The sequence below is a fragment of the Rutilus rutilus genome (genome assembly GCF_951802725.1).
Source record: "Rutilus rutilus genome assembly, chromosome: 7".
NCBI lineage: Eukaryota > Metazoa > Chordata > Actinopteri > Cypriniformes > Leuciscidae > Rutilus > Rutilus rutilus.
The window spans coordinates 41,665,925-41,797,049 of NC_140221.1; the positions used below are offsets into that span (position 1 = coordinate 41,665,925).

General features: G+C 37.8%; 4 protein-coding genes across 4 annotated transcripts; all 4 read left to right on the plus strand.

The window, feature by feature from the left end:
* Window positions 1-388: 388 nt before the first annotated feature.
* nos1 (nitric oxide synthase 1 (neuronal)) lies at window positions 389-62,805 on the plus strand (the record flags this gene model as incomplete). Its single annotated transcript, XM_084415056.1, has 28 exons — window positions 389-474; window positions 2,525-3,258; window positions 7,745-7,871; window positions 15,828-15,965; window positions 26,951-27,096; window positions 27,335-27,497; window positions 27,846-27,937; window positions 29,796-29,937; window positions 30,369-30,508; window positions 32,160-32,334; window positions 33,079-33,180; window positions 34,942-35,136; window positions 36,241-36,326; window positions 37,350-37,494; window positions 40,438-40,542; window positions 40,812-40,870; window positions 41,094-41,210; window positions 42,189-42,363; window positions 43,558-43,696; window positions 44,177-44,255; window positions 44,779-44,972; window positions 47,835-48,004; window positions 49,117-49,327; window positions 60,175-60,262; window positions 60,353-60,474; window positions 60,937-61,085; window positions 62,332-62,526; window positions 62,683-62,805. The coding sequence occupies exons 2-28, from the start codon at window positions 2,552-2,554 to the stop codon at window positions 62,803-62,805; spliced, it is 4,284 nt and encodes a 1,427-aa protein (XP_084271182.1). The 5' UTR covers window positions 389-474; window positions 2,525-2,551.
* Window positions 62,806-71,237: 8,432 nt separating this feature from the next.
* lrrc74b (leucine rich repeat containing 74B) lies at window positions 71,238-83,674 on the plus strand. The gene is made up of 10 exons (XM_084412800.1): window positions 71,238-71,558; window positions 72,892-73,066; window positions 75,450-75,592; window positions 76,436-76,568; window positions 78,272-78,478; window positions 80,231-80,340; window positions 82,087-82,202; window positions 82,538-82,616; window positions 82,760-82,855; window positions 82,950-83,674. The coding sequence occupies exons 1-10, from the start codon at window positions 71,400-71,402 to the stop codon at window positions 83,043-83,045; spliced, it is 1,314 nt and encodes a 437-aa protein (XP_084268926.1). The 5' UTR covers window positions 71,238-71,399; the 3' UTR covers window positions 83,046-83,674.
* A 187-nt stretch (window positions 83,675-83,861) lies between these two features.
* Window positions 83,862-95,735, plus strand: nipsnap1 (nipsnap homolog 1 (C. elegans)). The gene is made up of 10 exons (XM_084415399.1): window positions 83,862-84,338; window positions 85,673-85,800; window positions 86,214-86,259; window positions 89,554-89,648; window positions 91,625-91,695; window positions 91,782-91,922; window positions 92,032-92,063; window positions 92,144-92,238; window positions 92,325-92,408; window positions 94,875-95,735. Exons 1-10 carry the CDS (start codon window positions 84,259-84,261, stop codon window positions 94,937-94,939), a joined length of 837 nt encoding a protein of 278 aa, XP_084271525.1. The 5' UTR covers window positions 83,862-84,258; the 3' UTR covers window positions 94,940-95,735.
* Window positions 95,736-96,496: 761 nt separating this feature from the next.
* Window positions 96,497-118,908, plus strand: castor1 (cytosolic arginine sensor for mTORC1 subunit 1). The gene is made up of 9 exons (XM_084413835.1): window positions 96,497-96,758; window positions 104,590-104,660; window positions 107,888-108,081; window positions 110,590-110,725; window positions 111,934-112,057; window positions 113,801-113,911; window positions 114,006-114,088; window positions 115,717-115,811; window positions 117,483-118,908. Exons 1-9 carry the CDS (start codon window positions 96,646-96,648, stop codon window positions 117,549-117,551), a joined length of 996 nt encoding a protein of 331 aa, XP_084269961.1. The 5' UTR covers window positions 96,497-96,645; the 3' UTR covers window positions 117,552-118,908.
* Window positions 118,909-131,125: the final 12,217 nt, after the last annotated feature.

The window sequence follows — 131,125 nt, forward strand, 5'->3', positions numbered from 1 at the left end:
TCATGTATATGATGGTGATTTCACCCGTTTAGCTAATATTTTTGGTTAAACTTGGCGTTAATTTATAATCCTCTCCGGTCTCCCATATTTGAAATAATGATGATTTCTGCTTTAATTATAAATGTTTTAACAGTTAATCTGAAGATGTACACATATTACTGTGCAAATATGATTCCTTCCCATATATGTGAGTGCAGTGGGGTTGTAAAACCCTCCCATTGAGGGAGGCAGAGCCTCGGGAGGGATGGATGACAGAATGACAGCAGTGCGCGCGGAATAAATGCTCGCGCACCGGAGCGGCAGGAGCGCAGAGCTTCTCTCGCGCTGCGTGTTTATACAGCGGCTCGCGCAGACATGCCACGCGTCTTCTGAGTGGGACATCAAGAAGGAAAAGTCTGAACCTTCCATCGGAATATTGAAAAGGTGATAACCGCACTGTGTGAGGCGATTTTTATAGCTTTTAAAAGTGGAAAGGTAAGTTACGTTGCTTTATTTATATATTTTCTTCTCTCGAAAGTATATGTTATGATTAATTCGACATGTTTTGCGAAATGCATACTGTATACACGATGATGCTTTGTGAAATGGGCATGTGGAGTTGCTGTAGCTCATGATGCAACTGGTGTGTCCTGTTGAACATGCATGCATGGCTGCAGGTCAGTGCTTTTGATAACTCCTGCAGATAGTTAACGCACATTTATTATCATTTGGTTTTAAAAAAGGCTGTAATTGATTGAGTGTCTTTGTGTATGTGAAGTTCTGCCTGATTTTGAGAACTGTCAGTGTGTTTCTATTTTTATATAAGATATAAAGAAAAGGTTTGAAGCATGCACTTTATGTAGCAGTTATTTACCCTTTTTTCTGCTTTATAGCAGAAATATCTGTGCATGAGATATATTTAAACATAACTGTTTACTGATTTTCATGACTTAATTTTTTTATAAAATGACCACAATATGTGTGCAAATCAGCTGTATTTGATAGACATTTTTAAAAACGAAAGCTTTTTTTGTAACGTATGTCTTGGTAAATGATGCTATTATTAGGATATTGTCACAAGATTCACCAATACATGTTAACTGTTTGAATTAATATTTTTGGCAAAGCATGAGCTCTGACAGTTAAATTGCTTTCATTAATGAAACCAAATGTAGTCACCTTGATTCAGTCATATTAAATAGAATGTTGTCTGGAATAAAACCAATTAAGTAACCAAAATTAAGCACATTTTTCACAGTGCAGCATATACCAGCAAAATGTCAATATGTCTATTCTAATTGAGGAGTGTAATATGTTCCTTTAAGATCTTATGTATAGTGCATGATTTTCTCAGCGGGAAATGTCATTGTAACCTATAACAAATGGATTTTTTGTTATTTTATCATCCACAAATAGTTCTTGAAATCAAGTGTATTATAAACAAAAAGTTAGTAGAACATTGCTTTGCAATTGAAGGTTGTTAGTTGTTTTCCCCTATTCTTTATTACAAAGTCTCTTTCCACGACTCTAAATCTGAATTGGACAATAGTTGTTCTCACGAGGCCATATGCGTTTCATGCTGCCAAGAAAGGCCAGATGCAGGAGGACTGTAGATTATAAGTGTTTCTTACATGAATGTTTAATTGAGACTGAGCATGATGCTCACGAAGGAAATGCTACTGGCTTGTCAACAGAGAGGAAAGAGTGAATTGAAGTTCACAGCTTGTACACTGTGAAATGAGTCACCACTCTATCATTGAAATTATAAAAAAAAAATATATATATATATATATTGTGACGAATTGACCTGAATGGCTTTTTCTTAGAAATAATGACTTTCATTCAAAGTAAAGCAATAGTTCATTCCAAAAAATAAAATTCTGTCATTATTTACTCCCCCTCATGTCGTTCCAAACCCAAATTATGCTATTATATTTCTGTAGAACAGACACTGAATTTGGAGGAATCTTCACAACTTATGTGACAATAGTACAATAGTTTTGTATGAGACCTAGGCTGAAATGTAACTGAATAATGTTCATTATTTGCTGAAGTTCCCCTTCAGTGAGCTGAAAACTCAAGGTCCTGATCACTGAGTCAGATAGATTTGTGATCGAATCATTCAGTCTGATTTGTGAACCAGATCAAGAGTTCATTGACAAAATTCAAAATTCATTCACAAATCGGACTGATCAAAGCATGTAGTGCACCCCTGATGTAGAGCATGAGTTGAATGGACTACTTTCGTGTAATTTCTTTTGGTTGCTTTTTGTTCCATGGAAATATGAAAGAATACAAGCTTAGAACAAATGATTTTTGTTTAGCTATTCATTTAAACCAGTTCTTACAATACTTATTATATCCAGACATAGTTGGACCTAATTGAGAGTCTGAATATTTTCTTAAATGTCACAGGATGCCATCAGTACAATGAAAATGTGAATTTTACTGGCCTATATTGTTTTGCATCTCCGCATGTCTTCGCCTGCCTTGGCTGACACATCTGACATGTTGCTCTCCTTTGTCACATTCAACTCAATTGCAGATCAGCGCTGACGCACAGGAAGACACAATGCAGGAATCTGAGCCCAGCGTGTGTCAGCTGCAGCCCAACATCATCTCAGTGCGCCTCTTCAAAAGAAAGATCGGTGGGCTGGGCTTTCTGGTCAAACAACGTGTGTGCAAGCCGCCCGTCATCATCTCCGACATCATTCGGGGCGGGGCGGCAGAGGAATGTGGGCTGGTCCAAGTCGGCGACATTGTCCTGGCCGTGAACAACAAGCCTTTGGTGGACCTGAGCTACGAACGTGCGCTCGAGACCCTGAAGAACGTGTCGACCGAAAGCCACGCCATCCTGATCCTCCGCGGACCCGAGGGCTTCACCACTCACCTGGAGACCACGCTGAGCGGCGACGGTAAACCCAGAACGGTTCGCGTCACCAGGCCCGTCAACCCTCCTCAGAGCAGGCCGTGCGAACGATGCTCGCCCCTCACGCCCAACATGCCCAAAGAGCTCAGGGCGATAGAGAACCTGTCCTCTGCCTACACTCCCGGGAAAGAACCGTGGGAGAACAAACCCCTGATTCCCCTGCTGGCCCAGGACACTCTGATCAGAGAAGGAGGCCATTCAGCCCTCCTCCTCAATGGGGTGGAGGAGAACAACGACCTGTTGAAGGAGATTGAGCCAGTGCTGAAGCTCATCAAGAACAGCAAAAAAGAGATAAATGGAGAAGGTCAGAGAGTCGTAGACAGGAAGGATGTCGAGGTGCAGGTGGGGAGGTGAGTGATGTCACAAAATTATGTTATGACCTCTTTTACCATAGTGAATGATCTGTAAACTAATAATAAAAAATAAAAATAATAATAATAATGTAGTAAATTTGCTTGTTAGCTCACCTAGTACTGTATTGTACTTGCAATGTGAAGCGCTCTGGTACTGCGAAGCATGAGTTAAAGGTTGTATCAGCGATTTCAGGCCCAAAAAAGGCCCAAACATAAATGATCACATTCATCTAACCTTTCCTAACGATCCGCTAGCTGGCCGCCCCATAAGCAGGTTGTCAAAAAACCACGTCTCTGTAGGCAGCCTAGGCTCTGAGATCTGCACACAAAAACAATTGGTTTCACCAACCACTGAAAACCAACATAAATAGTGTGTTGTGTTGTGTTGTGAGGTTTTGCGCTTGTGCACTGCTGCAAAACCTCACAACACCCTCCCCCTGTCGGTGATTGGTTGGAATACTATTTATTTTGGTTTTGGGTGGTTGGTTGGTGAAACCAATTGTTTTTGTGTGCAGATCTCAAAGCCTAGGCTGCCTACAGAGACGCGTTTTTTTGACGGCCTGCTTATGGGGCGGGCAGCTAGCGGATCGTTAGGAAAGATTAGATGAATGTGATCATTTATGTTTGGGCCTTTTTTGGGCCTGAAATCGCTGATACAACCTTTAAGATAAAATTCAAAGACTTACAGAACTAAGTAAAAACGGCAGGGTTGCTTTAGCAAGTGTGTTTTTATCTCACGTTAACGATATTGGTTAAGGCCCGTTCACACCAAGATTTATAACTATAACGATAACCATAAGGATTTAGTTCTAAAAATCATTCTGAATATAAAAGAATAGTTCACACCACAACTGTAATGATAACGGCACAGAGAATTAAAATCATTGGAATCACTTTCAGAACAATTTTTCCAGCTGATGAACGATCAAACATTGACAGCCAATCAGAATCCATCCTGCTTTAATGTGACTGACGACACAACTGCAGTGTGCACTTACAATCAGTGTTGGGAGTAACGCATTTTATAAAACAGTTAGTTTCAGTCCTTGATTCTAATTGGTCAATAGCTGTGTTTTATTCACGATAAAACACGGCTATGACCGCTTCACCCAACGGTTCTATGTATCACTACACAACCCCTAGCAACCACTCTTAGCAGCGTAAACATGTTTTCATTGATATTGTTCATTGAAGCTTATAGAGCAGTAGAGTATTGTGGGAGTAAGCGAGTATACTTGCATTTACAGTAGATGTAGCATTTTCCCTCAGGTCAGTCCTATATTTGTAATAAAAATCCGTTTTAATGGCCACAGCGATATCTTGTCCTTTTAACAGTTAAGGGGTTTTCCGTGCCCAGACATGCTAATCATTTGTCATTTGTGTCTTGCTTCTCTGTGTTCACAAGTTCAGTCCTTTCAATATAAAAGTCTTCTCTACTGACAGACTCACTCATAAAGACTGCTGCCATCTAATGGTGAAATATTGTAACTTCTGTACAAGTTTTTTTTTCCCCAGCGGAAGACAGGCTTTTAGTGATTTTACTTAAAGGAATACTCCACTTTTTTTGGAAATAGGCTCATTTTACAACTCCCCCAGAGTTAAACAGTTGAGTTTTACCGTTTTCGAATCCATTCAGCCGATTTCCGGGTCTGGCGGTACCACTTTTAGCATAGCTTAGCATAATGAATTGAACCGGACAAGACCATTAGCAATAATCAAGAAACTTTGCTGCAGTACCATGGGTGAAGCAGGCGTAATGATATGACGCAGCACATGCCGCCCTACTGAGCTGGGGACTATTTTCAGGCGCTGCGTCATATCATTACGCCTGCTGGACTCATGGTACTGCAGCAAAGTTTCTTGATTATTACGCAGGAATGAGAGTATAGTTCCTAGCCATATCAGCCTAGAAAATCGCAACTTTTCGTTTTCCGTCGGTCTTAGTACACGATGTAACTACAGAAGAGTCAAGTTTTAAATAGGAAAAATATCGAAACTCTTTGGTCATTTTTTTGAGAGAGATGCTAATGGTCTTGTCCGGTTCAATTCATTATGCTAAGCTATGCTAAAAGTGGGACCCCCCAGACCCGGAGATCGGCTGAATGGATTCGAAAATGGTAAAACTCAACTGTTTAACTCTGGGGGAGTTGTAAAATGAGCCTATTTCCCAAAAAAGTGGAGTATCCCTTTAATGAAAGTTGCATTGATACATATTTTTTGGCTTTAATATTTTTATTGTGTGGTAACCGTTTTATAAAAGCGATAAGGTAATCAAACCTAGTGCTGTATCGTGAATAAGTCACGGCTGAAGGTGTTACGTAATCAGATTACTTTTTAAGTAACCAGTAAAGTTATGCATTACTTTTATATTTACAACAAAATGTCTTAGTTACTTTTTCAAATAAGTGACGCAAGTTACTTTGTTTTCCCATTTTTTGAGAGATGTCTCCTGTCCCCATGTTGAGAGAAATCGTGAGGAAGTGCAGAGTAAACATGATTATACTAATGTGAGCATGCCTTTACTCATCTCACTTGCTCAAAAACAGATTCAGTATTCCTCAAAATGAATAAAAACAGTGAAATGCAAACTCAGAATATTATGTAAACCTGCAATAATTAAATGCGTAAAAATATTACGCAAACTAAAATATTACCTTTATTAGTTTCTCCTTCTCCTCCACCCACGCTAGGAGGCGTACTGGGCGACCTCACATTCACTAGGGTACAAATATATTTGACATTCCAGGAAATCTCTAAACTTTTCAATATATGTGCAAATATAGGTTATGCTTGCATTCTTTATTTTGAATTAAAGTTCTGAAGTGGCATTTAAAAAGCAAAGATGAGCCTACAAACCATGCGCTACCACTTGAAGCTTTTAGAACAAGATATTTCTGGGAACAACTGAACATGAACATGAGTAATAAGAACACTACGGCTAATTACATTAGCACTGTTGACTCTAGAAAAGTGTTCTCTCAAAGCATTATTGGTTTAATGTTGTCGAGAAGACATCCTGCTCTTAGAATTCATTTGACTATTTAATTTAAGCTATACCTGCATATGTACTCCTAAAAAATATCTGCTAAACATTGCCACCATTATTGTGTATTGTCTAAAATGTATTGACTGTGTGACAACGAACCTCAATCTATTACCTCTATTTTCATTACATGGCAATATGGTTTACAAATAGCTAGCCAGATTTTATTTGATACTTCATGCTTCAAAAACAAATTTTTGGGAAAGTTCAGTTTTTTTTTAATGCATTTTTTTTCACGAGTGCATTTTGTGTTTATTTGGTGAGCCGAAAGTGAGTGAATCTGTACAGTGTATTTATTCCATTCAGTCTTTGAAATTACTCTTGCATTGAATGTTCATATTACGCTCTAGTGAACAGGAAGTACTAACAGGCAGTGTGAGAAGCTTACAGCAACATTAATAACAAAATGGATATATATAGACATAAATATTATTTTCATTTTGTGATCACACCCCAGTTTTCCAAGTACACCACTTGGTTCAAATTAATTATGCCTAAATTATTTGTTTCACTCTAGTGTTGTCATCTTGTTTAAAGAATGAGAGTTACTGTCAGAAATGTGAAGATATATGAACGTCTACTCTGTAAATGCTTCATTACACAAAACTGATTAGATTTAGTCTTTGTGATTCATGAATAGCAGCTGTCCCCGTTGAGGGTGCAAAAAAGTTGAAGTGTGTAAAAAAATAATGACTGTTTCCAAATGGGTTTCCCAAACATTCTCCTCCCTTCTGCCACTGGTTAGTTAAACAATAGTCCCGCCCCAAACTCTCGCCATTGGTTTAATCATTGTTGCTGTTGTCGGGCAAGTCTGGATGCTCAAACAAACAAAGCAATGATTAGAAATGGCCTTAGTGTTTTATCGTTTGAAAAAGTGCACACTTCACCAGATTTCTTTTCTATATTACTAAACAAATTATAATTGTGCTTGGAATTTCAATCTGACTAGTGAGATGGCAGCATTTTATCCAAAACCAATTATGCTTCTCTTATGTTGAATGTTACTATAATTCCCATCATGCAATGCAAAGTCAGCTAGAAAAAATGTTCTGTAAGTGTTTGTTTACATTTTTAAAAGTGCATTATACATCTGATAGCATGGTTTATTGAACACTAGCTAAATCTGATTATGAAATAACATGAGTATGAATGGAATTGAGGCAATTTACCATTTCATTTAAACAATTAAATGCACATTGGTAGCCTTGAAAAATGAATGTTTTAATGGAATTCAAGTTAAGCTTTATGGATGGCATCTGAGGCATGCTGTTGATTAACAAGCGTAATACACAAACGTAATAGACTTATAATAGACACGAATAAATAAATAAATAAATAAATAAAATTACCGAATGGGTTTTGAGTAGTTGTACATGCATCTAGACTTGTTTCCTTCTGGCTGATGTTTGAGGTGTGACCTGAACTGTTTGTGACTTTCAGAGACCTTGGTGTGGGAAATGGACAGAACGCCCAGCTGGCGTCGGATAACGACAGAGTGTTTGATGACCTCTGGAGAAAGGACAACATGCCGATGGTGCTTAACAACCCTTACTCAGAGAGTGACAAGGTAAAATACAGTCTAAAATGGCTTCACATTTGGCTTTGAAGGACTGCGAGTGAGTCAGTAATCTATCAGTATTTGTTTTTCTGTTTTAAAGGTGCAAGTTCAGAAATATTGAAGCTGTACTTATACTGTAAATATGGCCTGATCTGCTTGACAGCTGGCAGATAGTCAATGTCCTATTCTTAAATACAGGACATAAGTTCCACATGCATCATTTTATTTGCTAATTCTTGAGATGAACTGTACTTTACTGTAAAATGTACTTGAGGATTTAAAGCAGAGGTTCTTAACTCATGGATCACAATAGGTCTATTTTCTTGGGTCATGGACAGCAGTGAAAATCAATGGCTATTACTGCTAATAAAATGCAACTAACCATATAGGTATGCATATATGAAAATCGAAATGCAAGAGCCATTTAGAAAGTATAGCATAACACACACACACACACACACACACACACATATATAACATGTGTTCTGAAGAATCTGTAATTTAACTTCAAGCATGTTTTCAAAAGAACCTTGTAGAAAAAACTATATGGGTTTCTTGAGGGATTCCTTGCTGAACCTAATGCACCTTTGCTGCCAATTACTTTTATTCGGGAGATTTTCAAACTTTTAACTTATATTTAAAAAATACAGTGTTTACCAAAACACAAATACAAATCACACCCATGACTGAAATGATCTACAAAATAAGATTTAAATTCACTGAAGAAGCATGTCAAGAAGTTCAAGCTGAATTAACTGCAGAAGTGCTTCAAGTACTTCAAGTAGGGTTGCTTGCAAGTAATCATATGAAAGCCTGTTTCTAGTCTAGCGTCTGTCACATGGTCTTCTCTGTACCTGCCAGCAGTGCTGGTGTAGCATGTGTTTCTACAGCCCTGGTTGTGGGGGTAGCAGTGCTTACATTTCACATCAGCACATGACTCTCTCATCTGGCCTCTTGTGACGCATTATCCCTCTGAAAGAAACCGGATGGATGAGGCGATCCAAGAAAGCAAAGGAATGAATGGATGCAGCTGTGTGGTCCAAGACGGAGTTGCTCTCTTTCTCTCTTTTGTGTATTACAGTGTCTGGTGGATGATTAATCATCAGTGAGTAAGACGAGGAAGGGGGGGAGTGAGAGAGTACAAGAGAAATAGAAAGACAAGAACATGGGACATAGTTAGCATGTGATTGTTGTGCATGATGCTTGACACTATTTGTGACAAAAAGATGCAATGACTGTTGAGATGATATATGAACCGTTAGAGCATGTCCTACCAGGCACAAAGTTCCTCCGCAATAAGTGCTAAACTGCTGCGGCCAATCAGACAACATCTCATGAATAACATTGAATATAGTAGGGCTATGTAGTGCAATGTGTGTGATCAACAAAATGTCCAGATTTACACAAGATGTCAGATTTACATCAAAGAAATGGCCTTTATCACTTGTTGCTGCATTTCTTTGCATCTGGTTTGGACTGTAAGAAGCTGAAGTTTTAAAGTGATGGATCTGCACAGGTGGCATCTCGTGTTCCTGATGAGGAAATACTTTGTGTGTGTGTATGCGTACAGCAGGGGTGCTCAATCCTGTTCCTGGAGCTCTACCTACTTGCAGAGTTCAGATCCAACCCTGATCCAACACACCTGCCTGTAATTATCAAGAGCTCCTGAAGATCTTAATTAGCTGGTTCAGTTGTGTTCGATCAGGGTTGGTGGAGCTGAACTTTGCAGGAAGGTAGATCTCCAGGAACAGGATTGGGCACCTCTGCACTACAGGTTTTAAAGTAGACCAAACAATTGCAACCAAGTCTGCTTAAAAAGGTGGTCTGGGGTATTTTTGCTGATTTTTTTAGGAACAGATCACATTAAATTCATTCTGACAACTATAATTTGCATCTTTATAATCATTTTTTTACATTTTTTTTTTACTAAAATTAATTTCTTATGAGAACCTCTACACAAACTAACCAACAGTCAAAAAGTCAAAAGTCCTACTATTTAGAAGTAATGTAATGTATCATCCAGCCACTTTTAGGATACTTTTCTTAGGTAACAATTTACAATAAGGTCCCAATTTTTAAAGGGCCAACTGAAGTGCCTTGAAACGGTCAGAATTATTCAATGAGTTGACGTAATTGACGACAGGGCGGGACATATCGAACAGCTCATCCCCCTTTTAAAAATAGCCAATAGCTTTTCGTTTGTCACAGCTCGACCGTTGATCTCGGTAAAGCCGCAGTTTCCTCCTAAACTCTGGGTGGCAGCCTGTCGGGACGCTTTAGATTTTAGAGAGCATTTGATTGGACAGAAAATCTGATGAGAAGCTAAAGTGCTGAATCAATCAATATTTACAGAAGTGGGAGACTAAGTTTTGAATGCTTATATTTTCTAAATGCAAATTTTGTCATTGTTTTAGAGCACACTAGCTTATAGATAACTGTAAGGCTTACATATTCATTCTAAAAGCCAAAAGAACTGCATTTTTGATTGCATGGGGGCTTTAACATTAGTAAATGCATTAGCTAACATTTACTAACAGTTCTACCAGAAAGACTCAGGAGGCAAAATGACGTAACAAAGCATACATTTATTAACAGCCCAGCAAGCAAGTATTTTGTGATATAAAGTTCTTTGGTGTAGGCCCCGTCCGTAGCTCGCGATCCGTGGGTACGGACTCTGCATTTCCTGCCTGAAGGCGAAGGCAGGGGCACAGCCGACCCCCTGGGAGGTTTGGGAAGGGACCATCCTGGTGGTGGTGGTGGTGGGGAAGATGGATGTGAATGAAAGCGTCACCATCTGCGAACTCAGACATGTGCAAGTACCGACCTTTTATACTACGAGTATTAGAACACGATTGGTTAGATGAGAAAGTAATAAGTGACGTAACAATTGAGTCTTCCTGGCAGAATTTGCGCTAAAGCTTCCATTTTTATTAATCAACGTTTGTTAATGTTTTGTTAACTGATCATTGTTCATTGTTCTCCCCAGACCCCGCATTAAAATGAATGGGGAAATGATCAAATGTATACTTTTTTGAACGGAAGTATATATATATATATTTTTTTTTTACATTTGTATCAGATATCTGAGTAACCTGAAACCCAATACTTGCGTTTAAAAGTGTAATTCGGCAGTTTCTCAAAATTAAACAGACAAGGCCACAAAGGAGCCATCTGTTTTATCCTTCATTGCAAGGGAAATGAAGGACGCATTTGGAAGCCGACACAGCTGTAGTGTTTCTTTACAAAGTGACACCGCCATCTACTGGCCTGACATGCATAATATGTAGCCTTTTTTTAGTCAGTTTCAAGGATCAGTGTAAATGGGGATCGTTTTGACTGTTATCGACTGTATGCGAAAAACGCAAAGTTAAAACTTTTCCGTTTTTAGTACAGTACATTGTTGTCGTGTAAACGTATCCTAATTTCACTTAATCAGCCACAACACAGAACACAAATAATGAAGTGGCAACACTATAACACATCCACGTTGTGGAACGCTCGTACACACAACACACAACACAAACTCCAACTCCCCACCCTCAAAAATCACCCATAGGAATCAATGGGCGACTTACAAAAAAAAAAATGCTTTGTTACATAATTTGTCAAAGTCAGTTGCAAAGCAAAAAACCAACAACCCCATCTCCATCCACACCCACAAGATCACTCATTAGAAATGAAAGGGTGAGATGACAAGTTGATGTTCTCTGTTACATAATTTGTCCAAAATAAAAATCATGAATGAAAGAAATGGAGTGACACCACAACACATCCACGATGGAGAACAAATGCAAACACGCACACATATACACACACATAACATGAGAGTAAAAACATTAATAAATTGAGTGATGTTACATTTGTTAAAAAAACAAAACACTTATGTTACAAAATGACATTTTGAGAGTGCACCTAATTGCCTGGTACACATTGAATGATTTCCGGCTGTCTGAGACGAAAGATGACCAATCGTGTCGATTTCTGTGGTACAGTGAGAGAGGTTCGAAGACAGCTGTTCTCATGGTCTTGTGACCAAAGTTAGCCTGTGATAATTTTCTTACAGTTTCAGAAATGTTAGCGTCATCAACGCAACAACGCGCTAAAACTTAAAATGATATTACCTCAAACTCCATTTGGAAAATTGGCATGTCAAGTCGTTCTCTTTTGTCTATGAATGACCTCCTCTTTTTTTCAGCTCACATAAAAACCACAATTTCCAAAGTTTGATTCATCTTGCTCTATTTGTTTACCACTAGCGCATACTGAAGTTTTATTCTTGTACACTAACTAGCGTCGTAGCCTACGATTCCATAGGTGTCATCATCGTACAGTCTAGATGCATGTCATACCCAAGTTTATTAGATCCATGTTGTACAGTGTGATTTGTAATGATCTTATAAGATTGCCGAAATCACACAGTCTGTAGTAGGCATAAACGAACTGCGCATAAGGGTTAAGTGTTATTCAGTCACATTGACTTTAAATGGCTAGCCAGATATGACATTATCTGCAAAGGCTAAGGGTCGATAACACATTCCCTTGTACCTTCCAATCTTCATTTCACTCTGACAGTTTGAGACCTTGGCTACTCTGACCTTATAATAACCTGACCTGTTATAACAGAAGTGAATGCTGACATTTTGCACTTTTAGCATATTCACACTGACACACAATGGTGGGTAATGAATTTGTTCGAGCATGCCCACAATATTCTTGACACACTGTTAGATATAAAGAATATTCCTGCTGAGATATGTGAGCATTCTCTTTAGGTTGCTTTAGACCATTTTAAACTTTTCAATGTCAAGCTGTAAGTGGAACATATATATATATTTTTTTTGTAAAAAGTGTCTGTAATCTGGAAAGTTAACCTTGCTGACACTAGACAGAATGCATGTTTCGTTGCTTTAGTTATAGCAAACGCACTAAAGCAACACAGGTGCGATGTTTTGAAATGTTAGAGATGATAATAACCTTTCAGTCTGTCTGATGTGGTTGAGGTTTTTTAGAAATGTGCTGAGTTTTCCAAGGCTAACAGCAGTGCCCTGCATAATTTAAGCACTAATAAGGCTCGCTCGCCCAGTGGAAGTGGTGTGAAGCAGTTGGACAGATGAGCTGCTAACATCATTAAACAATGATGTTGCCGCCTTTGAAGCTCTGCGTGAAAAATGAGCAATATTATTTTATCATCTACATTTTTGTTTTATTCCATGCCTTCATAAGTTAAATTATAAAACAGATAGTTCCTCTCCTGTATGCTTATGTCAATACAGCATCTCACCAGTTAAAAAATATGTCATTTATTCATTGCTATGATACTAAATGCATACTTAGCTATTGTGTGTATCACTTCACAGCCCCCATTAAAATAACTTTCTGTTATTATTTACCATGTCAGGGGCTGTATTTTCTAGCAGATGCATGTTTTAAGAAATTTGTTAAAAATTGATAAATGTTAGTAAACACCTAAAAAAACGAATAAAGTTTTACTTTTACATTTTTGCATCTAAAAGATGTTTTTTTCCAAAGGTTGCTTGCAAAAATTATAGAAATTTGTCTTTTATTACTAATTTTATGTTTTTATTTATTTATTTATTTTTTATTATGTATGACTAATTTAGAAAATGCTATAATGTAGACAACCTTTAGTACAACTCTCATACTTGTATGAATATGTGAATACTGTATATCAATCAATATTTGCATATTTAGGATTTGTGATGCAAAGAATTTAGAACTTATTTTTACATGTATTTTATAAGGAGATTTTGTGTTATTGATGCAATTTAATCATCAATTAAGCCATTTCAGCCCTCTTTTATGAATATTTGCAATATTAATCAATATTTGCATATTTAGGATTGCTGATGCAAAGAATTGACACTTATTTTTACATGTATTTTATAAGGATATTTTGCGTTATTGATGCAATTTAAGCATCAATAAAACATCAATTAAGCTATTTCAGCCCTCTTTTATGAATATTGCAATATTAATCAATATTTGCATATTTAGGATTGGTGATTCAAATCATTTTGACATGACAGTGTTTTATAAGCATGTATTTTAGTAGGAGATGTTACATTTATTGATGCCATTTAATATACATCCCAAAATTGGCCAGTGGCTATTGTAGATTTATTCATACAGTACAATCTATCTCCATGAAAGTGAAGACGGACAGATAGATAGACGGACAGATGGATAAGAAATATTGGATGGATGGATGGATGAATGGAAAGAAGTATATAAAGCTAATATTAGGTAGGCCTATACAGACAATTTCCATGACATCCAAAGAAACACAATCTTTTCATCTGATTAGTAATTCCACAATGTTTTATTTATTAGCAGCTTGTGAAATTAGTTTGTCAAATCAGCTCATGTAACTTTTTTACACAAGAAAGCTTAGTGCGCAGCTTGTGTTAATACAGATGTATTACGAGAAGGATGAGACGTAGACAAAGCAGTTTCCCCTGCAGTGTCTGTTATCAAGCAAAGTTACAGCAGTGAAGGTGTGCTCTGCTGGTCTGTGAATGTTGCGTGAGTGTATCGAGTGCTTGTTTCTGAAGTGCTCCTGTGTGGGTAAGTGGTCTCCAAGTGTCGTGATGTTGCCGATTATTCCACCCCGCTCGAACGCGCGCGCGTGCGTGTGTGTGTGTGTGTCAGTCGTTGCTCGGGGCGACGCTGTCATGTACACAGAATCCTCAGTTGAAGTTTCCTTTTTTAATTTTACACCATTTCTTTTACACTGCCTTCCTGTCACGGTGTACGTTTGTATATATGTAAAGGGTGTATCATATCCGCTTTTGTCCTCATGTTTCACTTGTGACAAGATTGTTCTTCTCATCCGTTTCACTTCAGATGTCTCGCATGCGCAAAATTGAGTGTGGTGTTTTCTGTGCCAGCCAAGTGTAGCGTGGTGACTTTGAAATAATAATCGTGTATGTTGTGTAGCCAGAGACATATTTGTCTTCTGAGGAGAATCAAATCGATTGAGTAGAAGGACGCCCACTATTCTTCCAGGGGACAGTGAACATAATGGGCCAAGGCTGATATTGAAGTTTGCATTCATATCATCAGAAACCACCACAATTATGCGAGTGATGTGGAGTCGAAATCATCGGCCTGTGAACTGGGTCCTCATAAGCAATATAATGGCTGCTAGATTGATTTCCATTGGATTAGATGTCATCAACTGATACATTTGTACATGAAGCAAATTACTGTCATCTTTTGAATGCAAAGTCAATGAGAGTATTTTTATTCTCTCTGAAAATCAAAGCTCAATTAAACTTTCCTTAATAATGCTGATTATCCCTTTGACACTTTGAGTATAATTTCTTTCCTTAACCTGCTGGTTGTTAAAATAGCTTAAGGATAAATAACTTTGCAAAGAAAGTTCATTGGTGTCAAATATCATTTGTTTTCACGCAGATTCCTAGTTTCCTAGACTCTGATTAATGTCAAACATAAAAACTATATTTTCGGGAACTAAAAGGCCGGTTTTGCTTAGTGACCTGATAAGGATGGTTACATGTCTGTGTTGATAGCCAAAACATTATTTTAAAGAAATATATCTTTTTTTTGTTTAATATGTATTATTATCATTATTATGCTTTTTTTTATGACTGATTTAGAAAATGCTATGTTTGATCTCCTTTTAGCACAACTCTCATGCTTATATGAATATGTCAGTATATTAATCAATACTTGCATTTTTGTGATTGGTGATGCAAATAATTTTGACAAATAAAACATTGTTTTATTTGAATGTATTTTAGTTAAAGTTGTTACATTAAAATTGTTAAATGTCAGTGTTGATAACCTAAACGTTCCTTTGAATTGTTCTTGGAGAGTGTTGTGGGAATTGTTCCTGTAATAAGTGTACAGGGAGTCATTTTGGATAATAGTGTTTGCTAATAAACAAGTTGCTAATAAGGTGTAATGTTTGTTTCTCCACAGCCGCAAACCCATGGAAGTGTTTCCCCCACTAAGACTGTACAGAATGGAAGTCCCTCTAAATGTCCCAGATTCATGAAAGTGAAGAATTGGGAAACTGGAGGTTTATACAATGATACTCTACATCACAGCTCCAGCACGGTATGTTTGATGTTGACCTCAAAGCTTTAAGGAAGGCCTTGTACCTGTATATGATCTATTTGCCATTTAATTGAGCGTATGAAGAAATATCTTTTCAGACATCCCACCTCTCTTGGAAGTTCTAGGAGTCTCCCAAATATTGATAGCGGCTGATGCCCCCAATTATATACAATATCCCGGAAATCGAGTTGGCTTTTTCTCTTTTTCTACCTGGTGTTAAGATTTGTTTTGGTGATCCGATCACAAGTGGGCATTGCTGTTTACATCAGGTACTAACATACGTTTCAAATGCGTCTCCTTTGATTTACTTGTGTTTGGATTTCGTCGAGACTCCTTTGGCTGTACACAACACAGCATTACACAGGGTTATAGTTTTGTGGTCAGAAACGGTAAAACATTTAAAACCGAAGTAACTTAAATGAACTGCACGTAATCAAAAACATTGCATAAATACAATTTAAATAACGAGCGTTTCAGGTATTTATGAGATAATCACACATAGATACATACAAATCCAATACTGGTTGCAAAATATACACCACGAATTGCAAGTAATAATATACCAGTAATAGGAAAGCACATTCACGTGCGCTCAGGCAACTTCCAGTCTGCTGATGGTGACTGATGGAAAGTAGCGCATGTGCAAGGAACGTGGTCTTTTCTTACAAAAACTATATATTTGATTAGGAAAAATATTAAATGGATCGATAGGTACACCATGGTTCTAGCTACAATTGTTATTTTTCTGTAGTTTTTTTCAGTCTCTGTAACCAGAAAGGGACCTTAATACATTTTCTGTGATCAAAATCATTAGGCCCATTGCTTATTCAGGTGTTTCCAAAGTGATATTATAACAAGAAAGAAATATCAGGAGTGGTCCAGTGTGAGAGGTTCATGCAGCGTTTACATTGTGTCGGAATTACCGTAATTACATGTCGTAAATGACAACTCTGAGATTTAAGACACAGACACAAGAAGGAACTGTTTCTATGGCAACACTCATAACACTAAAATGGATCCAAGTGTGGCTTTGTTAGTAATGAGTGAAAAATACTTTAGCACTTACCTTAAATCACCTCTTGTGAAATATTTGAATGCCAGAGGTTCAAAATCAAACAGAGGTTGTCAACAAAGTAGCTTTAGCTGCTACCTTCTTGGTTGTTTTTACATGATGTCACAACACTAGTGTGAGAACTCAGATTATTTATAAAAATGAATTCAACAAAAATATAAGCCATTTTTAAAGTCAGAAACTCATAGTTATGGTAATTTGGACATGACAGGGAACTAGAGCTGACTTTTGCTATTTGCATTTGCTTGCAATTTAGCTGCTCGTATTCACCTTTTTCATGGGACGCAAAACAGGATGCTCGAAACTTCTGGTTCGCAGCTTGATGCGTTTAGGTAGGCGTTATTGGACGGCTCTGAAACGAAGGTTGTAATCTGTTTTACTTCATTTTAATGTCCATAATGGCAACAAGCAGTGGCAACATTAGTTTGCGGTGGCAGCACGGGCAAGACTATTTTACGAAGACCGTAAACAACGTAACTTTGTCTGTCCCTCATCCTACGAAGTTGACAAGCGCCACCTCCTGGATTGATGATATGACACAATGGCCATCAGTCACATATGTTGACACATTCAATTATCTTGTTTTTTCTGAGGGTGTCGACGACAAGGAGCTTAGAAATTATAAAAGCACGGAAGCATACAATTACTTAGTAATAAAATTGGACGAATTCTTTGCCATAATCATCAGCAAGTCGCATTCTTAAAAGCGGAGGTAGAGCTGAGTCAAACTATAAATAAACCCAATCACATTGCATGGGTTACGTTACAAAATAGCGGAGTAGTGGAAACAGCTGGATGCTTCTGCGTAGCTGGCCCTGGTAGGTCTTGTAGCCATGCTACTGTTGTGTTGTGGAAGGTGGGAAGCTGCTAGCCTGGTTTAGTGAGAGCCTGGTTAGCCTATTAAAGAGATTTGGAGATTTGTTTAGAATAAATGTACAAATTTGACTACATGCAGTCTGAGCATTAAAGGTCCCATTGCATGAAAATTTCCTCAGAAGAATAATATGAGTTTCCCTAGCCTGCCTATGGTCCCCCAGTGGCTAGACGTTTTGATGGGTGTAAACCAAGCCCTGGGTATTTTTGAGCAAATGAAAGCTCAGATGGGCGAATCTAGAAATCTTCCCCTTATGTCATCATAAGGGGAAAGGTTACCTCCCCTTTCTCTTCTTTGCCCGCAAAAAGAATTTGGCCCGCCCATGAGAAAATGAGCTGCGCGAGCACGATATTGACTTTTCCTTGAGAGATATCATGGCTTGCAAACGAGCGAAGCATGGCAGTTGCTCAGTGTTTGGATGTACAAATGAACACAAAAGTATTTTTTTTAGTTCCTTCATCCGAGCCTCTGAAGAACCAGTGGGTTATGTGAATTTCTGATGTGTAATTGTTCAAGTTCAGACAGATAATCTTTCTCTCAAAGTCGTTCAATACCGTTTATGCATCAGTAAATCAAGCCAGTGACTAAACAATCAACTTCACGTCGTTTCTCTTAGTAGGTAGGATGAAAATAATCTTACTTAAACTGTGATTAATATATATACAGAAAGCGATCAAAGAACAATCCCTTTCCAATTGCCCAAGCTGTCAATCACACAGCGCGAGTTTATCTGGACACTTGCTAAAACTCGTTATGAAATCAATGACGCTGTTACAATGCACAACGAAGCTCTTACTGTACTTACCTCATGTTTGCATTGGTGAAATCATTAGTGAGAGTGCAGAAACTGCGTTGCAATGATAAGATCTTCATTCACGCGATCAACAGGCTGTCATCTGCTCAATGCTCATCACTGCAACCTTTTATGTGAAGGGAATAGATCTAAATACTTAAACTTCTCACGATTCGTTAATCCCGACAGCTGTAATAGTAAAAACGTATAATAGCCGTAATAGTAAAAGTTTTCGAGAGAGTTCCACATGTAATGCTAGATATTTCATATGCAAGCATGTCAGCCAATCAAAGCAGTGGGCGTTTACACTGAAGTCTCACAGCAGACACGCCCCTTCAAACAGAGCATTCAAATCAGAGGCTAAAGTCAGGCTAGGAAATATGCCTTTTATTTCTAAATTATAACAACTTTTGATCTAAAAAACATACTAACATTATAAGAATAAAAATAATAAAATAATCCATGCAATGGGACCTTTTAATTTTCTGCTTCACTGATCAGGTCACCATGCAAATTCACTAAAGCTGCACATTATAATAATAATAATTCGTTACATTTATATAGCGCTTTTCTAGGTACTCAAAGCGCTTTACAAGGAAGGGGGAATCTCCTCAACCACCACCAATGTGCAGCATCCACCTGGATGATGCGACGGCAGCCATATTGCGCCAGAACGCCCACCACACACCAGCTTACTGGTGGAGAGGAGACAGTGATGAAGCCAATCAGTATATGGGGATGATTAGGAGGCCATGATGGACAGAGGCCAAGGGGCAAATTTGGCCAGGATGTCGGGGTTACACCCCTACTCTTTTTCGAAGGACATCCTGGGATTTTTAATGACCACAGAGAGTCAGGACCTCGGTTTAACGTCTCATCCGAAGGACGGGATGAAATTATACGCATTATACGCAGAATTTGATCAATCTTTGGCATAAGGGTTATAGGCAAGGTTTTTGACAACACCTTGTATACTTTCAGTCTCCTAATTGCACGTTCAACATGTATCCTTACATTTGCAATCCTGCGACTGCACGTGACTTTCTTCTGTCAGCTGTGTTTTGTTGGCGAAGTGAGGAATTATCAAGTTGACTTTCATTCAATAAGTCTCATCAAAAAAAACCTATCCACCATCACTTCATCACCCGGTTTAAGGATTTCAAGAATGCCAGAGTCACGCGTGATAAATGTGTCGCTACAGCGGCCCCCATATGCTAATGATATGAACATTACTAGACCACAAGGTGCAATAGCCACTAAGGATTTGATAGTGTTGCAAGCATAGTAGTGGCTATACGATTCAGACCTTGAGTCAAGGTTCCTTCCTTGGTTTTTGGATTTCACTTTCACTGCAGTCTAAGATACAGGTAACATTGTGATAATATTGCTTAAATGCTTCTGGTGTTGTGGCCCTTATTGTTTCTTTGGGGAGCCATGGTATCAGATCCTTCAAGACTACAGCCATGGTGTCAATCCAAAAAGAAATGATCCTGCTCACTTGACTCACTGATATACAAAATCGAATGGCTAGGTCTTCTATCAAAAGGTTTAATTTCAGCTTCATTAGTGTGAGCAAGATTTGCTGTTCAACTTCAGCCTGGTATGCCACATTCGCATGGAGATGCAGAACAGCTACAAGGGTATAAAATGTGTGGAGTGGGAGCCCGGTGTACAGATTTGAGTCAGAGTCGTTCATCAGAGTAGGATGCTTGAAAGTATCACACTGTGTTGACTGGTTTACATAAGTTACACTGTGTTGTCTCTTGATATAACAATGCTCCTGGAAGATGAGGTCTTCCCACTGTGTTCCAACAGAGGCAAAGTTTTTAGATGTACAGCCGTGGTCATCAACATTTGATTGCATGGGGCTGGGGGCAGATGCAAGACTCTCTTCTTCGTCCATTACAGTGTGCTCTTGGTAAACACCAGCTCCTGTAAAAAGAGACAAACCATTATAACCATATCTATAATTAGCTGGGTCATTATATTTTCTATTTCAAAAAAAAAAAAAAAAAAACTTTGTCAATAATAAATTAATATATTTTAGAATAAAATCATGCAGAATTTTAGTTTAGCACTAATACACTTTTAAATGGCATGTACGAAGGACCAAATGCTGAGTATTTCCTGCATAACGTAATGAGCTTATAAACAATTACTGATAGGTATTTTGTTAAACATTGCGAGCGTGAAGTTAACTCATTTAAACGATTCGTCATACTGAATCAAAACACTATAACACACGAGTGTGGGAGTCAGAATGGTTCATTTAAAGAGCCGATGCTAAATAGTCATTTGTTAAATGAACACACTTATGCTACAAGTTAACGTGCTGAAGTGCTGAAGGAAACGCTGGTTTCTTAAAGACGTTTAAGCACACATCATGAGAACTTGGTACTGAAAACACTGTATCCGTATCATAAGCCACATTTCAATTAGTTGTGCGGACCCGCACGTTAGCCTTGTAAATAACGTTAATGAATAGTCTCACCTTCCTCCGGACAAGTTCGTCAGTAGGGGTTCAATCTTCAGCTGGCTGGCAGGAGCCGCCACTGGCATTTCACGTGACCTGTCAGTGGCTGGCTGGCAGTTGGCAGTCTGATTCTGGCATGTCACATGACCTTGTCAGTGGCTGGCTGGCAGTCTGCCTTTGCAAGTTTCAGAAACCATTTATTTTTGGCAGTTTTTGTGATTTGTATTCCACCTTCTCTAGCTCATTTAATATGCATCTGTTGATATGATTGTGTTCTTTTGTATGATTGATGTTTTGGGGCCAGTTATCCCAATTAAAGCAGTCAAATGGCCGTGATCACGACTGGTTGCTTACTGACGCTTTGCTGGACGCTCAATCTAGCCAGCCGCGGTTGAACTGCGAGTATAACGTGTTGTCTGTCACTCTCGCTGCAAGGAAATAAATTGTTTTCTTTTTATGAATATAATCTCATGCATTTATTGTTTTGTATGATTGTCGTTTTAGAGAATTTTATCCCAATTAAAGCAGTCAAATGGCCAGCCAGCTGAAGATTGAACCCCCACTCAGTTCGCCGTCTACTCTTCTTTCTTAATGGGCGATCATATCCAAGTCAAAGTTCAGGATATGGATTTTCCGTTGTTGGTTGTCTGTCCACAAAGTGGAATGAGCATACATGGATGTTACGGGGCGGTAATTACAAATTTAGTGCTGCGAGCCATTGTCTTTTGCCCTCGTCGTCGGATGGCATCCTGTGCAATTTAAATGGTTTTGGGCATTTACATTCCGCTCTTGTTGTTGGCTTTCTGTAGCTGTTGTGACAGCCTTTAACGGCACAAATTATACCAAAGCCTCCACTATTTGCCATCACCAGTAACGTCGTCTAGCTGACAATTACTAAACGGAAGTTGAGAGCATCTTACCGGAAGTCACTCGCCGCTATGGCGCTCCCCGCGGAGAAGTGAGGAAAAAGGTGAATAGAATCCATATGTTGTGAACAAACTGAGGTTTAAAATTAGCTTTTGCCTTCCACTGTAGACACAAGTCTGTACGACAGCATGTTTGCAGAACTCTCAACATCTCTCTAAATCTGAATCATCCGTCCAAGAGGGGGTTATGAAGTTCTGTGCACTTTCATGAGAGGATGGCTTTGCATGCTAATTGATGCTAATTACAGATGGTATAATTTATAATATATCACATTCTGAAGGATTTTTGGGTTGAATCTCCAACTCTACAGAATGTGACAGCTGCAAGACTGCATTCACAGTCCCTTATGGTGGGTGAATGCGAAGAAACTAATGAAAGTCTTATTTTATTTTTAACATTCTAATGATAAGCGCCATCAGTGCTTGTTTGGTTAGTCACACATGTGTCCCAGTACATGCCACATGATATGATAAATGGGTAAGTTATACTGCGCTGGGACAAGTAATGGTCATTGTACCCTGAGTTAGTTTAGAGACAGGTTTAGTTTTACAAGGGTAGGAGAAAATTAAATTAATAGAAGAAATTGAAACATTCAATATGGTTGTTGGAGGACAATGTAGGATGATACAGCAGAAAACAGTACATTTTTACATACTATTGCAGTTTTTCTGCTTCAAAATTTCATGTTTAATTCAGTGGGCCCTATTTTAATGATCTAAGCGCATGGTCTAAAGCGCACGGTGCAAGTGCAATTAGGTCGTGTCTGAATCCACTTTTGCTAGTTTAACGACGGGAAAAATGGTCGGCACGCCCAGCGCATGGTAATCGCAAAAAAAGTGGGCAAGACCTGGTTGAGCTGCGGTGTCTTATTATTTGTAGTTGTGTTTTCCATTAACAGTTTTATGTAGTTGCTATGATGTAAACAAAGGGACAAAGCTTTGCCTCCGCTTGCCTGCTAGCTAACGTTACAGCATTGATGTAGTGTTCACTGTATCTTTTGTAAGCTCTTGCTTTTGTAAGACTGTTCACCGCCCTTTAGGAAAATTGTCCATGATTTTGTGATCGATTACTGTTTGTATTACCAGAGTTTTCTGACAAATATGATTAAATGGTGGATAAGTGTATCTATAAAAAAAAAAAAATGTCCACTCTGAAATGTCCTGTGAAGTCAGTGCTTGCAAAGTCTGTGCTTGAAATCCATTTTGCACGATCCGTTCTTTTCGTTAACATTGTCGGGGTCTGAATTAGGCTCAAATTTGTTTGAAATTGACGCCATCCTTAATTATTTACACCAGAGCAGAACTCGCAATTATGGAGGGGCGGGACTTTCCCGAACACACGCTTAGCGGTGCCAATCATAACACACTGGGCCAGCTAACCAATCACAGCACATTTCGGAAGGAGGGGCTTCATCGAAACAGGAACTAAACGGCACGTTTGAGCCAGACTTGGGAGAGAGGCGCTGTTATAATGTAAAATATGTGAAATTTATTATTTTTTTAACAATGAAGCATGAAACATATTCTAATACAACCCACAAACAAAATCAAGACTTCGTAAAAGGGCATCATGGAACCCCTTTAATGAACCCTCTATTGTGGTTAGTGAACCATTTTACATAATTTTTCATTTCAGCGCTGTACAGTATTTCAATAATATTAGGAATAGGAATATTAGGAATCTTATAGTACATTAATATAAAACGAATAACTCACCCTTTGTGGTTTGCTTTATGCACATTAATTATTATTTGGTAGACACCATGCGTTTTGTTCTTGTTCTTTGTTTTGGTTGGACTGCTAATTTTTGTTTATGACGTGAGCTCATACAGTAATTACGAGGGTGTTACCACGTTGGCCACCTAGTGAACTGACTTGCTTTAAAGGGACTTTGGTTATTTTGGGCTGGCTACTCTGAAACTGTTGAACGTTATGGGTCAATGGTTTAAATGCTTCACCAGACTGATAGGGTAATTTGGGACATAAAAACAAGTCAGTCCTTAATTAAACAGCTCTAGCTTTGGACAGGCTTGTTGTTATTTTTCAGCTCTGTCTTTCCACCCCTAATCCAGTGAACATATTAGCAGCTACAGAAAGTGACAGTGCACTTCAAACCTAATCTGATTATAGTGACCATATGAGTATTTTCCTCAAGGCAATGAGCGACTTCCGTTTGTCTCTTTGCTTCTTCTTATCAAGCTCTGATGAAGCCTGCAACTTATCACTTAGCAATATGTTTTTCATACATTTTCAACTAATATGCTCATGAAACACATAAAATAAATGCTGTAGCTCTGTGTGTTTGTTTCACATGCCCAATATTTGATTAGAATATGATATTCACTGCCTTAAAAGGGTCCTATTGCATGTTTGCTACGTTTTGCAGCATGTGAGTGACACATAACATTTGCCTTTTTCATTTCTGTAACCATTTTAACAAGTTGCAACGTGTAAGAAGCAACATGGAAAAACGTGCCCCTACCGACATTTTTGCAAAAATCCCAAAATGTTCCTATTTTCACTACCAGATTATCAATTAAGACTTATTTTGTATATTAGAGTCATGAAACTCTAGTGGGCGCAGGCTGATTGGTCCTTTACATTAAATCTGTAAGCAATCACATCATCACCATATTCTGCTGACCCTGTAGCCAATGAGTAGCTTGCTCAACATTTAAATAGTCTAGTTCATTGTTTGCTATAAACGAATCCTGCTGCGCGCTATCTGAGTTCCTCTGAACCCCTCCACCTCCCCCAGCTCCACCTGCCTAGATCTGCTATGGGATTTATGTAGTGATGTATGTCTCGAGACCGGTCTTGGTCTCGAGACCGGTCTCGAGACCACTTTTACGTGGTCTCGGTCTTGTCACGGCCTTGACGGTCTTTGGTCTTGGTCTCGGACCTCTTGGTCTTGGTCTCGGACCTCTCGGTCTTGTCTAGGTCTCGCTGTCTCAGACCGACATAGTGGTCGGGGGATTTAGCAATACAATACTACAATATCCATGACGACACAACGTTCGATAATGCAATTATTATCCGCAACGGAACGGATTGAAGCGCGCGTCCGAGTGCTGACATTGCGGAGTGTGCGCGAGCCACACGAGAAAACATTTTATCCGCGCCACTGATCGCAGCGGCAACGAGCACTTTGATCACTTGGTTTAAAAAACACATATCAGTGACATGATGGGTTTTAACTTCATTCAGGAGTCATTCATTTTGGGTAACTGCTAACTGCACAACTAACGTTACACAACTGACAGATGACTTTGAGCGCACCGCCAACGGTGTGTGTGTTGTGTGTGTAACCATAGCGACAAAACGACCAACTTTCGGATCCCGCCTATAATTTCGTTTTTAAAAATGTAATTATGTATTTAAAAGTTGCAGAATGGGTTAATTTGGAGTCTGAGACTCCGAAATCGGCAGAGATAGGCAGGCATTTGCTTGGATGAATTTGTGTCTTTGATATCTCTCTCTGTGTGTGTGTGTGTGTGTGTGTGTGTGTGTGTGTGTGTGTGTGTGTGTTGTGTTGTTGTTGTTTGATTACAGTATTGGATTTAAGATGGTGTTAGACTAAATAAATGGTCTTTTAAATATCATCTGCATATCTCCGTTGTGTTGACTAAACATTAGGCCTAATCCAAGTTTATAATTGCGTATCTTTAATTTGATGTTATACAATTTAATCTAGACATTAAGTATAATTTCAATTGGTTACATATTTCTCATTCTTTAGACAGTTGTTGGAGGAGCAAGATGGTGTTGGAGGTGTTTGATGTTTTGTCAGATGAACCAGTCAGTACCAGTCATGTCAGTCCTCAACAGTACACAAAAGTTAAGGGAGTCTCAATCCTCTAATTGTGCAGTAACAGCCGTCATGCAATTGCTACACATAGTTGATCTCACCCAGTCTGCAAAAAACATTTACAATGAGCTCACAGTCACACACATGACATGGTTTGTCTCTGTATTGTTCTGCCTGTGTAGTTGAAGTAATACCATCTAGTATTGAATGTAAACTGTGGCTGAACCCTATGCTGCTGTTCTTGAATTCACAAGTTATTGCTTAGCTTCAACTAGTCTGTTTTTTCCCCCTCCTAGTGCAGCAGATTAGTAAAAAAATCACTATCCGGTCTCGACTTGGTCTCGGTCTTGGTCTCGACTTGGTCTTGGTCTCGACTTGGTCTGTCTTGGTCTTGGTCTTGGTCTTGTCTTGGTCTCGATACCCTCTGGTCTTGGTAGTGTCTTGGTCTCGGTTTAGGTGGTCTTGACTACAAGTCTAGATTTATGTGTCTATTAATGCAGCAGCAGCATATCTATCATGCTCACAGCAGCTTGTCTGTGTATCTATGGTAACAAAAAAAAGTATATACTCGCTCAGCAGCATAGCAGATCTAGTCAACCAAGACCAAATTTATTGCCATATTCATTAACATGTTAAAACTATTTAGAGAGTTGTCATAATTGAAATATATACATGTATGCATTTTTTAAATAAAGGCAGCAACCTAAAACTGTTAGAAAAAAACAAGCTGTGTATGTAAATAATACCATTTGGATGTAAATTTGCTTCTTATGTAACTTTTTATTTATAGTGGTAATTAAAGGAAGTACTCAATGTGCTCACCCAGACATCACCTTATTTTCTGTATAGAGCTGCACTTCTGTTACACAGCAGAAAAGGCGTCTCAGCTTCTGCCTACTGTTGCAGTTAAACTCCTATGGACACAATATGTGTGAGACGGGCACACAATACAATCTGTAGCACATTTCCGTGAGTGATGTAGCATGTTTGAATTTGCAAACTCAGTTTTCTTATTGTGCTAGTTGCTTTTTCTTAGCAGGTTCCGATCTGCACCGAGCGTGTTTGTATAGGCTCTGTTATGATGCCAAACCAGCACAGTCGCAAACCAGGTGAAGTCCGAACAAAAGACGAACTGCTACCACTTGCAACAGATTTCATTGACCAGTACTTCACATCAATCAAAAGGTAGGAGAACAACTTAAATTGAATACATACAAATATGTTAACATCCTTACACACACTTATTTCAAGATATACTATCCAAAAACAAATCTCTAATATATATCTTGTTTTAGGGATTTTTAGATATTTTTCAAGAAAAAAAATACTGATTGATATTTTTTTATGCAACATAACTTTCCTTGTTAATTGTAATAAGTTTCTTATAAATGCACCTCTAATTGTTTGGGTTTTGTCTGAACAGATGCGGCTCAAAGGCTCATGTTGACCGGTTAGAAGAGGTCAAAAAAGAGATTGAAACTTCTGGAACATATCAGTTGAAAGACACAGAGCTAATCTATGGGGCCAAACACGCATGGAGAAATGCAGCCCGCTGTGTGGGACGGATCCAGTGGTCCAAATTACAGGTATTGAGCTAGTTTTTATTTCTCGTCCTAGAACCCTGGATGGTTCTCGAACAACATTACTATCAAACAACCATTGACCAAACCCAGTCCCTAATCTTAACCTGAAAATTGTAATTTCTTTTCCAGAAGCATGCCATACTTAAGTAAATTACATTAAGTTTCCATTATACAAACATAAAATGTAAATCTAACTATGTTTAATGTCTATCTAATATCAAATGTATTTCCAGAAATGCAATATACCATTCCCTTCATCTCATCTAGAGCTATAACAATGTGATACCTATTGAAATGCAGTGATAATAGAAAAAAGATTGTGTCCTAAAAAGCTAATTTCTCTTCGATGAGGTGTTTGACGCTCGAGACTGCACAACCGCTCACGGAATGTTTAATTACATCTGCAACCATATCAAATATGCCACCAACAAAGGAAACCTCAGGTTAGTGTGGTCGTTTTTCACCAGCTCCTTTCTCTTCCTGTCTTTTTTCTGCATCTCCTTTTCTCTGCGACTTGCCTCCTTCCCTGTCAAAGTGTGTGTTCCCATTCTCTCTTTGTCACCTTGTTCCACAGCCCTCAGTACAGCACCTGCCACAGCATTGCCGAGCGCTGGCACCGCTGCCACGTTACAAAGCTAATCATACACGACACTTACTATCTGTTCTGTTTAATTAGCGTCAGTCTAACAGAATGATTAGAGCCTGGGAGAGTGAGAGAGAGGGGCGAGGAAAAGGGAAAATTAAAACAAGAAGAGAGGAAACGCTGTTATACAGGCAAAAGCCCCCCCACGCTTGCTTCTTACATCATCAAGACCTGCCAGAATGAACGTCAGAGGTCTCCTACACTCTTTTTCTGCACATAAACAAATCAAGGCACATTTCTCTGTTAGCAAGAAAAGCTTCTCTGTGCTTTTGCAAACAGGCTGGTGACCCAAATTTCCTCCAGAGTCGTATTTCGAGAGTGATGGAACTTGTTATTTAGATTAGTTGGACTGACACTTTGCGCTCTTAGCATACTGTTGAAGTCAGTAAACAAGGAAAGGCACCTCAACACTGTTGGAGCCCCAAAGTGACGTCAATGCCATGTATTTTCAGCAGTGAAGCACGTTTCTTTTTGCTTATGAAACAGATTGGGTAGTTTGATTTCAAAAGCACTTAAAATGATAAACTCTACTATATAATTACTATTATCAGGATGGTAATGCTAAATAATTAGCTTTACCCTGCTGAAAGAAAACACTGCTAAGATTAGCAAACCAGTCAAGGTTGTTTTTCAGCAGGGTAAAGCTGATTTATACATTATCCTGCTAATATAGCTAACTAAATAGTACAGTTAAATGTTTTGGTCTTAGTCTTTAGGATGGTCTTCCAGCCTGGCAAAGCTTTTTTTGCTGGGTTGTCAGCTAGTTTCCTTAACTCTGTTAGCTAGGAAACTAGCTTGCAAACCAGATTTTTGTTTTTCAGTTTGTCTTTCAGTTCAGTATTTATTAGCGTTCCTGTTTATCTCAATGGCAGCATTTTGATGGATTTATTTTTAAATGTCCACCCTAACAAAAATTAATTATCAATATATTTTCCAGAAAAGAATTACTGTAAAATTCTTCGTTGTGAAGTGCTTATGACCTCAAAGCTAACAGCAGTATAGAGCTATTTAAAGTTGGATATGTAGTACATCCAATGTTGTCCGCATACATACAGTATACTCATGTAAAGCTATATTTACTATATAGCAAATCTCGTCTGCATGATTTGTTTCTACTGTCACAAAATTATTATCGCACGCCTTTTTATTTAAAGTTGAATATATAAACATATCCAACTTTACCCACATGAAACTCTTCCGGTTCTACTCGCCTAAACCCCATCTGGGTCACGGCACCAATTAAACCCCTCAGGTTCAACTTGCCCTGCTCCGAGCAGGATTCAAACCAGCGTTTCTGGCATGGGAGCTAACAAGGACACTTAAGACTGCATCCTCTAGTGTCTGTCACTAGTGCACCTCTTGAGATCAGGGGAGTGAGGTTTACCCAAACAGCTCTTACTAGCTTGCCTCCGTTACACACATACATACAAACATTACAAATTTACCCTCATATATACATAGGCACATTGTAAACTATATTAACGCCCAGCTTTAATCTGCTAAATGCAACTATAAGGCATTAAGATGTTATAAACTTTGACATATCTGTAAATACATTTTAATGGAGTCTGTAAAACTGCCTGAATTAGAGAATTAGAGCTGTAAATCCACCAGAGGGATCTCAGCATTACCCCAATGCTCTTGTCTCTGATGTGTAGATCGGCGATTACCATCTTCCCCCAGAGGACAGACGTGAATCATGACTTCCGGGTGTGGAACAACCAGTTGATCCGGTACGCAGGCTACAAGCAGCCTGATGGATCAATTCTCGGAGATCCAGCTTCCGTGGAGCTTACAGAGGTGAGATGGGAAGCTATTCTGCAGTAGCTTTGATTGTCACAGGCATCACAAAAGCATCCTACTGACAAATTGATTGAAGCATGTTACCAGTACAAACAAGAATAAAGAGTCAAACTGATTCATACAAGACTGTTTTTGTGGCATCATGGGTATTTCTTATCATTATTGGGATTTATTAAATGTATTATTTATTTATTATTAATTGTGTTTGAGTTGTTTTAGGGCAGTGCCATATGTATTTTCTAGTATTTAGTAAATGTATTTACTGTTTTCTAGCTGAGCTAAATAAATTATCAGCTGGTGCAATATGGTCTACCCACCAAAGACCACAGTTAACAGTTTTAAACTTGAATTTTACAGCAGGAATTCGTCTTGTTACTCTGTTAGATGGTCCTATAGAAGTTCTATTCTTTTTTGTTTTTGACTTGCAGATCTGTATACAGCAAGGATGGAAAGCTCCAAAAAGCCGGTTTGATGTTTTGCCCCTTCTTCTCCAAGCCAACGGGAATGATCCTGAGCTTTTTGAGATTCCTGATGATCTTGTACTTGAGGTTCCCATCTTACATCCAAAGTAAGAAGAACCAATCATATTGTAGAGTTTTTTGGGGGGGGGGGGGTCAGTCTGTTTGATGATCATCAAACACGTGTAAGAACATTGTTGTGTAGGAACACTGTTGAATCACTTCAGTGCTTAAAATGCTTTGCACCTAAAATGTCCATCAACCCAGAATATGATAATGCGTCATACAGTACATACCAAAGGGAAATCACAAATCAGAGAGGCTGTAATGTGCAGAGCTTCAGGATGCATAGCAACAGAGACCTCAAGCTGGGAGAGTGCCTCTTATGCACGTACATTCAGGAACGTGGGCTAATTTGGCATAAAACTTGCCCTTTTTCCAGATTCTGCCTCAGTTTGATAGTTTAATAGTTTAATAATGTCAGTTTGACACTGATGTGGGTCAGAGATGGTCAGATACTTGGTGCTTTGTATGACATAGGTCTAGATCTCATAAGTCATGCAAATGAAGTTAAACTTGTCATCAAACACTTAAAAATAAAAGTTCTTTATTGGCATTTATGGTTCAATGAAGAACATTTAACATCCATGGAACCTTTTCATTGTGGAAAAAAGGTTCTTAATAGAATTTTCTTCACACTAAGAGAAAGATGGTTCTTTTAAGAACTGATCACTGAAAGGTTCTTCAGGGAATCAAAAAATGGTTTTAAGGCATTGCTGAAAAAAAAAAAAAACTTTTAGAACCTTTAAAAAGTGGTAAAAGTGGATAAATGCAATTAAATTGAAAAATTATGAACAATATCAATAAAATAAGTAATTACAAGTCAGCTACATGTTCTAGTGACTAAGTAAAACAAAACGTTCTCTTCTGCCCACTTGCGAATGTGAAATAAACCACTAGACTTTTCTAGCGCAAGTTAAAATGACCATGTCAGCAACACATATTGTGATTAGGCCATTCTTTAGGAGTAAACCTTGAATTATGTGTTGAAGTTCAGTTAAAATATGCTTGTTTTATACCCACAATGTTCCTGTGATTTAAAATGTGTGGGAGGTTTTTATATGCGAGCAATTTTGACATTATAAAGTCAAATGCACACAAATCAAACCTGAGGAAATCTGAAGCACTGGTAGAAATACTACCATTACGAGACAGTTAGAACTTTTCAGCACTCAAAGTTCGCATTAATATGATGCCATTGTTGACAGTTTTCCCCAAAATGCTCATAGGAATTGACCAGCCAAACAAACGGAGCCTCTAAATGGAGGAGATGCATTTGCATATGGTTTTGTTTGCGGGAACATTGCTGGTATTATGCTGTGACAATAATGGACTCGATCACTGCAATATTTAACGCAATAATTGTGTGAATACTTCTGGGTAGATCAGCCATTCTGCTTTTATAACAGACAGGTGAAATTTGCCTTTTAGCACAACACCTGAGACACCTGCAGGTGCTGGTTTAGAGATAATGACAGTTTTGGCGGTGCTTACTATGTTTTTGCATTTGCTTACAGAGAAATTATGATCAACTCTAAGTGGTATACTCTCCAAGCTTAATGGTGTACATCTGCATATGCCAAGATATTCTGCTGACTGCATAATCTTATGCAAATAAACCCCAAGAACCTTTCGCTGCATGTAACTTTTCTCTCTGTGCTGGGTTTAATATTGTCCACCCTCCTATCTGTGTCTGTCTAGGTTTGAATGGTTTAAGGAGCTGAATCTAAAGTGGTACGGCCTTCCTGCCGTGTCAAGCATGCTGTTAGAGGTCGGAGGACTGGAGTTCACCGCCTGCCCCTTCAGCGGCTGGTACATGGGGACCGAGATCGGTGTCAGAGACTTCTGCGACAGCTCTCGATACAACATACTTGAGGTACCCTAACCAGACAGCCATAAAGCACCTCTGCACCACTGAGAATGTCTAAAAAAATCACACTTTCGAACCCAAACTGCATTACATTTGTGCATTAACATGCATATGAATTAGATATTGTACCCCAGCAGGTTTGTGTTTTATCATTCATTATAATGGCTCAAGTTAATTATATGGTATATTACACATTGTTTATCCTTTTTTGAATTGCTCTCTGTAATTTAAGCCGATTTTAATTAACAAACATGCTACTTTCATTCATAAAGTTTTTATACTCATTCAGTTTTACAATCTCTCCTCCACATTTCCATTGTATTATGAAATACTTTCTAAAAGACAATGAGCCAATACCATACCAACTGTTTACCACATATAAAAATAAATACTCAAATATAATTCTAATCATATAAAAAAAAAAGAACATCTTTAATCATTCACTCAATTTCATGCTATTCCACACCTGAAAATCAATGATTTTATATTTGTCTCCGAAACTAATTTAATTTTTTTTTAAGAATCAGCCTTCAGATCAAAAGGTTTTTAAGATCATGAGCAATACATATTCATGTCAAGTGTGTCCAAAGTTTTGACTGGAAATGTATTTTTAGAGAGTCTTGCTGGTCGCGCCAGATCTTCCATATCTATTGATCACGAGTGGCAGTTCTATTAACCTCGGTTCAGATCCAGAGAGAATACAGTATGAATAGTCTCCCTGTACATTATGATTAATTCCCTCCATTTCAGGAAGTAGCTACAATGATGGGGCTGGACACGAGGAAGACTTCATCCCTGTGGAAGGACCAGGCGCTGGTGGAGATCAACATCGCAGTCCTTTATAGCTTCCAGGTAGGATGAACACACATGGATGGATGAATCTCATGAAAACATGTCAGAATCATATTTAAAATCATAAAGCCTATTTTAGGATCATTTAGAGTTTGGACAATGTGACTTTCTTGATGTACTAAAACAACTAAATCTGAAACTGAAATAAAAAATGAATAAAAATTAAATGGACACCTTTTTAAAAAAAAAATTAAAATGTCAAAAATACACATCAAAATTACTATGAAAAATTATAATAGAAAAATTTAAAATGATAAAAAATATGAATATAACTAGTATCTCAATATTTCAATGATACTAAATAAACACACACACACATACATATACACCTATACGTATCTCTCTACAGTTTATAGTTTAAAAAATAAATAAAATCAGTATAATTTAAAAGCAGTGCAGGAAATACTACCGCAGTTTTACTTTGTAAAAACATGTCATCTATATAAAACGTCACAACGTTAAAAAAGCCCCTAAAGATAGACTTCATCGTCTTTATACAAAATATCATTTCTAATTATTTTTTTTTCTTTTGATTTTGTTGTCAAACCCAACCCAGACATGTTTTTGACAGGCTGTGTGAGGTTCACCCACTTATAATCTTACACTCATTCTTATTTTCAGTCACGTTTATTTATATTTGCCAGTATCACATTTTTTCAGTCTATCTCTTTACACAGCTTCCCCAAGAGGCTAAAAGCAAATCCCTGCGTTCACATTTATACAGCATTCATAGAGACTCGTGCGAGCAGACAAAACATTAACCGGCTTTCACAAATCAAAAGGCTGAATCCCTTCTGTTCTATTTATTGGAGTTAAGCACCTTGGACATTTAACTGAAAGCTCCTGTGACTGAAGGAGCATGTTTATTGATGTTTATTACACACCCCCTGCAGTTTGTTTACCCACAAGTCCTTATTCCTTGCTAAAAAGGCTTTTACTGTACGGTGTAAACGCTGATAAACTAATTAGACGTTAGTAAGTAGCCGTGTTCGGTTTCTTATCTTTCATAATTGCGGATGAAGTCAAAACAATGACAGATAACAATTAAATCTACTTGGAAAACTAGAATCGCTGCAGTACAAGCCAATCTGAGGATTTAATAGCCGGTTGTATTGACTTGCGTCAACATGCTGCATTGAGCATTACAAGCTATCTAAAACGCATTTGAAAAAAATTATGGGCATTATTACTGTTCGTACTGCATAATCTTTGGATTGGGCAATATTACGGACATTTCCTTTGTCAAGCTTTGGCATTTTATTGCATTTTACTTCATGATTCTATTACCGAACATCTGATAATTGTATATTATAGTAAAAGACAAAATGCTTTTAAAAACGGGTACTTTAGAATACAAAGTAAACCCAAAAACTAACATGTACCTCTTTTTTTTTTTCATTATTTTCTTCATTTAAGAATCAGTTTTTACATTGTTGGTCAGCATTATGTTGTGTTTTTGCATGAGATTAGATTATCAGCTTAAACAGAAATACCATACTGGTTGATTCAAGTCAAGTCACCTTTATTTACATAGCACTTTATACAATACAGATTGTTTCAAAGCAGCTTTGCATTTGATAGACATGAAAATAATGATCAATAATACGAACAAGATTTCAAAAGTATAAAAAGACAATAGTGCCATTATTCAGCTGAGGTTTCATAAGCTGAATTTAACCTTAGTTTTAGCCTTTTCAGAGCAGTTTTTTCCCCCAGCCAGGATGTAAGCAGCCTCGCTCTTTCCAATTTTTCCTTTTATAGATTTCAAAGGTTACCATAGTAGACCATCACTCGGCCACTGAGTCCTTCATGAAGCACATGGAGAATGAGTACAGAGTGAGGGGAGGCTGCCCGGGTGACTGGGTTTGGATAGTGCCACCCATGTCAGGCAGCATTACACCTGTTTTTCATCAGGAAATGCTCAACTATCGCCTAACGCCTTCCTTTGAGTACCAGGTGAGTCTTTTGTCCAGTTGAAGTTGAAGCAATATTTTGTATTTTGATTGACTGTTTGTAAAATCATACATAACATAAGCATTAAATTGCCCCTATTTCAGATATTACCTTTCATGTAGTGAGTAATATAGATATTTGTGAATGTAAAATGTCTGCAAAAGAAAGAACTGTCTGACACGAGTCATCAGTATTTCTAGTCTTACTTCGTGCTCGAACCTATGTAGATTTGTAACATATTTGCATAATGCCAGCCTATGGTTTTCATTGGCTGCCCGTGAACAACGTCTGCTTTGACCCTCAAACACTGTAGTTGTAGCTGAGGCCTGGACGAGTTTGCTTTGTGTTGTCAACATGCAAAAGCAAATCCACTTTGCGTGCACTGACTCAGGCTCGAATTGATACGGTAAAGCCGACGTTTAAATCAAAAGTTTATGATTCTTACACATTCTGTTCATCAAGATAATCTTCACAAATGAACACAACTTTTATGAATTTTAAAGCCTAAATGCAATCGGCAGATGTAAAAAGCTTATGTTATGCTATAAACAAACTACACTACTGTCACATGACTTTAACGTCACGACCACTAAGCTTCCGACAAATATTTCAATCTTTGTTTAAAATCGACATCTTGGAAAGTTTGAGTTAGAATAGTTTGCAAGACTGCGAGTATAAACCCAATAAGGCTGTAATAGTGGACTAGTGAGTAGATGAGTTTACCTGTTCGGCGTGATGATGTTTAATGTCTCGCAAACCTCTGTCCCATTTAGCCACTTGTTTCCAAGATACATGAAAGCTTAAAAAAAACATGAGAGGGGTATTACTGATGTATTTTATGTCATGGAATAGATGTGAAAATATCTTGAGTTTGTGTGAACCACAGACCTTAGTCAGCCATTTAACCAAAAACCCATTAAAAATAACCCACTGATGATTGAAACCAGACATTGAAAAATACGAACTTGTTTCCCGGGTTTTATGATTCTTTTCTTTTACAATCACTTGATCACAATTAGCCTGTTGTGCTCATAATTGAAAAGAGCTCTGCTTCTCTCTCTGTCTCTCTCTCTCTCTCTCTGTGTGTCTCTGTCTCTCTCTGTCCAGCCTGACCCATGGAACACTCACGTGTGGAAAGGAGTGAATGGAACACCCACAAAGAAAAGAGCGATTGGATTCAAGAAACTTGCCAAGTGAGTGGGTGAAGAGCTCAAGACCTACGCACAATTTGTTTTTGTCTTGAGCGCAAAGTGTACGTTGAGTTAAACGCGTATGATGCTTCCGAGGTCGGCCATCTGCAGCGCTCCAAACCTTTGCCAACCTTTTGTTGTATGTTTTACCCATGGCTCGGGAATTTCAGCAAGTGTTTGTGTTAATGGCTTTTTAAGAGTGCTTTCCAGTGTGTTTTCCTCACAATAATGCTGGAATGGCTGAGAATTATGTGAGTTTAACTCACTGAATCACACTCAGGTGTAATCAGGTTTCCTTCAGCGTTCAGCCTCTGTGCTATTACAGTAATTGCCCGCAGGATATAAGTAGCTACGTTTATGTGATTGTGTGGTCTCGGAAATGAGGGGAAAGGGTCTGTCAGTGTGTTAAACTCTCGCTAAGAGATAATATTCAGGAATTGCGGTGCACATTGTCACAATTCATCCATGCTGACATTATAACCCGTAACCCAGGAAAAAGACACGGAATATTCTGGAATGTTATTGATTTGACTACATTGACACTATCGAATGAGAACAAAACTAACTCTAACCCTACCTGAATTGAGCTAGAGAATAACACTATTTCCTTATGCAGAGCTTATTTTTCATAATTGATGAATTTTGCAACACGGACACTGTTTGGAACTGAATTGAAGCAACATTGAACTTACTCAAGCTGAATAACATCGCTATTGTCTTCTGTAGAGCTGCTTATAGCCGAAATGAACTTGTTTCATAATTAATTAACTTTACAAAATTATTGAACTGAACTGAATCAACCCTGACTTGAGTTGAATAATGACACTATTGTCTTTTTAGAACTGGTTTACATCAGAATTAAAATTTCTCATATCTGATTAAGTTTGCATCATTGATTCTGTTATTTTCTTGTTTACTACTGTGAAGCTGCTTTGAAATAATGTATATTGCATAAAGCGCTATACACAGCAATGACATATTGAAATTGACATATCTGCGACTGACATGTTTGTGTGCGACTTGCAGGGCTGTGAAATTCTCCGCCAAACTCATGGGGCAGGCCATGGCCAAGAGAGTCAAAGCCACCATCTTGTTCGCCACAGAAACTGGGAAATCGCAGGACTATGCAAAAACGCTCTGTGAGATTTTCAAGCACGCGTTTGATGCCAAGGTAAGAATGACACTGCACATAATACAGGGTGGGCCATTTATATGGATACACCGTAATAACATGGGAATGGTTGGTGATATTAAAGTCCTGTTTGTGGCACATTAGTATATGTGATGGTCACCACCCATCTTGAGGAGTTTGCCCCCTCACATATACTAATGTGCCACAAACAGGACTTTAATATCACCAACCATTCCCATGTTATTACGGTGTATCCATATAAATGGCCCACCCTGTAGATTGACATCTGTGCGTGATTCTTAAAACCCTTCCCATTTATTTATTTATTTATTTATTTATTTATATTTATATAGCGCCTTTAAGCAAGACGCTGAACAATTTTTAAACTAAGCAGTACATTGAAAAGAAAAGGCTGAAGGAAGAAGGTACGTTTATTGGGCAAGGGTGAGTAAGTACGGTGGTGCTACAGTGAGAACAGAGGCTATGGCAGGGTTGGGCAAGCAGAGTCCTGACCGGGATTTAGGGGCTAGGATACGCAGTGGGATGGCCTAGGGTGAAAAGATGAGTTTTAAAGGGATACTCCACTTTTTTTGGAAATAGGCTCATTTTACAACTCCCCCAGAGTTAAACAGTTGAGTTTTACCGTTTTCGAATCCATTCAGCCGAACTCCGGGTCTGGAGGTACCACTTTTAGCATAGCTTAGCATAGATCATTGAATCGGACAGGACCATTAGCATCTCTCTCAAAAAAATGACCAAAGAGTTTTGATATTTTTCCTATTTAAAACTTGACTCTTCTGTAGTTACATCGTGTTCTTAGACCGACGGAAAATGAAAAGTTGCGATTTTCTAGGCTGATATGGCTAGGAACTATATTCCTGCGTAATAATTTTGGAATAATTTCCAAAAAAAGTGGAATATCCCTTTAAGGGAGGAGCGAAAACTGCGTAGTGTAGGGGACTGTTTTATATGGAGTGGGAGTTTATTCCAGTGAAGGGGAGCCAGAAGGCTCATCCAAGATCAATGCCTCTAGTGGATTTGCACGTAAACATTGATGTAAACAAAACGACAAAGAATATTGACACAAGACATGTATATCCGCATATCCCCTTAGTTTCACAACCAAAATCTCTCTTCTGATTCGAGGCTACAGATTGCAGAGTGAGAGAGCCATTTTCACACCAAAGCGTGCTATGCGAGAGCTTACGCAAATGTCTTTTGCTTACAATTTCTTTTGCTCCAGTGCCATAAAATGTCAAGAATCATTGCACCCAGGCATTGATCTGTAGGTAAAGTTAAGATCACGTTACACTCCAAGCTATGTGACATCTAAAACAAGCATATTGAGTCCAAGTGTTTAGCCTTGGGATAGCATTTAAATGCAAAGTTATTTTTATAATCTAGCAGAATAATCAATCTTGTTCATGTGCGCTTGTTATTACGTGATTTACATGCAGATGACGCAGACATACGGCTCCTCTCTCTTTCTGCATGTCCTGAAGGCGTTTGCCCTGCCACACGCACTGATGCGTCGACTCTGTTAATTGTATCATGGCGCATTAGCTGCTCGTTAGGCGCCGTACGAACTGTTCATTACCGCTACACCCCTTTTGGCGGTACGTCAGGATCAAGAGATAACGTGCCTCCCATTCTTGATGCACATTGTGTGATTTTTCACACTCGAAAACTTTGCCTAAAATCTCTCCGAACGCTGATCTAATAGCCAAACTTTTGCTCTTGGCTTACAAATGAGACAGAAAAACCAATCACATCAAAATGGTCATGTCTAGTGGAGGAAGCATTATGTATGTTCTCACAAACAGTACTAGTAACTAGATTACATGATTGCTGACAACCCTGACTCTCCCCAATGTAATTTCAGTAGCACTTTTTAATTGTTAGCTCATGTTAAATAATGCAGTTAAATACAAAAGTGTGACCTTTGTAAAGTGTTACTGTAATGTCTTCTCTCCTCTCTCTTATGTCTGTAATGAAAAGTAGCATAAAACACAACAATAGTACTAATACAACTATTTAGATGGATTTTGAGTTTACTGAGGTCATGAAATCATGTACACCACCAGTCAAAAGTTTTGGATCGGTAAGATTTGTAATGTTCTCAAAATAAGTCTCTTCTGCTCACAAAGGCTGTATGCATTTGATAAAAAAAAAATTTAAAAACCAGTAACTGTGAAATATTATTCCGATGTAAAATATTGCTATTTTCTACATGAATATATAGTAAAGTGTAATTTATTCCTGTGATCAAAGCTGAATTTTCAGTATCATTACTCAAGTCTTCAGTGTCACATGATCCTGAAGATATCATTCTAATATGATTTGATGCTCAAGAAACATTTCTCATTATTATCAGTGTTGAAAACAGTTATTTACATTTTTATTCAGGATTCTTTGATGAATAGAAAGCTTTTGTAACATTAAACACTACCGTTCAAAAGTTTGGGGTCAGTAAGAATTTTAATTTAATTTTTTGTGGGAAATAAATAAAATAAATCAATACTTCATCAAGGATGAATTAAATTGATCAAAAAGTGACAGTAAAGACGTTTATAATGTTACAAAAGATTAGATTTCAAATAAATACTGTTCTTTTGAACTTTCTATTCATCAGAGAATCACTGCATTTTCTTTTTTTTTCAGCATTGATACTAATAATGATTTTTTTTTTTTTTTGCATCAAATTTGATTTCTGAAGGATCATGTGACACTGAAGACTGGAGTAATGATGCTGAAAATTCAGCTTTGATCACAGGAATAAATTACATTTTAAATGATATTAAAATAGAAAACAGTTATTTTAAATTGTCACTATATTTAACAATAATACTGTGTTTTGTATTTATAATCAATTCAATGCAGCCTTGGTGAGCAGAAGAGACTTCTTTAAAAAACTTTTGACTGGTAGTGTACATACAGCAGCATTGTGTGATGTGTATAATGCGGTGTTATATGATCCTGTAGGTGACGTCCATGGATGAATATGACACAGTCGACTTGGAACACGAGACCCTTGTGTTAGTGGTGACAAGCACGTTCGGCAATGGAGACCCTCCTGAAAATGGAGAGGTGAGTTATTAAAGCACAAGTTTGCTTTAATGCGCTAGTGTTTCACTGAGCACATCAAACATTTTCTTCTGCTTTGAATCAAATTGTCAACACTTCACAACACAACAGAATGTGCTCATCATGATGATAAAGGACTTCACACATACACTGTACAATGGAGAACCTGCAGTATGCTGGCAGGTCCTGGTTGAATTTGTGATTGTGAACATGCGTGGGAAGGGCCAGTAACTTCTCTCCTGTTTCTCTTTCTCCCCATTTCCGCGCTACAGAAATTTGGTGCGGCTCTGATGGAGATGAGACATCCCACCACCAGCGTAGAGGACAGAAAGTGAGTGTGTGTTTGTGTGCGAGTGTTTTTCTTCTCATCGTCCCACTAATCTGCTTTCCCATAATTAATCATTTTTCAGTGTTTCAGTTCACACACCTACACAAAGTCTAACATATATGCACCAGACATACACATTTACGCATAACATGCATTTCTTCTCTATACAATCAAACCATTCACATAAATGCACAAAGAAATCTCTCTTTCTCTCTCTCTCTCTCAGGACGTACAAAGTGCGTTTTAACAGCGTTTCTTCATATTCCGATACCCGCAAATCCTCCAGCGACGAACCTGAAACCAAAGCCAACTTTGAGAGCACTGGACCACTTGCTAATGTCAGGTACTGTGGTGCCTGTATGTGAATTTGTGTAGATGTGTATACTTTGGAAAAACCTTTAGGCCTGGTTTCACAGACAGGGCTTAGATTAAGCCAGGATTAGGCCTTAGTTAAATTACGACATTTACTTAAATGCTAATAGCTTTTATAAATGTGCCCCCCCCCAAAAAAAAAATTCTGCTTTGCATCTTGAGACAAAACAATGGCACTGACATATTTTAAGATTTGTTTAAGCTTTTTAGGACATTAGATGAAGTAAGTAAGTAAGTAAGTAAGTAGTAAAATAATTTTTGCATTAAAAAGCCTAATTAAGCACTATTACATTCTCATTACTGAAATGTAAAAAACAATTCTATATTTTTAAATTGTATTTAACTATTTACTGATCATGAGTGCATTTATTTATTTATTTTTAATGCAAAACATTTTTATTTATTTATTAAAAATTTTGCATTGTGGTATCTAACGCATAATATCTAACATGTATATCCTAATAATTTGTATATATTTTTATATATATATATATATATATATATACTTTTTTGTGCCTATATATCTCTATCTCCAACTTTGTGGTGACATTGTCCTATTATGTATGTGTGTGCGTTTCTTCTGGTGTCTGTAACTTAATTTAAATTCATCAGTTTCTTCAAAACTAAAATAAAAAAAAGCATAAAAGAAATTTAGTTTTGAAAAGAAATTCCATCCTAAAGCAATCAAAAGAAATTTCACACTTTTTGCTTGTCTTTGCATGTGTGTGCACATGCTTGCGTAACTTAACATCCACTCTAGCCTTGAATTTTCATAGTTTCAGGATCAAAGCTCACAGCCTTTGGCCTGATGTCCACAACCATCCCACTCTTATAATACACTTGGTTTTGTATATATGGCGTATCTTTTTGTGTGTGTGTGTGTGTGTTATTGTTGTTGTTTGTGTTCTTGTGCTTCAAGTGTTTTCAACACTCCGTTTCTCCCGTACAGATTCTCTGTGTTTGGCCTTGGCTCTCGGGCATACCCACACTTCTGTGCGTTTGCCCACGCAGTGGACACGCTGTTCGAAGAGCTTGGTGGGGAACGAATTATGCGCATGGGAGAGGGAGACGAACTCTGCGGCCAAGAGGAATCCTTCAGAACATGGGCCAAGAAGGTCTTCAAGGTATTGCCCTAAGCAACTGTGGGCTGCAGTCACTACCTGAAATGTATCGTTTGTTTTTGTTTATTAATGCTTTTGACAAAAAAAATTAACCACACTGAAGAATGCGATACATTTTGGGTTGTTCCTCACACAAAGCTGTTGTAAGTTATTATTTAACAACTGCAAATGTATGACATTCTGCACAAGTAGTATAGACTACTTTTATGGTGCTTTTTGGGGGCTTAACAATCAATGATTGTTTATTTGAAGAAGAAAACATAATCATAATTTGGTTCAGTATACATTTTTGTAACAAAAGTAAATAATGGTAAATATATTCATTTTTTACTTAACCATATAAAGGCTACTGGATCATATTTAATACGCAAATTCCTAAGGCCTCTAAATGATTAACATGATCAGCTTTTATTAAAAACCTGTTTACTTGCATACCTTCTGCCCTCTGATTGATAGATGCTCTTTTAAGTCGTCACTTTCATTTCTATAGCGCTTTATACAATACAGATTGTTTCAAAGCAACTTTACAGTGATAAACAGGAAAATTACGCATTTTGCCTGTTGTTCAGATGAAGTTGATTCGGTTCTGTTGTAAAGATCATCAATTATTAGTTCTCTTTTCATCTATTAAGCAGTTCTGCAAAAATAAAAGCTCAGTTCATACAACAGCTTTAGTACATTTAGATCAATAATATTGTTGAATATTAAGTTTTAGAATGAACTTTTAGTTAGAAAGACCTTTTAGCATAAACTATAAAGTATTCATTCTACTTTTTGGCTGTATAAATATCCACAACTGCACTAAATTGAATATTTTTGCTTGGTTTGGGCTTCTGAATAAAATTGAGGTGTTTTTTTTCCTTAGAAGCAAACTCCATATTCTCCTATATCATACTATATGAACCATAAATAAAATGATGCATCAAATATGATACTCCACAAAAAACACACATGCAAACTTTGTTTTATGGAACTTGAAATGGACCTTTTTTTTTTTAATGTCAGGCTTTACAGGGTTAATTTAATTTAGATTTAGTTTTTTATATTATTATTATTATTTTGACATTTTTAAGCCTAAAAAAAAGATTTACAGTGTATATTTCTTGCACTGCACTTGTACATATGGTTTAGCTCAAGATACATTATAAAAAGTTGCCAAGAATTAGTTTTGATCCTTTTTTATCCTTTTTGTCCCAGGCGGCATGTGACGTTTTCTGTGTCGGCGACGATGTTAATATCGAGAAAGCGAACGATTCATTGAATTGTAACGATCGCAGCTGGAAGAAAAGCAAGTTCCGGATGACATACACGGTGGAGGCACCGACACTAACGCAAGGTACGTTGCTGCTCTGGTACCTTCCATTTATTAAGGGATGACTCATTTCAGAAAGCCAATAAGCTTTTATCAAATTAAATGATACTTAAAGTCTTCCCCTGTGAATGGCAAAGCTCTTTTTATTTGCCTCAAAATTTATGACCCATGCCAACTGACTCTTGAAGGGACTGCCATTTTAGTGGCTCATTAGCTTGATACGGATTATCTCAGCGCCGTGTTAGCATTACCCAGAGGATTGTAAACACTTCCTTATTCAATTGATGAAAGTGTAAACAATGCATTTAGGGCTTCCATCTGATTTCCTGTCACAGACTTTTTTTACTATTGCATCTAAAGTCCTCTAAATGATCTTTAAATGGGAGGCTCGGCTCCATCATTAGTTTTATAGCAAATCAAGTTGTTGGGCCACTAAATGATTTAGATTTTTGATTTCACGCAGCAAGTTTTTAACTGTTGATTGGTTTTTGTATCCACTCTCAGCGCTTTACAGCATCCATAAGAAGAAAGTTTACGGGGCCAAATTTCTGCTGAGACAGAACCTACAAAGTGCCAGATCGAAGTATGTTTTTGCTAATATTCTGTCCATTTTTTTTTATTTCTCAGAATTACATTGTCATGAAAGTCTTTCACATTACCCTTGACTGAGTTTTGCCTTAAAAAATTGGTTGCCAATCCTTCCTCAGCAATTGTTGCCATCTGCATTTTCTGAGAAGCTTTTGCTCTTTTCAGTTATATAAATCTATCGAGGATTGGTGTATTTGGATAGGTTTAAACTGAGTTTTTCAAAAGAATATTATTAAATGCTACTGCTATGTTGTTGCAATTGTTTATTAAACCCTAAAAAAGAAAAAACACATTTCCTTCTAGGCCTTGAGATTTCCCTCTGTTTCCTTGAAAGTTGTTCAATCATGTAAAATGTAACAAAAATGGCAGATAAAATGCTTTGCAATTTCACTTCATTTCAGCCTATTCATGCAAAAGCTTCACGAATTGCTTTGTGTATGAATATATCTTTTATAATCTCTTATTGTAATACGAAACAGTTGTAGTCATTATTTGTTTTCCCACTTCCTGTCTATCAGCCGATCGACTATATTTGTGCGTCTTGATGCCAACAACCACGAGAACCTGAAATACTTGCCTGGTGACCATTTAGGCGTTTACCCCGGAAACAACGAAGATCTAGTTACAACTCTTATCGAAAAACTGGAAGATGCACCACCTGTCAATCAAATTGTGAAAGTGGAGTTCTTAGAGGAAAGAAACACAGCATTGGGTAACTATGAAATGCATGCAAATATGTTTTTTCTTGTCATAATAAAAACATGCAAATATCTGACACTAAACCAAAATGTTAAGAAATCATATTAAATTTCTAGAATAACAGTCTAGCTTCAAAGCATTTTAACTTACCAAAATAACTTGTCTTTCAAACTTCTGCTTTGGTATCTAATGGAAAATGACAGAATCTACATAAAAAAATGATCTGAAATTACCATACAAGTCTGCCAGCCCCCCAATCAAACATTTTTTCCCTTTGAACACAGAGGAAAGGCTTTCTCTTTCTCTGCCGAATAGTGTGTTCTGGTGTTCATGATGACTCAAGGATCAGGGTAACCTGGTCCATAGTGCTGATCATGTCACATTTACTGTAGAGTGAGCTAGCTTTCAATCATATCACTTACAATAACATTTATATCCATCAGGATACCATACTTGAAACAGATCCTGTAGTATATTCTGAGGGTCTATAAATTATACAATTCACTCCTCGAAATGACATCATTTACAGTACACTTGCATTCACAAACTCATGCTTAATCTGACAATGTGTAAAGTGTGCATGCATAGTTAAAAATGACAACGTGGTTTTGCTTTAACTTTACTGGCATTATGATGGCTTATTCAATTAATAAATTGAACAATACATTTCATGTAAATGCAATTCTCTTGCATTGTTAGGTTTTTATAATAAGCTGATCCTTGGTAGTTATCAGTGCAGTGTGCGTGTAAACACTCTCTGTAACATTTGCATACTGAATTGCAGTTGTCGGAAATTATTAATCAATTGTAAAACATCATTTAGATACCACATGACAACTTAATATCTACATATAACGTTAAAGAATGAATGCAGGATTTATTTGCTTTGTATTCATTATAATCTAATATGACAGATCTTTAGAATAGATAGACAATCTTGGGATTAACTTACCCACTGGGAAAGATTTTGATGCTGGCACGCTATTCTTTGATTCCGTTGCAAATCTGACTGAATCAAAAACATTTTTGATGCCAAATGATGTGCTTTCAATCACATATCTATTAGGGTTTCATCTCTTGTGCTAGAGGCGCTGTCCTATTTCCCCATTTGAGCCGTTTCATTCTGTTTGTTCTCTTTTGTTGAAGTTTTTCCTCATCATAAGGTTATTTATCTTGTCTCTGTGCATGAGAAAACTTTTTAGAAAGATTATTTTACCGTTGTCTTGCATTGAAACTACACACCTGGGCCAAAAAAAAAAAAAAATGAGACAAGCCAAAAATGGTCTTAACCATTTTAATCAAATATCACTGGGCAGGAATTGCACAAATACTGTAGATAAAGTAACTTTAACTGTAGCACAGAATAGCCTTCCCCAACTTATAGACAGCTTTTTACTGTTTTTCCACTCAATGTCAATGGCTTCAAACAGTTCATATGAGTTTAATGTGAGACCAAATATTCACAGTAGGGTTTAGATCTGGACTCTGACCAGCCAAAACATGAGCCTGGTGGACTTTTTCTCAAGCCACTTCTTGGTGGTCTCTGCAGTTTGGGCAGGAGCATTGATTTATTGAAAACAAACCAACATTTGATCATTCTTCTTTAGTTATGAAACTCAGGTTTCATTGTGATTCATCACTCAACACACAACTTCCCATAGTCTGCCAAAAACTTAATTCTGTGTTTGATGTCAATGGCTTTTTAAGTAATGCATTTGCTTAAAATTTCCTGACTAATAATTTGTGGTTAAGACAATTAAAAGCTTAATGTTTAGCCATTTTTAGCTTGGCCAATTTTTTATTTCTTTATTTTTTGTTGCCCCATGTATTTGCTTTTCATCTTCATACTGTCCCTATTAATAGGGCTTTGAAGTACAGTAATATGCATAAACAGAGCAAATGTTTTTTGATAGTTTTTTAAGAAAAATCGCTCTGGATGCTTAAGGCACAAAAACATGGAAATGAAAGGATCCCCCCTTTTTTAAGGTGTTAAAGGGATACCATATAGGACCTTATTATCAGTGTCTTTTAAAAGGGTTAGCTCAAGTGAGATTTCTCATCCTTCCTTGTTGAGAAATATGTCAGGATGACTGATAACTGGCCAGTGACCTTTACAGAGGGAATATGAGGTTGCTGTAACTCTTTCCTCTTGATCTGACAATCATTACAGATGTGGTCTCATTGAAGCCTGCATTGTGCACAAAAGAGTTATTTTATCAAAAGTAGGTGCGTTGGACACATTATTCACTTACAAATGAAAACTCTGCCATCATTTACTCATCCAAATGTCCTTCTAACCCCATATGACGTTCTTTCTTCTATGGAATACAAATGGAAAAGGCTTTAGGTCTCAAAAAATGATTAAAAAAAGCACCATGAAAGAAGTCCAAATTACCTGTACGCGATATTCAAAGTCCTCTGAAGGAATATAATAGTTTAATAATTTGCATTTGTGAATATCTGAATGTCACATTAAGTTAGTCGTCAGTGAGACCACAGAAGGCGGCAAGGTTTACAGCAAATAAAGACTTAAATTGTAGTGTTTTCCTCACACAAACCTTTAATATGAGTCAAATACAGTGCACACGTCATACTTTTATTGCGCTTTTTTTGTCATTTTTGGAGCTTGATATCAATGCATGTTGCCTTCATATTGTTACTGTATGGAGAAAGTCATTCAGGTTTGGAACAACATGGGAGTGCATGGGTAAATAATGACAGAATATTCGTTTTTGGGTGAACTATGCGTTTAAGTATTGCAGTACTCAGTGTGAAGTATCTGCTGCTAGTCTAAACCACTGCCTAAATCAGGATAAAAAAAAAACGTGGTCATATCTGCATTCTTAACCAATCTGAACCTCTTCATCTTCTGCAGGTGTGATAAGCAACTGGACGGATGAGAGTCGTATTCCACCCTGTACCATCTATCAGGCTTTCAAATACTTCCTGGACATAACCACCCCTCCTAGTCCTCAATTATTGCAACAGTTTGCTCCTCTAGTGACTAATGAGAAACAGAGAAAGAGACTAGAGGTGCTCAGCAAGGTAAGAAAACACGCTCGTGCGCTTCTCTATCATGCAAGACATTTATTTGCATCAATACTAAAGCTCAGTAATGATCTAAAACCCATTTTCATACATCTTTTCCATATTAGACAAAAGGCGTCACGTCTCCACATGTGTCCCTGCCTTTTCCGCCTCAAATCGGCAGTAATTTTCTCAGTTTGATAACTTATTACCTCTGAAAATCAACCCCCTCCTCCCCACTTCCTTTTTTCCTTGCTCTCTCACACATGCCTCTCAGTGCCGACACGAAAACAAGGAAATATTTCTCTTTCATTGCTTCCCACTGAAACAATTTTTCGATATGTTGCTAAAAATGGCTGCTTAGTTAGTGAGTCATCCATTCTGGTTCAAATGAGTGAACCAGAGGAGAAAGACAAAAGGGTTCACGTCAATGAGGATGGCAACTCCTCACAGTGTCTCTCTGCTTGATTAAAATAAACATACACAATTTACTTCTGTGTATTTTAATCATTTATTTGGAATATGCTAGCGAAGGTTTGGGGTTGGTAAGATTTATGAATGGTTTTGAGAAAGTCTCTTATACTCACCAAGCTGCATTTTATTTGATCAGAAATACAGTAAAAATATGTAATATTGTGAAATATTATAAGGAATTAAATTAACTGCTTTTCTATTTTAATATCTTTTAAAATTTAATTTACTAATGTGATGGCAAAGCTTTTCAGCATCGTTGCTCCAGTCAATAAGGCAATAATGGTTTGTATGAACTAAGTTTTTGGTCCCTTTTTTTTTGTAGCTTGACAGCTCTAGTAAAAAAGTATCACATACTGTAGATTAGGAGTGATATGATGTTGAATACATTGTGTCAGAACTCTCTCTTTCATCTGAAAATCTGAGATCTGAAAAAGCCCTTTCTGGCTCTGTTTTACACTCACATGACTAACACTTTTAGGCAAATTACAGCGTTGACACTTTTTGTTTTTTTTACTCGCTTCTTGCTGTCAGTTCACGGCTTGCAGAATGTTTTGAACGTTTGCCATTCGCTGCCACTCATCCAGAGCTCATGTGCCAAACCAGAGCTACTGAGAACATCATGTTGATGTCATGTGCTTCATTCTGTGTCTCCTCAGGGTTTGCAGGAGTATGAGGAGTGGAAGTGGTCCAATAACCCCACCATAGTGGAGGTGTTGGAGGAGTTCCCGTCCCTCCAGATCCCCTCCACCCTTCTCTTGACCCAGCTACCCCTCCTACAGCCACGGTACTACTCCATCAGCTCCTCTCCAGACCTCCATCCAGGAGAGATCCACCTCACTGTGGCAGTGGTGTCCTATCGGCCCAAAGGTAAACAAAAAATGGGAAAAAAGCTTTTTCATAGCCCAGGAAACTTAATTGAGTGCCTAATTGACCCTTCGCTAAGCCACGCCCGAAAACCGCCACAGGCCAATCGTGGCTTAGCAACCGTAACTAGGCGCGGGAGGTCTGGCAAGCTTTCGAGCGGGGGAAAACATGCCGAAGCGTTGTGCGCATGGATTGTGCAAATCTGATACCAGGTATCCTAAAAGTTTGGACGGGGTGGTGGATTTTGTTCCCTTCCCGAAACCTAAAACCCAAGGGGAGAAATGCCGTGCGTCATCTTCATTTATATAGCGCTTTTAACAATGTAGATTGTTCCAAAGCAGCTTTACATTGATAATAGGAAATTAAAAGTAAAGTGTTTTGGCTTTATAGCAGCTCTAGAATAAAGTTATTGTCCAGCTCGTGGATCAAGCAGTGTGATTAAAGGCAAGACGGAGGCTCACTGACATAACTTAACGTTACTTAAAAATATATTTCAGCATTTTGTTAATCGACGGCCAAACTAGTACCCCAATCCGATCGCGACTCTCCCGGTGTTAGTTCTAGTATAAGTAAAAGGTAGTTAGTAAAAGGAGGGAACATCAGGGGATTTGCCGGAGATCTCCAAGGAAAAGGTTGGTATGCAAACTTAATCAGTTCATAACAGTAACGTTAGTCACTTATGTGACCCACGACGTGTGAGCAGTAACCTGGCGCGCTAAAAATATAAGCGGGAGAATGTTATCATTGCAAAGTGGTCAGGCTAATGTCTTGTGTTTATTCCACAATACTTATGGATAAGCTGTTTGATTTATAAATATTAGAATATTTTCAAATTTCACTTACCCTGCTGTGCATAAACATAGCTGTGTGTTTCCTATTTGAATGGTCAGCATATGAGTCGGCTGCTGCTTGCGCTGGGACCTAACGTTAACGTTATAGGCTTTAGCTTCAATTTTGATGAAATTATTCTCTAATCATTTGCATATTATGTTGTGGATATATCCCTCAAATGCATACTGCAGTCCCTTTTGTCTTGCTCTCTCAGATTTTCACCTGTTCGCCAAAAATGACTAATTATCTCCTTGGGAATGTCTGACACCGGTGCATACATACTGTAATAGACGTGCCAGGCGCAAAAGCTTGGCAGGCGTAGCAACAGTAACTAAGGAGGGCGGGGCTTAGCGAAGGGTCAATTGTGTTCATTTAAGTTTCAGCTTCATATCAGCACTGTAAAAAAAATGCTTTTGGAAAAAATAGTAAAAATGCTACAGTAAAAACCTGTTAATTGGTTAGCTGTAAGTTACCTTGCCATATATGGTGAAAATATGTAATGCAATCAGTGTTGGGGGTAATGCATTACAAGTAACAGGAGTTACATGATCAGATTACTTTTTCAAGTAACGAGTAAAGTAACACATTACTTTTAAATTTTCAAATAAATAATGCAAGTTACTTTGTTTTCCCATGTTGTCCCCATGTTGAGAGAAATCAGCAGTAAGTGCAGAGGCGTTGTGTGCGCTGTGCGAACATGATGGTTATTGTAGTTCTAGACTAAATGTGAGCAGGCATTTATATCTCACTGGCACAAAAACAGATTCAGTATTTCTCAAAATGAATAAAAACAGTGAAATGCAAACTCAGAATTTTACGCAAACCTGCAATAATTAAATGTTAAATGAAACGTATACTTTATGCATTTAATCTCACTTGATTAACCTGTCTTTGTTGCTGACATTCAGTGATCCAATTAAACCAGACTGATAAGCAAAATTGACTTGGATAAACATCAAATTTTTTATTGCTAAATTAAGAGTGTTGTTCTTCTTCTCCTGCATCCTATTCTTATGCAATCCAGAATGGCAGCACTGCTGAAAGGTTTGTTTTGAGCTGCGCCCTCTACTGTTCAGGCGTGAATTTGCATTTCCTTCAGCCTGAGCTTATTCATTTCACCTTTAGTGTAAAAGGGCCTTTACATTAGGGTGACCACCATCAAACAAACCAAATGTGGGACGATTACGAAGTTTGTGTGAGACAATGTGGGACATGTTACCAACACTAAAACATAACCCAAACTGTTATATAATGTCTATCTAACTTAATAAAAACATTTGCATTCTGCTTTTCAGCTGATAAAAATACTTTGTTCTTTAGTCCCTTCCAGAAAACACCATTACATCACAATAAATGTCTTTATTTTACATGTCATTTAAATTCAACATCACTGAGGCCAAAGGCAGCAGGCATCATGCAGATAACTAGTTTTGAAACAGTTCTGACCAAGTCCAACTAAAATCCAACAGAATAAATAATGAAAAAATTTAAATATAAAGCAACACGAAATTAGTTAATTGACAGTCTTATATATTAAGAATATATTAAACCAAAAAGTTCATATTTTTTAGAAAGGATGTGAATTAAAACAACCACGGCAGACACGACAGGGAACACATGGAACGAATCACCGCTCCACATTTTGACTGACAGCCATCACAACCTACTAGTGACCGTGTTTACTCCTTTCTTTTCAACCATTGGATAGGATTTAAAAAACAGCTGTTGTATTTGTACTTCTGTTAAATATATGTGGAAAAACTACGCCGCAAAAATAATAAATAAAATGCTTTCTTAAAAAAGGCAAAAGAACGCATGCACGTTTTCTTAATATGATAATTAAAAACCAACAGACTGATGAAAATGTGGGACATTTTCTCAATATGCGACGTGCGGGACAAGGGGTGAAAATGCTGTGCGGTACAACGCAAAGCGGGACGGGTGGTCACCCTACTTTACATTTTTAATATAAAAAAACAAGCAGCTCAGCCCATCCCAGGTGAGAAAAAGTAACACAATAGTAATGTAATGTGATACTTTGCATAAAACGTACTCGGTTACTAACGTAACCTCGGTTCTCTCTAGAAGAGGGAACGAGTACTGCGTAAGATATCTTACGCTCGGGGAAAATCCTTTTCCGCGAGATATTGAAGCCAAAAATTATCCTTAATTTTGTAATAATGCAAAACGCGTTGCAGCAGCAATGCAGACATAGGCGAGACAGCTTGCGCGCCTATTGGCTGCTCTGCGGCAACTGCAGCAGCCTATCGAGCGAGGCCTGGCGTGACGTCAGACCCAATCAGGGCACTTCGCGCCCGCTGCGTCACGTCCCGCCGAAATGGGCGTGGTCTAGGCCTATAAATATCGCTCGCAGGCAGCTATTATCTGGTTTTTCATCATCGAAGCAACCAGAGCGTGTGCATGCACGGCAAGATACGCAGTACTCGTTCCCTCTTCTAGAGAGAACCGAGGTTACGTTAGTAACCGAGTACGTTCTCTTACGAGAGGTCTCTCGTACTGCGTAAGATATCTTACGCTAGGGGACCCAATGTAAAACGCCGTGCATGCTGAGATCTGACACCAAAGACCCAAGGGCGAAAGCCCGGGGTACATATAGTGCACAATCACTCAGTGAACTCACAGGGAGTCCGGGAAGAAGGAGGGGTGCAGCCTCACTTTTCCACATAAAGTAGCGTCGATGGGACGCGAATTTCATCATACAGACAGGGCGGGGTACGGCCTGAACTGATGGGGAAAAATGTGGGTCTTACACAGTTTGCCCAGCTTTATACTGTCGAACGCTGAGCTGTGCTCAGCAAACGCAGCATTCTGAGCTGAACGCATCAGGTCAGATAATACTGGTAGTTTAGACCGACAGCAGCCTGGCCTGCAGGGCGGGAACCTCTAGGTTATAAAACCTTATAAATGTAGACGGGGAGGCCCAGCCTGCCGCCATACAAATATCTTGCAAGGCAATCCCACTTGACCAGGCCCACGAAGAGGCCATGCCTCTCGTGGAGTGCGCTCTGACACCCAAGGGGCACTGCATGCCCTTGGAGGCGTATGCCAGCGCTATAGCATCAACTATCCATCTGGATAGGCTCTGTTTCGACGCGGCTAGTCCCTTAGAACGTCCGCTAAACGAAACAAAGAGCTGTTCCGTCTGTCTGAAAACAGACGAGCGAGACACATAAGCTCGTAATGCCCTGACTGGGCAAAGGAGGCTCGCGTCTCTTTCCTCATCAGGGACCGGCAGGGCTGACAGAGAGATAATCTGCGCCCTAAACGGTGTGTTGAGGGATTTTGGAACATAACCGTGCTTAGGTTTGAGTATAACTTTTGAGTCATTGGGCCCAAACTCCATGCACGCCGCGCTCACAGAGAGCGCGTGCAGATCCCCTATGCGCTTCACTGAAGCGAGAGCCAGCAAAAACACCGTTTTGAAAGACAGGTGTTTCAAATCGATTGACTGTAAAGGCTCAAATGGCGCACCTTTCATGGCTTCCAGAACCGTAGAAAGGTCCCATACGGGGACTGAGGGAGGTCTGGGAGGATTCAGTCTCTTAGCTCCTCTAAGGAAGCGGATGACTAAATCGTTCCTTCCTATTGACTGACCAAGCGTTGTTTCTGAGAACGCTGCTATAGCCGCCACATAAACTTTGAGCGTGGAGGGGGCCCTGCCCCCATCCAACAGCTCTTGTAGGAAGGAAAGCACCTCCGTCACATCACAGTTTGTGGGTGACACACCACGGGCTGTGCACCAGCCCGAAAACACTGACCATTTCGAAGAATAGAGTCGTCTTGTAGACGGAGCTCTAGCCTGCGTGATCGTGTTTAATACTCCTTTAGGGAGTCCAACATGTACCCGTTGATGGCCCAGACATGAAGGGACCATAGTTCCGGGTGAGGATGCCAGATCGAGCCGCGGGCCTGTGAGAGGAGATCTCTCCTCACTGGTACTGGCCACGGGGCAGTACTTGCTAACTGCATCACGGCTGGAAACCAAGGTTGGTTTTTCCAGAACGGTGCTACCAGCAGTACTGAGCATCCTTCTTCCCTGATCCGTTCTATCACCTGAGGCAGGAGAGAGACGGGGGGAAAAGCATAGAGCGGGCGGCGGGGCCACACATGGGCCAGCGCGCTCCTGCTCTTGGAGAAAAATTCTTGACAGTGAGCGTTTTCTTGAGACGCAAACAGGTCCACTTCCGCTCTGCCGAATTTCTTCCACAGCAGTTGGACTGTCTGTGGGTGTAGAGTAGGGATGGGCGATATGGCCTAAAAAATGTATCACGATAATTTCAGGTATTTATTGCGATAACGATACACATGACGATAAATTATTTTCTTCTGTAAAATATCAGATTATGTTATGTTTAAGTTGTGTTGTGTTTTGTTTAGGCTAATTCCATTTTTCTTTATTTAAATTTCCTTTTTTATTCTTTATTAAAATTTCGTTTTTCTTTATTTAAATTTCTTTTTTTTCTTTATTTAAATTTCCTTTTTTTCTTTATTTATATTTAGTTTTTCTTTATTTAAAATTTGTTTTTCTTTATTTAAATTTCGTTTTTTTCTTTATTTAAATTTCGTTTTTTTCTTTATTTAAATTTCGTTTTTTTTATTTAAATTTCGTTTTTATTTATTTAAATTTCGTTTATTTATTTATTTAAGTTTAGTTTTTATTTATTTAAATCTACCCTTTACTGTGTCAGTAATTTGTTAGTCAGAAAAATATTAGACTACATTTTTAAAAGTATTGCTTAAGTTAACAGACCTGTGTGTGTGTGTGTGTGTGTGTGTGTGTGTGTTTTATATCACTAGTGCAGGGTCCGTTCTCGGAGCATATAAGCCCTGCTCGCGTGAGGTGGGCAGCAGACACACTCGGTCTCTCTCGCGCGCAGACACACTCGGTCTCTCTCGGGCACTTTCGCTCGCGCGCGCAGACACACTCGGTCTCTCTCGCGCACTGTCGCTCGCTCGCGCAGTTCGTTTCGCTTTTGTCCGGCGCCTCATATGCCGCTTCCCGCTCGCGCTGTTCGGTAGTTTCTGCAAACTTTGCATATTATGGTAGTTTGCTGCTCATCTGATTTTCTGTAACCAAACCAGTTCCAAATTGTGGAGGTAGCTCCTCGCTTAACAACAAGCTTCTCAGCCTCACGTCCGCCTTCCGCCATGCTTGTTTTCACTCCGCACGTGAACAGTGAATCGGACACGCACAAAACTACGTCATCAACTAGACTTATCGTTATTATCGCGAGGAGACAAATTTTTATCGTGGGGAGAATTTTCGGCGGTATATCGCAAACGATAAAATATCGCCCATCCCTAGTGTAGAGACCATTCGCCTGCCGGAACATTGTTCCTGGACAGTCTGTCCGGTCCTAAATTCAAGATCCCTGGCACGTGCGCTGCTCTGAGCGAGCGCAGGTTGCACTGAGCCCATACCAGGAGGCGTTCTGCCAGCCTGTACAGTTTCTCGGATCTGATGCCGCCCTGGCGATTTATGTAGGACACCACAGACATGTTGTCCGAATGGACCAAGACGTGGTGACCTTTTATTTGGGGACAAAAACGCGTCAGCGCGTTGTCTACTGCCAGCATTTCGAGGCAGTTTATGTGCAGAAGCTTCTCCCGTTCTGACCACTGGCCGAAGAACGGTCTGCCCTCGAGCAGCGCTCCCCATCCCGAGGTGGACGCGTCCGTGGACACCACTTTCACCCTCGAGGAAGTCCCCAGGCTTACACCTGATTGGTACCAGTCGTTCGCTTTCCAGGGTTTCAGAGCTGTAACGCATTTCTGATTGACCCTGAGGCGAAGCAAACCGGGTGCCCACGCTTCGCGTGGGACTCGCGCTTTCAGCCAAAACTGCAGCGGGCGCATGCGGAGCAGACCCAGCTGGAGCACTGACGATGCTGAGGCCATGAGACCTAGCATCTTCTGAAATTTCTTGAGCGGGACAAACGCGCCGCAGCGAAAAGAGTTCGCTGTGCGTCGAATGTCTACCGCGCGCTGTTGTGATAGTCGCGCTATCATGGATAGTGAGTCCAGTTCTGTGCCCAGGAAAGATATTTTCTGACTGGGTGACAGGGAGCTCTTTGCCCAATTGACACTCAGACCCAAATCCTCGAGGTGATCGAGTAAAATGGTCGTGTGTTCTATGAGCACTGCGCGAGATTGCGCTAGAATCAGCCAATCGTCCAAATAGTTCAGCACTCGCATGCCTCTCATTCTGAGGGGTGCGAGCGCCGCATCCATGCACTCCGTAAATGTACGGGGTGCTAGGGACAAACCGAACGGCAGGACTGTGTACTGATATGCCTGGCCCTCGAAGGCGAATCTCAAATATCGCCTGTGACGTGACGCTATCTGTATTTGAAAATACGCGTCTTTCAGATCTATTGACACAAACCAATCTCCTTGGCGAATCTGCACAAGGATTTGCCTGGTCGTGAGCATCCTGAACTGTCGCTTCACAAGCACTTTGTTCAGTTGCCTTAGATCTAGTATGGGTCTGAGACCCCCGTCTTTTTTCGGTACCAGGAAGTATCTGCTGTATAGCCCTCCCTCGCTCTGATCTTGAGAGAGAGGTTCTATGGCCCCATTGCTCAATAGTTTCGTCACTTCGGCTCGAAGTAGATGTGCTACTTCTGTTTTTACCGTGGTCTCGACGCGCGCCACATAGCGGCGAGGGCGTCGGCGAAACTGCAGCGAATAGCCTCTTTCTATAATGTTCAGCACCCACTTCGAGACCCCGGGTAGCTTTGCCCATGCGTCTGCATGGATAGCTAGGGGTCGAATACGAAGCGCGCTCCGCTCGCTCAGCGATGGAAAAGCTTCGGTGTGCTGTAACACAAGCGTGTCGCTCGTGACATTTGAGGCATGGGGCGCGCTGATGACAGCGGGCAGATTGCCTGCGCTCGACTCCTCTGCGGTGGTTAACCGCGAGGGGGAGGGCTGGGCGGTTCCCGTGGGAACTGTCATGTCTATGTGTGGATGTCAACGGCGGAGAATGCCAAAGAAACAGCAGGACGCACTCTAGCAGAATAGGGGGCGCTCCAGGACTTGGCGACTTCTTCGTGTAACTCAGGAAGAAAGGGCGCCGGTCTGGACACAGGCGAAGCGCGCTCCCCAGGCAGGAAAAATCCATCCAGCCGGTTGTGAGCGGGCTGCTCAGGCGAAGACCACTCGAGGCCGAGGCTCGCCGCGGCCTGTGCGAGTACTCGCATGAGTTCCGTCTCAATGGAAGCTCTCTTGCCTGACGATGTGCGGGCAGGGGGTGCGGGGTCCTCAGAGCCCGCCCAATCCTCACTGCCTGACGCCAGGATAGAGCAGGAATCATCCTCTCCCAGCAGGGCTTCCTCATCCGCGATATCAACGGAAGCGGCGGCAGACGGCAGCCGCTGTCCGTCAGGAAGCGAAACAGAAGAAGCCGGGGAAGCAAGCGGGCGAACCGGCGAGCTTTGGCGGCTGAGGGAGGGTTCCGGGGCCCGCTGGGCAGGGCGCTTTTTACGGCGCGACGCCGCGGCGGGCGGGGGAGCAGTCTCGGTGAAGACGGCTAGGCGAGTCCTCAGAGTCGCCATTGCCATCAGCTCGCAGTGAGGGCATCCGCCGTCAGCGAGCGCGAGAGCTGCATGTTCCTCACCCAGGCAGGAAACGCAGATCACGTGGCGGTCCCCGTCGCTGAGTGTGGCTCTGCACGAGCCGCAGGAAGGCATCTTTAAAAAGACGCTAGCTCTTTTAGAAATGTGTGTCGCGGCGGCGACACACACACACAGAAATACAGTGTAATAAAAGAGAAGGATATAAGCGCCGGAAAACGCAGCAGGAAGGCAGGAAGGCGGCGCGGCCAGCGACTTCAGTGACTCGGCCCGCTGAAGGTGCTCTCTCTCGACGGCGCGGCTTCTAATCCAGCTCCAGCGATGCGTGTGCTTCGCTTGAAGGATGAAAAATCAGATAATAGCTGCCTGCGAGCGATATTTATAGGCCTAGACCACGCCCATTTCGGCGGGACGTGACGCAGCGGGCGCGAAGTGCCCTGATTGGGTCTGACGTCACGCCAGGCCTCGCTCGATAGGCTGCTGCAGTTGCCGCAGAGCAGCCAATAGGCGCGCGAGCTGTCTCGCCTATGTCTGCATTGCTGCTGCAACGCGTTTTGCATTATTACAAAATTAAGGATAATTTTTGGCTTCAATATCTCGCGGAAAAGGATTTTCCCCGAGCGTAAGATATCTTACGCAGTACGAGAGACCTCTCGTAAGAGAACGTAACATGATTTGTTACTTTTTTAGGGATTAGCACAATATTGTAATGCATTATTTTTAAACATATATTTCTTTAGCACTGAATGCAATATATTTTATATTTTACTGTAAAAAAAACTTTCAAATGTATGTTTTGCAAGCAAAAACTGAATTACTATATATTTTACAGTAAAAAAAATAAAATAATAATTAAACAAACAGTAAACTTTCCTTACTTTACTTTCCACAATTGCTGGGATCAGATTATATATATATATATAGACAATGCCTAATAGACTGTTCAAGAATCACACAAAAGACAAATGAAGATCCACCGCTATGCTCCTCATGCCAGAGTCCAGTATCTCTTAAACATATTTTATTCAATTGTTATGGTTTAATTTCTCTCAAGAAATTATATTACTCTGCAAGCACTTTAGAATACATTTTTGAATCCATTTTAGAATTTTTATTGACTAAAGCAAATTTTAAAAACCTTCTATGCAGTAGGTTTTTAAATTGATCTTTTACAGTTTTTTAACTTGTTACTCACCATGAAGATAGCCAAGGATGCTGGCATGGTGTTAAAACACTAACCAACCAACCAACCAGCTGTTATTTAGTTAATGTTTATTGCATTATTTTAGTGTTTCGTGTGTTGCACTGACTGATGGTGTTTTTGTCTTTGATTGCATGACACTGTGAACATTTATACACATTTTCTACAGGTTTTACCACCTGTATTATTATGGTGATTAAACACAGTTGCAGTTTTTATCCGTTTTTAACAGGATATTTTTTAGAGTGAGATGTAAAATTACTTCTAAAAAATGACTTCAGAAAAAATTGAATAAACATGTACAGTGTATATACTCTACATCAGTTCATATTCAGATATCTTGAGATTGCAGATTTTGTTATCTTGGCCTATCTGAACACAGCAAGCATTAGCAAACTCATATTAAATTGCATAATAAACAGTATATATTAAAAAAAAATGTTTTTTTAGTTTGTGTTTTTTATCCATACATAGAGATACACTGATGTAATAAGTGATTCGAGCAGTCTTTCATAGACCCACTCTTTGATGAAAGCCAGAAACACATTTGAGATGCATGTTTGTACGAGGTGTCAACAGTAATGTATCTCAGCTGATCACTTTAACACCAGATGTTCTAAGCATGTGTAAACAGGACCTGATGTGATAAATGTTTCCAGTGCTTCCTCGTCACTCATTTCAAACTGAGTGTCACACTAAACAGCCTCTCACTTTCAATAGTTACAATGACATATGGCCTGAAAACTCACATTTCCCCAACAGCGGTATCGTATGAATAATTGGGTGCTTAATAAGAGACTATGAACTTAATTAGCAATTTGACTGAAGTGCCTAATGAATTGTGAATAATCTGTAATGTCAGAAGAGAAACCAGGCTGATTGTCTGCGGTATTAGACTGTTCATCTAATAACTGCTCGTTTATTTTAAAGATAGGGACTACATCAAAATTAAAAGATCAAATTAATTCTAGATCTGCTCATTTGCTGTTAAGCCGTTTTTTTACATGCGCAAAAGAGAAACCGTGATCTAATCTCTTTTCCACATTTTTAATGCATTGTAAACATGTAATTATGTGTATAATGGCGTAATTGGCGGTTAAAATATAGCAATTTCACTCCATTTGAAGCAAGTGATGTCAGCCCTGTGCAGTCCTGAATTGCCAGGCGCTAGATCAGTGTCGGAGGGTGTCAGGTTAAAGGATTATGCGTTTTATTCCGGATAGATGGAGAGGGTCCCGTACACCATGGAGTGTGTTCCTCCTGGCTCAACAGCTTGGAAGAAGATGATACAGTGCCGTGCTTTGTCAGAGGGTAAAGCGTTTATACACTTCTCAAATATGTCCACTGAGGGTAGTTTTCGTGTGGATCTGATGGAATCAAAGGATGTATTTTGTGTTTCAGGGCTCCAACGTTCCGCATGCCAAAAGACAGCCAGGTTCCGTGTATTCTGGTTGGCCCAGGCACTGGAATTGCTCCATTCAGAAGTTTCTGGCAGCAGAGACTGTATGATGTTGAAAATAAGGGTAGGCTTTTGATTTCTTCGAAGTCTAAATTGTGCTTCTAAATGTACAGATCTGATAAAGAAAAGCATCTTTTGTTTGAATGATTTGTTAATTTGTTATTTAATACATTTGAACATGTTCTAATTTTTGTAGAACATTTATTTATTTTTGTCATTTGTTTTAATTGCTTGAATATAAACTCAGAATTAAATTTCCTAGCATTGTTTGGTTAATTTGATATATAACGCAGTGACATTCCATCATTTTTTGTAGAATAAAATTTAATAATGTTATTTATTTATTTTTGTTTTTTTGTTTTTTGAACATAATTTTAAATAATCAATAAGATAGATAGATAGATAGATAGATAGATAGATAGATAGATAGATAGATAGATAGATAGATAGATAGATAGATAGAGATATTTTTAATTCTAGATTTAATTTTAAATATTTATTTTTTATATATGTTTTAATTCACCAGGAATCAAGGCATGCCCCATGATCTTGGTTTTCGGTTGTCGGCAGTCGCAGATTGACCACATTTACAAGGAAGAGACCATCCAGGCGAAGAACAAGGAAGTGTTTAAAGAGCTTTTCACCGCGTACTCCAGAGAGCCTGGGAGACCAAAGGTTAGAATATGATGCCTTGGCAAATATCACTGAGGATATTTCAAATCCATTTATACTACAGCATTAGTGAAGGTTTAGTTTGATTGCCCATGTGAATCATAGAGATTAATGTGAAAATGGAAATGGACCTTTTTGAAAAAAATAAAAGTCTCAGATTTTTCCTTTTTTTTTTCGTGAGCAAAGCAAAGGCTTTCTGACTGATCAAATAACAGTGGAATTAATTACTCACCCTCATGTCGTTCCAAACCCGTAAGACTTTCGTTCATCTTCGCAAAACAAATGAGGAGCTTTCTGTCCCTCCATTGACAGCTATACAACGACCACTTTGATGCCTCAAAAAGTTCATAAAGAGACTGTAAAACTAATCGAAATGAATAGAGCGGTTTAGTCCAAATTTTCTGAAGAGACTCGATCACTTTATATGATAAACAGATTTAATTTAGTCTTTTATTTACATATAAACATTCATCATCTCACACATCAGTTGTGGTAAACAGAAGCTCAAGCATGTTCGCTTGACGTGCGAGAACCAATGAGGTTCATTCTCGTGTTACGCAGCACGTTTGAGCTTCTGCAAGAACCAATGAGGTTCATTCTCGAGTTACGCAGCACGTTTGAGGTTCCTCAAGAACCAATGAGGTTCATTCTCGTGTTACGCAGCACGTTGAGCTTCCTCAAGAACCAATGAGGTTCATTCTCGTGTTACGCAGCACGTTTGAGCTTCTGCAAGAACCAATGAGGTTCATTCTCGAGTTACGCAGCACGTTTGAGGTTCCTCAAGAACCAATGAGGTTCATTCTCGAGTTACGCAGCACGTTTGAGCTTCAGCAAGAACCAATGAGGTTCATTCGTGTGTTACGCATGTCAAGCAGATTAGGTTGAGCTTCTGTTTATGTTCGCTGATCAATATATAATAATATGATAATCTGTTCTTCGAAAAAAGCGACAGTCTCTTCAAAAAAATTTGACTAAACCGCTCAATTCATATGGATTAGTTTTACAATATCAGAAGAATCAAAGTGGTCGTTGTGTAGCTGTCAGTGGAGGGACAGAAAGCTCTCAGATTTTATCAAAAAGATCTTCATTTGTGTTTCGAAGATGAACGAAAGTCTTGAGGGTGAGTAATTAATGACAGAATTTTCATTTTTGGGTGAACTAACCCTTTAAAGTCGACTAGTCTGTGCAACCCCTGGTTCATAGATGTCTTTTTAGTCCCTTACCTCACAATTTCGTATTCTTTTCTCAGAAATATGTCCAGGATGTGCTTCGCGAGCAGCTGTCTGAAACGGTGTACAAGTATCTGAGAGAACAAGGAGGACATATCTACGTCTGCGGGGACGTCACCATGGCTGGAGACGTACTGAAAACAGTCCAGCAGATCTTCAAACTGCACGGAAACATGACCCTGGAGGACGCCGGCTTCTATATCAGCAAACTAAGGGTTAGATCACACTTTTATCTTCACACTATAGTTAATGGTGCTATTCAGCCATTTATTTAAAACTGACCTTTTGTTTGCAAAGGTAAATCAAGTACGAGGTCATCTGAGAAGTTCCAGTTACTTTTTCAAACTGTTTTCTCCTCTGTCTTGTTGAAGGATGAGAATCGATACCACGAGGACATTTTCGGCGTGACCCTGCGCACTTACGAGGTCACCAACCGTCTAAGGTCGGAGTCTATTGCTTTCATCGAAGAGAGCAAGAAAGACACAGATGAGTAAGTCCTGTTTGCTTATTCTCCATCCGTCCTCGTCTCTCCTTGAGTTGCCTTTGGGGTTATCCATGCTTGTAGGAGGACCTAGATTACTGTAGATACTGCCTCTGGACCAGCATCACTGAATGCCAGCGGTAACCATAGAGACGGAGGCTGAGAAGAGGCTGCAGAGTAACAGGATTAGTGAGAAGAGAGTGGCTGTGCTATTCTCTGTTTGTGCTCTTACAGATAAGAGCTTGTTCATCGCACACTTGCCCTGAGAGCGGAGGGAGGGAGAAGTGCTTTAACCGTAGCGCGCCTAACTGGCCTTTTCACCGCATGGCCACCGTAGTTCCTGTGAGAGGTGTCGCTTATTTTGATGTTTTATGATGAAAGTCCTTGAGTTGGAGGACGAGAGGTACCTTACAATCTCTCGCCATGTGTCATCTGGTACTCTGTTGGACAGTGCGCAAAACTGGATAAATTAACACCTCACGACATAATTAAATATGACCATGAAACGTTGCAATTAATGCATTCAAATATTAAATGTGAAAGTGATTTAATGAAGCATGAAAGGTGTTTATTATTCAAATCACTTTCATTAATTAATCAAATTAATCACAATTACAGGCCACAAGTTTCTTCTGCATTTATTTGATCAAATACAATAAAAACAGTAATATCGTGAAATATTATTAACATTTAAAATAACAGTTTTCTATTTGAATATATTTTAAAATACAATTTATTCCTGTGTTGTAAAGCTGAATTTTCAGCATCATTACTCCAGTCTTCTGTGTCACATGACCCTTCAGAAATCATTCTAATATGCTGATTTTATGCTCAAGAAACATTTATTATCATTGTTAAAAACTTTTTTTAAATTATTTGTAACAACGTAAAAGTCACTTTTGATCAATTCAGTGCATCTTTGCTGAATAAAAGTATGTATCTCTTTCTATCAATGAAAAAAATATCTAAGTGACCACACATTTTTGAGGGGTAGTGTATATCATGAATTTCATACTCAATAATGCACTCAATAACAAAAAATACAGTGAATTGTGAGCATATATAAGTTGTGGAATACGTTTTATGCAAATATTTAATTGCAGCATGATGCATTTAATTATTATTAATACAAATATAAATTATATTTTGTGATTGATATATATACTGTATGCATACCCTCCCCTTTTTCTCTCTCTTTTTTGAAATCTTTATTTTCTTTCTTTTACAGGGTGTTTTGCTCATAGTCTCATTATCAGTCCATATCGCTGGTTTTTGCTCATAATCAGCCAACCAGAAGCATGATGGGACACCAAGATTGATTCGGGAAAACTGTGCCAAGTTTGTCTTTAAAAAAAAAAAAGGTTTATTTTTTCTTTTCTTTTAAATGGAATATTTCATTTTCTTTGCTAGGTCTTGTTTGATGTGCTTCTCTATGATCAAAATCTGCATTAATACAACTACCTTTCACTTGAATTTCTGAATGCACTTTTTTTGTGTGTCGTTATGCTTTGTCCTCAATAATGGGCTGCGCGCACTTAGACATGGCCTGCCTTTTAAACGTGCAAGCAAGATCAGTGGCTTTCCTGATGTACAAACATGCGTAGATATTGACTTTACCATTCAGAGATGGGAAGTGTTTGGTTTGGTCAGTGAGTCTTGAGGTTATTACGCACATTACGATCTGTTTTCATCAAAGACCAAGTCTCTGTCCATGCTAAAAAGAGAGGTTGTGCTAGCATTTACTAAGGGTGAGTCATCTTTAAAAGAGCCAAGCACAGATCAAGAGGGTGCCCAGTTCGCTTTCGACTGTGGAAAGAGTTAATATACGCCAGCATGTCAGCTGTGTAGCAGATGAGTTAGAAAACCATGCTTTACATATTATCACTTTATTATATTACACCGGAACAAGGACACCTTAAAATATTACCACTTGTAAATGACACGCACTGCTAATTGACGGCACACTGGCTACTGTGCATCTGAACGTGCTAAAGCAGTTAGTTATAAACGCTTGTCTTGTTAACAACTAGCCCTCAATTATGAAATTAAATATAATGACATTTAAGAAAAAAAAAGAGTGGGTATTTTTTATTGTTTCCTGATACACTTAAAACATCTGGCTTTTGAAATTAATTCAGCGAATAAAAACATGATTGTGGATTTAAAGAAAACGGGTTGGATTTTAAGCTCAATAAAACTAAGATGAGGCCACTTTTAAATATCATTCAGTACGCATTTAAATCAAGCTAACTGTAAGAAAAGACTTCTGGAGTTTTAAAAATCTCTCTAGACTGGGCTTTTATGAAACGTCCTTGAAGCTCTGATCTTCAGTATCCAGCAGGAATTGACGAAAAAGAAAGAGGTGATGCACCTGTTTTGTATTATTATACTTCTATATCCCTTTTTCCTTGCTTCTCTGAGACATGGCTGTGATGACCCTTCTCTTTGAATCTAACTGAGACCTGGATTTCTTCTTTAGATTTAAGATCAACCGTTGTAGTTGTAGTTTCATTTTAAAGGGTAAACGCTTGCAACAGAGAGCAAAAAATCAGTGCCGCGCATAGTTAATTTTTCTTTTTTTTGCATGCATGCGATGCCTTTTCGATGACTTTAAAAGGACGGGTTTCTGGAGATGAATCCTTTAAGCTTCTGATACGTATGTTCGGTTAGATCCTTGCTCGTTTTGGATTTGCTTGGAAAGCTTTGGGTTATGAGTGGCCTCTGGCATGAAAAATATTATATGAGGTAATTTGATTTCAAGGGGCTTTCTGTTGTCTTTCTGTAGGAGAATATTCTTGTTCCTATGTATGCTGTTAACACTGAATGTTTCCTTCCCCGCATTTGGGTTTTGCACCGTTTAAACTCTGTGATTATAAAAAGTCTGGCAAAAAAGAAACACACACATGCATATATATTAAAGGGTGCAGTAAATATCTAAATATATATGACAATTTTTTAAGAATGTATTTTGATTATGGGTTTTGATTTGGTTTTGTCCCTCTGAGTTGCTTGTAATATATGATGTGAATATATGAGGTCTAATCTTTACTTGGTTTGGGGGAACCTGAAGCATTATTCTGAATGCATGATGTTACCGTCCTGTTTTTCTCTTAACCTGCACTGTCTGTTTAACTGTTGTGATCGCGCCCTTCCTCTGTGACTGGACGGTGAAGAAGCTTACGGGATTTTGTTTACTGTTTTTGTGTTTGTTCTTTGCTGCTGCTAAAAGAAACTGTTCCGATCAATTTCCGCTGTGAATCTTCTATTGTGGAACTTTGAACATTGAAACATTTGCCATTTTAATGCATATACTGCAAGAACTTTGCATCTACTTAATAATAAAAAAACATTTGTATGTCAAAACTTGAAGTTCTTTGCTGTTTTTTCACGTAATGCAGAAAAGAATATGTTGCAATTTGAGTTTAGGAGATGTAATGTAATGTATTAATCGCTTTTTTGTTGACAGTGTGTGAACGGCTTGTAACAAAACTTAAAAAACAAATCATTCCATGACTTCCTATGTTGTCTATGTAAGCCTGTCGACAGATTTTTATTAAAAGGACTCGGGACATTTTTGCTGGGAAAATCAAAAGGATGTGACGTTACGTGCGCTCCGGAGAGCCTATTCCTTATGACACATGAAATGAATGCTTATACAGTGTTCAGGATAATGGCGAAAGAGCTATTCTGTACTGTAATGTCAATGTGTCCTGCGAAGAAAAGGAATTATTTAGAACTATAGTCTCACATATCCAGATCTATATAGTCTTCAGTTTCAAACATACTTTATAATCAAACTACCATAACTCATTTTAATTACCTCATCTGTCGACATGATGCCATGCAGTGTGAATCCACAAATGTATCCACATCGCTACGATCAGATGCTTTCTTAACTGCTGCTTTCTCACCACTGTCATTGTTGTATATTTATTTTGTTATTAAGAGGAAAGCTTGCCGCACATAAACATCGCTCCAGGCGTCGGGATTGTTCATTAGCAGCATATTGCTGCAAAGGTATTTTCAACTTTTTACTTCTAAGAGAAGAACAAAATAGGACCGTTTCGAGAGTTTGATGCACTTAAAAATAGCAAGGGGGATCTGGAGGAAAAGTGAAGGAGGAGGAGCACAGTCAGAGGTTAGGGCCGAGGCGAATGAATAAAGAGGCGCAGGATTTTTTCGCTTCAGCTGGCCTTACATCAGCCTTCAAGTTTTAAATTATTTAAAGTCCCCCTGTAGTCAATAATTTTATCCCTTAAAACTCATCTTTGAGCACCAAAATTACATATTTAAAAAAAAAAAAAAGCCTTAAAACAGCTTGATTGTAACTCTACACACTTGCTTCATTTAGAATACGTGGAACTATGAATATGCAGATTAGCTCCGCCTCCACTCGCTCACATCTGCTCAGAGATTCACTCGGTCAATTTACTTAAGGTAAACGCTGCTCAATGGTATCGTTCTTTACAACGTCTAACACATAAATGTAATTGATATGATTAGCCTTTTGCTTGACTGTTATCAAGCTAATAATGTGTTGCTAATGTTACACAAACTATGTTCCCGTTCGCATCTCAATCTGCCTTTTCACAATCATCTTAAACTCAGTCATCAGAAACTCTTTGAATTCAGAATGTCAGTGGAGAAAGGCATAGAGTTCATCATAACATCGTAATATACATCATACACCCGATATATTGCTAAATCTACCCGATTTTTCATATCAACAGAAAAATATACCAGGATAACCTGGCTTCTCTCGTGAGTTCCCTGTAATAATATGTGAAAGCCCGCCAGCACGTTGACTAGATTGGTTACAAGGTAGTTTGTGACGTAAGAAACGCCAGCGTTTTCAAACAGCTTTTTTGAGACTGTCTTTGGTTCAATGCAGTTTTAAGGAGAAAATACACCACTTAAACATATGAACAACATTAAAAACTTAATTTTCACCACAGTGGGACAAAGAATAAGAAAGCATACAAAAAGCATGGCAAAACCAGCAATGCAAGTTTGAGAGGTGGCGCCCCGCCAAATCTCGCGAGAATCACGTCTTGTTTACGGCACGACATCACATACATCAACAACATATGAAGCAGCCTCTATGGAAGACACTAGCACACATTTCAGACCTGAATCATGGCAGAGTCGACGAAGAAAGCGCGTTCGGAGGAGTGCAGAGACGGCTCTGCGTGAGTGGTATTTATGGCAGTAACGTTAAATACAGATTCTAGGGGTCGCTGTTTGAGAAAGGCGGAAACTGCATAGTGTGCCATTATGGCATAGCAGCCTAGGCTCTGAGATCTGCACACAAAAACAATTGGTTTCACCAACCACTCAAAACCAAAACAAATAGTGTTCCAACCAATCACCGACAGGGGGAGGGTGTTGTGAGGTTTTGAGACAGCTTCTTCTTCAGCTCCGACTTCGCGTGCAGCCGTGCACGAGCACAAAACCTCACAACACCCTCCCCCTGTTGGTGATTGGTTGGAACACTATTTGTTTTGGTTTTGAGTGGTTGGTGAAACCAAATGTTTTTGTGTGCAGATCTCAAAGCCTAGGCTGCCTACAGAGACGCGGTTTTTTGACGGCATGCTTATGGGGCGGGCAGCTAGCGGATCGTTAGGAAAGATTAGATGAATGTGATAAAAAAAAAATTGGGCCTGAAATCACTGATACAACCTTTAAGTGACAATTTGGTCTCAGATATTCATTTTACAATTTCTTTGGAGAAAAAGACACATACTGAATGCTGCCATACTATATATGAAAAAAAAAAATCTTTAAAATGTAACTATGCAAAAGAAAAACAAAATATATTTTTATTTCAGACATTTTAGATAAAAAAATAAACGATATGAAGACTATTTAGTAAATATAAATAAATGGTGGGGATTACAAATTATTAAAAAATAAATATAATAAAATATATAGGCCATAAAACCATAGAATGAATATATGTTGTTTAATATGCAAAATAATAAAATCATCAAAATTATGTATAATGTTTTTTTTGTTGTTTTTTTAAAGCCTTTTTATGTGGGTAATGATGTGACTGTTACATAGGGATTTTATTTTATAATACAATGAATATAATTACATTTAATTAGATATGATATAGATTATATTCTATAATTAGAATATAATGAACATATTCTCCCAGTAGTGCTGTGACCTTTAGGCTGGAGAGTGTTGCAGAGTTATACATGTGTGCAAGTACAGAAGTGAGTTAAATATAAGGTCAGAGAGATAAGGATGAGACCACTCTACATATCACTCTACAGATAACTTATGCTCAAAGTAGAGAAGAAAACATGTATTAGAGCAACTTTATTATGTTGAATGAAAAGTGATGCCGACAAGAGGAGAGGAACTCGCCGAATGAGAAGTAGAACGCATAAAAAAAGGCCTTTTTAAAGGGGGCGTTCAGTCTAGATGACCTCATTTGGGGAGGTCATTCATTTATCTGTAAATATCTGTGACGATGACAGTGACACTCATATGCTGCTTTGTGAACAGAAGAGCTTCTCTGGCGCCAGAACCATCACTGATATTGCCTTGATTGAAAAATGTTTTGACATTTGTACTTTGCTTAATACTTATGTATTTGTAGAATATTTGTACTGCTATAAATACTAATTGTAATAAATAAATGGACTATTTTGATAACGTCTGCCTCCCGGGGCATTGATTTATACGCCAGAACAGACCCCGGAGAAGTCTTCGGTCCGAATTGTAAGTATTTTAAAATGCTTATAATTTAGGTCCGATTCAACTTACTTACCTAACCTGAGAATAATAAAAATAAGGTAAAGGTGCAGAGTTACACACCATTAAACAATATACACTCACCTAAAGGATTATTAGGAACACCTGTTCAATTTCTCATTAATGCAATTATCTAATCAACCAATCACATGGCAGTTGCTTCAATGCATTTAGGGGTGTGGTCCTGGTCAAGACAATCTCCTGAACTCCAAACTGAATGTCAGAATGGGAAAGAAAGGTGATTTAAACAATTTTGAGCATGGCATGGTTGTTGGTGCCAGACGGGCCGGTCTGAGTATTTCACAATCTGCTCAGTTACTGGGATTTTCACGCACAACCATTTCTAGGGTTTACAAAGAATGGTGTGAAAAGGGAAAAACATCCAGTATGCGGCAGTCCTGTGGGCGAAAATGCCTTGTTGATGCTAGAGGTCAGAGGAGAATGGGCCGACTGATTCAAGCTGATAGAAGAGCAACTTTGACTGAAATAACCACTCGTTACAACCGAGGTATGCAGCAAAGCATTTGTGAAGCCACAACACGCACAACTTTGAGGCGGATGGGCTACAACAGCAGAAGACCCCACCGGGTACCACTCATCTCCACTACAAATAGGAAAAAGAGGCTACAATTTGCACGAGCTCACCAAAATTGGACAGTTGAAGACTGGAAAAATGTTGCCTGGTCTGATGAGTCTCAATTTCTGTTGAGACATTCAGATGGTAGAGTCAGAATTTGGCGTAAACAGAATGAGAACATGGATCCATCATGCCTTGTTACCACTGTGCAGGCTGCTGGTGGTGGTGTAATGGTGTGGGGGATGTTTTCTTGGCACACTTTAGGCCCCTTAGTGCCAATTGGGCATCGTTTAAATGCCACGGCCTACCTGAGCATTGTTTCTGACCATGTCCATCCCTTTATGACCACCATGTACCCATCCTCTGATGGCTACTTCCAGCAGGATAATGCACCATGTCACAAAGCTCGAATCATTTCAAATTGGTTTCTTGAACATGACAATGAGTTCACTGTACTAAAATGGCCCCCACAGTCACCAGATCTCAACCCAATAGAACATCTTTGGGATGTGGTGGAACAGGAGCTTTGTGCCCTGGATGTGCATCCCACAAATCTCCATCAACTGCAAGATGCTATCCTATCAATATGGGCCAACATTTCTAAAGAATGCTTTCAGCACCTTGTTGAATCAATGCCACGTAGAATTAAGGCAGTTCTGAAGGCGAAAGGGGGTCAAACACAGTATTAGTATGGTGTTCCTGATAATCCTTTAGGTGAGTGTATATACAAACACTGTACATAGATTATGTATCACACACACACACATTCTGTATATATATATATATATATATGGATTATAAAATTATATTTAATTTAAATTGTGTTGAGAGCAGCTGATTAGCTTTTATAATGAAGCTGATATCTACTGAAGGGAGAAGTTTAATTGTTTATCTCTCTCTTACCACTCACTTCAGAAAAAGATTGAGTGCAGCTTTGTGAGAGGAGAAGTAACACCATGGAAACCAGTCAACAAAACAAGTGAGCTGAACAATAGCCCACCCTCGCTGTTCAGGCTCCACTGCTGATTGGACAAACTGTCCAAAAATGCAGCTCTACCATTATTCAAAGTGACTGTCAGTCAAACATGACCCTCCAACAGAGCAGGCTAGTCTGGGGCAACAGGAGACAACACTGCACTGATTTGCTTTCTCATAGATTTGATTTCATTTAAGGATATCGATATTGTCTGACTTGGGAAAGCAGAGTGAATCAAATGTGATTTAGTTTGAACAAAACAATCACAAAGTCTCAAAACATACATAGAATGGTCGCGGGTAAAAAGGTGACAAAAGAAAGTATTCTTCCATCTGTGTGTGAAGATAATGGAGATGAAGGTGGAAAAGAAGAGGATTTGGGTGGAATTGCGAGCAGGCCGGTCAGCAGACCCAGAAGTGTCTACAGCAGAGGAAGTGTTGATGGCCAAGTGAGTGTTCATGCTCATATTTCACATATTAACACTTTACAGTAAGGTCTAGTTTCTTAACAATATATTCTTACACTTTGTTAATGTCAATAAAAATGTTCATGTTCATGTTGGTTCACAGTGCATTGTCTAATGTTAAGAAATGCAACTTTTGATCTTAAAAATGTATTAGTAAATGTAGAAATTAACATGAACTAAGATTAATAAATGCTGCTGAAGAATTGTTCATTGCTCATTTGTTCATGTTAACTGATGTAGTTAACTAATGTTAACAAATCAAACCTTATTGTAAAGAGTTACTCTGTTTCTTATGCTTGTATGTTAGAAAACACATGATGACTAGCACATGGTCCTGGATCAACATCCTTTCAACCAATCGGATTTTAGGGTTTAGGGGAAGTGGCATGATTTGGCGTATGATAGGTTGAACACTGGTTGCTGAAAATTACATTTTGGAATATTTCTGTTTTTACTGAATTTTTGATCAAATAAATGCAGGTGAACATAACAGACTTCTTTCAAAAGAAGACCCCTACAATTTTTTGGACAGAACCTGTATATAATGATGTCATTTAGGCACCAAATTCATCAGAAACTCACACTCTTATCATCAGCATATGTTGAGCTTGATTGGAGTGTGATTGACCAGTGTTTGATTATGTCATTGTATATAGTTTAGGTTTTTGTTCAACTTTTTGATGCTCTCACCGCTGTCAATCCCAGAATCCCCCGCATGAGCCCGTTGCTCATCTCACATAGAAACTGAATTGTAAACGCCCGCTCATCTCAGCACCAGTGGGCACACACAGTTACTTTTCAACCACTCACCACAAACCATCTGCAGCTCCATTCTGCTATCTGGTATGCAATCCTCCAAAAAAAAATCCTACCCTACAGTATGTTTTTTTTCCTGACAGTATGTTTCATTTGGAAATATGTCACTTTGTGGAAGTAAAATGATAGAATTGTGCACCATTCAGAAGTGAAATGTAGAAATTCATATAACAATGTTTAACTGGAACAGCAAAGTTTGACAAGTTTGTTTGGAATGTTGGCTTGACAAAGTCTTATTGGAAAGTTTTGAGTATGAATGGACGGACGGACGGACAGACGGATGGATGGATGGATAGATGGAAATGTTACACATATATTTTTTTATATAGCAACAACAAAGTCTTGTTAAGTTTTGAATAATGTTGAAAAAGCCTTGAAAAAGTTTGAGGGTTTATAAGACTTATTAGACAAAATAATAAAACGTCGGACCGACGGCTAAATGACGAGGCGTAATTTCGAAGCATGTTCCCCGCCTGAAAATGTTCATCCTTCTGCTCAGAGAGTGCCTAGATCCCCCAGCCAGAATCAAAGCATAAGAATGGATGAAGATTATACACACGAAGAAGACGAGGTGGATGAAGGTCGAGGCCTCCCAGGTGATGGACAGCAGCAGGAGGAGTGTGTCATCGCTGACCAAGATTTTGACATAGACCTGGAACTCAGCAGATTTCACAGTGAGAGTTCTTATTAAAAGTGAAAGTGTGAATATGAACAGAGAGAGAGAGAGAGAGAGAGAGAGTGGGCTGGCGAGGGGGCGTGGGTGATGCACGTTTTGATAGAGGGTGTCAAAGAGCTAAGGGGCAGAGAATATGATGTTTCCACTCAATGGGGAATAAAACAGGCAAACGGCCGTGAGTCATGCTTGTAATTTCAGACAGGCTTCTCTCTTTCTCTCTCTCTTTCTCTCTCTCATTTTTCACCTGCTTGTTCTGCAGATACCGAAACACCTACACAATCCTCTACATATACATAAATCACGGCTCGATCCATCTCTCACTATCTCTCTGATGGCTGTTTATTCAGCTTATTAGAGATAGCCATCTGCTAGATTACTGCTGTGTGCCTCCGCATAGCTTAATGAATGGCTTGGGAATTTTCCACATTCATGATAATTGCGCATCTCAATGAGAAACAATGATACACTGTTGTCGTATTTGGTTTACAAAGCCACACCAGTTCATCTCAATTGAGCTAAGGTTGCATGTGTGAATACGCCATATTGGTTATCTTCTGATTAACGGCGCTTGCTGAGGAAAGCATCATTATTATTTTTGCTTATAACAATAATAGTAGACCCCTAACTTTATGAGTAACTTTACCCCGCACTGTTTGTGCTACAGAAAATCAGATTCTAAGCAGTTTTTCAATGTTATCTTCTGTTGTAGTTTTTTATGATTATTGTTACTATTAGGCTACTTATTGTTTTACATTTATATTTGCATTTGTATTTCTTGTATTAGACTTATTTAGAAGCAGGGGCTACATTCACAGGACAATTATACATATGAATATATTTATGAATATATTGTTTGTATTATAAAATAGCACTTAAAAACACTAAATTATAATATTGTATTATAAAAATGTTTGTTACAGAATATTATAAAATTATAGATTTCATGCTTTTAAAAGTGCTCCAAAAATATCTACTAATACATTGAAATATCTGCAATTTATTCGTTGCTTACAGAAAATCTGTGTTTTGAATGCCCATAAATGGAGAAATATACTTTTTATTTTATTTTTACTTAGATATTTTAATGAAATCTGAGAGATTTCCGTCCCTTCATTCACAGCCTACGCTTTGACGCTTCAAAAAGTTAAACTAATCCATATGAATTGAACGGTTTAGTCCAAAATGTTTGAAGAAACTCGATCACTTTATATGGTGAACAGATTGAATTTAGGCTTTTATTTACATTTAACGTTACACATTGACAAAGGCTGCGTCAAAATTGCATACTCTCTTGAGTAGGTACTTATTCTGAATAAGTAATTACTTTGTGACCGCTAAAAAAGTATATGTGCTTTGTAGCATGAGTGTGTGTAGTATGAATGTAATCCGGACGTACTACGTTCGCCATGTTGTCATTGTCATGTGACCCTACCAGCGGCGTCACTGTCATTCACAAATCCTCTCCTGTGGCCTCATAGGATGGTAAAGTGTCCGTCGTATTCACACTTCAGAATCTCGCTGGAAGTAGTAGGTCATCCAGGTAATTTTTGCACTGTACTGTGAAAATCGGACATCTTTTGTCACATACTGTTTTTCCCTACTATATAGTAGGGAAAGTGTGTGATTTCAGATGCAGCCAAAGACTTTTACATTGATCAGCGCACATAAACAGAAGCTCAACTGTACTTGCTTGACATGTGAGAACAAACCTCATTGGTTCTTGAGGAAGCTCAAACGTGCTGCGTTACAGAAGAATGAACCTCATTGGTTCTTGCAGAAGCTCAAACGGGCTGCGTAACAGAAGAATGAACCTCATTGGTTCTCGCACGTCAAGTGAACATGCTTGAGCTTCTGTTTACCACAACTGATGTGTGAGTTGATGAAGATTTATATGTGAATAAAAGACTAAATTAAATCTGTTCATCATATAAACTGATCGAGTCTCTTCGGAAAATTTGGACTAAACCGCTCAATTCATTTCGATTCGTTTTATGATCTCTTTATGAACTTTTTGAAGCATCAAAGGGTTAGTTGCTTATGTCAATGGAGGGACAGAAAGCTCTCAGATTACATTAAAAATATCTTAATTTGTGTTCTGAAGATGAAAAAAAGTCTTACGGGTTTGGAACCGACATGAGGGTGAGTAATTAATGACAGAACTTTCATTTTTGGGTGGACTAACCCATTAAGTGAAATGATTAACTAGATATGCTAACTATCCAAACCTTGAACCCCACCCTAGAAACCACATAGAAACATGTGTATAGAAACAGAATTTTTCTTTTATGACCATTGCAACTGTAAATATTTTACCAATTTGCATAATTTATACAAGAGATATCTTATCAAACAAATGAGAGATATTCTGATTGTTTTTTTAGATGAAAAACAAGCATATGACCCTACAGGCCAGTCTCGCTACAAAGAGGCTTGTAAGATGCTGAACGTAATTCCTGTATCCTACTTCCTCCGAAATATTAAACAGAGTGAAATCAACATGATGCATTATGGATTGGGATCACAGGTAAGAACAAAGAAACAGGTTTAATGTCAGACGTTTTTTTGGGGGAAAGAACTACAATCCCATGAAGCACTGTGAACCGCATAATTTAATTAAAAACGATGGAGAAATATAAAACTACTCATTTACAAATGTTGATTATACGTATAATCCATTACGCCATTCGCAGCGCTTCATTGGAGTGGGCGGGGCTAAAGAGGTCATTTGGAGCCTGTAGCTTTTTTCGATTCTGTGATTGGTGTAATTTTCTGCACAGCATCATGGGTAATGTAGTTTTTCTAAATTTTCTAAATTTTTCTACATCCATTGTTAAACATGATTGTTTTAAAAATAAGTTAAAATAAAAAGAGCTGATGGGAACTTCGTAGTCTTTAAAGGTATATAAGTTATAGTTCAAAATCAATTCCCTTATGGAGAAAATTAATGGAATTTGTACTTCCGGAACTGACTGTTGCACTCTATTTGGCATGATTTGTTTGTTTCACTTCTCTGATTGGTCAAGATTTTATTGCAGAATCATGGGTAATGTCATTTTCCATGAGGATTCCCACCGTTAAACATGATTATTTAAAAGTAAGTTAAAATAATGTGGGCTGATGGCTTCAGTAAAACCATATACCATATCAATAGGTCTTTTTTTTTAAAGGTTTATAAGTTAAAAATCACTTCTCCTATTGTAAAAATGAATGGGATTTTTAGTTCTGGAACCCGACTGTTGCACTCGTGTCTATTGTTTAAATACACAGCACTCCCATTTAAATGAAAAACCGCTCGCCTTAGGAAAAAATGCTTTGGTGGATAGGGTAACAAAACAACGTTAAACATTTTAAAAACCCTCCTCTATAGGGAACCAAAGCTCTGGCGGTTTCTCTGGTGACCAACACCTCCATCTTGAAACTGAATCTGCGAGATAATTGTATGGAGGGAATGGGCGCCGCTGCCATCGCTGACATGCTCAAAGAGAACTGCTACATCACAGGTGACACACACTGCTTCTACTTTACAATACTGGCTTGTTTCCTGACTTTTATTTGGGATTCAATAGCAGTGTGAACTTCAAGTCTGTTTGAGCTTATCCGTGAGACAGTCTTGTCATGTATTTTGTAGAGGACCATGGGGATCGGACAGTCTGGAATCTTTTAGAACCCAGTATTTTGCAAGGTGTTTTATCATTCCTGTCCTGCACTGTGATATCTGAGCACACACAACGGTGCTAGACTGCTAGTGACCATTTAGTTAATTCTGTTGATGTGAATGTTATTAAACACACACTTTCACTGAAAAAAAGGTGTAGGATTAACTTTGAAATAATTTTCACTCAGAAATTTATAGTAAATTTAACAAATAATTACTAAGAATTGGCAAGCAAACCATTGAAATAAATGTGAAATTTTGAAGAAGAAAATCTGAAATAGTATTTTCTAGTATTTTTCTAAAATGTGCTCCAATAATCTTTGTTTTATTTACAACTTCAAAAATATGTTTTGTTGCAGTTTATCATCAGTGTTGGGGAAAGTTACTTTTAAAAGTAATGTGTTACTCCCTACAAAAAAGTAACTAATTGCGTTACTTAGTTACTTTTAATGGAAAGTATTGCGTTACATTACTTTTGTGTTACTTTTTCTCACCTGAGCTGGGCTTGCTTGTTTTTTAATGACAAACAAAAGTGATATTTTTGGCAAATGTTAAGGCCCTTTCATAGCCTGGAAATCCAGACCTAAACCTAAAAGATTAATGGTCTTGCGTCGACTAATGAAAATCGGCCAGCTCGAAGGGCGGCACCAAGCATTTGAAAATCTCACTGCACGCAATTGGATAACACTATGACCAATCACAACAAGTTTTCGCTTAGTTAATAGCTACCAGCGGAGCTAACTGGTAGATTAGACTCTTACCGTATCCGGTCGGCAAAACAGCAAAAACGCCCTTCTTGCAAAGGAACGTTTCGAGCGCCGTCTTCTGTTCCTCTTTTAGAGAAAAAGTCTAAATCTTTCATTGTAGTGGCCAAAGCCGTTTCAAACAAATGGTGTTCATCCATAGCCATCTTGCAATGTTTACTAATGACTTCGATGTCGCAGCGCCTATATCAGATAACCCGTTGTGATTGGTGCAGCTCAGAGGGGCATATTTAATGAGCATCATTACTAGACACCAGAGTTACTCGCTGAGCAAATTCAACTTGTGCTCTCGCAAGAACTCTGGATTACCAGGGTAGCCCTTTCACACCAAAAGTGAAATGAACAGGCCTCAGGTTGAAGGAAATGCAGATTCACGGCTGTACAGTAGGGCACAGCTCAAACTAATTTTTCAGCTGTGTTGTGTACATTTTCTATATTGTATTAATTATGTTCACAACTTGTAATAATTACTTCAATGAGCTCATTGTTTCTGCCTTAAATTAATAAATTATTAGCTATATATGTACATTTCTGAAATACATTATTTGGACACTAATTACATAAAATTGTAATGTAGACACATTCATATGTATTGTGAAAAGCGCTATACAAATAAATGTGAATTGAATTGTTGCTGCCGGATTGGGGAAGAATAGGATGCAGTCAATAAACAGGAATAAAGCAACTTGCATTACTTATTTGAAAAAGTATCTCAGATATTTTGCTGTAAATTCAAAAGTAAAACTTTTATGATTATGCAGTTAATTGTGTTTTTCCCTCCCAGACATTGATTTGTCAGAAAACCGGACGGGTGAATATGGAGCCAGGGCTCTGTCCAGCATGCTGTTGGAAAACACTACCCTATTCTCTCTCAACCTCTCCGGGAACCATCTGGATGAGCGAGCGGCCAGACACCTGTCTCCAGCTCTGATCGGCAACCAGAAACTCCAGCACCTCGACCTGAGTCACAACAGATTCGCAGATATGGCAGGTGTGAGATGATGTGAAAAGCTTGCGTTTGAAAGGTTCACTCCTTGAGCTTAGACATGATTACGGCAGACCTCTTCTTCAATAACTTTGCTTTTAAAGGGGCATTTAGTGTTATTTGGCTGTCTAATGTTTAATGCTTGCACATAACCCTTGAACTGGAAGACTATTGCATGGTCACTTAGTATACTAGATGAAAACAGCTTGAGATTTGACCTAACACATGCATGACAATAAAAGAACATTAACCTTCACTGAAATATTCCACAATGGGAATCAAATTAAATATGTCAGTTTCTCTTTTTCATCACTTCTGAGTGTAATAAAATAAAATGTCTAGACACAAAATTGTTGTAATTTAGTTTCAATTCACTAATCAAAAGAGAACTCAGGTTACATTAATGTTTTTGTACAACACTAGTGTCATTCCTGCAACAGAAAACTTCGATTTCAAGGTTGTGCATTTGCTTTTAAACAAACTTTTGACTTACACTGTTAAATCATTTTTTTATTTAAAAAAATATTATGTCAGAGTGGCAAAACTTGCTGATAAAAACCTTCAAATCTGCTGTTTTCGAACACATCTGGCTCACCAAAGATTATCTTTCTGTGAGAAAGTATGGAAAAGCAATTTTTCAAAATAACGTTGTTTTTTTTATAGCTAAGTGCCCTCTTCTTAACTGCTATGCAAATTGGAAATGATATTCAGCTTCAACACAAGCACAATATCTTCCTATTTGCAAACATCTCCATATCCAGAGGGCTGGATCTCAAATGATCAGAAACCCCAGTATGATGATGAGGGATATAGAATATAGTCCTAAAGCCCCATAGCTGTCAGCATGAATGACAGTGTGAAAATAGGGAAATTGCCTCAATAAAATATTGCATATAATCATCAAGAGGAACTCCTCCATGACCTGCCATGATTCATACATCCTTAACAGATTCCACTGGCACATCTCTGTTCATATTGCATATGGTGATTTGCTTTTATAATCATACACTGCTTGCTTATTCTTGGCAGGCTACCCTGGTGACCATTGAAAACGTGGCCAATAAGGCCTGGTATAGTAATATAAATCTAATATGATATTCATTGTGTTTTTTTTTATTTAAGAGCTTTGAAAATGGAAACAGTTTAAGGAAATGCTATTTATTATACTGTACGTAATACACTACCATTCAAAAGTTTGGGGTCTGTTAGATTTTTGCTCACCAAGGATGGATTTATTTGTATTATTATAAATATGATTATCATTTAAAATAACCGTTCTCCTATTTGAATATATTTTTAATTTTAATTTATTGCTGTGATCAAAGCTGAATTTTCAGCATTACTACAGTCTTCAGTGTCACATGATCCTTCAGAAATCATTCTAATATGCTGATTTGCTGCTCAAGAAATATTTCTGATTATTATTAATATGGAAATCAGTTGTGGTGCTTAATATGTTTGTGGATGTTGTTGATGCACAGATCAACATTTATTTGAAATAGAAACATTTTGTAAAATTTTAAATGTCTTTTTATCAATTTAATGCAGTCTCATTATATTATATTGATATTGATATTATATTATAACTTTTTTATTTGAGGGAGAGGGTCACTCACAAGGGGACCCCTATATTTTGGGCCTAAATTACTAGTCAGTCAGATCATACAGAAATCAAATTATAAGTGAAAGGCACAATAATACACTGAATTAATAACAGTTACTCCCCCATGTTGCTCGGCTTCTTTCTCCTCCCCTCAGGGGAAATCCTGGGTGCTGCTATTGCCGAGAACACGGGAATGAAGTCACTCAATCTGGCTTGGAACTGCATTCGAGGAAAAGGAGCCATTGCATTTGCTGAAGGCCTGGGGGTAAGAGAAAAATAAAGTCCATCCTCTGCCAGAGTCAGTCACTCATGCTAAGAATTTACTTTAGCCTAAAATCCATTGATCAAGTCAAGATTTAACAACTCAGATAGAGTAAAATGCTGTTAGATCCTCCGTTCCATGCAGTAAAGGAGTCTTATCATGAGGAATCAAAGTGTATTTGATGTTTTGAGATAAAAGAGTTAATTTAACTATGAAAACATACTGAAACTTCCTCCCCTGTCCAAAAATAAATTAATTAATAAGGAGGATTTCCATCACGACATCTCTTGGAATAGTTTTAGCATGTCATTGAATATGGCAATGTTAATGTATTTGGTCTTGGCAGACTAGTGCTAATAGACACACAGACACTTTATGTGAACTTGTAAGATATGCTGCATAAATAAACAAATCCCATAGCAGATCTAGGCAGGTGGAGCTGGGGGAGGTGGAGGGTCTCAGAGGAACTCTGACTAGTATGGCCCTGTCCCAAATGGCGCACTTCATGAGGACTTTCGGTCTCGTGGACTTAAATTGCGCATGCTCGTTGAATCTACGAGTCCGTAGGCCGTCCCATTCAGCATTTTAACGCTCTGAAGTGTGCTCAGCAGCGCCCCCTTTGTACCCTTGAAGCGGTCTTCCGCGAAACCCGCATAGATGCAGGCTCCACACACTTTAACTACCCAGGAATCCTTACGAAAGGCCAATCAGACAACGGATGGGAGGAGATTTCACTCACGGACAATTGTTGACATGGCTGAGAAGAAAATATTACGTTTTTTATGACCTAGATGTACATTTAACCAGTTGTAACCTACAATTTATACAAACATTATGGTCATCGAGCAGTGGTTGATGTCTCAAACATAATAATAGCGCGTTGAATAATACGATCGCATTATGATTAATTAAATAAATAGAACCGAATGTCAGGGCTTTACTGAGTCATATATAAACACAGTATGAATATTGAAACCTGTAAATTCATCTGAAACTCATGCACATTTTCATTATGTGTTAAAATTGTAATCTTAGTTCAAATGGAACATTATGTATTATTATGTACAACTGTATACATCATTTAAATAAGCATGATGTATATTTTGTCTAATGCCCTGGTGGCATTTATAATATCAAAATATAGAACTGTAAAATTAGGATGTGTAGTTGACATGGAGATAAGACGTCGGTGCGCAAAAATGTGATTTCTCCTGTCCAGCAACAACCAGACCGTTATTTCCGGCGTGGCGATCGAGTCTGTCCCAAAAATACCTCTCAATGCGCCCTCGTGGACTCGCGCCAAGGGACCTATAGGTCTGCACTACATGACGTCACCAAAGTGTGGACTCTGAGGAAGTCCACAAGTCTGGAGTGTGCCATTTGGGACAAGGCCTATATAGCAAACAATGAACCAGACTATTTAAATGCTGAGCAAGCATTCTCATTGGCTGCAGGGTCAGCAGAGGCCAATCAGCTTGTGCCATGCGGTAATGATGTGATTGCCTCCAGATTGCATGTAGAGGACCTATCAGCCTGCGCCCTCTAGAGTTTCAAGACTGAACTAGATATTTATTGAAATTAAGTTACATAAAAAAAAAAATATATATATATATATATATAATTTGCATAATTATTATTATATTTTCTTAAATATATTCTTTCATTTTTAATCTGATATATGATATGACCCTTTTAAAAAAGGAGCACTTAATTTCTGCACGTTACTACAGTTGGATTTGATTTTTTAAGGGAAATATCTTCTTGCGGACCCTGGATTTGTCGTACAACGGCCTGGGCAAAGAAGGTGCCGTGGCTCTAGAGGAAGCACTCAAAAACAACAATACACTGGAGGATCTGAACATTAGGTACTGTCGTCATAGTATGGTTATATATCATAACTGTGCTCACCAACGAGTCAATGTTTTGAAGGCACAAACTGCCCTCACTTATTGTTCCTCACTTGCACACGTGGACAGTTGTCTTGATTTATTGCCGTAATTATGAGATGGTAGACGGCTGGAACTGTTCTGTGTTTGTCTGCTAAATTTGTTTGAATGTTCACAATGCTCATTTATTCATGATTTATTTGCAGTGGTGAAATCAACAAACACCAGACTTAGCAAACAGTCAATAAAATGACAAACACTTTTACCCCCATTGCCAAAAATACTTCAGTATTGTCTTTTTTCTTTGTCTGCAGCAATAATCGCATACCCTTTGAAGGAGCCGTGCATTTAGCGCTGGGCCTCAAAGTGAACTCAACTCTACGGATTCTCAAAGTATGAAACATTAGCATAGGAACAGCAGCTGAATTATTGAAGAAAGTAATACTAAATTGGCTTTTCAAGTCTGCGTCAGAAGAGATTTACAGCATTTTTGTGTGTTATTATGACTAATTCTGTTGGTTTTGGGTATGATCCAGATGTCTAGGAACCCAATGCAGTCAGCGGGATGCTTCGCCATCCTAAAATCAGTTCAAGCAAATCCAGAATCTGCAGTCGAGTTCTTGGACTTCTCTGTGAGTGGCCCTTACCCATTCATTTCTCATATTTCCTTTGATATTTATTGGTCTTTATTTCTAACATCGTTTTTTTTTTTTTTTTTTTTTTTAGGACATTTGCGTAGACCAAGAATTTAAAGACTTACTCAACAGCACCAAAGAAACACTCCCAAACCTCCAAGTGAATCATAGTGGAAAAAAGACCTGAAATTTATTCAAAAAACATTCTGGACAATCCATAGGCATGTAAAACTGCAAATGTATTTTTGAACGTGCATATAATTGAGACTCTAAACTGATTTGAATCTAGCATCACACTCCTCCACATGGTAAATTGGATCAAGTCATAGTTGATGGATCGGTTTCTGCCGTTAAGGGAACAATGGTTCAGTAGAATGATGTATAGATCAGGATTTGATAGCATTAGTGACCTTAGACTTTAAAACACATCTAACAAAATGGGTAGTTGACATGTGTGGAGCAATGAAAAGCTAGACTTTGTGTAAAATCATTGTACACACATCACAACATTTATCCAATTACTTTATACTACAATACCATTCAAAAATTTGGGGTCTGCAGGATTTTTTAAATGTCTTTGAAAGAAGTCTCTTATGATCACCAAGACTGCATTTATTTGTTCAAAATACATTAAATGCTATTAAATATTAATACATTTTAAAATAACCGTTTTATATTTTAATATATCTATTCCTGTCATGCAAAGCAGATTTTTTTAGCATCATTACTCCAGTCTTCAGTGTCTCATGATCCTTCAGAAATCATTCTAATATGCTGATTTCAAGAAACATTTATTATTATCAATGTTGAAAAACAATTGTTCTGCTTAATTTTTTTTTTTTTTTTTTTTGTGTGTGAAAAGTATGATGCATTTCTTTGGATTGCAACTTTTGATCAATTTATTCCTTCATTGTTGAATAAAACAGAAAAGTATTAAATAAAATATTTCCTCACCCTGCAAGATTATTCAAGTTAACAACGTCATATGTCAGTGTCACATCTTCCTTACAAATAATTAGCATATATCTATGGTATTTAGGCAGCAAATGTGCTTGCCCATTGCATTTAGTCTGATTTCATTATTATTATTCTTTTTTTTAATCCATTTTCCCCCAAAAAACTAGTCAACAGACAAGTTAAACCGGGCAAACCAACTTGGTTTAAAAAAAAAAAAATTTCCCTTTCCTTTTTTGACTGGATTTTAATTACATCAGCGACCAAATCAGCAGATTAATCGTCGTGATTAATGAGTTTCTAAAAGTGACGTTTCATGAATCACTGGCGCACATGGAGCTGAAGTCCAACAGTTCACGCGCGTCAAACATTAACTCACAGAAGCGCGTGTGTTGCAACTCCTGCAACTTCATATAGACGCGAATCTATAAACAACAGCGAGAATAATGGCGGCAACACGCTCTCTACAAATCCTCAAGAGACAGCAGCATTTCCTCAACAAGGTCCATTCAGCATGGCTGGCCAGGTAATGTGCTTTTGTCACTGAGAGAGATGCATGTCACACGATACAGTTGCATCAGCAATGCAAGTAAAAGTGCAGATCTAGTGTCAATTCAGTCATATTAAGTATGTGGGTAATTTATAAATATATATATATACATGTAAATGTATAAGCGAAAGTGTTGGTTTTAGTACTGCACTCTGATGAGGGAAGTTTTTCGAGTGCAAAAAATCAATATAGCCTAACTTAGTCTCTAAATTTGCACCCACCACAATGCATATGCAATATTGCTAGATTATTCACATTACATATTTTCTCTGACATTTCAATAATTTCTGTCTCTGAGCACTTACTTTTAACTTGGAATAGGAACTTTTTACTTATAAGTTTTATCTTAAAAGACTTTGTATAGGCTATTCGAAAGTTTTATGTAGTAGTAGTATTATTGTAATTATTATATTTTATAATAATATATGGCTTTTAACCATAGCAATTTACAGTATACTTGGAGCAATCTGAGGTTAGACACACACACACACACACACACACACACACACACACACACACACACACACACACACACACACACACACACACACACACACACACACACACACACACACGTATTCCTATCACAGACATAATTATTTTTATACTGTACAAACTGTATATTCCATCGCATACCCCTTCACCTACCCATACAGAAAACTTTCTGCCTTTTTACATTTTCAAAAAACATGATATATAAGCTGTTTATATATAACATAATGTACAGTTTGCAGACACACACACACACACACACACACACACACACACACACACACACACACACACACACACACACTTTTCCTACCTGTCTAATGAAGACATACATAGACTGCTGTATAAAGCTAAAAATAATAATATCTACAGGCTAATTCTACCAAAGAAAACCTTTTGCATATTTGGAGTAAAAAACATGAATTAATTTATGACTCAGTGGTCTCCACAGGGAGCATATTTGTCCCCAAAGTATAGCAAAGTAAGCTATCCACATGTAAATTATCATTAAAATTTATTTATTTTTGACAAAATTCTTCTTGTAATCTTATGTAACAAAATGCATCTAATGTTTGCATTAATTTTTCACCTACGTATGCACTTTAAAAGTTATTAAGTCACTAAAACTGCATGCATAATAATTATTTAAGATGGAATTTAGCATGTCATTGCTGCCACTCCTTGAAACATCACATCAACTTACTACCCATGTGCTTACACGCTTTCTTATACTACTGCGCATTGCAGCTTGCGATGCATCATTTAGCCTATATATTTATTGAACACTTGCTGAAACAGTTTTGCTTGTGAATCTTTAGAGGTTTTGCAAATAAAAGTGATGAAGGCTGGTTGAGTTCCATGTTTGCACACAAAGTGGATGCCAGGAAAGATGCCCACTCCAATCTGCTCTCCAAGAAAGAAACCAGCAACCTCTACAAGATCCAATGTGAGCCAATTCATCTAAAACCTTCTAGGATGCGCTCAAATGTTCAGGCCTTGGGAGAAATTGTGCATGAAATATAGTTGATAGGAATTGCTAAAAATATTCCCATGCACGAATTATGTGCTTTCTTGTCGTTTGGCTCCAGAAAACAGCCTAAACTGTTTGTTTTACACTAATTGCTTTAATAAATCAGCTTCCAAAGAGTTTATTTGAAGATTTAATTTGTTTTCAGGAGACCAGCTGCATGGAGAATTGTAATGAAAATTGGGTTTAGATAAATGAGGGTGATATTTCATATAAGGGTTGATTTTAGTGATAAAATCACAAGGGATTTCACTGAATTCAAAACGTTACAAAAATAAGATACTGGTCCATTTGTTTTTCCTGACATCTTCGAATCCTATTTTTTCTTCCAGTTCACAATGTCAAGCCAGAGTGCATGGAGGCATACAACAAACTGTCGTAAGTAATCATAATCATAATACAGCTGATCAAGTCTATTTTCTTCGTGTGTAGCCTTGCTTTCAGTATGACACTCTCAGGTCTGCATTGTCTAGATTTGATGTACTTTGATTCCTTGATTGTCCCATGTGACAGTGATATGTTATCATTACACTGTAAAAAAATGATATGATCAATCAATTATGACAACACATGTTTTTACATTGTTTTAACTCGTCAAAATAAGTTAAGCAATTTTCAACTTCAATTTTCAAAGATTCAATTCGGTTTAAAAAAATCAGTTTGATGTAATCTAAGTTGAAACTAGATGCGAAAGTTCGTCGAGACAAACTTTAAGTTGGCTTGAGAAAGTTTGGAGCAGAAACTTTTTTGCTAGGTGGTTGCTAGGATGTTATGGGTGGATGCTATGGTGTTGCTAGGGTATTTTGGGCGGTTGCTAGGGTGTTCTGGGTGGTTGCTAGGCGGTTGCTAGGGTGTTATGAGTGGTTACTAGGATGTTTTGGGTGGTTGCTAGGGTGTTGCTAGGGTATTTTGGGTGGTTACTAGGGTGTTCTAGGTGGTTGCTAGGCGGTTGCTAGGATATTTTGGGTGGTTGCTAGGGTCTTTTGGGTGGTTGCTAGGCGGTTGCTAGGGTATTTTAGGTGGTTGCTAGGATATTTTGGGTGGTTGCTAGGTGGTTGCTAGGGTGTCCTGGGTGGTTGCTAAGGTCTTTTGGGTGGTTGCTAGGCAGTTGCTAGGGTTTTCTGGGTGGTTGCTAGGCTGTTTTGGGTGGTTGCTAGGCGGTTGCTAGGATATTTCTGATGGTTGCTAGGGTCTTTTGGGTGGTTGCTAGGCGGTTGCTAGGATTTTTTGGGTGGTTGCTAGGGTCTTTTGGGTGGTTGCTAGGCGGTTGCTAGGGTATTTTAGGTGGTTGCTAGGATCTTTTGGGTGGTTGCTAGGCGGTTGCTAGGGTCTTTTGGGTGGTTGCTAGGATATTTTAGGTGGTTGCTAGGCAGTTGCTAGGGTTTTCTGGGTGGTTGCTAGGATATTTCTGATGGTTGCTAGGGTCTTTTGGGTGGTTGCTAGGCGGTTGCTAGGATTTTTTGGGTGGTTGCTAGGGTCTTTTGGGTGGTTGCTAGGCGGTTGCTAGGGTATTTTAGGTGGTTGCTAGGGTCTTTTGGGTGGTTGCTAGGCGGTTGCTAGGGTCTTTTGGGTGGTTGCTAGGATATTTTAGGTGGTTGCTAGGGTCTTTTGGGTGGTTGCTAGGCGGTTGCTAGGGTCTTTTGGGTGGTTGCTAGGCGGTTGCTAGGGTGTTTTGGGTGGTTGCTAGGATGTTTTGGGTGGTTGCTAGGGTCTTTTGGGTGGTTGCTAGGCGGTTGCTAGGGTGTTTTGGGTGGTTGCTAGGATATTTTGGGTGGTTGCTAGGGTCTTTTGGGTGGTTGGTAGGCGATTGCTAGGGTGTTTTGGGTGGTTGCTAGGATATTTTGGGTGGTTGCTAGGGTGTTTTGGGTGGTTGCTAGGCGGTTGTTAGGGTGTTTTGGGTGGTTGCTAGGGTATTTTGGGTGGTTGCTAGGGTCTTTTGGGTGGTTGCTAGGCGGTTGCTAGGGTCTTTTGGGTGGTTGCTAGGCGGTTGCTAGGTCTTTTGGGTGGTTGCTAGGATATTTTGGGTGGTTGCTAGGGTCTTTTGGGTGGTTGCTAGGGTGTTCTGGGTGGTTGCTAGGCGGTTGGTAGGGTGTTCTGGGTGGTTGCTAGGGTCTTTTGGGTAGTTGCTAGGCGGTTGCTAGGATATTTTGGGTAGTTGCTAGGGTCTTTTGGGTGGTTGCTAGGATATTTTCGGTGGTTGCTAGGGTCTTTTGGGTGGTTGCTAGGCGGTTGCTAGGGTATTTTGGGTGGTTGCTAGGATATTTTTAGTGGTTGCTAGGGTCTTTTGGGTGGTTGCTAGGATATTTTGGGTGGTTGCTAGGTGGTTGCTAGGGTCTTTTGGGTGGTTGCTAGGTGGTTGCTAGGGTGTTATGGGTGGTTGCTAGGTGTTGCTAGGCGGTTGCTAAGGTATTCAGGGTGGTTGATATGGTGTTACTAGGTGGCTGGTAGTTGTCAGAGATGGTTACTATGGAGTTTTTATAGAGTTCTTAGCATGATCTTGGCATGATTTAACACTTAACTAATCACTATTAGCATGTAGCTATTCACTGCTAGCATGTGTAGTTTGTTGGAAGTGATGTTTGCTAGCATGAGTCAAAAGAGCCAAACCTCATCTCTATACGATGTTCTGATACAGATATATAGGTCTTACAAAACGGTTGCTAGGGTACTCGAGTTTGGTTGCTATGGAGTTGCTTGGGAGCTGGAAGATTTAAACTTAACAAGTTTATAGTGGTTTGAAGTTTACAGTAGTTTACAGTAGTTTGAAGTTTGACAGATAGATAAATAAGTTAGATAGACACACACACACACACACACACACACAAACAAACACACAAACACACACACACACACACACCCACTAACTCGCTCACACACTCACTCATAAACTCAGTGTGTGTGTCTGAGTTTAGAGTTTATAAGTGTATAAATTGATGAGTTTATAAGTGTATGAGTTCTTGAGTTTTGAGTTTATAAGTTTAAATCAGTTTAGAGTTTATAAGTTTAAATGAGATTAAGAGTTCAGAGTTTATTAATTTATGAGTTTAAGAGTTCATAAGTTTATGAATTCATGAGTTTATAAGTTAATTAGTTTATAAGTGTTTATAGTTTAGAGTTTATTAGTTTAAATGAGTCTCAATGGCTCATATAGTATATAGAACGGCAGTTTGGTTTAGTCTTCAAGGTGTTTAGATTTAAATTTTTGTCGGTTTGAATTTTTTAGAACTCCCCAATGTAAGTCAATGGAGTTTTTGAATGAGTTTTTTCGAGTTTTGATCGTCATTTTTAGGAAAACCGTAAGTCCGATCAGTCTGAAAAGATATAGCATACCGAGTCAGATCAGTTTGAGTGTCTGAGCCGAGTTTGGAGTATGTAGGGTTAAAGCTCTAGGACGAGTTTGATATAGATTTTTTTAGGGTCAGAAGAATAATAATAATAAGTTTAAATAGGATTTCAATATGTTGGCTTTCTCAAGCCAACTTAATGACTCAAACATCCAAGGTGATTGTACTTAAAAAAATTAAGGCAGAAACTTTTTTTTTTTAATGAAAACTGCATGCAAAACCATTTCATGTGGTTCTTAATAGTCCATTGACCATATTGTATAGGCTAAGTTTATATTAATAACCATGTTTTTTTTTGTTTTTTTTAAATCCCACTGTCTAATTTTAGGGATGAGGTTCAGAAAGAACTCCATCGTGATGCAGATTATCCATGTGAAGTCGTTGGAAGCTGGAACACCTGGTATGGTGAACAGGATCAAGCAGGTGAGATGACAAAGTATTTAGCTTTTTACCGTGTCTGGGACAAAACTGTTGAGTAGTCTCAGAGTTTTAACAGAATCTGAATTGAAATCTAAGCTAAGCTACTGTTAGTGTCTTATAAGTGTTTTGATTCTTACTCATTTTATTGCATTGTGGTCTATATACTGTAGTTAAATGTACTTTCTTATGTCTGCAGTGTCTTTTTTTTAAAGGGACAGGTCACCCAAAAATGGAAATTCTGTGATCATTTACTCATACTCAAGTTGTTCCAAACCTGTATGAGTTTCTTTCTTTTGTGAAACATAAAATAGGATATTTTGAAGAATGTTTGTAATTAAACAGTTGGCGGCCCCCATTGACTTCCATAGTATTTTATTTTTCATGCCATTGAAGTCAATGGGGTCCATCATTACCAACATTCTTTAAAATATCCTCTTTTATGTTCCACACAAGAAAGAAACTCATACAGGTTTGGACCAACTTGAGGGTGAGACAGAATTTTCATTTTTGGATAAACTATCCCTTTAAGTTTGGTTGTACAGCACAGTGGTCAACTACTGTTGTTTTTACTGTGCTTTATGAATATAATTATTTTTGTGTATATAAACTGTTCAGAAGTTTTGGGTTAGTTACTTTTTTAAAGGGGTGGTTGATTATGATTTCACTTTTCTAACTTTAGTTGAAGTAATGTTGCTGTTTGAGCATAAACAACATCTGCAAAGTTACAACACTCAGAGTTCAAAGCAAAGGGAGATATTTGCTTTTAAAGAAATCGCTTTTTAAGGACTACAACAAACGGCTGGTAGGGACTACACAACATTCCTCCAGGGTTAGTGACATCACTAACCCTAGAATTTACATAAACCCCGCCCCCGGGAATGCCATTTATAGATTATCAAGACAGAATATGCTAATCAATGACTAGAAGATAACTACACATAAGCTACATAAACTCATCAACTAACCATTCAGAAATGTCCTGTTGCTTCTACATGTTGTCACTTCTTCTTGAGTCGCTCCATCATTGTCTGACTCTGGTTTGAACATAAAAGGCTAAAGGTTTTTGAAATTTCCAGTGCATGTGTGTGTGAGGTAAAAGGACACAAGCTGTTGAAGCTCCGCCCCCTGTGCCGGGAGCAGCAGCTCATTTGCATTTAAAGGGACAGACACAAAACGGTGTGTTTTTGCTCACCCTCAAAAAGTGACAACTTTAACATGCTATATAAAAATATCTGTGGGGTATTTTGAGCTAAAACTTCACACACACACTCTGGGGACATCAGAGACTTATTTGACATCTTGTGAAAAGGGCGTTATACCACCCCTTTAATATTTTAATATTTAATATTAATAATTATATTTTGGGAAAAGTGTCTAATGTTCACCAAAGCTGCATTCATTTGAACAAAAATGTAAGAACAGTGATATAGTGAAATATTATTGCAATTTAAAATATAACTAAAAAAGAATCCTGTGATCAAAGCTGAATTTTCAGCATCATTACTCCAGTCTTCAGAGTCATATGATCCTTCAGAAATCATTGTAATATGGCGATTTCAAGAAACATTTGTTTGTATCAGTGTTGAAATGATTCTTTGATAAGTAATATGTTCAAAAGGACAGCATTTATTTGAAATTGAAATCTTTTGTAACATTATAAATGTCTTTACTGTCACTTTTGATCAATTTAATGCATCCTTTGTGAATTAAAGGTTTTTTTTTTTCTAAGAAAAATCTTACTGACCCCAAAACTTTCAATAAGTAGTTTGTACTTTGAATACACTGGGAAAAAAAGGTTAAATCTACTTAATTTTTCTTTTGTCAGTTTTTGCACTCACATTTAAGTAAATTTCATATATGGAATTAAGCATTTACTTAATCATTTTTATCAGTGATGCATCACTTGGTTTTCAAGCACCTGGATGTTTTGTATGCGATGTTACAGTACTAGAGTGACACATGCTGTTTTGTGGTTGTAGTGCATCTCTGGAGATACTCTGGTGGATATCCTGCTCTTATGGAGTCTTTGCACAAACTCAACCTCAATACGGTATTTAACACATCTCTGTGCTCTTAAAAAATTGCATTTAATAATGTCACATATTTGTGTCCTTTACCAAAATGTTTCCTGTACAGACGTATCTTGCATTTCGAAAAGAAAGGAGCAAAATGTTGATCTCTCGGCGCAACCAGCTTCTTCTGGAGTTTAGTTTCTGGAACGAGCCTGCGCCCAGAACTGGCCCCAACATTTATGAACTGAGAACATATCAACTACTAGTAAAGGCCATTTCATTTAGCTTTTTTTAATAATATATTGCATTGCATTTTACACCGTTTTTAACATTTCCTTTTTTTGGTTTGTTTGTCCTAAAATTTCTCAATCAAGCCTGGTACGATGATCGAATGGGGAAATCATTGGTAGGTTTATGTGTGATTTGTGAAAAATATTGATATTATATCACCTTGTTGCATATTTAATCTGTTTTATCATGTTCCAGGGCTCGAGCAATCAAATATAGACAGGAAAACAATGAAGCAGTGGGCGGCTTCTTCACACAGATCGGTGATTTGTATGTTGTTCATCATTTGTGGGGTAAGAACATCCTTTTCTTTTTCTTCTGATCATTGCATATTAATAAGTGTCTCTCAGTTGTACTGAATATATTTAATGTGTTTTAGCTTATAAAGACCTGCTGTCCAGAGAAGAGACCAGAAACGCTGCTTGGTTAAAAGAGGGCTGGGATGTAAATGTGCACTATACAAGTGAGTAAGAACAAAGAAAGGCGATGTTTGGTATAAAATATTAGCATACTGATTACTGCATACTGCATAATAGACCTTTAGTCAGGGCAGCGCCATATTTAGGTTTTGTTGGCAGTTAAAATGAGGCTGTGAGGTATAGAAGTACAGTGCATTTAATGGATTGTACTTTTGTTTAACAACATACCAATTGTTCAGCTGACAAAACATCTTTCTAAGAAAAACTTTCAGTATTTCGGGATATAAACTCGCAATTGTGAGATAAAAAGTCAAAATTGCCTGTCATAAAGTCCAATTCTGAGGGAAAAAAGACTTGCAAGCAAAGCAAGCAAGACTTTAAAACAGGCAATTGCGACTTGTAAATGTTATAATAGTGATTTTATAATGTCTAAATATGAATTATAGAAACACATTAGTAAGTAGTAAAAAAAAAGAAAAAAAAGACTATTATAATGAAATAAACGAAAGTTAAGAAAATGCTTATTTCAGGCCTCCCATTTAAAACATAATTTTCAGGTGTCATTGCAATCATAATGTGATATCGCAAAATATGATGCGTAAAATAAACAATTGAAGAGGTAAATTATGAAAAAGTCATTTGTAATATTATTTTAATGATTTTCTAAAGTTTAAATATGATTTCAAATGCAAAACCCTTGAAAATAATTATTTTACAGAGCAGAATGAGCCAATGAGTGATATCCTCTGCTATTGTGTGGTGGTTTTGTGTTTTAGATATAGATATTTTAACCCCTTTATAGGCCCCAGATTATTGTTGTTAAACATTCTGCTGTAACTGGTCAGGGGTTGATGGTTGTGTTTTGATGATAAAACTCATAATTTAGGGACTTGATTCACTGAACTTTTCCAGAGCCTAATCTCTGATTAAACAGGTGATCTATTATTAGTTTTGTATTATAAATTATAGTAGAAATGTGATACTGTAAGATCCATTGTTGTGACAATCAGATTTTAAAAAGCTCTGTGGTATAATGCTGAATCACACAGAAATCAAGAATCAGCATTTGAATCTCTACGATGGTGACATTAAAAGTTTCATGTCGCAATGCATGCTGGGTACCAGCACAGGTACTCACCCATGACTCCCAGCATGCATTGTAGCACGAATACTTTTATCACCATTGCTGAGATTTATACAGATGGATTTGCGGATTCTTGACATCTGTGTGAGTCTAAGTGATGCCATAGATGATAACTTTTTGTGCACAAACTGTTTGTTAAATCTTTCACTTTATCTGATTGCCACAAAACTGTTGGCTCTTATGTTGTAGAATCACAGTTTTACTATAATGAATAAAACTAATACATCACCTGTTTCACGAAAGAAAGCTATTAGTTTGACATAGCTTTTATTTTGTCTATGGAGCAAATTATATGAATATTGTGTGTATGTGTGAAAAACAACGTGATTACAGAGGCATAAAACTAGTTAGCACCAACTAGGGGCCGATTTCTTTCAAAATTCTTACAGAACTCCAGGGCCATGAGTCAAACATGCCTTCTGAATTTTGTTCTGATCAGCTTCCGGTAACCTTGTCTGATAGCTACTCAAATTTAAGTGGTGGCCATGTTTTTTGAGATACGCCAATGTCCTCACATAGACTATCGTGGCACCTCGTACAAAGACAGTGCATGCACATTTTCAAGTCATTTGGGCTAATGGTTGGGTGGTTAGACAGTTTTATATTTTTTGGCGCCACCAAGTGCCCAATCGTCATGATTTTTTTTTCAAGTGACCTCAGATTGAGCTCATACACGTGTGTCCCGAGTTTGGCGAAAATTTCTAGTTCTGGTCATGAGTTCTAGCAATTTTTGTAAAAGTGGCCGCTGACATATAGAACATTTTGGCACCCCCTAGCGACCGTGCAGTGAAATTTCAACTTTTCTAGATAATTATTGACAATCAGACTCTAGAGAATCTTGCTGCACTGGTTTGGTTCCGATCGGGCCAAAAACCCAGGACTAGTGCGCAAAAGTAGGTTTTTCACAAAATCCAAAATGACTCAAAATTGTCGCCTGAAGGACGAGCAAATCCGTGCATTTTGAGAGGCAATGATTCCAACGATATAAGACACTTGAGCCTAAGCCTAACGGTTTAGGAGTTATGAGCCATACTTTTGACCGCTGCAGTGCCCCCGTCAGGCCGATATGGCAGGCTGTGGTGACGTTGTAGGTAGTGTGAGTACTACCAGCCCTCAAAGTTTCAAGGCTCTACGACTTACTGTTTGGTCTGCCCGATCACTTTTAGGGGAGAATGCTGATCCTTGGAAAAATTATCCAAGTGCTGTGTGCTTGAATTCCTAACGAAGTGTTTCCTTTGTAAATGGTGCCATCTGGTGAATTCCAGTAGAACTGTTCATACACAATACATCACATCTAAGCAATGCAAAAGCTTTTGATCAGTACATTGACTTGTTAATGTCTGGGGTTTTTTTTGTGTTTTCTTAGTGCCTCTTATCCAAAAGATGGAATCGAGAATTATGATCCCAATGGAACACTCCCCTCTGCAGTAAAATCAACAGTGTTTCACCTGTGATGATACTCAATCCATCTGGAAATCTAATTCGTGTAGAGTTTTGTTCTGACTGATCAAGGTCTTCAGGTCCTCTTGAAGAAGAGTAGAGCTGTAAATGCCATTCTGAGAACTACAATGAAAAACTCCGGTGCCTTTGTATCAGACTGTTTGAGTGTAAAATTAAAACAGCAATCTGATTTTATATATAGTATAATTTAAAAATGACAGTCTTGTTTTTAGACATTGTTCTCTTTCATCAATTGGCATGTTTGGCCTGTTTTTGAGGAAACTTTTATCTGAAATGCTGGTGCTTGTCTATAGCTTTACATTTCTGCAATTATCTGCAATTATGCAGTTATCAGAATACTTGATCATGATGTCCTTAATTAGAGCACAGATATAAAAAAAAGCGCTCAATTTTAGGTTTATAAATAATAAATGAATGCATTTCTGTTGATTTGTAGTCTCTTCTTACACTGTTTGAAGGAAATCCTATATGATTTTCTAATATGTTATAGTGTTATCATGGTAAATTTCTGTAACAGTGTAGTATTTGTCTGGTTTAAATGAAAGTTCACTGCATAAAAAAAAAAAACTTGCCTATGAAACAATGATTTAGTATTGTTTAATTTGATGCCAATAATGTTGCACAAGTTAACTCAAGTCACCTTTATATAGTCTATAGCGATTTTTACAATCCATATTGTTTCTTAACAGCTTTACAGTGATAAAAGGAAAAAATGCGACAAAGTTTGTTTCGGCTGTACAGCAGATCTAGAAGAAAATAGTGTATAGTGCATAAAAGCATGATGTGGAGGATTTTATATTAAGGCCTTATTGTAAATAAAATAATTGAAGTACAATTTTAATATCGTAGAGATTTGATATTTAAGATCTGAACTGAACATATTAACAGTTCATGCCCCTCATGAGCAGCTATTTTTGTGAAATTGGCCCATCTTAGATGCTACTGTCCCTTTAAGAACAAGGGGGCGTGTGACACAACTGCCGAACCATACAAGTAGAAGAAAATGAACTGATAGAAAGACAGTTAGCGTGAAACGAGTCCTCAATGTGGGCGGGGCTTCGCGAAAGGGGATTTGATGGAACTAAATAATAATTTTCCTATTTTAGAATAAACGTTTTTCTCAATTTCTCCATGTCATTTTTACAGGTGTAAATTACTGCCTGGATTGCTTGCTGAAGTGAAATACAGACGGCGTTGTCACGTGATACCCGTTTCTTTTCTCAGCGCGGCTCAGGATCGACCAATCACGTGTAACGTTAATCATGATCACTTGTGATGAAAAAATTAAAACATTTTTAACAGCTTGGTAGGGTAGATATCTATTCATGTGTCAGGTGACAAGCCTTTAAAATAATAATTAAAAATATGTGCATATTGTGCAGCTATGTGAATACGAATGAGCTTTCTGAGGCTCCAAACGCCCCCTGAAGGAAGCCAACTGTAAATGTCATTGAAAACATTTCTTCAGATCCACTTTCCAATAATTTCTCGAATCGAATTACATCGAATGTGTCACTCCCACCAGTCAGCCACCAGCAATGCACGAGGATGAAGCGTTTTCATCGCAGTGTCTTGTAACATAACATAGGCGGATCTCGCGTAGCGTTATTTAACGCGCCCACCTGCACTGTATAGAATACATTTTCAACGGCGTCTTCCTGGTGGACTAGTAAACGATGGACCTGCACATCTTGGACCACAGGTTAAGGGTCACTTGTATCAGCAAATCTGGTCTGGAACATTACACCCATCCTCTGATCAAACTGATATTTCTAAGAAACAGGACGAGGTAAGAACAGTCAACGCCTGTATGAGTTTGCAAACATGTTATTGCGCGTTTGCTGATGCAATTAATATATCTAGTCTAGACAACAATTCAAGTACATAGTTTGCAGTGCGTTCAACTGCAACTTAAGAGCCTCACCCTGTTTTGGTTAGTTTGGATAAATGATAAATAACCAAATGATGTCAAATCATGCACATGAGGCCTTTGTAAGCTTACAGTTGCACACTGATATAACGTTATAGCTAAAAGGAAGCTGTTTTCATTAAGTGAGCAATTTCTTGTGCTCAGCTATGTAAATGACTTGAAATAATGTCTGTAACTCAAACCTAATGCTGCCTACCTGGACAACATACTTGGGCATGCAGGTTTTGACATGCATCTAATAAGTTACATTTTTATGCAAACCTCGCGTTAGAGTAAATTAACATGGGACAAAATAAAACTTTTTCAATGTGCATATGCATTTATACAATGCATTTCCTAAGTAGAGTGTGGAATACGCATTTCACAGTTAAAACATAATTTGTACTGCAACATTGTACTCCAACCTTTGTCTGGATTAATGTGTCGAGTTATACTCTCAATTTTACACTTGAATAAAAGTTAGGGTTTGGGTAATATTTTATTAAATGGCACACATGGCCAAAGTGACATCTATGGAAAAGGAAGATTTTTGGCAGGGTTGTTTTTCTTTTTCTTTTTTCAATGTGATTGTAAAATGTCGCCGATTTAAATGGGATAGTTCACCCAAAAATGAAGATTTTTCATGAGATATTTTGAAGAATGTTGGTAACCAGACAGTTGACGGGAGCCACTGACTTTTTTTTATAGTATTCATATTATTTTTTTCCAACTATGAAAGTCAATGGGTGCCGTCAACTGCAAATTTTCATTTTTTGGTGATCTAGGCCTAAGTATTTTGTTGGGCATCCTGGGACTTTAGTATCTGCTTAATGCCTGAATTGGCTGTTTTTTTCCAAGTCTGTGGAGACTTTCAGGATTGGATTCCCATAGAGCTTGGAAAAAGCTTGTGTTTGTGTATTCAATATGCCTTTTCTGGTTCGTTCAGCCATATCTTGTTGAACTTTCCAGAACCTTGAATGCTACAGATAATGCTCCAGAGTTTAACATATCACTTCCTAAGCCTAAATCTATGCCCTTTTTCATCTTAAAATGCAGAAATTAAAGGGATAGTTCACCCAGAAATTCTCTCACCATTTACTCACCCTCATATTGTTCCAAAAATATATTCCTCTATATTCAAAGTCTGCTGAAACAATCCATAGCTTTCGTGAAATAAAATACTTTTTTTCCCTTTTTTCTCTGAAAATCCAGTGAAACTGTAGCTTCTTAAATATAGTGCATATTCAAACTTGCCATGCCAATTTCAATCATTGGCTATCTTTCCATCCAAAGTTGCGAATTTAGCTTATTTGCAAAAGTGGAATATCACATAAATCATTTGCGAATAAAGCACAGTTTCCATCCCGTGTGTTCAAGAGAACAAAATCGTCACTTCTTGGGAAATTGATGCAAAATATCTGTAATAAAAATGGAAGTTGGAATCGGGGAAACCACTGTGGCTTGTTTTCCTACATCATAAATGACTCTCAGAGTGCGCATACGAAACGCAATAAACACTGTCATGTTATCTTGCGTTCAGCTTCAGATGCATGTTAGACGCTTCTAGGTGGTCATTATACCAATTATCATTGGTACATTGGTCATTATACCATTATATCAGACTTTGGCTTAGGTATTTCAGAATGACCAAACCAACAAATGCTGTGCAATAAAACTGATCCACTGGTTAGTCCAGTGACGCAAAGACATGTTAGTTTTTTGTTGTGCATCGAAGGATTTATTCGGCAGGCTAAATGTGTTTCCATTGTAGTTTATGCGCATGTCGTCTTATCGGATACAAAATTTTTTTATCCTCCTCAATTGAGTGCATACGTTTTTAATGTGTTTTTTTTAAAAAAATTAATTGATGCGCATCTTGCCGTTTCCATCCATTTTTTTTTTTTATGCAGCATCCCAAAATGCACATACAAATTAATGGATGGAATACAAATACAAGATCTCATCTGTTAATGTTATTTTCTCCACATGTACAGCTATGAGCACAGTGACTAAAATCTGCATTCAAACGTTTTAAACGTATTAAGATTAAATAAAATTAATATATAAACTTTTAGTCATAGACTACAACTGTGGCCAAGTATTGACAGTGACATTTGTTTCACAAAGTTTGCTGCTTCAGTTGTTGAGGTGTTGATTTAATTTGTTTCTAGATTATTGTGCAGATTGATCAGATTCATTTGAAATAATTGCAAAAAGCTTCATTGGCCAAAAAACTTTATCACAAAAACCCAAATTTCAGTTTTTTAGCCCTAGCACAAGTTGTTTGATAACATAACATACTTTCTACTGAACATAATTTCACTAATCATATCATCAGCACATGGTAAAGTGTGAACAAGTATTAGGGTACGTTTACACACAAAGATATGCTTAAAACGGAGATGTTTTTCCTTTTGAGTTTTCCGTGTATCAAAACGATCCCCATTCACACGGACCCGTGAAAACGACAAAAAATGCCATTTTCTGCTGCCAGGCCATTAGATGGCAATGAAACACTATAGACTGAACACGTGATACGCATGTGCATGATGTCATCGTCTTCAGAGATTCGCCTTTTTGTTGTTTACACGGAGGCCATTTTAAAAAAACTAGCACTTTGAAACCCGTTTTCAAAAGGTTGCGTTTTCAGGCACCCAAAACGCCGTTGTCGTGTAAACAAACGGCCAAAACGGATACATTTTATGTTTATAGTTGAAAACTGTGTCATGTAAACAGCCCCTTAAGTCAAGTAAAATCTCATCATTCTGATTGGATTACAAGAGCAAACTGATTGCTATAAAAGGAGGGAAGAAGTGCTTCCAATCATTGTGTTAGAAATGGTTATATCCAAACATCATCACATGCAAAAAAATTGCTGCAAAGATTATTGCACCTGAAAGAACCGTTTACCGGATCAAGAACTTCAAGCAGAGAGGTTCACCTGCAGTTAGGCTTCAGGACGTCCCAGAGTGTCTAGCAAGAGCCAGGACGTCTCCTACTGAGGAGTCGCTACAGAATCGTGTCAGCACCAGTGCAGAGCTGCTCAATATTAATATAAGCATGTCAAAAAGGGCTGCAAAGATGCCACTTTTCTCAAAGACAACAAACATCAGCCTGAAATTCTGCAGGTGGTACAAGGATGGGACAGCAGAAGACTGGTGCAAAGTTATTTTCTCTGATGAAGCCCCCTTCTGATTGTTTGGGACATCTGGAAAATTGATTGTTTGGAGAAGAAAAGGTGAACGCTACCATGAGTCCTGTGTCGTGCCAACTGTGAAGCATCCTGAGACCATCCATGTGTGTCACAATTCTGCCCAAAAACCCTGCCATAAATGGTATCAAAACGTCCCGCAGAACAACTCCCAACAACCCAGGAGCAATTTGGTGATGATCCATTCATTTACCAGCATGATGTCACAAGGCAAGAGGGATTATGAATTGGCTCGGAGATCATAACTTTGACATTTTGGATCCATGGCCAGGCAACTACCAGGATCTTAATCCCATAAAGAGCTTGTGGCCAATCCTCAAATAGCGATTGGGCAAACAGAAGTCCACAAATTGTGATCAACTCCGGGCACTAACAAAGCAAGAATGCATCACCATCAGTCAGGGTTTGTCCCAGAAGCTGATATCCAGCATGCAAGAGCAAATTGCTAACTTTTTGCATATATTGAATGTTTTTTTGCCAATAAAAGCCTTTAAAACTTATGAAATACAAATCATTGATTTCCAGTATACCATTGAAACAAGTGAAAAATAATCTACAAACACAAAAAAATGTAGGTCATTGACAATACTTTTGGCCACAGCTGTACATGATTAATTGAAATAAAATGAAATTGCGGTTATGGCTTTGTGCAATTATCAAATTGCAAGGGCTCTGATTTAATTAAATATATGCATGAGTCTCAGAGTGAAACTCGACACTGTGCTCTTACACACATCCGCCAGTGTTTGCAGCGGTTCAAAGCTGCTTGGCTCTGTAGTAAATAAGCAGATGCAGTAAATGCCGTAGTAAATAATTAGCTCTAAATTTTGGGTCATGCATTTGGGAACACAACATGACCAACTATCTTTCCAAACTAGAAATGAGGAGCATATTTTTTCAACAAAAGAGAAGATTTAGGGGCTCCCAGCGGTTTTCTATCAAAATAAATCTTTGGTGGTTTAACTTCAATAAATGAGTTTTATAAAAAAAATCTTCAATATGCAATTTTTATTTTACAATGAAATATTACAATTGTAATATTTGTTTTTTAGTAATTTCTGTCTGATGCTCCCAGCCATGCTGTCATGACTTATCGGGCTTTCTTTGTGCTTGCCCCCTTAATTGCTGCTTGCAGCTATATTTATTATTATAATGATGGTTGCACTATTTTATGGTGATGTAGTTACATTGTACTTACTCAAATAAGTACTGAGTAATATTAATTAACTATATCTACTTACTATAGAGTTAGAGTTACTGTTAGGGTTGGGGTTTGGTTTAGGGTTAGTTACTTGTAATTATGCATAATTTACTGTTATTACTATAGTAAGTACATGTAGTCACGTGTAACTTCTTCACTTTAAAACAGTGGTTCTCAAAGTGTTGGGCTGCAGGGGGGGCGCAGGAGATCAGCAGAAAAAAAACAAAAATAAACAGCCGTTGTAAAAAATAAAGTGGCATCAGATTTTTTTAAAGGTTTAAAGGGGGGCGTGACAAAAAAAGTTTGAGAACCACTGCCTTAAAATAAAGTGTTACCTTATGATATAGCCATATTGATATATAATCACACAATTTTGGCCAAATTGTGTAGCCCTACAAACAAGTACAGCAAACCTGGAATTTTGTTGAATCGAATTTTAAATCGCAATCTCAATTTGTGCATGTGTATCTGTATCAGTGTACTGGATCCATGCATTATTTCTTAAAGTGACAGCAGCCTAATATTCCTGCTGTCTGTTTTTAGTATTAATCAAACAGCAAAAGATAAGAACATCACTCGCTACTCTTGGCTGAATAGCTTTTGTACATTTTATATTGGTTAATCTTTAATTAAATACAGTGAAGATTATGTGCGATGTTGTTTTACATTTGATTACTTTATTGAATATCTGTACCTGAAAGCTACTGTTAGATACCTAAATAACCTGAAAAGCACGGTTTATTTTATTTGTAGCTTTGCTCTATTTTATTTATTTATTTGTGCTGTTGCTTGTAATTTGATTTATTTGTTCTTATTTTCTTTATTTTATACATAGCACATACCGAACCGAAACCGTGACCCTAAAACCGTGATAAAAAACCAAACTGTGAGTAATTTGAACCGTTACACCCCTACTCTGCAGTAAATACTGTATTCGTAAAATTACACGCATACAAATAATTCACATAATTATTAGTGAATGATACCCATTGTTACTTTTCTCATGAACGTGCATAGGAGAACTAGAGGATTTAACAGCTAATAGTGACTTAAATCTATTTTCTGACTTGGAAAGACTTTGAATAGAGTGCACCAATATAGAAAACATACATAGTTCCCTCTCTTTTCTCACCGTTCTGGAGGATGTTGGTTTAACACCACTCCTATGTTTTCTCTTTTTTTCCAGAAGGCTATGGAACTCGTACAGGAAGTTGAACCCCGGGCGCTCTAGATGTTGTTAGGAAGTGTGAGACTAGCTGACACAATGCTGCTGTGCTGAGTTAGCCCTGAGGGTGGGGATGTATTATTTTCCTTCTGTTTGGCCCCTGGATTGATGTGCCTAGTCATTGGGGTCCGGATTGTATTCCGCTGAGTTGCAGACAGCACAGGAATCAGCTGCACTGGGCCTGTGGGTCGTGTATGGCAGCTCTTCATTCAGATAAGGGCTGGTGCACTGGTGGTCTGATAGTGTTTCAGTCTTCTTTAACTGCAGTAGTTAATGTGAAAGTTAAACAGTGCCGTGCACCATGTTAGCGGACTACTGCAAGAATGAGTACTGACGTCAAAGCAAAGTTTCTTAGTGGTTTCTATTGCAAAAAGAAAGAAAGAAAATTGCTACACAAGACTAATGTTTGCAAGCACTTTCAGTCATCATTCATTGTCATCGCACAGGGAAAAAAAACAGTTTTTTCATAGAATAATAAAGTCATATAGGTTTGAAGGTAAGTAAAATATGCAAGAATTTATTTTTGAGTGAACTTTAAGGGTGTTGTGAGGTCACAAAAGTAGTGTGATAAAATTGAGAAATAATTATAATATTATTCATTAGCCTAACTATTCAATCTTTTTGTTTACCTTTTTTTTTTTTTGTGTGTAAATGTATAAAGGTATCACCTTTCAAAAGTTTGTGGTCAGCAATTTATTTATTTAATTTTGTGAAGAAATGGGGTGGATTAAGTAGATTAAAAATGACAGTGAAGGCATTTATAATGTTCCAAAAGGTTTATATGTAAAAAAGAATAATATTTTGAGCTATTCATCAAAGAATCCTGAAAAAAACGTATCATGATTTCCCAAAAAATATTAAGCAGCACAGCTGTTTTCAACATTGATGATAAGATGTTTCTTGAGCAGCAAATCAGCATTTTAGAATGATTTCTGAAGGATCATGTGACACTGAAAACTTCTCAACTTAATAGAAAAGTTATTTTCAATTGTGATAATATTTCACAATATTACTGTTTTTTTTGTGTATTTTTGATCAAATAAATGCAGCCACGGTGAGCATTTTAAAATCGTACAGACCCCAAACCTCTGAAAGGTACAGTAGTGTATTTGTTTTTAAAGGGATACTCCACTTTAAAATGAAAATTCTGTCATCATATACTCACCCTCATGTTGTTTCAATCCTGTATGAATTTCTTTCTTCTGCTGAACAGAAAGGAAGATATTTAGAAGAATGTCAGTAACCAGACAGTTTCTGGTCTCATTGACTTCCATAGTATATATTTCTTCCTACTATGGAAGTCAATGAGACCAGAAACTGTCTGGTTACTGACATTCTTCTAAATATCTTCCTTTCTGTTCAGCAGAAGAAAGAAATTCATACAGGTTTGAAACAACATGAGGGTGAGTATATGATGACAGAATTTTCATTTTAAAGTGGAGTATCTCTTTAACTTAATAAATGAATGAATGTTATTAGAGTGCATGACTGCTGTACGTAACTAATCAATATTATTGTATTTTATCTTTGTTTTCAGTTAAAATTCATGACACAGTCTAATTTCAATTGCACAATTCAACAGCTCAAGTGTTCTTTTCCCATGATTCCCAGCTGCTTCTCAGCTCTGTGGCTCTTAGACAATAGATCGACTGAATGAAGTGGAGCACGTTGTTCTGGGTTCCTGGACCGGCCCCTAAAATATTTGGGTCAAACCCCATCGTGAAGAAAGCAATTCACACGAACACACAATCTTGCAGAACTCTTCACCTCAAACTTATCAATCGCAAAAACAAACCAGTTCAGCATCAACCCAAGTGCAGAATCGGATGAATGAATTTCAGATGTTGGCTCTAACTTTAAGTGAAAGAAAAAACAGCTTTCACTTTTTCTGCAAAGGGGTCTGATGTGGTTTCTCTCGCCATCCCACGCCTCCCTGCTGGAACACTCTTTACAACAATCTGCCATTGTTTTTGTCTGTTTATGCAATGTCTGATCTGTCTGTTTTGTGTTTTTCTTTCTCTCTCCCTTTATTTGTTTTCCCCTCTCTCCTGTGGCTTTTCTCTATCTCTCACAGATGCAAATTTTTCAGCCTCACAGAAACTCCGGAAAATTACACCGTTGTCCTTGACCAGGAGGGATTTAAAGGTAACACACACACACACACACACACACACACACACACACACACACACACACACACACACACACACACACACACACACACACACACACACACACACACACACACACACACACACACACACACACACACACACACAACTGCTCTCCTAATTCTCTTGTGTTCAGTTGATGATGACACTCATTGCCATGGAATGTACTGTGTATTATATCATTTCTTTGTTAATTCTGTGTTTGTTGTGATTATATGTTGTCAACATTTGATCCTGGGGATTCATAATCTGACATTTCACACTGTACATTTCTAAACCCTGGGTTAACATTCTTATTTGCATAAATGCAGTGTGAACAGCCATGATTGGATAAATGCAGCGGCAAAAATATTCAGCTAGCATATTCAGTATTTAAATATTTAATCTATTTTTTGACTAAATTCAAGTTAAAATCAGTCTTTATTTGATTCATTACTTGCATTGACGTGAAGAATATGGAAATGTGACATGCTTGAACAAGATGGACAGAATAATGCTTTCCATGATTTACTTGGTTGGCAGATAAAAAGGTTCATTATTCAAAGTGATGCTGTTTGTATTTGAAGCAATAAAACATTAATTATTAAAAAAACAAACAATATCAGTTCTTGATTTTTAAGTAAGATCAAAATCTGCTCTATTAGCAGCACATACTAATTCATTTCATGAAATATTAATAGAAAACATGAAATATTGATAATTATCATTACTTTCTACTATGTATAAAATATGTTGCTAAATATATATTTATAAATTATAAATATATTGAAAGAACTCTCATGCTCACCAAGGCTACATTTCTTTGATCAAAATGATATTTAAAAAAACAACAACAACAAAAGACAGTATTGTCAAATGTTATTAAAATTATTCAATCTTTTTTTTTGTGTGTGTGTAATTAAAGGAGAACTCCGGTCAATTTTAACATTGAGCTCATTTTTTTGTACATTTGGAGTGCTGTCAATACAGAGAACAACGACAAAAACATCCTGTTTTCGGTGGAAGGCCATAGTAATCGATTGTCGAGTTCACGCGCGTGATCATAGGTACTAAACCTATGCGCGTGAACTCGACAATCGATTACTATGGCCTTCCACCGAAAACAGGATGTAAACAAAGGTATGAGCGCTGGCTGAATTAACTTCATTTTTATTAATATCTCTAACATCTACTGCAGTCAGATCCACCCGTGTTCACTCGGAAGGAATCACTCACATGACCTGTGCACTTGTAATGACACTTAAAGGATGTTAAGAGGCTAAAAAGCAGGCTTACTACTTGCCCCATTGAAGTCAATAGGGTGCAAATTTTAAAAATAGAATAACTCGGTGTAGGCAACACCGATTTTTGTCGTTGTTCTCTGTATTGACAGCACTCCAAATGTACAAAAAAATGAGCTCAATGTTAAAATTGACCGGAGTTCTCCTTTAATTAGTTGTAATTATATATTATAATATTATTAAATTATTTTATTTTAATATATTTTAAATGCAATTTATTTTTGTGGTGGCATCACTCCAGTCTTTAGTGTCACACATTTTTTTCCCTCAAAATCATTCTAATATGCTGATTTGGTGCTCAGTTGAAAATTGTTTTGCTGTTTAATATTTTATGAAATTCTTTGTAACTTAAATATAAATGTCTTTGCTGTCACTTTTGATCAATTTATTCAGCAAAGACACATTGAAAGTATAATTTTTTAACATTACTATTTATTTATTTATTTATTTATTATTATTATTAATTATTAGCAGGGCAAATGCAAATCTGAACTACTGACCCAATTGGACCAGCAGAAAAATATCCTGGTTGTTGTTGATCCCTGAAAAGATTCTCAATGTCTCAAATGATCTCTATTGACTCTGGAGCATTGATCAGTGAACAGGTGACCAGAACACAGAGTTCTTGGCTGTTATTATCGAGCCCCTCTGTAACCCTGTCCTTTGCCTCTGATCCAAACAGCTGTTTCCTCTGTGCTGACAAGCCCCTGCGACTCTACAGCAAAAACCTTTTCCTCTTCTCATAGTCTACAGGAAGGCAAAAACGACTATATAGGAACAAAGTTTCAGAGGCAGTGTTTGTTTGCAGGTGTTCTGATACGAGAGCAAGATGTTTTCTTTCATTTTGAGACGTCCGCATGTCTAAAACGTATAATCCTGTGCAAGGTGTTAATGGGTTACAGAATCACCCTGTTCATCTCTGATCGCTTATGCTGACAAAGTGCATGCCTGCCCACAAAGACATTTGCAACTTCCTGCTGTAATTGTGTGAATAATTATAGACTCTGGATTGGTTAGAGTGTTCACACAATCAGTATTTGAGAAATAACTTCCTATTGTGCTCTGTGGTTTAGTCTGTCATACTGTAATTTCATTAGACTAGTTTCATTGCATAGGGTAATGCAACTATATTTTTACATTTATCTGAAGAAAATGTGAGTGCTGTTTGCTTGTGCAAAACTCGCATTTGCCATGATGCTAGAGTTTGTTTGCTTATTGGTTAAGGTCCAAAAAGATCCCATGATGCACTGCTGTTCACAAGTTTGGGGTCAGTAAGATCTTTTTTTTTTTTTTTCATCAAGACTGCATTTGTTTGATTAAAAAAAACATCATATTATTGTGAAATATTATTACATTTTAAAATGTTTTCTGTTTGAATATTCTTGAAAATGACATTTATTCCTGTGATCAAAGCTGAATTTTCAGCATCATTACTCCAGTCTTCAGTGTCACATGATCCTGCAGTAATCATGCTCAAATAACTTAATAAATATTTCTTATTATCAATATTGGAATGTGTAAACTATTATTTGGTGTATAGATGATTATTATTAGAGCATTTATTTTACATAGTAATAATTTGTTATGTTTTAAATGTTTTACTCTCATTTTTGATCAGTTTAATGCATCCTTTCTGAATAAAAGTATTAAATTCTTTCCAACAACAAAAAAATCTTACTGACCACAAACTTTTAAACTGTAATGTATCGCTCAGTCCTTCTTTCAATGCAAGGCATTATCATCCACCAAGTAAAAATCACCCTATCATTCGGTGCAGAATGAGTTTCTCAATGAAGTTCTCCACTAAAAATATGGTGTTTTCTCTACAAATGTCGTAAAATGTGTTTGAATTGTAAAGGAAATGAATGTAAACCTGGTATATTTGATTGATACGGACTGATCCATCATCCTGTTCTTCCAGAGCTGCAGCTGTCCGAGCACTTACAGGTGGAGGGCTCTACTTGGCTCCCGCTCAATGTCGTCTCCAATGGCAACGCCTCCAGCAGCTCACAGGCCGTGGGTGTCACCAAGATCGCCAAGTCCGTTATCGCTCCATTGGCTGAGCAGCATGTATCCGTGTTCATGCTCTCTACATATCAGACCGACTTTATCCTGGTAAGCGAGTGTGTTGTGTCTTTGAGATCATTGGCTATGTTTCCATCCACCTATTTTTCTGTACATTTTGGATTATCGCCAATTATTTTGGAAACGCCAAGGTGCGCATAAATTCTAAATATTTATCTGATAAGACATGCTCCTAAACTACGATGGAAACACATTTACCGAATAAATCTCGGAATGCGCAACACAACACTCATGTGACTTTGCCTCAAGAGTGGATGTGATTGGATAACTGGACTTACCAGTGAATCAGTTTCATTGCACAGCATCTGAAAATTTAGTTTGATTTGGTTTAATTTCATGTTTCACTTGATTGAATTCCAAGGGTGTAACGGTACACAGAAGTCACTGAGGTTTCCATTTCTAGGACTCGCACATTTCTTCACTGAACTTCCACGACACTCATTATAACAGCGGAAACAACTTACAATACTCCGTCATTTTTGGTCATACAGATAAGAGTAAAGGCCCTTGCACACGGAGTCCGAAATTTTCGCACGTTAAAAAAATAAATACGACCTCACCTTATGTCAATCACGCTTACACACGCCTCCGAAACTTTAGTCCGATTTTCTGCGTTTTTCGCATCCGTTGCAAGCATCTTGAGTTGTGTTTTGACAATTCAGAGCCACCGAATCACGAATACGGAAAAACGCATGCGAAGATTTCGGACTCAGCGTGCAAGGACCTTAAGACATCTTCTGTTTTTGTCATTGTACACTCACAATAAAAACAAATCATTCTGCTTTTATAAAATAATGCCGCTTTCTGCCGTCCCGGTTTCCTTCCCGTGAAGTTAGTGGAGCGCATACTAGCAAGCTCTTGAACTCTGAACTCCTCAGGTGCTTCTCATTTCTTATTTGTGCATCCTTGTTTCCTTTCCTCGTGTCTTAGCCTCACCCCATCAGGATGCAAGGGAAGGATACATCTGTGTTTCCTCGCTCATGACTCCTCATGAAGCGTCCTCGTTTCTCGCGTCCTCGCGGTTCAATTAGAGAATTGAGATGCCCTTCAAAATGGCTGTGTTCAATCAGTTTCCGAGGAGAGAGGAAACGAGGAAGCATCAATCTGAGTATTGAGAAGCACCTATTGTTTTGGGTTGGTGCATAAATCGTCTCTTCTTCTGCTCTTTTTCCTGTTGTGGCGGTTAGCAAACAGCATTGCCGTGCATGCTCCATTCTGGATTGGAGTGTGGATCACCTGTGACTGACTGTATGCACCGAAACCGTGACGGTTCAGGACGAATACATGTACCGTTACACCCCTATTGCATTCCCAAACACCAGCATAGCAAGACAGAGTTTATTGCATTTCGTCTGCGCGTTCTGAGATGCAAGTAATTTATGATGTAGGATAAAACAGCCACAGTGGTTTCCCCGATTGCAGACACTTCCATTTTTATTACAGATATTTCGCACCAATTTCCCAGGAGGTTACCATTTTGTTCTCTTGAAAACCAGGGATGGAAACTTTATTCACAAATGTTTTATGCAATATTCCAATTTTGTGCACAAGCTAAATTTGCGTATAACACACACATTTCTTATTCAAGCCTATCAGCAACTTTCCTAGAAATAATTGGATGAGTTTAGGCTGGAATATTTTTTCTTGCATGTCATGTGACATATTCTTTACATGTCACAACCCTCAAGTAGGAGAAGTTGGAGCTTCCATAAACTTTCCAACTTAAATGTAAATGTGAACTTTATTTACTTACTTATTTTAGATATTGATCATTGATAACTCTGACATGACAGGAACGCAGCAGTATTATTTTATAATTATTTGTATGTAATTGTTGCTTTGTTGTTGGGGAAAAAATAGCTTTGTGCTGTGAGTGTGATTTACTAAGCAAAGAAAGCAACAAACACAGAAGTGGAGCCTGCGGACATTTGGCTGAACCCAGAGACACAGAACAGTGTTAATAAATGAAGTATTAAGGAAACATGCTCTAACATCAAACACACCTGCTTGTTGTAAATGTTTTACAACTTTATGACCTTCTTTTGTTTTTAGTAAGTTGGTAGATGTGTAATGAAAGTGATGATGTCTGGACATTTATGTGCTAGAATCAGAATTATTTTTTTTCTTTCATTTTTTTCTGAATCCTTGACCTTGATTCCCCCCCCAAAAAAAGACATTTAGAAGACTACCAAATAGTCACCCACCGGGGGGTGCTACAACAACAACAACTTTAAAGGTGTCCTTGTCATACATTTAAGTACTGAGAAATATGAATTGAATACATGCACTTATTATAGTGTTATGATTAGGTTTTGGTTTAGGGTTATGCATAATTTATAGTTATTATTATAGTAACTACATGTACTGTAACATCTTTAACAAGGACACTTTAAAATAAGTTTTGCCTTTTTTTAACAAGTGCTAACACATGCTAAAACTGAAGTACAAAAGAAACATGGCCACCTCAGGGAGTGCTGTTAGGAGTTTTATATAAACATTTATTTTATCAACTTACTGAACTGGATGTTTGTGTTTTAGGTGCGAGAGAAAGACCTGTCGGTGGTGGTGGAGACTCTAGTGGAGGAGTTTAATATTTTCAGAGAAGAGGGGGGAGAGTCAGTGCCTGTCCACAGTCAGGACGCCTGCAACGGCCTTCAGCGAAACGGAAGAGAGGGTGAGAGCGCATGAAGGAAAGGCATATACTTTTGTTCAAAGTTTGGGGTTGGTATGATGAAAGTGGTCTCTTATGCTTACCAAGACTGCATGTATTTGATCAAAAATACTGTAAAAACTGTATTATTGTGTAATATTAGTACAATTTAAAATGACTTGGAATATATTTTAAAATTAAATGTATTCAATTTTTATTGTCGCATGATCCTTCAGAAATCATTCTAATATGATGATTTGCTGCGCAAGAAACACTTTTTTTTTTCTAGTATTCTTTGACTAGTAGAAAGTACAAAAGTACAGCATTTATTTAAAATAGGAATATTTTGTTACATAAATGCCTTTACTGTCCCTTTTGGTCAATTTAATGCATCCTTGATGAATAAAAGTACTTATAAAAATCATACTTGCCCCAAGCTTTTGAATTGTAGTGTATTCTTCACACATCTTGCCCTTACCCTTTTTGTTTTTGTTTTGGACAAATAATGTGAAATTGTAAAATGTATCTTTTTAAGAATAGTTCATTATACTCTGGAAACATACTGTAGCTTTAATATTTCAAAACTTCCTCCCTGGTATAAAAAGATCTGGGGGCAGATTTACCAACATCTTTAAAAAAACGGTATAAAAAAACTACTGTCAGGATTTACTAAAGACACGCAGTGAAGAATTAGCACTGAAAATGTGCGGACAGGGTTCATTTTGCGGCTGACCGCATTGCAAATGCATTTGTAGGAGTTTCCCTTTCAGACGCAAAATGTATAGGAGAAGAGTATTTAAATGAATCATGCAAGGTGATTTACTAAGGTTTGCGGTTGTCAATTTACTGGTATTTGCGCCATTATTTACCACCCCCAAAAAAGCATGTCTGAAACCAGACGCTAATTTGCGCTGCTGTTGGTAGATTGTCATTGTGGAAATGATCCGGCTGCGTCTGTGTTCTTTATTTTGCGTGTCGTCAGTAGATCGCGCTCAGAACTTTCCACTTCCATCGACGCTTTTATGGGATTGCGTTCTGCCCTGTTTAGTAAATCTGGCTCCTGATGTCATTAACACTTGACCGCACCCTTTTCTTTGAATAATTCATAATTGTACCAGTGTTTTGTATTGACGCGTTGATTCAATACCAGCTAGTACATTTAAACAAGTGTTAGTATTCCAAGTGGAAGTATTGTTTCTGACATTTTAAAGTGTTATTTTGTGTGTGTTCAGTTCCACATGCAACAGTTCATCCAGTGCTGATTCCTGAGAATCAGTTTTGCGTAATGAGTTTGGATCCGGATACTCTGCCAGCGATCGCCACCACCCTCATAGATGTTCTGTTTTACTCGAACAGGTATGAAACATGTTGTGAGTGATGCTGTTTTCACTGCTTTGAATTTTGTATTTCATATCCACCTGATTGGCACCAACAATACCAGGCCCAAATTGATTGGTATTTACTGCCACCAAGAGGCGTCTTTAACTAATTTCAGCTTATCACACAATTTGCCTGCTTGTATAACTTACATACTAAGTTAGTAAGTTGTCTAATGGGGTATATGTCGAACATCACATGACCAAACCTGAAACTGGTCTCATCACAACCGCTTGTCGGATAAAGTGTTAACAGCAGTATGAACTGACAGCGATATCTATGGACTTTTAAGATAATCAGCTAACCTACAGAGTTATTTTTCTTTGTTGGCATTTTCTTTGATTTAATATCTTAATTTTTAGTGTGAAGAAAAAATAAATAAAACACTTTTAGATAATAATCTGGAAATGCGAGGGACATTAGTTATGCTCATCTTTGCTCGTTCCTTTGAAGGTACAGGTGCTGCTGGTCATAAAATTAGAATATCATCAAAAAGTTGATTTATTTCAAGAATTCAACTTAACAGGTGAAACTAATATATTATATTGACTCATTACATGCAAAGTGAGATATTTCAAGCCTTTATTTGTTATAATTTTGATGATTATGGCTTACAGCTTATGAAACCCACGAAATCAAAATCCCAGAAAATTTGAATATTACATGAAAAAATCACACAGTAATTACACAGTGATACCATGGTCATTGAACCAGGTTTTGGTTATTTTGGCAGTGTGGGCAGGTGCAAATCCTGCTGGAAAATGAAGGAAGCATGAAGTGCTCTGAAAATGTCCTGGTAGACGGCTGTGTTGACTCTGGATTTAATAAAGCACAGTGGACCAAAGTCCTCTTTTCTGATGAGAGCAAATTTTGCATCTCATTTGGAAACCAAGGTCCCAGAGTCTGGAGGAAGAATGGAGAGGCACACAATCCAAGATGCTTGAAGTCCAGTGTGAAGTTTCCACAGTCTGTGTTGGTCATCGGCTGGTGTTGGTCCACTGTGCTGTCCACTCAACGCAGCCGTCTACCAGGACATTTTCAGAGCACTTCATGCTTCCTTCAGCAGACAAGCTTTATGGAAATGCTGACTTCATTTTCCAGCAGGATTTGCACCTGCCCACACTGCCAAAAGAACCAAAACCTGGTTCAATGACCATGGTATCACTGTGTAATTACTGTGTGATTTCTTGTAATATTCAAATTTTCTGGGATTTTGATTTCGTGGGTTTCATAAGCTGTAAGCCATAATCATCAAAATTATAACAAATAAAGGCTTGAAATATCTCACTTTGCATGTAATGAGTCTACATAATATATTAGTTTCACCTGTTAAGTTGAATTCTTGAAATAAATCAACTTTTTGATGATATTCTAATTTTATGACCAGCACCTGTATCTTGAGTAAAGTGGTATTACTGTATACTTATTATACTTATCTATATTTACTTATTACTTATCTATATTTTAGATAAGACCTGCAACACAAAGACATAGAAAAGTGACCCAAAAAGAATTCTCCCCCAAAAAATCATTGCCTGTTTCATGTCAAGGGATAAGTTGAATCATGTGAAATATGTAATCGAGTTACATTTCAAAACCAATCATATATATACAGTGTATAATCCCATTCCAAAGTGATCCATTTATTGAAATAACAAAAATTAGCATTTGTATGTGTGTGCTGTTTTCATTGAGTTTTTTTCATGCATTTTTCTCCTGCAGTCCTAAAGAGGGCGCCAGTGTTGATCAGGACATGGAATGTATCAAGTTCTTCTCCTTCTCTCTGATTGATGGATACGTCTCCTTAGTGATGGACACAGAAGCACAGAGACAGTAAGACCCTCACAGAGTTATGAATGGGTGATATCAAAGCTTTTTTAGTTGCAAATTTCAATAAAAAAAAAAAAACAATGTGTGTTTGTGTCAGATTCCCAGCTGATCTTCTTTTCACCAGCTCCTCTGGGGAGCTCTGGAGGATGGTGAGAATAGGAGGGCAGCCTCTCGGCTTCGGTGAGCTTTCTTTTAGACACATTCAAAGGCACCATGTAATCAACAATCCCACAATGCATTACAGTTAGCTCAGTAAAAGAAAAGAAAAAAATAATGTACTTACAGTACAGTACAATTCATTCAGTATTGGAAGGCATCAATATAAAAATTAACATTTTAATCATTTTTATTTTATTTTTATTCTAATAATTGAAAAAGTGCCCCTATATCCCTGTTTTAAAGGTTCCTAATTTTGTTTTGGAGTTTCTTATGATAGGTTTACATGCATCCAAGGTCAAAAAACACTCTTAATGACCTCACAACATACATTGCAGCATCACCTCTTTTCTCAGACGCTTCTATAAAGGATTCGGTCTCTCTAAACCCCTCTTACTCTGCTCTGATTGGTCAGATGGCCCAGTCTGTTGTTATTGGTCTACCGCTTACATTGCATTTCGAAAACCAAACACCCATTACCATATCTGAATTTCAGCTCTGGATCTTGCACAGTGATATGGACAGTTACGACGGCGTTGGTTTTACCGTATCAATTCGAGGCCGAGTCCTCATCCTTTGGAAGTGTGTGAAAAGTGGATTTGCTTTCACAGCGCAGAAAACGGCATCTCCTCGACATGTTGACAACACAAACCAAACTCTTCCAGTCTCAGCTACAACTACAGTGTCTGAGGGCGAGTCAAACTACCAAGTAGACGTTGTTCACGGGCAGTCAACGAAGGCCATAGGCATTATGCAAATTTGTTGTTAATTGTCAATAACTCCATTTACGGTGCACTTTGATCTTTAAAACTTTCCAGACCTTTTACATTTACAAACAGCTATATTACACGATGCATGAAATTATATATCCGAAAAAGCATAATAGGGGCACTTTTAAAGGTGTAGTATGCAATTTATGAGATTGTTGTTGACCACTGTTGATATTTGAAATCAACCCACTCAAACACACCCCTCCATTCATTGCTACACCCTCAAAATTCATAAACATGCAAATTAAATGCATATTTGAGCATAAATGTCTTAACATATGTCAGTGTCATTGATTTGTCTCAAGATGCACACCAGTAATGCTTTTTTTTTGTAAGGCACATTTATAAAAGCTACTTGAATGTCCTAATTGAACTAAGGAATAATTCTGTCTTAATCCAAACCCTGTCTGTGAAACCAAGCCATTAAATATTTGTTTACATACATGTCATGTGACTATAACCAGCATTAAAGAACTGTGAATCTGCAAATGTGTTGTTAAAATATTGAAATATAATATTAAGTCAATATTTGACGGCAAAGGTTTGGGAATCTCTGGTCTAAAATTGTGAGTCTCTCATGCACTTCACATGTAGTCAACGTTTTGTATGACGCATAGTTGCTGACTATGACGAGCATTCAAAATCAGTCACTTAATATTTGTGTGGAAACTGTGATGCATATGTTTCAGGATTATTTTAGAATGAATATAAAAAGTTTTTAATTAGGATGCCTATGTATATAAATGTAATGGTTTTCTTTCTGATCCAATCACTAGTCCAGACAATAGCAAAATTTGTTTAGCTGGGCGATAGAAGAATCGATAAAATCAGAAAGTTTGATTTATTCCAAATATTGACTGTTATCTGACTCTCCTTTTGCAGATGAATGTGGGATAGTTGCTCAGATCTCTCAGCCTCTTGCAGACAGTGATATATCAGCGTATTACATCAGCACCTTCAGCTTTGATCATGCTCTGGTAAGTTTGATATTTTCTCTCTCTTTTTTTTACACATAATGTTTGAGCTCTATGTAATAGTCAAACGATGTGGGTTTTCTACACATCTAGAGATCAGGGTGCCCAATGTTCAATATAATACAAAATAAGTGCATTATTAATTTGGGTTTATTATGTGATTGCTGACATTACAGTCTGTGGAGGTCTAGAATGCATAGTTTAGTGCATTTATATGTAGTATATTTGAATAATTTTTTATATTTACGTGACATTGACCAACGGGAGGACAAGTGGTTGCCTAATAATCAGCAAACAGAAGAATTTCAGAATCTGCTCTGACTGGATGATTTCTGCAACACCGCCTCTGTTTATTTCCATTATGTCACGTGTTAAATCATTTTCATGTTTTTTTTCCCTACTTTTCCTGGAAACCCATAAGAATTTTTGCAGAAACTGTCTGGTTCCCTATTGGTCATAGGTCATTCTTACTCATCATCAGATCATCAGCTGATATTACAATGTATTGCATGGACCCTTTTCACAGACTGTGATTATCAACATTACAAGTCTAGCAAAGTTTTTAATATTTAAATAAAATTAACAAAATTGTATCCACATTTATAACGCTATACTTCGTGTTATATTACCTTGGATGTAAATGTAAAAAAAAGAAGAAAAAAGTCAACATTTTTGGGGTGCTTCTATTACAATGGCTGAGGGAGTGACGGCAAATTTGACATGACTCTCTCTCCATTTTATTTTATTTTATTTTTTTATCTTCTGGAAAGTCGTGGAAATGGTATCGCAGATTTTTTCTTTTCTTTTGCTAATGCAGATACAAAATATGTTTGTTTTCTGTTGTCTCCCATACACCGCTATAGAAGTTTACCCAACTACTGTATGACAACTTTTGCTTCTGAGAACACCGGATATGTCTATTACATGACTCTCTGGAATGCTTGATTCTGATTGGTCAATCACAGCATTTTTGTATAATTGACCATTGTCTCAGTCAGCCAATTTCTTAATTGAGCTAGTTTAATGTTTCTCCTCTATCTCTTTCTTCTCATAATAAATAAAAGTATTGTAAAAAAAAAAAAATATATATATATATATATATATCGGTAACATTTTTATCAAAGAATCCTGAAAAAAATGTGTACATAAACATTTCTTGAGCAGCAAATCAGCATATTAGAATGATTTCTGAAGGATCACGTGACACTGAAGACTGGAGTAATGATGCTGAAAATTCAGCTTTGCATTACAGGAATAAATTATATTTTAAATATATTAAAATAGAAAACAGTTATTTTAAATTGTCATCATATTTTTATCAATATTACTGGGTTTTTATTTTTAATCAAATACATTTGGTGAGCATAAGAGACTTCTTTTAAAACCATAAAAAATCTTACAGTTCCCAAACTTTTAAACGGCAATGGCTTACATACAAAAGTTGAGGTTATCCGCTTGTCACATAACCTGCTTTCTGGAATACTCTGATCCACGCGCGAGTATGAGATGATGCGTCTCTGTTTACGCCAATCCTAAAAAAACCCCGCTTCATACGAGAAAACTGTTGTTCAGTTTACACCATGTGCCATCCCTAACAAATATTGCATATTTGGATGGGATGGGATCATCCCTGTGTTTTTGTGTCATCTAAATCGAAACCTTTTTTTGTCTCAGGTGCCCGAAGAAGATATTGTGAGCGTGATCGAGATGCTTCAAGCTCAGAGGAAAGACACGTCCAGTTGAATGCATCTTCAGCGTGAAGACGGTAGAAAAAGACCTTCACGGTGGATCTCGTTTGAGCCACTAACACAGTATTATTCCACATGACCGTCTTATAACCAGATTTGAGAGGACATTGATGCAGCATTTTAATGCTTGACTGTTTGAAGCACTTTTCTCTCAATGGAATTGTAAGATTAGAGGACGCTATGATTTTGGACGTTTATTTCTTAATTTCAGGGGTAATTATAATACACAACCAGAAATCCCTGTTTGGTTTAACTGCTGCCATTATGTTCCGCAAAAAAATACTTTGAGTATTGCACAAGTCTTCCATTGTTTTTTTTGTTTTTTTTACGTAACCCTGTTTGAGGTCAAGCAAAAGGAATTTTAATCGGTGTAGCAACTTATGGTGTCATTTAAACATTGCACTTAGAAAAGACGTTACTGATGGTGATTATACTGATCACTTTTGAATGAGCATATCGCACATAGCAGTCAAACCGTTATGAGGGATTCTTTTGTTTAAATTCTTGTTCAATTCTTTTGCGAGCTCTAAACATGCCCAGCTCTAGTGTGGCCTTAATGTCAGAATAGGCTGCTGTTTTGTGACCTATTTTGGTCACTACTAGTGAACCAAGCACAGATATATATACACACATAGTACTGTAGCGATAGTTCATTTAACCTTTTGATTGGGGCCCAAAAAGCTTTTAAAATTACATTGAAAACTTTTTCCAGCTATCTTTATAATGAGCTAATGGAGAATCTCAGATGCAATGAGAAATGCACTAATTGATTTATACTTTGTTGGCACAATCACTAATAAATCCAGGAATCAGATCTGGTAAATGAATGAAGCTCTTTCTAGAGAGAACTATATCTTTGTTACAAATAAGCTCAATGTTTTGGAAGAGCTGCTGAAACAAACACTAGCATTAATGTGTAGAATATTAGATGAATAACTAGGGTTACTTTTTTTTGTGTGTGACTCTGCATTTGCTAACACTTTTTTTCTTTATATGGTGATAGTGTTTTCAGGGCACTAAAGCAGCATTAGGATAATTGTCAAAGTGCTTTTTGAGATCACGGTTTAAAGAAAATTGTATATTAAGAAAAATATTTGTTACTACAATGCCATAAAGGAGCTATTTTCATACGTTCATTTTTTATCTAATTTCTACAATATTGGAAAAGACCAAGTAACGGTGTGTAAAAACTTTGTCTGTAAAGGTCAGTAAAGATTCTGATCACGTGTTATTCTTTCTTGCTTTTTGTAGACTTGGTGCATTTAACTAATTTCATTTTTGGTACATTTTATACAGTGTCAAAGGAATTACATAACACATTTGTAACTGCTGCTTGATCAATAAACAACTATAAAAATATTCTTGGCATTTGTTAAAATTGTGTTTAGAGGGTCATGCATACAGTCACAACACTTGGAATTACCTCATGTGATCACTTTAATATGCATGCACTGTTTGTGCATGCTCCCCTTTGTCATGTGATTCCCTTGTTCTCATGTGATCATGTTGTCATTGGTTCATTGTCTTGATTGTTCACAGGTGTGTCTTGTTTAGTCATCAGACCTTAGGCTTGTTTGACTTCATGCAGCGCTGCACAGACCGGTCAGAGGCTGACTTGAAGCAGTGCATGCCGGTTAGAAATTTTGTCCGACTTGATTCAGCGCTGACACCATGTGACTGTGACGTATGCCATCAAAGATTCGAGAGCAGCCAGAGGACTCAGCCAGCGCAGCTTCTGCACGAACCATAGACATAATAAATACAATGTATTTATTATGTCTATGAGGAGGCTAGCCTCCCTTGGTATATCAACCAAGTATAGAGAGGAGAGTATAGAGATATTGAATATTTGATCGCAGACAAATTTACTGAACTACCATTCAAACAACAGCTACAAATTAAAAATCAAGGAAGACCCCATGCTTAAGTTGGATAGGCTACAGCAATCAGCTTCACTAAACGACCCAACGTGCTCTTTTAACATGAACATTTAAAATGACACAAGGATGGATTTTTTTTTGTTTGTTTCAAGTGATAGACTAGGACTATAGGTAAGGCAACTTATATTTATATTGTCTTGATGTCTGTGTCGTTTTCTTTAAATATTCAGGTAATAAGTGACCAACAAAATCCTGCCGCAAAATTTTGGTGTGCCTCTATTTTAAAACCCACCAGCCGCCACTGCTTTACAGTGATAACAGGAAACCAATGCAACAAAGATTGTTTTGGCTGTACAGCAGCTCTAGAAGACAGTCATTGTCCAGCTTGAGTAAGTTTTTAATTGATTCATTTCTGGTGTAAAAATCATTAGTTATTAACTTAGGGGTCGCTTGCAAGACACGTACGGTTTTCAACTGAAAACAGAAAACCTTTATGCGTTCTGGCCATTCATTTACACGACAACGGCGTTTTGGTGGCCTGAGAACGCAAACTTTGAAGTAGGTTTCAAGTGTACGTTTTCGAAAACGAGTTTTGAAAGCGTTACGTTATCATCTCAGTGTACATTTGTGAAAATGGTGAGGCATGCACATGCGTATTGCGTGTTTAGTAGGCATGCGCGGTTGAAAACGTGTGTGTGTGGGGACGTGTAATCTTTTTTTACAAAGTTAAATTGCCAATTACTTCTGGCACACGCGCGCGCACACACACACACACACACACACACAAAAACATATCGTCCCCTTGGAATTATAAGGTTCTATCTGACATTTTTGTCAATTTAGTTATTCACATATTCTTATTCTGTGACCACTTCTTTACATTATGTGATGTTGTGTACATTTTGTATTTAGAAAATAAAAAGGTTCTTTCTACAGAGTCAAATGGAATGCAAAAACTTTAAAGCTCAATATCTCAAAACTGCTCAGAACGCAGATAGAACCTTATAATTCCAAGGGGACGATATCATTCCACCGAATGGGTGACATTTGCTAGGCTTTATTTTTTGTATTTTTTTTCCAACACTGAATCTAATACTACACACATTTATCTATTCAAAATGTGTACTGGTTAATCTCAGGCAACTTTATTTAATTTTTTACAAGGTTTCTAAGCAGAAGTTGGACGCATGTTTTCTCAGTCCTATTACCGAAACTCGTGTGCCATTTAAAAAGCATGTTTAAAAGCAAGTCAATTCATTTCTTTGTTTTCCCCACAAGAAAGTGTTTATTTAAAAGAAATTGTTGGTTATGTTCAAATAATTGATATTTGTGACAAAAAAACAAAACAAAAAAAACATGTATTTTAATAAAAAGCAGAAAGCCATTTTTCGTCCAAAGCCTCAAGTTTATAATTTTTTTAAATAATTGTATTTATTAAACAGTTGTATAAATGGTGGACCAAACAAAACAGATAAAAACAGTGCGGTTTAACTTTATTATTTTTAGAAAAATAAAAATAGTAACAGGAATGAACACTTGGTAACAGGATAAGTGTCCGTGTGTGCATGAGAGAGTGTACATGACTGTGTGTGCATAAGATCTCTGTGTTTAAGTGATGTACTATGTGCTAGAAGTGCTAGTAGTACTTCACAGCGAAGGAGGTGGAGAGAGAGAAGAAGAGAGAGCGAAGTTAAGACAAAAAGGGGGACAATAGAGGGTGTGTGTCGCTCCTTCCCGTGCAGGATGCCATGGGTGTGTGTTTCTGGCACCTGCATAGTATGGGTTCTCTCCATCTTCTACAAAATATAAGAAAGACAAAGTGTTTAAGTCACTTCGTGGTGGACTGGCTTCCTGGAAGTATGGCGTTTACATTGTAAAACTAATGCTAATGTCTACAAGTAAGTAATTGCAACCTTAAAACTCATAATTCAGGTGAATAGTATTACATCAACTAATATTTACAGTATTAAATCAACAAAACAGAGGACTCTACTCACTCCTGTTATTTTTCATATAAGTAACAGGATTGAGTTTTTAAGCAAAAAACTATCAAATACATGACATATGGCCACATAGCATACATGCTAATAGCATGAGGACACTGAGCAAATTCTAGTGACTTGCCAAAAGTTCATATTTTTAAAATAAACAACATCTAAAAAACAATTTAGGTAACAGGACTATGTTGAGATTGACCTTCTCAGTCATAGTTACAATTTCATCAAATATACAGAAATTAAAATGAGAGGACTTACTTATGGTCTTCCCATTGCCTTTGAAATTCAGCCTAAGTCCATCTCACCCGGAGATAGAAATGAAATGAGCACGGAAGAAAGACTAAGACGAGACCAAGAAGTAAGAATAGCGATGAGCCATCATCCTTGTCCTTTAAGGAAGACTTAGTCCACACCTTTTTGGAGGAAATGACCAATAACACTCAGAAACTTTTAGCGGGAGAGAGTTACTTTGTTTCCTTCTGACAGCCTAATTTGCATATTTTATGATGGTGTCCAGAATTGGTGATTTCTACTCCAAAGGATGGTAAACATATTATAATACATTTTATCGTAACCTACTATATATACAGTATATGTATATATAAGGCAAACGAGAGGTTTAATTCGGTACCAAGAAAGATGTCTGGAAGATACAAAAGTAGAGATACAATCTTACACCTATAAGCGTTTAGAGTTCAACTAACACAACTAGAAAGTCATAACTAGGCTAAAATGAGCTAACATACATACACACAGGAATATATCATATACATTTTGGAATGCCTTATACGAGTTAAATGGAAGTCTCTCAGAGGTCCATCCATGCCACCTGGCCTGGATTTGAGTTGAGTTGATTAAGATCTTTCTGAAGCTCACGACGGAGTTTGGAGGTGTTTCTGTTTAACCTCTGCCATGCCACTAAAGTGACAATGGGGCAGTTTGATGCAGACTCTTTGGCGCTAGGCCTGTGATTTACAATGAGTCCAATAGGCTAAAAGCTTTCTGAAGCTTAGGATGAACGTCATCGTGATTTCGTCCAGACGCTACAGGCATCATTATGTGCTTTATAAATACTAATAAACAGCCAATATCATAGTAATATGCATGCTAATGAGCAACTAGTTATAGTGAGAATTGGGTCCTAAACTAAAGTGTTACCACGTAACACATGAAAAGTGTGTCTGACCCACTGCTTATTTAATGTGTATCATATGTCATTATGAAGGAATTGCATTGCATTTTAAATTTAGTTGTTGCAGGTTGTATTAGTGGAAGGGACATTCACGTTCCAGACAGCATTCATGGAAAAGCAACTGTGTTGTGCATAAGTCATACATATTTTTGGTCCGTTTTCCTGTAAGAGAAAAGCTGTAAAAGCGGTGTGGGAGTGAAGCTTGAAGAAAGACAACGGCAGTCTGTGAGTTTACACCCTGATAACAAAAATAAATAAATATGACATGGCCCTACTAAAATCAGTTTTCCAACTCCCATCATTTCAGATTCCATAGCAAATAATATTATATTGAGTCAGATTGTGACTGAAATAGAGAGACATTCCTACGTGCAGTGTGACATTCGACGATTATAGCTTATTATAGCTACATCGTATGGTTAGCCATGTACTGTAATACAATAAAAAGAGTCCTTGAAAATGATGAGGAAATGATTTTTGTCCTAATAATGCATGTGTATATAGACTTCAGTATATGAGAGCTCATCAACAGGGTGAACCATCCCATGTCATCATGTCTAAATATTAAAACTAAATATTTTTACATAAACTAAATATTTTATTTCAATTGATTGTGCATTTAACAACCTATTTTATTATCATCACATTATGCCAAACTGTCATGCGGTTATCAAAAAAAAAAAAAAAAGACCCATATAATAAACTACGAACCAACACTATAGGCTATGTTTGTTTTCAATCACATCTAATAAACCATTTTTGTTTTTAAAACTAAACATATTTGTGTCATGTGAGGATAGAAAGCACTAGCATTACACAATCTTATCAGCAGAACAGACAAGGCCGAATAAACATGATTTTGACTTTATATAAATGTTTCCTCTTATTTTTCAGTTGAATGTAATTATTTTATTGTTCCTTTGCTTTTAACTTCTACAAATCTGCCGGCTAACTTTTGAGAAAATATCTATGGTAAAAGTAACTGTACCCATTATACATGCACTTTCAGAAAAACTATCATACTACTGAAGAATAATTACTTATTATCACCTGTATTTCGTAAAAAATAATAATATATGCACTAGGGGTGTGCAAAGCAGCCGGTATTTGTATCTGTATTTGTATTTGTTGAGAGGGGAAAAGTATTTGTATTTGTATTTGTATTCGAGTAAATTTCAAAATAGGTGTAAAAATCCATTTTTTTTGCGTTACACTTCTAATTTACGTTATAGTGTAAGTATTCTTTAATTATATCCATTATAATAATTATGGATATGCAATATTGGTTGATGTTTTTCCATAAATCCAGCAATGAACATGTAACAAGGAACGTCATTGAAAAGAAAATAACATAACAGCCATTACCTACGTTAATGTTACTCTGTCAACAGCCTATTGTCTAAATTACCAAGCTAACAGAGCTACTAGTGTTGTCACGGTGCCAAAATTTCAGTATTCGGTACCAATACCTGTGAAAATCCACGGTTCTCGGTAACAATTTCGGTAAAGCTTAATTTAGATTAAATTTACATATATTAAAGTTTATATCACGGTTACAAAGATGGAAACTTAAAAACACTACATTAATATTACATTTGTTAGATAACAATAGATAAAATGACCTAACAATAAACAATAGTTAGGCTATATACTGTCGCAATTATTCTCCTTGGGGTTCATTTAAAAATACATTTTTAAAATCAAAAGTTAACATTATTTATGTTAACATTATTTAATGCACAATGAATGAAGTGAACAAACATGACCAATCAAGTGTTTGTATTAAATAACATTCACAAACATTAATTAATGTTGTAAAAATATATTGTTCACTCAATGTGTTGATGTTAGATGCGCATTAAGTAATGTTAATGAATGGTATCTTATTGTAGTGTTACCAAACAGGAGATAAAACATGTTTTATTTGACTTGACTGTACTTATATTTAATCCAAAACTGCATTCATATTTAATTTTAAAAGAGCTTTTTAAACCTGCTAAGAGTTATCCAGCCAAGAATAAGCCTAGAACTGCTTTTCTGACGGACTGATATTAATGACAAAATGACGGCTTTTTTATTTCATTTCTCATCTCCATAAATATATCTAAAGCTAATGCAAGGGCTAGAAATCAATTAATTCTTTGCTGATACTTCGTAATCATGAAGAGCGCAGTTCGCACGCTTTCTCCTTTCCACAAGCGCTTGCCCTCCCGTGGCGTCTGTCGTTGCTATGCAGCGCGCCGCTCGCTTCTATTATAAGCGCGATTGCCGCGCCGCCCGCGCGCCTACATTTGAAATCTGCACGCGCAAAAAACGCGCTATGTGAACTACCCCTTATGACAACGTGACATTAGCCTATTCCAAAATATTTCAGCCACCACATCAGCAGCACCGCCGGTCGCCATGTCTCATGAGGAAACGCAGCTTTTTGATATAAAGTTTTTCTTGTTCCCGAATACAAATATTTTTAAAAGTATTTGTTCGAAATAAGTATTCGTAAAAAACACATTATTTGTGCTTTCCGAATACCGTATTCGGGTTCGGCTCCACCCCTAATATGCACTCACCTAAAGGATTATTAGGAACACCTGTTCAATTTCTCATTAATGCAATTATCTAATCAACCAATCACATGGCAGTTGCTTCAATGCATTTAGGGGTGTGGTCCTGGTCAAGACAATCTCCTGAACTCCAAACTGAATGTCAGAATGGGAAAGAAAGGTGATTTAAGCAATTTTGAGCGTGGCATGGTTGTTGGTGCCAGACAGGCCGGTCTGAGTATTTCACAATCTGCTCAGTTACTGGGATTTTCATGCACAACCATTTCTAGGGTTTACAAAGAATGGTGTGAAAAGGGAAAAACATCCAGTATGCGGCAGTCCTGTGGGCGAAAATGCCTTGTTGATGCTAGAGGTCAGAGGAGAATGGGCCGACTGATTCAAGCTGATAGAAGAGCAACTTTGACTGAAATAACCACTCGTTACAACCGAGGTATGCAGCAAAGCATTTGTGAAGCCACAACACGCACAACTTTGAGGCGGATGGGCTACAACAGCAGAAGACCCCACCGGGTACCACTCATCTCCACTACAAATAGGAAAATGAGGCTACAATTTGCACGAGCTCACCAAAATTGGACAGTTGAATACTGGAAAAATGTTGCCTGGTCTGATGAGTCTCGATTTCTGTTGAGACATTCAGATGGTAGATTCAGAATTTGGCGTAAACAGAATGAGAACATGGATCCATCATGCCTTGTTACCACTGTGCAGGCTGGTGGTGGTGGTGTAATGTGTGGGGGATGTTTTCTTGGCACACTTTAGGCCCCTTAGTGCCAATTGGGCATCGTTTAAATGCCACGGCCTACCTGAGCATTGTTTCTGACCATGTCCATCCCTTTATGACCACCATGTACCCATCCTCTGATGGCTACTTCCAGCAGGATAATGCACCATGTCACAAAGCTCGAATCATTTCAAATTGGTTTCTTGAACATGACAATGAGTTCACTGTACTAAAATGGCCCCCACAGTCACCAGATCTCAACCCAATAGAGCATCTTTGGGATGTGGTGGAACGGGAGCTTCGTGCCCTGGATGTGCATCCCACAAATCTCCATCAACTGCAAGATGCTATCCTATCAATATGGGCCAACATTTCTAAAGAATGCTTTCAGCACCTTGTTGAATCAATGCCACGTAGAATTAAGGCAGTTCTGAAGGCGAAAGGGGGTCAAACACAGTATTAGTATGGTGTTCCTAATGATCCTTTAGGTGAGTGTATATATATATATATATATATATATATATATATATATATATATATATATATATATATATATATTGCTGTAAGGAATATTGTGTTTAGAGCAAAACTCTTAAGGGGGACCTGTACAGTAAATTATTATATCAGTTAAATAATTTTACTAAAATCACATAGTCATCCGAAAAGTCGACAGTTTTCAACGGCATACTAAAAAAACATGCTCATTATTTTACAAATCTAATCTTTCAATTACTCAGACAATTTCTTAACTAATCTCCCCTGACCTCACAACTATGATAAAATTGAGTATTGTAGAGCAGTCATAACAGTCATCTTAACTTTTCACCAACCATCTAGGCTACTGATAAAACAGATCTGATATAAGTTTAAATCCAAAGACATCAGCAGAAGGAAGAAAAGCATTAAACTGAAATAGAAAGCTTTTGTGACATTATTAATGTCTTTACTGTCAAGTATAAATTAATTTCTTTAAAAAAAAATCTTACTGACCCCAAACTTTTGTTGAGTAGCCTAGTATGTTACAAAAGGCTTCTATTTCAGATAAATGCTGTTCTTTTGACCTTTCTATTCATCAACGAATCCTATAATTTTTTTACATAACTGTATTCAACACTGATAATAATAAGAAATGTTTCTTGAGCAGCAAATCAGAATATTAGGATGATTTCTGAAGGATCGTGTGACACTGAAGACTTGAGTAATGATGCTGAAATGTCAGCTTTGCATAATAAACTGCATTAAAAATATATTCAAATAGAAAACATTTATTTTAAATTGTAATAATATTTCACAATAACTGATTGTACTGTATTTTGTAAAATACAATCGTGCAGTTCACATAGGGCGATTCTTTGTCTCCCCGTCGTGCATTAAAATCGTTTAATGCACAGCTAGCCGCGGATTATCCCGCTTATACCATGGTCATTTTCCAGCATTGACCACTTAAAGCTGTTATTGATGTTTGCAGCACAATATTTGACAGGAAGGGTAAAACTGACGGTTATTTTCATCACTTTTTCTGTCCGGTTTGAATCAGACATAAAGTCAGATAAAGTGGTGTGTAAGATAACATTTATTTGAATGAATGAAGTAAATAATTTATTGGAATTAATTATCGATAGAGAGAGAGAGAGAGATGCGTACCTGTGTCAGCACCTTTTTCTCCATTGACAACGATCAGCTATGAGTTTTTAATTACTTCAAAAAAGCACCGCTTTATCTCTTTGTCTGATTCAAAGAGATTCAGGATGCTAGATCTAACGAGCCGTGACTGATGAAAATAACCGTCAGTTTTACCCTTCCTGTCAAATATTTTGCTGCAAACATCAATAACAGCTTTAAGTGGTAAATGCTGGCAAATGACCATGGTATTGTGGGATAATCCACGGCTAGCTGTGCATTAAACGATTTTAATGCACTTCGCGGAGGCAACTACCATCCACTTCGCGTTGGGCAATTCTTTGCCTCCACGTTATGCATTCAAATCGTTTAATGCACAACTAGCCGTGGATTATCCCTTTCTTACTGCACACCTTCCAGCCAATCAGAATCGAGTATTCAGACAGACCATGGTAGGCCTATATAGTTTATTCAAAAATACATCGTGTCCATTCAAAACCAAACAAACGATGTTGTGTGTGTGTGTGTGTGTGTGTGTGTGTATCTATCCGTTATAGATAGCCTATAGTCCAGTCATTTTAAGCCAAAATGGGGGTCAACCTTGAACAAATTGCAACAGAAGCAAACTCAACGTTGAGTTGAGTTACTGATTTTGTATCCACAATATGTCCTGAGTAAGGGGGAAAAAAAGCCCTGAAGAATCCCATTAGGGGAAAGTTTAGAAAAAGGCCTAAATATAGCCTATTCATACGCCTATTCATTCTTTTTCTTACGTTATAGGGTAAACATATAGTTAACCTTTAGATATCACCATGAAAATTACTGAGTTGATTAGGCCTACTTACATCAAGACAAACAAAAAATGTATTACAAGTTTTTTGAAATTGTTTGTTAACATGGACAAACGGTGCATAATCTAATTACGTATGTGCTAATTTGCATCAATACCACAACAGACGCGAGCACACACACAAAAGTCGCGCACATACTCAGAGACGCGAACACACACACACACACACACACACACACAAAGTCTCCGCGCACATATTCATGAGACGCGAGCACACACACATAATACCTTAAAGATGTGGAAAAGTCGATCAAAAGTGTGGCTACTTTTCTCCAGGCTCGATGTCAAGAGCGCGCGATGCAGTAGGCTATTTGCGGTAAAATAATTGCTGCAAAGACCGGTACCACGACAAATATGATGGAAGACCTTGACAGTGCACGGCCACGGAGTAAACATAATATCAGAAAGTTGCTTCGCCTTCGACTGGTAAATGTAGGTACCTTGTTGATCACTCTGACAGTGTTTATATTGCAATAATAACCTACTGAATGTAAGTTACACTGCTGTTCAAAAATGTGTTGGTTAGTCAGAATTTTTTTTTCAGTAAGGATGCAGTAAAGTTATCAAAAGTGACATTAAAACATGTGTAATGTTACAAAATATTTCGTTTTTAAATAGATGCTGTTCTTTTGACATTTTTATTCATCAAAGAATCATGAAAAAAAAATGTATCATAGTTTCCAAAATATTAAGCAGCAAACTGTTTTCATATTTCTGAAGGATCATGTGACACTGAAGTAATGATTTTGAAAATTCAGCTTTGACATCACAGGAATAAATTACATTTTGAAATATATTCAAATGAGATTTTAAATTGTAATACTATTTCACAATATTACAAGTTTACTTGTAAATTCAGCTTGCTTTGGTGAGCATGAGCTCTTTATAAAAGATTTTTTGTTCCTTTGTGCTTTTTTTGTTCCTTTGTCACTGGCTAAGGAGCATGAGTCAAACTAAAAAAAATAAAACCAAAATTTTATGAGGTAATGTGTTATCCTTGTTAAAATGGATTTCATAAAATTGGTATCGAAAAAAGTATCGTTAGGAACCGGTATCGAAACTGAGATATCGAAAATGGCACCGGATCGAAAGATTTTGAACAATACCCAGCCCTACGTATGAATAGGCTATATTTGGGTCTTTTTCTAACCTTTCCCCCAATGGGATTCTTTGGGGCTTTTCCCCCCCCCTTACTGAGGACATATTGAGGATGCAAAATCAGTTGAGTTTGCTTATGTTGCAATTTGTTCAACCTCTTTTCATAAAATGACTGGACTAATAAAGGTGCACGTAGGCTAGGCCTACATGGAAAAGTTTATGATGCACAAGGCAGAATTTGATACTGGTCATTGAAAAAACCCATCGCTAACTAACCACTTTATCTGTGAATTGTCACCACACCTTATGAATCTCCTTATGAATCTGAAGTAGCTTGGAAAAGAGACAGACAGCTAAAGTCTGCGCATGATGCGATTGTGGGCAGGAAATGACAAGTTGTGCTGTTTGTTGCTCTGCCATGATGATGAAACTGTGTTATCATCATCTATGCGTCCACAGATCAAGGATTCAGATATTTGATTTTAAAAACCCTGTTCCTACCAAACAAAGGATACCTTATACCCAAAGTGTTCCTAATGCAGAAAGGAACAGGTTATCGCTTTTACTCAAAATGTTTCCTTTGTGCACTACTATGCAGCTGCATGTGGAAGAAGGACAGCGCCCCACACACATACATACATTGCATATAATTTCCTTGAGTGAGTAAGCTATTTGCCATGGCAAAAATGTCTCATAAAAGTGAAGTTAGTGTGAAAGGTTTGACATAACTTGCTTTGATGTTAACTGGCGCAATGCCATCCAAGACATTTAACGTGTGGCCTATAAGTATCTTAGAGTAATTTAGAGAAACTGATGTTTGCTGGAATTTAATTTGACAGAAAATAACAGGAAAACCGTTTCGTTCGAACTTTCAGTCCTATGATGACATGGCAATTAGCTTTGAAAAAAATCGATATCGCACCGAAGATCTGTGTGTAATGTTATCTCGATTACTTTCCATGTTCTTATAATGAAACGCATAAAAGGGAAGTGGTCAAAAAGAATTGCTAAAGCCTGCGTGTGCATTTTCTCACATCGAGTTTTTGATTTTCCCTCGCAAAATCGGTAGGCGTACGGGCTCTAGTCTAGAATAGAATGAGGAAGCTGACATGAGTAGGCCTAAAATAGGCAACATTTGTGGAATTAAATGCTTTATCTTTCCTGTTCCTGTTGCAATTTTGTAATAGAGCAGTAATTTGCAATTTATAAATTCAGTAAGTCGTGTATCACTTTTATCCAAAGTGAATTACAGTAGGCTACAGTAAATTGCATTATGCTCATGACAATTCATTTACGTTTTGAAGAAAAATGCTGGGTTATTTTTTAAACCCAAATGCTGGGTTCATTGCCTACTGGGCAGTGTTTGAAGTGGGGGAAAAAAGGTGCCGGTGTTGTGCCGAATTTCGACCCCCACCAAATGATTACCCCCCTAGCATTGGTAGGTTTAGGATTAGTTGTGGGGGAGGGGTTAGGATTAGGGGTGGGGTTAGGATTAGGCAATCAGGTACTGACTTCAATGAGGGGGGTAATAATTTGGCAGGGGGTCGAAATTCGGCACAACGGTGAGTACCGCCCCACTTCGAGCACTGCTACTGGGTCATTTTATTGGGTTATTTATTTATATTTTTACCTAATACAGGGTAGTTT

What these genes read in the sequence shown, in the direction of transcription:
- lrrc74b (XM_084412800.1), top strand. Translation starts at nt 71,400, where the DNA reads ATGGTCGCGGGTAAAAAGGTGACAAAAGAAAGTATTCTTCCATCTGTG. An exon ending in GAGGAAGTGTTGATGGCCAA is followed by an intron (nt 71,559 to 72,891) that starts GTGAGTGTTCAT and finishes CCTTCTGCTCAG; the next exon opens with AGAGTGCCTAGATCCCCCAG. An exon ending in ATTATGGATTGGGATCACAG is followed by an intron (nt 75,593 to 76,435) that starts GTAAGAACAAAG and finishes CCTCCTCTATAG; the next exon opens with GGAACCAAAGCTCTGGCGGT.
- nipsnap1 (XM_084415399.1), top strand. Translation starts at nt 84,259, where the DNA reads ATGGCGGCAACACGCTCTCTACAAATCCTCAAGAGACAGCAGCATTTC. An exon ending in GAGGCATACAACAAACTGTC is followed by an intron (nt 86,260 to 89,553) that starts GTAAGTAATCAT and finishes GTCTAATTTTAG; the next exon opens with GGATGAGGTTCAGAAAGAAC. An exon ending in ACAAACTCAACCTCAATACG is followed by an intron (nt 91,696 to 91,781) that starts GTATTTAACACA and finishes TTTCCTGTACAG; the next exon opens with ACGTATCTTGCATTTCGAAA.
- castor1 (XM_084413835.1), top strand. Translation starts at nt 96,646, where the DNA reads ATGGACCTGCACATCTTGGACCACAGGTTAAGGGTCACTTGTATCAGC. An exon ending in TCAGCGAAACGGAAGAGAGG is followed by an intron (nt 110,726 to 111,933) that starts GTGAGAGCGCAT and finishes GTGTGTGTTCAG; the next exon opens with TTCCACATGCAACAGTTCAT. An exon ending in TCAGCTTTGATCATGCTCTG is followed by an intron (nt 115,812 to 117,482) that starts GTAAGTTTGATA and finishes TTTTTGTCTCAG; the next exon opens with GTGCCCGAAGAAGATATTGT.